A 141,622-nucleotide genomic window follows, 5' to 3' on the forward strand; every position below is an offset into this window, starting at 1 on the left:
AATGTGTTTCTTAGCTACTTTACACATGGATGGGAAACCAACTTTTTTCTTCCTCCTCTTCTCTCTCTCTTTTTTTTCTTCCTTCTCCTTGTTTCTGGTAGTGGTGGGGGAAAATTCTACATCATTAGGTTTTCAAACTCTAGAGCTGTCAAAAAGCACACAGCTGTTTTCCTAACACAGACTTTATTTACATAGCAGAAAAAGGACTTGGCACCTACACTTTGCATATTGTTTGAATTACTGTTAACAGGGAGAGCAGGCTTATGTAATCATGTCTGGCTTTTCTTGGTAGAAAAACTTGTGCTTGTATCTTCATAAATGGTAAAAATGACTTTTCTATCATCCCCAATACTGCAACTCTTCCTTTTAATTTTTTCTTTTTAGAAATTATATATTGAGATGAATTCACATAATATAAAATTAGCCATTTCACAGTGAACAATTCAGTGACATTTAGTACATTCACAATGTTATGCAACCATAATCTCTATGTAGTTCCAAAACATTTTAATCACTCCAAAAGGAAACCTGCATTCATTAAGCAGTTAGTCCCCATCTCCCAATTCCCTAATCCCCCACATTTCTGGCAACTACCAATCTGCTTCCTGTTTACCTAAATAGGATTTACCTATTCTAAATAATCAATATGAAGGGAATAAAATAATATGTAACTTTTGGTGTCTGGCTTCTTCTACTTAGCATAATGTTTTTGAGGTTCATCCACAATGTTGCATGTATCTCATTTCATTCATTTTTATAACTGAATAATATGCCATTATATGGATATACCCCAAATTGTTTATCCATTCATGTATTACCATGCTTGGCTAATTTTTGTAACTTTGTATTTCTTGTAGAGATGGGGGTCTCATTATGTTGCCCAGGCTCATTTCTCTCTTTTTTTTTTTAGACAGAGTCTTGCTCTGTCACCCAGGCTAGAGTGCCATGGCGTAATCTCGGCTCATTGCAAACTCCGTCTCCTGGATTCAAGCAATTCTCCTGCCTCAGCCTCCTGAGTAGCTGGGATTACAGGCGTGTGCCACCACACCCAGCTAATTTTTGTATTTTTAGTAGAGATGGGGTTTCACCATGTTGGTCAGGCTAGTCTCAAACTCTTGACCTTGTGATCCACCCGTCTTGGCCTCCCAAAGTGCCGGGATTACAGGCATGAGCCACTGCACCCGGCCTCAATTTTTTTTTTTTTTTTGAGATGGAGTCTCGCTCTGTTGCCCAGGCTGGAGTGCAGTGGCCAGATCTCAGCTCACTGCAAGCTCCGCCTCCCAGGTTTACACCATTCTCCTGCCTCAGCCTCCTGAGTAGCTGGGACTACAGGCGCCCGCCACCTTGCCCGACTAGTTTTTTGTAGTTTTTAGTAGAGATGCGGTTTCACCGTGTTAGCCAGGATGGTCTCGATCTCCTGACCTCGTGATCCACCCGTCTCGGCCTCCCAAAGTGCTGGGATTACAGGCTTGAGCCACCACGCCCGGCCCCGGCCTCAATTTTTAAATTGTAATAGACTCCTTTACTTTTTGAAAATCATGTGTCCATATAAAAAATAAAAATAGCCTGGCATGGTGGCTCACACCTGTAATCCCAGCACTATGGGAGGTCAAGATGGGCAGATCACCTGAGGTCAGGAGTTCAACACCAGCCTGGTCAACATGGTGAAACTCCGTCTCCAGTAAAAATACAAAAAGTAGCCCGGCATGGTGGCATGCGCCTGTAATCCCAGCTACTCATTCCGCTCTGACCCTGCTGTCCTCTTCCTACTGCCTTCATGTATTTTGGCGTCTGACTCACATAATTCCCTTCCATCCATCATTCTTGTGACCTCAACATTCACACAGACAGCCAGTCCAAGACCTGGCCATTCAGTTGTAGGCCGCAATCCTTCCACATTCAATGACTCACGAAAACCCTTCTTCTAGCTCATTAGATCTCCAGTCAATTTTCTTATCTAGGCCAGATACAGTGGCTGATACTTGGAATCCCACCCACTTGGGAGGCTGAGGTGGGAGGATAGCTTGAGCCCAGGAGTATGAGTTCGAGACCAGCCTGGGTGACACGGCAAGACACTGTCTCAAAAAAAAAAAAAAAAAAAGAGGGCCAGGTACAGCCGCTCACGCCTGTAATCCCAGCACTTTGGGAGGCCGAGGTGGGCCGATCACGAGGTCAGGAGATCGAGACCATCTTGGCTAACATGGTGAAACCCCATCTCTACTAAAAATACAAAAAATTAGCCGGCCGTGGTGGCGGGCGCCTGTAGTCCCAGCTACTCAGGAGGCTGAGGCAGGAGAATGGCGTCAACCCGGGAGGCGGAGCTTGCAGTGAGCTGAGATCGCGCCACTGCACTCCAGCCTGGGCGACAGAGCGAGACTTCGTCTCAATAAAAATAAAAAATAAATAAAAAATAATAATAAATAAATAAAAATAAGTAAAAATAAATTGAGATGGGGTCTCGCTATGTTGACCAGACTGGTCTTGAACTCCTAGCCTCAAGCAGTCCTCCCATCTCGGCCTCCCAAACTGCTAGGATTAAAGACATGAGCCACCGCATCCAGTCAATTCATAATACCTGTTCTAAGACTGTAAATGTCAGATATGGTATTTAAAAGTTGGTGCAGCTACAGGAGGAACTGACAACAAGACTTGGAAGAAGGACGTTTATTATATTCACAGGTCCCAGAGAGGGGATCTCTGCATGCCCTGAGGGACAACAGCGGAAGCACCAGATTTTGGTCAGGTGGCAGAAAATAGGAGTAAGGGGGAAAGCCTGAGCCAGACTCTTATTGGGGTTAACTTGGGAATGTCAAAACATCATAAAATACTTTTTTTTTTTTCTTTTGGAGACAGGGTCTTACTCCATTACCCAGACTAGAGTGCAGTGGTATGATCTTGGCTCACTGCAGCCTCCAAATTCTGGGCTCAAGTGATCCTCCTGCCTCAGCCTCCCGAGTAGCTAGGACTACAGGAATGCATCACCACCCCTGGCTAATTTTATATATATTTTTTTGTAGCGGTGAGGTCTCTCTATGTTGTCCAGGCTAGTGTCGAACTCCTGGCCTCAAATGATCCTCCCTGCTCGGCCTCCCAAAATGTGAGATTAGAGAAATGAGCTGCTGTGTCTGGTGCAGAAAAAAAAAATAAAAAACATGACTAATGCAACACCTTCCAGGGAATGGCATTACTCTTTCACATATTCATATGTTGTCCTGATATTTTCCATTAAATATTAGAAAGATGGCTCATGCTTAGGGACCAGGCAGACAGACATTGCATGAAGCAAGCACATTACATCACAGCTACAGCGGTTGAATGCCTAGATCAAAGAGCAGGGATGGTATTACTTAGATTAAATATCCTTCATACTTAAAAGAATAGTACAATCCAAGGCAAACAGAGTAGACCCGTGAAGCAAAAGCTTTTGGATGGTGTAGGCATGAACTGGGCTTCTGAAAGGAGCAGCTGGCTTGACAAGTTTTTGTTTTATAAGCCTTAGAAGAACACAAAAGGAAGTAACTACTGGTAGGTGAGTAAAGGAACATCCCTTGGTTTTCATCAGCACTTAGGAGAAAAGAGGGAGAACCATGACTCAGTTACTGTTATGATAAAGGGTTGCCATAATGAGGAGCTCAGGTTTTGGTTTCAGATGAACTTGGGTTCAAATCCTGCATTGACCACTCATTGTTTTCTTTGGACAATTCCAAATGCTAATACATAATATTTATGGAGCATTAAGTATGCATCTGGCATTGTTTTTGCTTTGTTTTGTTCTGGTTTGTTTTGTTTGTTTGTTTTGTAACAGGCATCTCGCTCTGTCGCCCAAGCTGGAGTACAGTGGCTTGATCATGGCTTATTTGCAGCCTTAACCTCCTGGGCTCAAGCCATCCTCTCACCTCAGCCTCCTGAGTAGCTGGAACTACAGGCACGAGCCACCACCCCTGACTAATTTTTGTATTTTTGGTAGACACAGGGTTTTACCATGTAGGCCAGACTGGTCTCAAACTTCGGGTCTTACTCCATCTTCCTGCATCAGCCTCCAGAATGGCTGGGACTACAGACATAAGCCACTGCAACTGGCTTAACATGAACCTTCTACATGATACGGCCATCAAAATAAATATTAATATGATACTTTACTATCATCTAGTCTTTAGACTTCTTTCTTCTTATTATTATTTTTTTATTATTATTATTTTTGAGATAGAGTCTCACTCTGTTGCCTAGGCTGGAGTGCAGTGGCGTGATCTTGGCTCACTTTAACCTCTGCCTCCTGGGTTCAAGCGATTCTTGTGTCTCAGTCTCCTGAGTAGCTGGGATTGCAGGCGCATGCCACCACACCTGACTAATTTTTGTATTTTTAGTAAAGACAGGGTTTTGTCATGTTGGCCAGGCTGGTCTTGAACTCCTGACCTCAGGTGATCCACCCACTTCGGCCTCCCAAAGTGGTAGGATTACAGGCATAAGCCACCATGCTTAGCCCTTTTTTTTGTTTTAGATAGAAGTTCACTCTATAGTCCAGGCTGAAGTGCAGTGGCACAATCCAGGCTCACTGAAGACTCAAATTCACAGGCTCAAGTCATTCTCCTATCTCAGCTTCCAAAGTAGCTGGGACTACAGGCATGTGCCACCATGCCCAGCTGTTTTGGGGGGCTAGTCTCAAACTCCCGGGCTCAGGTGATCATCCTGCCTCGGCCTCCCAAAATGCTAGAATTATAGGTATGAGCCACCCTGCCCAGCCAGAACATTTTCATCACCCCGAATACAAACATCATGCCCATGAAGAGTCACTCTTCTTTCTTCTCTCTCCCAAGCCCTTGGCAACCACTAATCCACTTTCTGCTTCTATATATTTGCCTCCTGTACATTTCACATAAACAGAATCATACAATATGTCACTGGCTTCTTTCACTTAGCACAATGTTTTCAAGGTTCATTTTGTAGCATGTGGCAGCAGTACTTAATTCCTTTTTATTGCTAAATAATATTTCATCGTATGGCTATATATCACATTTCCGTTATCCACTTATCAATTGATGGACATTAGGGTTGTTTCCACTTTTTGCCTATTATGAATTATGCTGCCATGAATATTCATGTACAATATTTTGTGTGGAGATATATATATGCTTATTTTGTTTTTTGTTTTTTTTTTTGAGACTCGGTTTTACTCTGTCACCCAGGCACCCAGGCACCCGGGCCCGGCCTGATTTTCATATAAAGTAGAAAGTATGGGTCGAGGCCAGGTCTGGTGGCTCACACCTGTAATCCAGGCACTTTGGGAGGCTGAGGTGGGAGGATCACCTGAGGTCAAAAGTTCAAAACCAGCCTGACCAATAAGGTGAAATCCCTTTTCTAGTAAAAAAAAAACCAAAAAAACACAAAACTCAGCTGGACATGAAGCCGCACGCATGTAGTCCCAGCTACTCAGGAGGCTGAGGCAGGAGAATCATTTGAACCTAGGGGACAGAGATTGCAGTGAGTCAAGATCGAGCCACTTCACTCTAGCCTGGAGAACAGAGTGAGACTCTGTCTCAAAAATAATATAAAATAGGCCAGGCATGGTGGTTCATGCCTGTAATCCTAGCACTTTGTGGGGGCTGAGGCAGGCAGATCACGAGGTCAGGAGTTCAAGACCAGCCTGGCCAAGACGGTGAAATCCTGTCTTTACAAAAAATTCAAAAATTAGCTGAGCACAATGGTGGGCGCCTGTAATTTCAGCTACTCGGGAGGCTGAGGCAGAGAATATCTTGAACCCAGGAGTCAGAGGTTGCAGTGAGCTGAGATCGAGCCACTGCACTCCAGCCTGGGTGACAGAGTGAGGCTCTGTCTTAAAAAATAAAACACAAAATAAATAAAGTAGGTGTCCTATTTCAATTTTTTTTTTTTTTTTTTTGCACATAGATTTCCAGTTTTCCCAACACCATTTGTTGAAAAGACTGCTCTTTCCCTGTTGAATGGCCTTGGAACCCTTGTTGAAAATCAGTTGACCGTGTGTGTGTGTGTGTGTGTGTGTGTGTGTGTGTGTGTGTGTATATATGTATATGAAGGTAAATGTCTGTACTCTCTTTTCTGTTTCATTAGTCTATATGTCCACTTTATGCCAGTACCACACTATTTTGATCATGATATCTTTGTGGTATGTTGTGAAATCAGGAAATATGAGACCTCCAATTTTGTTCCTTCTTTTTCAAGATTATTTTGTTTGTTTGGGGTTCCCTTGAATTTTAGCGTAAATTTTAGGATGGATTTTTTTATTTCTAGAAAAAAGAAGTCATTGGAATTTTGAGAGAAATTGCATTGAATCTGTAGATCTCTTTTGGTAGTGTGTATATATATATATATATATATATATATTCTTTTCCCCCAAATACCCAGACTTCAAGGAGAGGGTAATATAGACATCTTAACAATATTAATTGCTCCAACCCATGAACATGAGATTTTTTTTTTTTTTTTTTTTTTTTTTGAGACGGAGTCTCGCTGTGTCGCCCAGGCTGGAGTGCAGTGGCCGGATCTCAGCTCACTGCAAGCTCCGCCTCCCGGGTTTACGCCATTCTCCTTTCTCAGCCTCCCAAGTAGCTGGGACTACAGGCGCCCGCCACCTTGCCCAGCTAGTTTTTTTGTATTTTTTAGTAGAGACGGGGTTTCACCGTGTTAGCCAGGATGGTCTCGATCTCCTGACCTCGTGATCCACCCGTCTCGGCCTCCCAAAGTGCTGGGATTACAGGCTTGAGTCACCGCGCCCGGCCAACATGAGATGTTTTTCTGTTTATTTATGTCTTTTAAAATTTCTTTCAAAGGCAGGTGGGTGTGGTGGCTCACGCCATAATCCCAGCACTTTGGGAGGCTGAGCTGGGGCAGATCACTTGAGGTCAGGAGTTCGAGACCAGCCTGGCCAACATGGTGAAACCCATCTCTACTAAAAATACAAAAATTAGCAGGACGTGCTCGCTTGATCCAGGAGGTGGAGGTTACAGTGAGCTGAGATCGTGCCACTGCACTCCAGCCTGGGCAAAAGAGAGACTCTGTCTTAAAAAAAAAAAGAAAAAAGAGGCCGGGCGCGGTGGCTCAAGCCTGTAATCCCAGCACTTTGGGAGGCCGAGGCGGGTGGATCACGAGGTCAGGAGATCGAGACTATCTTGGCTAACATGGTGAAACCCCGTCTCTACCGAAAATACAAAAAACTAGCCGGGCGTGGTGGCGGGTGCCTGTAGTCTCAGCTACTTGGGAGGCTGAGGCGGGAGAATGGCGTGAACCCGGGAGGCGGAGCTTGCAGTGAGCCGAGATCAGGCCACTGCACTCCAGCCTGGGAGCACAGCGAGACTCCGTCTCAAAAAAAAAAAAAAAAAAAAAAAGAAAAAAGAAAAAAAATTATTTCATGAACATTTTGTAATTTTTATTGTATAACTCTCTTTCTTCCTTGGTTACATTTAGTCCTAAGTATTTTATTCTTTTTCATGCTATTATAAATGGAATTCCCTTTTCAGGTTGTTCATTGTTAGTGTACGAAAATGTAGCTGATATATGTATGTTCATTTGGTATCCTGCAACTTTACTAAATTCATTTATTAGTTCTAACAGGTAGGGTTTTTTTTGGTGGAATCTTAGGGTTTTCTACATATCTAATCATGTGATCTGTGAACAGAGAAACAGAGATAAGTTTACTTTCTCTGTTTTTTGTTTTTTGTTTTTTTTTTTTGAGACAGGTTCTCACTCTGTTGCTCAGGCTAGAGTGCAGTAGCACAATCATGGCTCAGTGCAGCCTCAACCTACTGGGTTCAAGTATCCTCCTGCCTCAGCCTCCTGAGTAGCTGGGAGTACAGGTGCTCACCACTACACCCAACTAATTTTTAATTTTTTGTGGAGATGGGGTCTGACTACGTTACCCAGGCTGGTCTCAAACTCCTGAGCTCAAGTGATCCTCCTGCCTAGGCCTCCAAAATTACTGGGATTGCAGGCATGAGCCACTGTGCCTGGGCTAGTTTTACTTCTTTCTTTCCAATCTTAATGCCTTTTCTTTCTTATTTCTCTTTCTCTTTCCTTCCTTTCTTTTTTCTTTTCTTTTTTTTTTTTTTGGACGGAGTCTCTCTCTGTCACCACCCAGGCTAGAGTGCAAGAGTGCAGTGGTGCAATCTCGGCTCCCTGCAACCCCAGCCTCCCAGGTTCAAGCAATTCTCCTACCTCAGCCTCCCAAGTAGTTGGGACTACAGGCATGTGCCACCATACCCGGCTACTTCTTTGTATTTTTAGTAGAGACGGGGTTTCACCGTGTTAGCCAGGATGGTCTCGATTTCCTGATCTCATGATCCACCTGTTTCGGCCTCCCAAAGTGCTGAGATTACAGGCATGAGCCATCGCGCCCGGCTCTCTTTCCTTTTCTTTTTTTGAGACAGAGTTTCTCTTTGTCACCCAGGCTGGAGTGCAGTGGCACGATCTCGGCTCACTGCAACCTCTACCTCCTGGGTTCAAGCAAGTCTTGTGCCTCAGCCTCCCGAGTAGCTGGGATTACAGATGTGCACCACCACGCACGGCTATTTTTCGTAAAGACCGGGTTTCACCATATTGGCCAGGCTGGTCTCGAACTCCTGGCCTCATCTGATCCAATCACCTTGGCCTCCCAAAGTGCTGAGATTACAGGAGTGAGCCACTGTGCCTGGCCTTATTTCTCTTTCATGCCTAATTGCTCTGGCTAGGACTTCCAGTACTGTATTGAAGAGCAGTAGCAAAAGCAAATATCTTTGTTTTGTTCCTGATCTTAGATTTCCTCTAAGGATTTCTTCGAAGGATCTTAGATTTAGAGGAAATCTAAGATCAGGAACAAGACAAGGTTTTGGTTTTGTTTTATTTGTTTTGCATATCCCATCATACTTTGAGCACTTCCTTGCTTTCTGGCCCAACAAGATGTTCCAGAATAATCATGCACTTTTCCTGTCCCAACCCTGGAATTAGTCATTTCTCCAAGCGACTCTGGTTCCTGTTAGTGTAGAATGGTATTTTAAAAGCCAAGATCTAGACGCCAGACAGGTTCATTGCTACTGAGTCACTATTTCCAGATCCTCTAAGAAAACATGCCTTCAGTGGTATGCTAGGGAAGCTAGGCAGTGATGTGCTGATAAATGTAATTTATCAGGGAAATGGGCAGGGGGAATTTGTAGTGTTTGGTAATGTTTGCTGATTTCTATGGTATAAATACTTGCATCACGGCTAACTCAGACTACCAACATGGTGTCACTGAACATGACACTGGGGAGACACTCCCATGATGACTCTCTTAAGCAGTATGATCTGATTCCAGCACATCACTGAATGTATTACACACACACACACGCACACAGACACATATTCACACATATGCATTTGCATCTACACTTATTTCCCTATATACTGAAAGCCATAAGTGAGCAGCAATACATCTGATCCCTACCTAACACCACAAAGTTCTTTCCAGTTTTCTCCCTTTTCATATGTTTTTTAAAAAAGTTTTCTTTTGCCGGGCGCGGTGGCTCAAGCCTGTAATCCCAGCACTTTGGGAGGCCGAGACGGGCGGATCACAAGGTCAGGAGATCGAGACCATCCTGGCTAACAAGGTGAAACCCCGTCTCTACTAAAAAATACAAAAAACTAGCCGGGTGCAGTGGCGGGCGCCTGTAGTCCCAGCTACTCGGGAGGCTGAGGCAGGAGAATGGCGTGAACCCGGGAGGCGGAGCTTGCAGTGAGCTGAGATCTGGCCACTGCACTCCAGCCTGGGCGGCAGAGCGAGACTAAAAAAAAAAAAAAAAAAAAAAAAAAAAAAAAAAAAAAAAAAAAAAAGTTTTCTTTTATTATCTTTATTTTAAATTTGATTTACTTATTTATTTATTTATTATTTTTTGAGACGGAGTCTCACTCTGTCACCAGGCTACAGTGCAATGGTGTGATCTCAGCTCACTGCAACTTCCGCCTCCCAGGTTCAAGTGATTCTCCTGCCACTGCCCCAGCCTCCCGAGTAGCTGGGATTACAGGTACGTACCATCACGCCCAGCTAATTTTTTTTATTTTTAGTAGAGACAGGGTTTCACTGTGTTAGCCAGGATAGTCTCGATCTCCTGACCCCGTGATCTACCCGCCTTAGCCTCCCAAAGTGCTGGGATTATAGGCATGAGCCACCGCGCCCACCTCCTTTTAAATTTTTTAAAGAGACAGGCCGTTAGTTCAGTGGCTCAGTCATACCTGTTGCCCAGGCTGGAGTGCAGTGGCATAATCATAGCTAACTGTGGCCTCAACTTGCTGGTCTCAACTGATCCTCCTACCTCAGCCTCCTAAGTAGCTAGGACTACAGGCACACGCAACCACACCCGGCTAGCATGTGTGTGTGTGCCTCTGTGTGTGTGTGTAGATGGGATCTCACTGCGTTGCCCAGGCTGGTCTCAAACTCCTGGTCTCAAGTGATCTTCCTGCTTTGGCCTCCCAAGGTGCTGGGATTATAGGTATGAGCCACTGTGGTAGGCCTATGGTAAACTTTTCTTAATGAAAAGCCTCCTCCTTGTAGAAAAATTTGAAAATAAAGATAAATTTAAAAGAGGAAACAAAATTTTCTTTTATTTAAAAACTTTTAGTACACAAAGAATGAATGTTGATTAGAACAAAATTTTAAAATGTGGAATAGTTGGCTGGGCGCAGTGACTCATGCCTGTAATCCCAGCACTTTAGGAGGCCTAGCTGGGCAGATCACTTGAGGTCAGGAGTTGGAGACCAGCCTGGCCAACATGGTGAAACCCCGTCTCTACTACAAATACAAAAATTAGCCAGCTTGTAATACCAGCTACTCAGGAGGCTGAGGCATAAGAATTGATTGAATTCAGGAGGCAGAGGTTGCAATAAGTCAAGATCACACCACTGCCCTCCAGCCTGGTGACAGAATGAGACTCCATCTCAAAAAAAAAAAAAAAGAAAAAAAAGATATTACCGGCCGGGCGCGGTGGCTCAAGCCTGTAATCCCAGCACTTTGGGAGGCCGAGGCGGGTGGATCACGAGGTCAGGAGATCGAGACCATCCTGGCTAACATGGTGAAACCCCGTCTCTACTAAAAATACAAAAAAACTAGCCGGGCGTGGTGGCGGGCGCCTGTGGTCCCAGCTACTCGGAGGCTGAGGCGGGAGAATGGCGGGAACCCGGGAGGCGGAGCTTGCAGTGAGCCGAGATCGCGCCACTGCACTCCAGCCTGGGCGACAGAGCGAGACTCCGTCTCAAAAAAAAAAAAAAAAAAAAAAAAAAAAAAAAGATATTACCTTGCCAGGTGCGGTGGCTCATACCTGTAATCCCAGCACTCTGGGAGGCGGAGGCGGGTCAATCACCTGAGGTCAGGAGTTTAATACCAGCCTTGCCAACATGGTGAAACCCTGTTTCTACTAAAAATACAAAAAATTAGCTGGGCATGGTGGTGCACACCTGCAATCCCAGTTACTTGGGAGGCTGAGGCAGGTGAATAGCTTGAACCCAGGAGGTGGAGGTTGCAGTCAGCCGAGATTGTGCCACTGCATTCCAGCCTGGGCAACAGAGCTAGACTCCATCACAAAACAAAACCAAACAAAAAGAAGGGCTGGGCGTGATGGCTCACGCCTGTAATCCCAGAACTTTGGGAGGCCAAGATGGATGGATTACCTGAGGGCAGGAACTGGACACTATCCTGGCCAACATGTCGAAAACCCATCTCTGCTAAAAATACAAAAATTAGCTGGGCGTGGTGGCGGGTGCCTGTAATCCCAGATACTAGAGAGGCTGAGGCAGGAGAATTGTTGAACCCAGGGCATGGAGGTTGCAGTGAGCCGAGATTGAGCCACTGCACTCCAGTCTGGGTGACACAGAAAAACTCCTTCTCAAAAAAAAAAAAAAGAAAAGAAAAAGAAAATAAACCAAAGACAACAACAACACAAGATATTACCTCTAATGCACAACCAGAGATAAGTTCTATTAACATTTTATGGTATATCCAAGCAGACTTTTATATGAATATTTCATTGCTGGAAAAATGGCATTATGCTGCACATATTGTTCTGTTACTTTATGTTTTCATCGAACAGTATGTTGCAAATATATTTACAAGTCAATAAATACACTTTTACAATACCACTGTCAGCTGCTGAGTGTATTTTATTGTATCTAGTCTTTCTTTTCTTTTTTTTTAAGTGAAGTCAAGTTTACTAAGAAAGTAAATGAACAGGCTGTGTGTGGTAGCTTACTCCTGTACCCCAGGAGTGCAGTGGCACAATCTTGGCTCACTGCAACCTCTGCCTCCCGGGTTCAAGCAATTCTCTTGCCTCAGCCTCCCAAGTAGCTGGGACTACAGGTGCCCGCCACCACGCCCGGCTATTTTTTGTATTTTTAGTAGAGACGGGGTTTCACCATGTTGGTCAGGCTCATGTCGAACTCCTAATCTCGTGATCCACCCACCTCGACCTCCCAAAGTGCTGGGATTACAGACATGAGCTACCGCGCCTGGCCTGCTAATTATTTTTATTTTTATTTTTTGTGGAGATGGGATCTCACTATGTTGTCTAGGCTGGTCTCAAACTCTTGGGCTCAAGTGATCCTCCTGCCTTGGCTTCCTGCAGTGCTGGGATGACATGTGTGAGCCACTCCACAAGGTCAGCAATGCCTTTTAAGGGTGACGAATTGTTAATCAGGTGAATTTGCCCTGTTTATTTCTATAAAACAAATTATGTGAAGCTTAGTGGCTTCAAATAAACATTTTAATACTATTATCATGATTTTGAGACAGGGTCTCACTCTGTCACCCAGGCTGGAATGCAGTGGTGCTACCAAAGCTCACTGTAGCCTTGACCTCCTGGGCTCAAGTGATCCTCACACTTCAACTCCCAAGTAGCTAGGACCATAGGTGGGTACCACCACACCTGGCTAATTTATCTGTTTATTTTGTGTAGAGATGGGGTCTCACCATCTTGCTTAGGCTGGTCTAGCACTCCTTGGCTCAAGCTATCTACCCACCTCGGCTTTCCAAAGTGTTGGGATTACAGGCGTGAGTCACCACATGGTAAAATAAACATTTAGAAATAAAACAAATACTTATTATCTGTTTTTGTGGGTGAGGAATTCAGAAATAGTGGAGCTGCGTGCAGGATTCTATTCAGTGTCTCTCATGAGGTTGTGGCTAAGATGGCGGCAGGGGCCGCAGTCATCTGAAGGTGTGACTGGGGCTGAGGGATTCCCTTTCAAGGTGGCTTCCTCATGAGGCTGTTAACAGAGGCCTCAGTTTCCTGCTGGCTGTCAGCAGGGGGCCCCAATTCCTCATTACATAGGCCTCTTGTATGTTGTTTGAGTGTCCTTAAGACAAGGCAGCTAACTTCTCCCACAGCATGTGATTCAAGAAAGAGAGCAAGGTAAAAGCCAGTTTTTTATGATCTACCCACAGAATTCAAATTCTGCCATATTCTTTCGAAGCAAGTCACTAAGTACAGCAAACACTCAAGAAGAGAATTAAGCTCTACCTGTTTTATTTTATTTTATATTTTATTTTGAGACAGTGTCTTGCTCAGTTGCCCAGGTTGAAGTACAGGGACATTATTATGGGTCACTGCAGCCTTGACCTCCTGAGGTCTTCACAAATGATCTTCACACGTCCACCTGCTGAGTAGCTGGGACCACAGGTGCAAGCCACCAAGCTCAGCTAATTTTTTTTTTTTTTTTGAGATGGAGTCTCGCTCTGTCACCCAGGCTGGAGTGTAATGGCGTGATCTCAGCTCACTGCAACCTCCGCTTCCCAGGTTCAAGAGATTCTCTTGTCTCAGCCTCCCAAGCAGCTGGGATTACAGGCGTGTACCACCACACCTGGCTAATTTTGGTATTTTTAGTAGAGATGGGGATTCACCATGTTGGCTAGCCTGGTCTTGATCTCCTGACCTCAGGTGATCCGCTTGCCTCAGCCTCCCAAAGTGCTGGGATTACAGGTGTGAGCCACCGCACCCGGCCTCAGCTAATTTTTTTTTTTTTTTTTTTTTTGAGACGGAATCTCGCTCTGTCTCCCATGCTGGAGTGCAGTGGCACGATCTCAGCTCGTTGTAAGTTCCGCCTCCTGGGTTCACGCCATTCTCCTGCCTCAGCCTCCCGAGTAGCTGGGACTACAGGCACCCACCACCGCGCCCAGCTAATTTTTTGAAGTTTTTAGTAGAGACAGGGTTTCACTGTGTTAGCCAGGATGGATTAGCCAATTTTTTTTATTTCTTGTAGAGATGGATTTTGCCATGTTTCCCAGGCTTGTCTCAAACTGCTGGGCTCAAGGGATTCTCCCTCCTTGGTCTCTGAAAGCGCTCAGATTATAAGCATGAGTCAACGTGCCCGGGCTTAAGTTCCACCCCTTGAAGGGAGAATATAAAATAATCTGCAGACATATTATAATATGTCTTGCATAATATGTCTTATATAATATGTCTTGCATAATAGGGCCAGGTGCGGTGGCTCACACCTGTAATCCCAGCACTTTGAGAGGCTGAGACTGGAGGATCACCTGAGGTCAGGAGTTCGAGACCAGCCTGGCCAACATGGCAAAACCACATTTCCACTAAAAATACAAAAATTAGCCGGGCGTAGTGGTGGGCACCTGTAGTCCCAGCTACTTGGGAGACTGAAGCAGGAGAACTGCTTGAACCCAGGAGGCGGAGGTTGCAGTCAGCCAGGGTTGCACCACTGCACTCCAGCCTGGGCAACAGAGTAAGACTCTATCTTAAAAAATTAAAATGATATAAAACTAAGTAGTTTAGAGAAAGGATCCTATGTGGAAGGAGCTCAGATCTTCAAAGAGATGGTGCTGATATCTCAGCCCAGAGGTTCCCATGGCGCTGGGACCCAAACCTTGGAGAAGGAGGCGCTGCTCAGCTGTTGCTGGTGCTCTGCCTGGGTACAGAAAAGCTGGTTCTGTGAGTGTTAAAAAGAAAAACAAACAAAATCCCCCCGCGCTGCCAACTGGAATGAATCGCTGCTTCCAGGCAGAAGTGCTGCTGGAGTGACACAGGAATGCGAAATAGAACAAGACCAAGTTTCCACTTCCTACTCCTGCGCTCCGTTCTCTCTCACACGCGCCCCCTGCTGGCAGATCCTAACAAGGAACTTGACGGCAAAAGACAAACATGGTTCCCGGAGTCCCGCCCCAGGCACCTGAGCCAGGTATAGAAGGGTTAGTTTGAAGCTGACAGTACCTTAATAACGGGCACAGCTTATTAATTTGAAAACTATTAGATGAAACTACACAAAGAACCAAGAACAAAAACTTGTGTTTCCCAATACCATTTTGCATCCTTTGTATCCAGAGTTTTTCTTTAGCTGTTGTATATCCTTCCTAACAGTGTCCTTATTTTATAAATAAGCAAACTGGAACAGAAACTAGGAAGTTGCCCAAGTCCACACAGTAAGGAGCAGAAGCAGATTTGAATCAAGGCTGTGTGACTCCAAAGCCCATCCTTTTATTTTTTTCCTTTTAAAATACATATATATATATTTTTAGGCCAGGAGCAGTGGCTCATGCCTGTAATCCCAGCTACTCAGGAGGCTGAGGCAGGAGAGTCGATTGAACCCCGGAGGTGGAGGCTGCCGTGAGCTGAGATCGTGCCACTGCACTCTCACCTTGGCGACAGAGTAAGACCCTGTCTCAAAAAAAAATTAAATAAATAAAATAAATTTTTTTTTTTTTTTTTTTTTTTTGAGACGGAGTTTTGCTCTTGTGCCCAGACTGGAGTGCAATGGTGTGATCTCAGCTGACTGCAACTTCTGCCTCCTGGGTTCAAGCAATTCTCCTGCCTCAGCCTCCCGAGTAGCTGGGATTACAGGCACACACCACCATGCCCAGCTAATTTTTTGTATTTTTAGTACAAACAGAGTTTCACCATGTTGGTCAGGCTGGTCTTAAAACTCCTGACCTCAGGTGATCCACCTGCCTTGGCCTCCCAAAGTGCTGGGATTACAGGCGCAAGTCACCGTGCCCAGCTGGCAATATATTTTTTTAATTCACATTTTCCATCACTCTTACAAAGCCCAATCTTTTAACCACTATGCTGTAGTTCCTATGTACACAAATCATAGCTCCTATTCTATGGACACATCTTTCTGCAACTCCTTTTTCACTCATAATCATGTTTTTGAGATCTATCCATGTTGATATCTATATTTTTAGTTATATCATGTGAACTGCTACTCACATTCTAATATTAACCACATTTTATTTATCTACTGTCCTATTAGTGGACATTAGATTTATTTATTTAGAAACAGGGTCTCACTCTGTTGTCCAGGCTGGAGTGCAATGGTGCGATCATAGCTCACCGCCGTCTTGCACTTCTGGGCTTAAGCCTCATAGGATTCTCCTGTCTCAGCCTCCTGAGTAGCTGGGACTACAGGCATGAGCCACCATGTCTGGCTGATTTTTTTTTTTTTTTTTTTGGAGACGGAGTCTCGCTCTGTCGCCCAGGCTGGAGTGCCGTGGCCGGATCTCAGCTCACTGCAAGCTCTGCCTCCCGGGTTTACGCCATTCTCCTGACTCAGCCTCCCGAGTAGCTGGGACTACAGGCGCCTGCCACCTCGCCCGGCTAATTTTTTGTATTTTTTGGTAGAGACGGGGTTTCACCGTGTTAGCCAGGATGGTCTCGATCTCCTGACCTCGTGATCCGCCCGTCTCGGCCTCCCAAAGTGCTGGGATTACAGGCTTGAGCCACCGCGCCCGGCGATTTTTTTTTTTTTAAGTGATGGGGTCTGACTATGTTGTCTGGACTGGTCTCAAACTTCTGGCCTCAAGTGATCCTCCCACCTCAGGATGAAAATGTTTTTAAATTATACTGTGATGATGACTGCACAACTCTGAATACACTAAAACCATGAAACTGTCCACTTTAAATCAGTGAACTGTATGACATGTAAATTATATCCCAATAAAGCTTTTTAAAAAATTCATTTGAGATGGAGTCTCACTCTGTTACCCAGGCTAGAGTACAGTGGCACGATCTCAGCTCATGGCAACCTCTGCCTCTCAGATTCTAGCGATTCTCCCGCCTCAGCTTCCTGAATAGCTGGGCACCTGCCACCACTAATTTTTGTATTTTTAGAAGAGATGGGGTTTTATCATGTTGGCCAGGCTGGTCTCGAACTCCTGACCTCAAGTGATCTGCCCACCTTGGGCTCCTAAAGTGCTGGGGTTGCAGGCGTGAGCCACTGTGCCCAGCCTAAAGCTTTTTTTTTTTTTTTTTAAGTAAACCTTTTATTAGGATACAGTGAGGCTGATGCATTAGAATGGAGTAGGAGGAGCAAGTTGATAAGGACGGAATTGTTTGTCCCTAAAATTCACACATTGAAGTCCTAACTCCCAGCACCTCCGACTGTAACCATATGTGGAGATAAAGCTTTTAAAAAGGTAAGTAAATTAAAATGAGGTCATTAATGGGGTGCTAAGCCAATATGGCTGATGTCTTGATAAGAAGAACTTAGGGTTTGGTGAGGTGGCTCACACCCGTAATCCCAGGGCTTCAAGAGATGGGAGGACCTCTTGAGCCCCAGAGTTCGAGAGTAGCTTGGGCAACATAGCAAGACTCCTATCTCTACAAAAAACTTAAAAAAAATTAGCTAGGCATGGTGTCGTGCACCTATAGTCCCAGCTGCTCAGGAGGCTGAGGTGGGAGGATTGCTTAAATCTAGGAGATTGAGGCTGCAGTGAGCTGTGATTGTGCCACTGCATTCCAGCCTCGGTGACAGAGCAAGACCGTGTCACACATACCAAAAAAAATAAATAAAATAAAATAAAAAAGAAAAGGACTTAGGTCTTATGCACATAGAGAACACCAAGTGAAGACATAGAGGGAAGATGGCCATCTCCAAGTGGAGGGGGAGCCCTGGGAAAACCAACCCTGCTGATACCTTGATCTCAGACTTCTAGACTACCAAACTGTGAGAAAATACGTGTCTATTGTTTAAGCTACCCAAACAAACTAAAATGTTTCTAGGGCCCGCAGGAAGCATAAATGTGTGAAGAGTGTGGTGCTCCCAGGGTGCAGAGAGATCTAGGATGAGAGGATGAGCTGAGAGTGTGGATTCTACTTAAAGCAGCAGGTTCTCAACCGTGATAATCAGGAGACAATTTAGGTTATCACAATGGGTGAGAGGGGTGCCTCTGGCATTTAGTGGGTGCAGGCCAGGGATGCTGCCTACCATCCTACCATGCACAGGGCAGCCCCCACAGCCAAGACGGAGAAATTCCTGATTTAAAGGAATTAAAATTGTTTTGATGTCCCTGATTCTACATTGGTCTTTGATGTTGTGATCCTTAAACTAGGTTTTTTTTTTTTTGTTTCTTTTTTTTTTTGAGACGGAGTCTCGCTCTGTCGCCCAGGTTGGAGTGCAGTGGCCGGATCTCAGCTCACTGCAAGCTCCGCCTCCCGGGTTCACGCCATTCTCCGGCCTCAGCCTCCCGAGTAGCTGGGACTACAGGCGCCCGCCACCTCGCCCGGCTAGTTTTTTGTATTTCTTAATAGAGACGGGGTTTCACCGTGTTAGCCAGGATGGTCTTGATCTCCTGACCTCGTGATCCGCCCGTCTCGGCCTCCCAAAGTGCTGGGATTACAGGCTTGAGCCACCGCGCCCGGCCCAAACTAGGTTTTAAATAAAGGAGTGGTTGGCTCTCATTTGCATTTTATTATTATTATTTTTTTGTATTTTGTATTATAGTAGTTTTTTTTGTACTTAGTAGAGATGGGGTTTCATCATGTTGCCCAAGCTCGTCTCAAACTCCTGAGCTCAGACAATCCTCCTACCTTGGCCTCCTTAAGTGCTAGGATTACAGGCATGAGCCCCCGCAGTTTTTGCATTTTAAAGACTTTGTTCTGGCTGCTTCGAGGAGAAGAAAGTGGAGGGGATAAGTCTAGAAGACCTGTGTGGTAGTTACTGGCCCATTGAGAAAGGAAGGACGGCAGTGAGGGTGGTGGGGAGGTCTCCATGTATTCAATACAACACATAGTCATTCATTCTTCATTTTTTGAAATAAAGGGTCTCGCTCAGTCACCCAGGTTGGAGGGCAGTGGCGCGATCATAGTTCACTGCAGCCTTAACCTGGGCTCTGGGGATCCACCTGCTTCAGCCTCCTGAGGAGCTGGGACTACAGGCGTGTGCCACCATGCCCAGCCATGCTCTGTCACCAGGCTGGAGTGCAGTGGCATGATCTTGGCTCACTGCAACTTCCAACTCCTTGGTTAAAGCAATTCTCCTGCCTCAGCCTCCCATAAGCTGGGATTACAGGCACGTGCCACCATGCCCAGCTAGTTTTTGTATTTTTAGTAGAGACGGGGTTTCACCATATTGGCCAGGATGGTCTCGATCTCTTGACCCCGTGATCCGCCTGCCTTGGCCTCCCAAAGTGTTGGGATTATAGGCATGAGCCATCGCGCCCAGCCAACATTTTTTTTAATTAAAAAAAAAAAATATATATATATATACATATATATATATGAGATGGGGTCTTGCCATGTTGCCCAGGGTTGTCTGGAACTCCTGAGCCCAAGCCATGCACCCACCTGGCCTCCTCAAGTGCTGTGACTAAAGGTGTGAGCCACTTTGTCTGGTCTTGATTTTTATTTTGTTCTGAGATTTTTTTTTCCCCTATAATAAACATTAATTTTCATTAAAAAGTTTCAGGTTGGGCGCAGTGGCTCATACCTGTAATCCCAGCAGTTTGGGAGGCTGAGGCAGGAGGATTGCTTGAACCCAGGAGTTCGACACCAGCCTGGGCAACATGGTGAAACTCCGCCGGGCATGGTGGTGGCGCCCGTACTTCCAGCTACTCAGAAGGCTGAGGCGGGAGGATCGCTTAAGCCCGGGAAGTCGGGATTGCAGTGAGCCATGATCTCCACTGCACTCCAGCCTGGAGGACAGAGCCAAACCCTGCCTCCAAAAAAAAAAAGAAAAAAAAGAAAAAAAAATTACTTCGAATTTTACCACCCAGAAACAATCACAGCTAACTGCTTATTGTATTTTCTTCTACATTTTGTTAATATAAATATCCACATCTAGAGTTTTTAAATGCAACTCTTTAGACTCTCTCACCCCTTGCACTTTCCTCAAACATTCCCACCATTTTGAGGCCGGAGACCGTGGAATTTGCTTACTGAAAAAAGCCCCTCCCCTTGATGTCGTCATACGAAACTACGCCCCAGATTGCCGCATGCGCACTCTTAAGAGGTCGAAACGGGAAGAGGGGCAGGGCCTCTCGAACGGAAGTGACGCATGGTACATGCGCAATGATGACGAGGAGGTGGCCAAAAGTCAAGGGCTGGTCCGCACGCTGTGCTCGCTTCCGGAAGTGGCTTCTGCGACAGCATGCTTGCAGACCTCGGCTTAATCGGGACCATAGGCGAGGATGACGAGGTGCCGGTGGAGCCCGAGTCTGACTCTGGTGACGAGGAAGAAGAGGTATGAGGACGGTTCTGGTCTTTGAGTTTCCTTGACTGCTTCTCTTCCCCGCGATTCCTCAGGTCCCTGTCCCCGAATCCTCATCATCGCCTGCCAGCCCGGGAAGTTTCCCTAAAAGGATCTCGCCGGGACCCCAAGATCTTCCTCAGTTTTCCGGCGACTAGGTTTTCTCTACGTCCGCCTGCTTCTTTGGCCGTGTCGTTCCCTGTCTCCTTGCTGAACTCAGTATCCATTCACTGAATTGATATTTAACCACGCCCTGTGTAAGACACATGCAGGTCTCTTACACCTTGTAAGAGGTGAAGTCAGCCCTGGTTCCTGCTCAAGGAGCCGTGGTTAGCTGTCCATTCATATGTTCATCGAGCCAGTGTTTATTGTATACTTATGTGTGCTAGACCTAGTGTTAAGCGTTGGGGACGTAGCAATGAACAAGGTGAGTGCCACTCTTCTGAAGCGTATGGTGGTGTGGGGGCTTGCAGATATTAAGCAGTATGGGAATTAAAGAGGGATCGGTGTTCTGAAAAGGATTCTTGCCCTTCAAACATTCAGCCTAGATGTTGTCCCCTCTGCAGTCTCATCTGTCCGCTTGATACATTTATTCAGATGTCCCATGGCCTCTACAAATTCAACTCCTCCAAAGTTGAACTTGTGTTCGCTCTCATACTGTTCCCTTCTCAAGCCAGCAACCTTAGAGTTATTCTTGATAGTTTTTTCTTCCTCAGCGCCGCCAGTGCTCTGCAAGCTAGCTCATGAATCTCTCTTAAGCTTCTCCCGCCTCTCTCCATTCACACTGTACCCACCCTAGCTCCGGCCACTGCTGTCTCATGCCTGCACACCAGCACACCACCAGTCCAAACATACTTCATCTCTTTATCTTGAGCACTTCCAGTGTATTCTTCGCTTAGCAGCAGAAGGATCTCTTTGTGATACAGTCACGTTAGAGACCTCCCTAGCTTAAAACTCTCCAGCCTGCTGGTAGAGAGCCCCAGGCCTGTCCACTCTGCAGAGACTCCTCAGGCAGCCTGTGGGTCCTGCACACTGCCCCCATTTCCCTGATGTCCCCTGTGGGCGTGGGCGGCCTACTGGCTGGTGCAATCTTGGCTCACCACAACCTCTGCCTCCTGGGCTCAAGCAATTCTCCTGCCTCAGCCTCCTGAGTAACTGGGATTACAGGCATGCGCTACCACGCCCAGCTAATTTTTCTGTATTATTATTTTTTTTGAGATGGAGTCTTACTCTGTTGCTCAGGCAGGAGTGCAATGGTATAGTCTTGGCTCACTGCACCTTCTGCCTCCCGTGTTCAAGCAATTCTCCTGCCTCAGCCTCCCGAGTAGCTGGGACTACCAGTGCGTGCCACCACACCTGGCTAATTTTTGTATTTTTAGTAGAGACGGGGTTTCACCATATTGGCCAGGCTGGTCTTGAGCTCCTGACCTCGTGATCCGCCCACCTTGGCCTCCCAAAGTGTTGGGATTACAGGCGTGAGCCACCATGCCTGTCTTTTTTGTATTTTTAGTAGAGACTGCATTTCATCATGTTGGTCAGGCTGGTCTTGAACTCCTGACCTCAAATGATCCACATGCCTTGGCTTCTTAATGTGCTGGGATTACAGGTGTGAGCTACTGTGCCTGTCCCCTTCTTCCTTTCTATTGTTCTTTATCTCAGCCCCAAAGTCACTCTGTCTCTTACTCTTCCCAGGGGCCTATTGTGCTGGGCAGACGACAAAAAGCCTTGGGGAAGAACCGCAGTGCTGATTTCAATCCTGACTTCGTTTTCACTGAGAAGGAGGGGACTTATGATGGCAGCTGGGCCCTGGCTGATGTCATGAGCCAACTCAAGAAGAAGGTGAGTCTGACAGTGATGGACAGTTCCAGACCTTGGACTATTAAGATTGGACTGTGGGTTTCAGGGCCTAGTCCTGACCTGACTGACCATCTGTTTACATTCAGCAGATACTAGAACTCCTTTGAAAATAACTGGTTTAAAAAAAAAAAAAAAGAAAGAAAGTATCTGGTATACTTTTGATGAGATCAGAAATGACTTACTGTCTTTTTTTTTTTTTTTTGAGTCTGCTTGCTGGGGAAGTCTCGTCTTGATTAATACCAAATGAAGTATGAGCACTTGCCAGATGTCTCCTGTGGTGTCACTGTGCGGTGTCACTGTGCAGTGTCCCTGCCCACACAGCACAGCCAAAGCTACCACAGATGTCATTGTCATCTGCTTGTTTGCCAAGATCCCATGCCTTTCTGTGAATCTGGTTAAACTAGAAGATGCATCCAAGTTATTTACCATTTCATGTGCATCAGAGAGAAAGATTGCCTGTCCAGAACAGTGTAATCCAGGCTTTGCTGGTCCTTATTCTGATTGAAATAAACCAGCATTGCCTTTTCTTTTTTTTGAGACAGAGTCTCTCTCCGTTTCCCAGGCTGGAGTGTAATGGCGCTATCTCGGCTCACTGCAACCTCTGCCTCCTGGCTTTAAGTGATTCTTGTGCCTTAGCCTCCCGAGTCGCTGGGATTACAGGTGCCCACCACCACGCCCAGCTAATTTTTTGTGTTTTTTTTTTTGTTTGTTTTTGAGATGGAGTCTCACTCTGTCACCCAGGCTGGAGTGCAATGGTGCGATCTTGGCTTACTGCAACCTCTGCCTCCTGGATTCAAGGGATTCTCCTGCCTCAGCCTCCTGAGTAGCTGGGATTACAGGCATGTGCCACCATGTCTAGCTAATTTTGTATTTTTAGTAGAGATGGGGTTTCTCCATGTTGGTCAGGCTGGTCTCGAACTCCCGACCTTAGGTGATCTGCCTGCTTTAGCCTCCCAAAGTGCTGGGATTACAGGCGTGAGCGACTGCGCTCAGCCTTACCAGCATTGCCCTTTCAAGATCATCTGGAGAGGATTTTAAAATTTTTGTATATATAATATGTATATATATTTTCAGAGAATGCCAATATTTTTTCTTTTTCAAATTAATTATGAAGAATTTGTTCTCTTATTCGATGTTTCAATGAAAATTTCTTTTCACCTCTTTATTTTTATCTGCAGAGGGCAGCCACTACAATAGATGAGAAGATTGAGAAAGTTCGAAAGAAAAGGAAAACAGAGGTGAGAGGAAAAGTGGCTATTTCTCATTGTTATGCCCCACACTTTACTCTCACCGCGACCCCAGCATCTCTCTGGAAGCCCTTACAGAGCGGGGCATGGCTGGGGCAGGCACGCTCTTCTGTGCGTTTGTTGTGCATCAGTACTGAGAATCCCCACAGCCGTCTGTTCAGGCTGGAGAGCTTCCTGTTGCGCTACTTAAGTTCTGGATCTGTAGAAGTTTGTCATCACCCTCGCTTTAATTTTTTTTTCCCAGGTTAAAGAAGCCAAGTCTGGGAAGTTGGAGAAGGAGAAAGAAACAAAGCAGGGCTCTGAACCAAAAGAGCAGGAAGACCTTCAAGGGAATGATGAGGAAGGCTCAGAAGATGAAGCCTCAGAGACCGACTACTCATCAGCTGATGAGAACATCCTCACCAAAGCAGGTAGACGTTACGGCGGAGGTGTCAGCAACGGGGACAGGAGATCAGAAGGCATCCTCCTTTATTTTGTAGGGTTTCCTTCACTCTTCTGCACAGTTTAAGATATTCTGCCTACTACATTGAACTCCATTGAACTCCTTTCTATTTTTTTTTTTTTTTTAAGAGATGTTGGCTGGGCACGGTGGCTCATGCCTGTAACCCCAGCACTTTGGGAGGCCAAGATGGGTGTATCGCTTGAAGCCAGGAGTTTGAGACCAGCCTGGGCAACATGGTAAAACCCCGTCTCTACTAAAAATACAAAAATTAGCTTGATGTGGTGGCATGGACCTGTAATCCCAGCCACTCAGGTGGCTGAGGCATGAGAATCACTTGAACTTGGGAGGTGGAGATTTCAGTGAGCCGAGATTGTCCCATTGCACTTAAGTCTGGGCCACAGAATGAGACCCTGTCTCAAAAAACAAAACAAAGCAAAACAAAAGAGATGTGGTCTCACTCCATCCACAGGCTGGAGTGCAGTGGTGCCATCATACCTCACTGGAAGGCTTGAACTCCCTGGCTCAAGTGATCTTCCTGCCTTAGCTTCCCAAGTAGCTGGGCCTACAGGTGCATGCCCCTGTGCCTGGCTAATTTTTTTTTCATAGGGATGGGCTCTTGCTTTGTTGTTCAGGCTAGTCTCAAACTTCTAGGCTCAAGCAGTCCTCCCACCTCGACCTCCAAAAGTGCTGGGATTACAGGAGTAATGAGCCACTGTGCCCGCTGAATCCTTTCTTTTAGGTTCTCTTTTCTCTTGGGATTTTGTTTGGGTTGTTGTACTTTGTAGGTAGTTTACTCTTTTCCCATTTAGCCCCGTGCGGCTGCCGGATGTCTCTGTGATACAAACTCATTTGGGGTGACATACTCAGATGGGTCCAGCCACATAGTGAGTGCTCAATATATATATATATTTTTTCCTTTGAGATAGAATCTCACTCTGTTACCCAGGCTGGAGTGCAGTGGTATAATTTTGGCTCACTGCAACTTCTGCCTCCTGGGTGCAAGCAATTCTCCTGTCTTAGCCTCCCAAGTAGCTGGGACTACAGGCACACACCACCACACCTGGCTAATTTTTGTATTTTTAGTAGAGATGGGGTTTCACCATATTGGTCAGGCTGATCCTGAACTCCTGACCTCAAGTGATCCATCTGCCTCGGCCTCCCAAAGTGCTGGGATTTTAGGCGTGAGCCACCGCTTCTGCCCTGACTAAGTATTTCTTGCAGAAATGTGTGCTAAAGCATCATAATACAGTGTAGTGGTCGAGAGCCTGGTCTCTGGACCAGAGACACTGGGTTAGCTTTCTCTCTGACTTTAGGCAAGTTACTTCACCATGCTGCCACAAAGTGTCCTCATCTGTGAAATGAGGTTGATGATGGTCACCCCTCAGAGGCTGATGTGTGGTATTGGCACTTAGGACAGTGTCCAGCAGAATGCAAGTGCTTTGTAAGTCTGAGCCGTGGTCATCAGCTAAGTTTTTCTCCATAGATACACTCAAAGTAAAGGATCGGAAGAAGAAGAAGAAAGGACAGGTGAGCTCGGGGCTGCAAGATAGTGTGCGGCTCGCTGGCAATCTGAAAGGAGTTTAAGGTCATTTGGGTTTCTTGGCCCTTTTGTTGAATTCTCATCTCTCTTTTGGTTTTCTGGCGTAGGAAGCAGGAGGATTTTTTGAAGATGCCTCTCAGTACGATGAAAACCTCTCGTTCCAGGACATGAACCTTTCCCGCCCTCTTCTGAAGGTAGCAGCTTCTTGTAAAAAATTTTCTTTGCAGAAGCAGAGTCTTGCTATGTTGCCCAGGCTGGTCTCAAATTCCTGGCATCAAGCAATCCTCTTGCCTCAACCTCCCAGAGTGCTGGGGTTTGAGCCACTGCGCCTGGCCAGTAGTGGCTTATTTTGGCAACCATGGGATTATTGCAGCCACCCCTAACTGGACTTTCTGCTTATCTGTTTGCCTTCCTCAACTCTCTTGTCCACACAGTTGCCAGAGAACTCTCTTAAGCAATGAGTTCCATCATGTCCCTCTTCTTCTGTAAGCCCTTCACTACTTTATAGTCTCACTCAGCTTAAAAGCCCAAGTCCTTATATTGACCTACAAGGCTCTGCCCCTTCTGGCCCTCTCTGATGACACCTCTGCACTCATTCTGCTCTGGCCACACTGGCCTCCTTGCTGGCCCTCAAACAGGTCAGGCCTCCTCTTCCTCAGGACCCTGCACTTGCTGTTCCCTCTGCCTGGAAGCCTCTTCCAGAAACCTTTTTAGCAAGTGCAGGGTCCTGAGGGACGGAGTCTGGCTCTGTCGCCCAGGCTGGGGTGCAGTGGCCAGATCTCAGCTCACTGCAAGCTCTGCCTCCCGGGTTTACGCCATTCTCCTGCCTCAGCCTCCCGAGTAGCTGGAACTATAGGCGCCCGCCACCTCGCCTGGCTAGTTTTTTGTATTTTTTAGTAGAGACGAGGTTTCACCATGTTAGCCAGGATGGTCTCGATCTCCTGACCTCGTGATCTGCCCATCTCGGCCTCCCAAAGTGCTGGGATTACAGGCTTGAGCCACCACGCCCGGCCCTCTTCCAGAAATCTTTTGGGGTGCTCTCTAGCTTCCTTCAGGGTTCAACTCAGTATCCCTTGCTCAGTGACACCTTCCCTGGCAGCCCTACTGTGAACAGCACTCCCCCGCTGCCCCTCTGACCGCTGCATTGTTTTCCGCAGCATATCTCCATATGACATGTATTTGGTTTTGGTCTGTTTCTACCAGACTGTAAGTTTCCTGAGGGCAGGGTTTTTATTTCTTTTATTTACTGCTGTGTCCCCAGTGTCTAGAACACCACCTCACACGTAGTAGGCGCTCAGTTCAGTGAATGTTTATGGAATGAATGATTGGTGGGGATTGGTGTGGTCCCCACTTGTCTGGAAACCTGCCCTGTTTGCGTCGTGCTGAGACTTCCCCTGCTCAACCCTGTCTGACTCAGTCTTTTTTCCTCAGGCCATTACAGCCATGGGCTTCAAGCAGCCCACCCCAATCCAGAAGGCGTGCATACCTGTGGGTCTGTTGGGGAAGGACATCTGTGCCTGTGCAGCCACTGGGACAGGTGAAAAGGATAGGGACCCGGGGTAGGCGGAAGGGTGTTACAGCCAGGGCTGGGCTCTAGGCTGACTTACCAAAAGTCTGTTTTGCTAAATAAATACTCTTGGTTTTTTGAACTATTTTGTTTTTATTTTTTATTTCATAGAGATAGGGGTCTCACTTTATTGTCCAGGCTGGTCTCGAATTCCTAGGTTCAGGTTCAAGTGATCGATCTTCCCATCTTGGCTTCCCAAAGTGCTGGGATTACAGGCATGAGCCACTGTGCCTGGCCATAAAATTTTTTTTAACACAAAAAAGATATACTGGTGCAATTGAGAGAGTAAAGGACTTTTAAATTTTTAAGCATTTTATTTTGAAGTATTTGTAGATCAATGGCAAGTTGCAAAAATAGTGTGTAGGGTCTCTCGAATCCTTCATCAGTGGTGACATGCCACATAACTGTAGGACAAAATCAAAACCAGGAAATTGACACTGATATAACAGTGTTTCCTAGACTGCAGAGCTTATTCAGTTTACTGAAGGATTAATGTTTTGTTTTGAAATGGAGTCTCACTCTGTCCCCCAGGCTGGAGTGCAGTAGCACAATCTCAGCTCACTACAACCTCCGCCTCCTGTGTTGAAGTGATTCTCCTGCCTCAGCCTCCCCAGTAGCTGGGTTTACAGGTGCCTGCCACCACACCTGGCTGATTTTTGTATTTTTAGTAGAGACAGAGTTTCACTGTGTTGGCCAGGCTGGTCTCGAATTCCTGACCTCAAGTGATATACCCGCCTCAGCCTCTCAGAGTGCTGGGATTACAGGTATGAGCCACCATGCCTGGCCTACTGAAGGATTAATTTTGTAAGATAAACAGTGCATGAGAGGATGTTTGGGCCTAGTAATGGGCCCGGTCTAGTAATGGGCCACAAATTTCAAAGGGTCTGGTGAAGGTTATTTTCATTTAATGCTCTTGCGGTATCCTTGATCTCTGTGACCATGGCTTCCTGGCCCTGTCATGTCAGAGGAGTAAAGTTTTTTTTTGAGACAGAGTCTTGCTCTGTTGCCCAGGCTGGAGTGCAGTGGTGCAATCTCGGCTCACTGCAACTCCACCTCCCGGGTTCAAGCGATTCTTCTACCTCAGCCTCCTGAGGAGCTGGGATTACAGGTACACACCACCATGTCCAGCTAATTTTTGTATTTTTAGTAGAGATGGGGTTTTACCATCTTGGCCAGGCTGTCTTGAACTCCTGACCTCGTGATCCACCTGCCTCAGCCTCCCAAAGTGCTGGGATTATAGGCATGAGCCACTGCGCCCGGCCATATTATTATTATTATTTTTTTGAGGCAGAGTTTTGCTGTTGTCACGCAGGCTAGAGTGCAGTGGCGCGTTCTCAGCTCACTGCAACTCTGCCTTCCGGTTTCAAGCGAATCTCCTTCCTCAGCCTCCTGAGTAGCTAGGATTACAGGCGCCTACCACCATGCCTGGCTAATTTTTATGTATTTAGTAGAGATGGGATTTCACTGTATTGGCCAGGCTGTTCTCGAACTCCTGACCTCAGGTGATTTGCCTGCCTTGGCCTCACAAAGTGCTGGGATTACAGGCTTCTGCCACCATGCCCAGCTAAGTTTTTTGTATTTTTAGTAGCATTGGGGCTTCACTATGTTGGTCAGGCTGGTCTTGAACTCCTGACCTCAGGTGATCCACCTGCCTCGGTGTCCGAAGGTGCTGGGATTACATATGTGAGCCTGACCATATGATTTGAAAGCAGAAAAAATATTCTATGAAAAATTAATTCCTTTATTTTCCCCGACCAGACGTGGTTTTTCTGTGCTCTGGTGAAAACCTAACCCTGGAGGGAACTGAACGTCTTCTCATTGCTTCCTTGTTGCCCTTCCCTCCAGGTAAAACTGCCGCCTTTGCCCTGCCTGTCTTGGAGCGTCTGATTTACAAACCCCGCCAGGCTCCAGTCACCCGCGTGCTGGTGCTGGTGCCCACCCGAGAGCTGGGCATCCAGGTGCACTCTGTCACCAGACAGCTGGCCCAGTTCTGCAACATCACCACCTGCCTGGCTGTGGGTGAGTTTCTGGCCAAGGGTTGCCAGCCCCTCAGAGACTGTGGTGGGGTGGAGGATGGATGTGCCCTGCCATCTGTTGGTGTTGGTGCCAGGTGCCAGGATAGGCCTTTGTGTTGATTGAATCCACTTAAAACCTGGAAGACGGCCGGGCGCGGTGGCTCAAGCCTGTAATCCCAGCACTTTGGGAGGCCGAGACGGGCGGATCACGAGGTCAGGAGATCGAGACCACCCTGGCTAACACGGCTTCTGCTGTACCAGCCAGTCACTGGAGGCAGCTGGCAGTTCCAGGAGTGAAGACATTGCATTCCCAGCCCGGCACACAGTGAGACTCATTTCAAAAAACCTGGAAGACATGTTTTTGTTTTGAGATGAGTCTTGCTTTGTCACCCAGGCTGGAGTGCAGCCGGGCGATCTGGCTCACTGCAAGCTCCTCGTTCACACCATCTCCTGCCTCTGCCTTTCCAGGTAGCTGGGGACTACAGGTGCCCGCCACCACGCCCAGCTAATGTTTTATATTTTTAGTAGAGATGGGGTTTCACTGTGTTAGCCAGGATGGTCTCGATCTCCTGACCTTGTGATCCACCTGCCTTTGTCTCCCAAAGTGCTGGGATTACAGGTGTGAGCCACTGTGCCCAGCCGACGTGTTTTCATAGTGCTTTAGGCAGGTGGGATTTGATTGAAACTTAACCAACCTTGACAAATGAAACCTGACAACTATGAACATTTTTTTCTTGGTACTGAACAAATTTGGAATATAATTTTTGCTTTGTGAGAATAATAAATATTATTTTGGACAGCGTTTTTCCAATGAAGTTATATGATAGTGTTATCTAGCCTGCATTTTGTCCTCCTTGTGCAATTGGAAGTCAGAAGTGATCTTTGTCTCCCTGTAACAGAGACTTCATCACTTTCCGCAGCTGCTTCTCTTAGTCCTTGGATGTTTCAGGCATTCTCTTTTTTTTTTTTTTTTTTGAGAGGAAGTCTCACTCTTTTGCCCAGGCGGGAATGCAATGGCATGATCTCGGCTCACTGCAACCTCTGCCTCCTGGGTTCAAGTGATTCTCCCACCGCTTTCAAGTAGCTGGGATTATAGGCGTGCACCACCACGCCCAACTAATTTACATATTTTTACTAGAGATGGGGTTTCGCCATGTTGGGTGGGCTGGTCTCGAATTCCTGACCCCAAGTGATCCACCTGCCTTGGCCTCCCAAAGTGCTGGGATTACAGGCGTGAGCCACCACTCCTAGCCCATGCATTCTCTTCTGAAGTGCTTTTGTGTCATCATCATTGTTGATTTTTGCACTTAGCACAATTTTAATGACATGATCTGTCTTTCCCAGTGTGTTGGGAAACCCATGTGCTTGGGCCTTTGTTAGTCTTACTCTCTTTTTTTTTTTTTTTTTTTGAGACGGAGTCTCGCTGTGTCTCCCAGGCTGGAGTGCAGTGGCGTGATCTCGGCTCACTGCAAGCTCCGCCTCCCGGGTTCACGCCATTCTCCCGCCTCAGCCTCCCAAGTAGCTGAGACTACAGGCGTCCGCCACCACGCCCGGCTAGTTTTTTGTATTTTTAGTAGAGACGGGGTTTCACCATGTTAGCCAGGATAGTCTCGATCTCCTGACCTCGTGATCCACCCGCCTCGGCCTCCCAAAGTGCTGGGATTACAGGCTTGAGCCACCGCGCCCGGCCTAGTCTTACTCTCTCAGTGGTTTCCTCTGCATCTGGCCTGAGGCCTGGTGAGTGGCTGGTGCTCAGTCAACACCCATGAGCAGCTGACCTGGCCGCCTGGTGGGGCTCTTCCTCTTTGCAGGCGGCTTGGACGTGAAGTCTCAGGAAGCAGCTCTTCGGGCAGCGCCTGACATCCTCATCGCCACCCCAGGCCGGCTCATCGATCACCTCCATAACTGCCCTTCCTTCCACCTGAGCAGCATCGAGGTGCTCATCCTGGATGAGGCTGACAGGTGCTCCTCCCAGCGTGGGGCCCAGGGCACTGTGGGGTTCCAAGGCCCACAACCGGGATGTGGACCTGCTATACTGCGTTGTTCTTTGCGGCTCTGGGCCATGGCCTTTGGTGTGCGATACCAGATCAGCCACTGGTGCTGGGGCCTCTGTCCAGCCTTAGCCTGTGTTTTCCTGTTTTTTCTCTTTCTCTCTCTATTATGGTGGTTAAGTGATGAGGCCGGTCAAATGTTGGCCCTGCCACTTCCTAAGGGAGATCTGGAAACATTTAGATTCTCAAAACAAAATCTTTTCTCGTTTGTAAATGGGAGATAAGGACATACGCACATCACAGTGTCGAGGAGCTGAGGAGGGAGGAAGAGGAAGTGCCAGCGCGGCTCCCACAGGGCCTCTGTGACTGCAGCTGGGACTCCCTCTCCCCCCACCCTGCCCCCCAGCTCTGTTCCTCTCTTACGTGTGCCGTCTGCTCACCTCTTTGCTCTGGGACTGAACAGAAGGAACTCTTCCTGAACTCTGGACTGAGGCTGGAGGCGGGGCAGGGGAAGGAGCTCTCAAACAGCCCCAGGGCATGCTAAGGTTACAGGCCCTTAAACCGCTTCTGATCCTGACACCCCTCCCTGAATCTTCACCAGCTTGGGGAATGGCAGCTCCATCCTTCCAGCTGTTCTGAGTTCTCTGCGTGTTCTCCTGTTTTCACACCCCACAGCCTGCCTGTCAGCACAGACTGTCCACACGCCCCCACTTTGTGTCTTCTATGTTTGCCTTTTCCTCAGCCTGGAGCCATCTCCTGCCCCTTCAGGTTTCTGTTCCAGTTGTCACCTTGTTAGTGGGGCCTTTGCTGGCCGCCCTGTGATGGTCCTGCCCTAACTTGCTCCTCCCGTCCTGCCTGCATTGTCACTGAGGGTTCATGGAGTGCCATGTCTCCCCTGTCTCCCTAGGATACAGTATTCATGAAGGGGCTACATGCATAGGGGCGTGTCTAGTATATAGCAGGCACTCAGTAAATACTTGTTGAATAACCGATTGGCTGACTCCCTCAGAACAAAAGACCCATTCCTGAGGCCTAAAGGATGAAAAGGAGATCATTTTAAGTCAAGGGGACTTGATCTGGTTTAGGTTTTAAAGGGGGAGGGAAACTATTCAAGTATGTATCTCAAAAGACCAAAAAAGGCGGAGGAAGTATTTGAGATTTGGAAGATCAGAAGACAGCTCTGTGTGACACCTGGACCTAGACTGCAGCCTGCACTGGGAGAGAAATGCTGTAAGGGGTTGGGCTTGCTGAAAATATGGAATCCAAGGAATCTCACAGATTACTATTGTATATAAAGAGAAAAAGGATCCTTTACAGTGGAGCGATCTGGCAGACACTATAGCCAGTGACCAACCTCACATCCCCGGTTCTAGAACAAACCGGCCGTCAGTGTCTGGTGATGGAGCATGAATACAGGGCACAGCTGCGCCCAGCAGTGCTGTCCCCTTGAGAATTTCTCTGAATCCAGTTACTGGGAAATAATTAGATGAATCCAGAGTGCAAGAAGGATGAGGGGCCTTTTCGTTCTTTTTTTTTTTTTTGAGTCAGGGTCTTGCTTTGTCACCCAGGCTGGAGTGCCATGGTGCGAACACTAGCTCATTGCAGCCTCTTACTTCCTAGACTCAGGTGATCCTCCCGCCTCAGTCCCCCCACGTAGCTGGGACTACAGGCACACGCCACCATGCCTGGCTTATTTTATATTAAATAAGTAGAGACAAGGTTTTGCTGTGTTGTCCAGGCTGGTCTTGAACTCCTGGGCTTAAGTGACCCTCCCGCCTCAGCCTCCCAAAGTTCTGGGATTATAGGCATGAGCCACCTTGCCCGGCCCCAGCCCATTTTTGTATTTTTTGTGGAGACAGGGTTTTGCCATGCTGCCCAGGCTGAGGGGGCTTTTCTAGATGCAAGAAGACTAGAGACGTGGCAGCCAGTTGCAAGGCAGGAACTTTGGTTCTTGTACTAAAACAAAAGGTAACTATAAAATAACACTTGGCCTGGCATGGTGGCTCATACCTGTAACTTCAGCACTTTGGGAGGCTGAGGCAGGCGGATCACCTGAGGTCGGGAGTTTGAGACCAGCCTGACCAACATGGAGAAACCCCATCTCTACTAAAAATACACAATTAGCTGGGCGTGGTGGTGCATGCCTGTAATCCCTGCTATTCGGGGGGCTGAGGCAGGAGAATTGCTTGAACCTGGGAGGCGGAGGTTGCAGTGAGCCAAGATTGCGCCATTGCACTCCAGCCTGGGCAACAAGAGTGAAACTGCATCTCAAAAAAAAAAAAGACACCTGGAGGCAGCTGAAGGAATGTGAATGTGGCCTGTACTTTAGATATTCACCCACTTGAAAGTCTTGGGCGTGTTGATGAAGTTGTGTTACTGTAAGAGAAGGCCCTAGTCCTTAGGAGTTGTGTGCTGAAATATTTGGGGTCAGGTGTTATGACATCTGCGACTGACTTGCCACAAAAAGACAAAGCAAATGTGGCAAAATGATAATTCTTGGTGAAAAGATAAAATAATAAAATAGATGAGTCCTAAATGTAACCAGTGACAACAAACAGCAGCCGGTATGCGATCCTATGCCCCTCACTGTGACCGAAGGGCACTCTCCCCAGTTCTGACATGTCTTTCTTTGCTCCCAGGATGCTGGATGAGTACTTTGAGGAGCAGATGAAGGAGATCATCCGAATGTGTTCCCACCACCGCCAGACCATGCTCTTCTCAGCCACCATGACAGACGAGGTGGGCCGAGGGACTTCTCTGTGGCGGGTGGCAGGTGTGCGCAGAGGGGGCTGTGCAGAGGACCCTGACTGGGGTTGAGGGGGTTTGCCTGGGGTGAGCATTGCTGCCTCCTTCCCCACTACCCGGTTGCCAGCTGAGCAAACCCGGCTCTGCGCTTGGCAGGTGAAAGATCTGGCTTCTGTCTCCTTGAAGAATCCTGTCCGGATATTTGTGAACAGCAACACGGATGTGGCTCCCTTCCTGCGGCAGGAGTTCATCCGGATCCGGCCTAATCGGGAAGGAGACCGGGAAGCCATCGTGGCAGGTGGCAGCTGAGGGCGAGCCTGGGCAGGGTGGGCTGGTCAGCTTCCTTGAGCTCGTGGTGTCCATGCCGAAGTGTTTGGTTTTCCCCCGCGCCTCTGCCATCCAGTCTTCCCCAGCGCAGAGGCTGCACTGCACTAACGATGATCCGCTGCCTCACTTCTCCATGGGTCCTTCCTCCCTTTGCCTTATCGCCTCACTAATCCTCTTTGTGTCCTGTTCAACTCCCAGCCACTTGGCATCAGTCCAGACCACTGGTCTCTGTCGCCTGGATCGTTGTGCAGCCTCTTGCTCGAGCTCCCCGCTTCCACTCGGCCCTTTGTGACTGCACTGCAGAGCATTTATGATGATTGCTTGCAGAAGACATTTGTACTTGTTACATCCTTATTTGAACACCCTGCGGTGGCTTCCATTGGTTTTAGACTAAAATCCAAACATCTTAGTGAGTCTTTTAGGACTCTTCGGGCCTGGCCCTTGCCTGCCCGGGGTCCCCAGCCATGTAGGCTTGCTCATGGCTCCAGCCACATTCGCCTGCTTGCACTTTTTTTTTTTTCCTTTGAGACAGAGTCTTGCTGTGTCGCCCAGGCTGGAGTACAATGGCACGATCTTGGCTCAATGCAGCCTTTGCCTCCTGGGTTCAAATGAGTCTCGTGCCTCAGCCTCCCAAGTAGCTGGGATTACAGGCACTCGCCACCACTTCTGGCTAATTTTTGTATTTTTAGTAGAGACAGGGTTTTACCATGTTTGCCAGGCTGGTCTTGCACTCCTGGCCTCAAGTGATCTGTCCTTCTTGGTCTCCTAAAGTGCTGGGATTACAGGCGTGAGCCACTACATCCGGCCGCCTGCTTGCACTTCTCACTATAAGCTCGTTCCTGCCTCTGGGCCTTCATGTTTGCCATTTCCTCTGTCTAGAATCTTCCCCTGGATCTTCCCATGGATCATCTGCCTTGTCATTCAACCTAATGTCACCTCTTCAGAGAGGCCAGCCCTTAGCTGCTTCCCCTCCTCCCTGCACTCTCTCTTACAACATTTTTCACCCCCCAGGAATTGGTTTCTCTGTATCCACCCTGGAATTTGAGTTCCACAGGACAGGGACAATGCCTGTCTATCCAGTGCCAGGCACAGTGACCATACTTTGTGGATGAGGAGGGGGTACATGTTGAATAAGAGCCTAGAAACAGCTGCCAGCTCAGTCCTCTCTTCCTGCCAGCCTTGTTGACGAGGACCTTCACTGACCATGTGATGCTGTTCACGCAGACCAAGAAGCAGGCCCACCGCATGCATATCCTCCTGGGGCTCATGGGACTGCAGGTGGGCGAGCTCCATGGCAACTTGTCACAGACGCAGCGGCTGGAGGCCCTCCGGTAACATTTGGGGTGGGGACTCAGGCTCCCACCATCCTTCTGGGGCAGAGCAGATAGAGGGAAGAAGAGGACCCTGAGCATTCTATTAGAGCATTAGCAGGGGACACATAGGATGATCTTGGCCTTGAACATTTTAACCCAACCACTGTGAGGTCATGTCTTAGATGCATGTAGAACTCCAACTTCATAGTCAGAGATGACCCTCATGCCCTTGGGTGCTTGTCCCTAGCATGGGAGCTGTTGTGTGGGGTGACAGAGGAAGCCGGCTTGGAAAGGCAGCACATGGTCCCTTCTCTGAAGCTTTCTGAGAGTGGTGAACATTCCTGGGTCTGATTGAACAAGATTTAGAGTCAAAGTCAGCAGCCATTACTTGAGCATCTACTTTGCCAGGCACTGTGCTGTGTGCTTTCCACGTGATTTCTTGTTTAATCCTCAGAGAATGGCATCAAGGTGGTTGGCAAGGAGGAACCCTTTAGAACTCTCCACCCTGTTCATCAGAGGGTGCCGAAAGGTGTTTGTTAAAGATAGGCTGATTTAAACTGAGACAATTGCCCATGCTGTTAGCAGACACAGAACTACGCTTGCTCTGTGTGATGGGTTGTTGAAGGGTGGGTGTAAACATCCCATGTGCTCACATTTAGAATCTATCCCCATTTTAATGCCCTGTTCTGTCCTCTGCTGGCTCAGGCTCTTGTGGAACATTATTAGGGGAGGGTGTCTGGATGAACAGCTGTTTGTGATTGTTTCTAGGCGTTTTAAGGATGAACAGATTGACATCCTCGTGGCCACTGATGTGGCAGCCCGTGGACTTGATATTGAGGGGGTCAAAACGGTGAGCAGACCCTATCTTCCTTGGACTTTTGGTGGAAGTCTTTTTGCCTCTTCGCACCCCCCTTCCCTTGCCAGGCCTGACTGATGTTCATTTTTGACCTTCTAGGTAATCAACTTCACAATGCCTAATACTATCAAGCATTATGTCCACCGGGTGGGGCGAACAGCGCGTGCTGGCAGGGCTGGGCGCTCAGTCTCTCTGGTGGGAGAAGATGAGCGGAAGATGCTGAAGGAGATTGTAAAAGCTGCCAAGGCCCCTGTGAAGGCCAGGATACTTCCCCAAGGTGAGCAGGCAGCCCTGTGGCAGTGCAGAATGGCTTGGGTGGGTGGGGCAAGGGCAGAGTGTAAGGGCTTTGCAGTTCAGAGCCAGATTTGAATTCTAGCCCTGCTGCTTCCTTGCCGAGTGACCATGTACAGGTTTTGCCTCACCTCTCTGAGCTTGCCTCCTGTGTGTAGAAGGGAATTATGACAGAATTGTAAACACAGTGCCCCATTTAGGTGGAAAATTAGGAAGAGAGGGTCGCTTGGGGCAAAATTCTCACTAACCTCCTCTTTCCCTTACTATTGGTGGGGGGAAGAGAGAGATCAGTACTCATTCTTTTTGGGTCCTTTCATTGCTTTTGTTCCTCTGATCTGTGGGGGTCCTATAAAGCACAACCTCTTTAAAGTCTTTTTTAGTTTTGTTTTGTTCTTGAATTCCTAGGCTGAAGCAATCCACCCACCTTCTGCCCCCAAAGTGTTGGGATTACAGTAATGAGCCACCATGCCCAGCCTTAAAAATTTTTAAGTTATAAAAATAATACATATTTAGTCTGAGCATGGTAGCTCTTGCCTTTGTAACCCAAAGTAACCCAGCACTTTGGGAGGCTAAGGCAGGAAGATTGCTAGAGGCCAGGAGTTCAAGACCAACCTAAGCAATGTAGTGAGATGCCTGTCTCTTTAAAAAAAAAAAAAATTAGCTGGGCGTGGTGGTGTGTGCCTGTAGTCCCAGCTTTTCAGGAGGCTGAGGCAGGAGGATCACTTAAATCCAGGAGGTTGAGGCTGCAGTGAGCTATGATTGCACCACTGCACTACAGCCTGGACAAAAGTGCAAGACCGTCTCTAAAAAATGAAATAAAAAGTATATATTGATTGATGGAAATTAGTAAATAAAAAAACAAAAATGTAATTCTGTGTCAAAGAGCTCACCACTGGTAGCATTTAGGTGTATGTCCTTTCAAACCATTTTACCTTTCTTATTTCTTTTTTTTTTTTTTTTTTTTTTTTTTTTTTTTGAGACGGAGTCTCGCTCTGTCGCCCGGGCTGGAGTGCAGTGGCCGGATCTCAGCTCACTGCAAGCTCCGCCTCCCAGGTTCACGCCATTCTCCTGCCTCAGCCTCCCGAGTAGCTGGGACTACAGGCGCCCGCCACCTCGCCCGGCTAGTTTTTTATATTTCTTAGTAGAGACGGGGTTTCACCGTGTTAGCCAGGATGGTCTCGATCTCCTGACCTCGTGATCCACCCGTCTCGGCCTCCCAAAGTGCTGGGATTACAGGCTTGAGCCACCGCGCCCGGCCTTTCCTTTCTTAAATGTCCCTTTTATTTTTTTCATTTTCATAGTCTTTATTTAATCAGTGACTAGTTATTGAGTCCTGCTGTGGGCCTAGTGCTATTTATTATGTTCTAGGTGCTGGGGATACAGCAGGGAACAAAGCAGGGCTGTCACTGTGGTGGGAGAAAGAGACAATAAATAAGCTAACAGTAGATGTGATTGAGAACAACAGGAAGAGAGTGCCTCATTAAGCTGTTAAGGAAAGACCTCTGCACAGCTGGCATTGGAGCTGAGTCCTGGATGATCAGAATGAGGCAGCCAGGAGAGGTCTGAGGGCAAAGTGCTGAGCTGAGAGAACAAGGGCAAAGGCTGTGAGGTAGGAACGAGCTTAGTGTGTGAGAACAAGAGAAAGGGCAGGAGGCTCAGGCGTGGTGAGCAGGGACACACAGAAGATCAGAGCAGTAGGCAGGGGCCACTCTGACTTTGGGGGGTATGAAGCAGAGAAGGCACACATTACAAACACTATTTCCTATGTCAGTAAATGCACAGCTAAATTATTTTCATCAGCTACATAGTATTAGTAGTCACCCGTATTTTATTTATTTATTTTTGAGATGGAGTCTTGCTCTATCACCAGGCTGGAGTGCAGTGGTGCGATCTTGACTCATTGCAACCTCCGCATCTCGGGTTCAAGCGATTCTCCTGCCTCAGCTTCCCAAGTAGCTGGGACTATAGGCGTGTGCCACGATGCCCAGCTAATTTTTATATTTTTAGTAGAGACGGGGTTTCACCATGTTGTCCAGGATGGTCTCGATCTCTTGACCTCGTGATCCACCCGCCTTGGCCTCCCAAAGTGCTGGGATGACAGGCTTGAGCCACCGCCTTATTTTTTTTAATTTTAAGATAAGGTCTTGCTTTGTTGCCCAGGTACAGTGGTGCGATCATAGCTTACTGTTGCCTCGAACTCCTGGGTTCAAGCAGTTCTCCTCAGCCTTCTGAGTAGGTGGGACTACAGGTGCATGCCACCATGATGGCTAATTTTTTTTTTTTAGATGGAGTCTCACTCTGTCGCCCAGCATGGAGTGTAGTGGTGTCATCTTGGCTCACTGCAACCTCCGCCTCGTGGGTTCAAGCAATTCTCCTGCCTCAGTCTTCTGAGTAGTAGCTGGGATTACAGGTGTGTGCCCCCACACCCAGCTAATTTTTGTATTTTTAATAGAGACCGGGTTTCACAGTGTTGGCCAAGCTGGTCTCGAACTCCTGACCTCAGATGATCCACCTGCCTTGGACTCCCAAAGCGTGCGATTACAGGCGGGAGCCACTGAGCCACTGTGCCTGGTGTTTTTTTTTTTTTTTTTTTTTTTTGGTAGAGACACAGTCTGGCCATGTTGCCCAGGCTGGCCTCAATTTCCTGGGCTCAAGCAGTCCTCCCACCTCAATCTCCCAGAGTGCCGGGTTACAGTTGTGAGCCACCATGCCCGGCCTACCCTTATTTTTAAATCCTTTTTATTTTCTCCCGTTGAGATGTCATCCTCAAATTCCGGGACAAGATTGAGAAAATGGAGAAAGATGTGTATGCAGTTCTGCAGCTAGAGGCGGAGGAGAAAGAGATGCAGCAGTCGGAAGCCCAGGTGAGGCTGCAAGGTGGGATCTTGTTCACGAGGCTGCTCAGTGAGCAAGCTGCTGCATCCCTGCCAGTGCTGCCCTTCTGAAATGTTTCTCCCATCAGAGCCACAGGCATTTGCAGGCCATGGCTTCCTGTGTTAGTAGATAAAGGTTTCACAGCAGGCATCCTTTTGTTATCTCTACAGATCAATACAGCAAAGCGGCTCCTGGAGAAGGGGAAGGAGGCAGTGGTCCAAGAGCCCGAGAGGAACTGGTTCCAGACCAAAGAAGAGAGGAAGAAGGAGAAAAGTAAGTCAGGGAGGTTCTGCAGAAATCTCAATACAGAATTACCCCACAGGACTCAGCAGTTCCATTCCTAGTTCTATACTGTAAAGCAGCGGTCCCCAACCTTTTTGGCACCAAGGACCAGTATTGTGGAAGACAGTGTTTCCACATTTGGCGTGTTGGGGGGTGCATTAGATTGTCATAAGGAGCACACGCCCTAGATCCCTCGCATGCGCACTTCACAATAGCGTTCATGCGCCTATGAGAATCTAATGCTGCTGCTGATCTGACAGGAGGCCGAGCGCAGGTGGCAATGCTTGGTTGCCCAACGCTCACCTCCTGCTGTGCAGCCTGGTTCCTAATAGGCCACGGACTGGAACCGGTACGTCAGCCTGGGGATTGGAGACCACTGTCGTAAAGGACTGTAAATAGGGACTCAGATACTTAGATGCCAGTGTTCTTTGAAGTACTGTTCGTAATAGCAAAAAGGTGGAAACAAACTATGTCCATCAAAAAGTGAATGGATAAACAAAATTTGGGGTGTGTGTATATATACACACAATGGAATATTATTCAGCCATGAAGTTCTGATACATTCCATAAGGATGAACCTTGAAAATATTAAGCTGAATGAAATGATCCAGACACAAAGGGACAGATACTGTCTGATTCCACTTACCTGAGGTACCTAGCTGGGCAAATTCACAGAGATAGAAGTAGATTATGGATTACTTGGGGCTAGGGGAAGGAGGGTAATAGGAAATTATTAGTGGTTGTAGAGCTTCTGTTTTCGATGATGGCAGTGAGTAGCCTCCTGGTAGGAGTTTTGGAAACAGTTAGTGGTGATGGTTATACAATGTTGTGAATTTAAGTAATGCCACTGAATTGTATACTTAAGATTGGGTAAAATGGCAACCTTTGTTTTATATATGTATATATAACCACAATAAAAATAATTTTTTAAAGGTCAGGATATATTTAATATAGATTTCCTCTCCATCTTCCTTTAAAAAACACCCAAAACACTTATAAGTTCATATTGTTCTATGCCTTGCCTTTTCACTTAATTTTGAAGCTTAGAGATATGTTTTATATAGGCCCACACATGGCTGCCCTTTTTGTTTTTTGTTTTGAGACGGAGTCCTGCTCTGTCACCCAGGCTGGAGTGCAGTGGCACAATCTCGGCTCACTGCAAGCTCTGCCTCCTGGGTTCACCCCATTCTCCTGCCTCAGCCTCCCAAGTAGGTGGGACTACAGGTGCCCGCCACCACACCCGGCTAATTTTTTGTATTTTTAGTAGAGACGGGATTTCACTATGTTAGCCAGGATGGTCTTGATCTCCTGACTTTGTGATCCGCCTGCCTCCGCCTCCCAAAGTGCTGGGATTACAGGCGTGAACCACTGCACCTGGCCCCCTATTAGTTTTTTTGAGGCCTCCCAAAGTGCTGGGATTACAGGCGTGAGCCGCCACGCCCGGCCCCCTGTTGGTTTTTTTTTAATGGCTTCACGTTCCTCCATCATATGAGTAGATTGTTGAGGGACACTGAGGTTGTTTACAATCATTTGCCATCCAGCCTGGGCAACATGGCAAAACCCCATCTCTACTAAAAATAAAAAAATTAGCCAGACGTAGTGACACATTCCTGTAGTCCAACTACTTGAGAGGCTGAGGTAGGAGGATCATCTGAGCCTAGGTAGGTCAAGGTTGCAGTGAGCTAAGATTCTGCCACTGCACTGCAGCCTGGGCAGCTGAATGAGACCCTGTCTCAAAAGAAACCACCATCACCAACAACAAAAAGCCCAAAAAACAATCATTTGTTATTATAAACAAGTGATGTAGTGAATAACCTTGTACATATGCCCTTTTACAATTAAGCAAGTATATATTTGCCTTGCAGGATTCATTCCTAAAAGTGGAATAGTGGGTCAGAGGATATTTGTATTTCTAGTTATGTTAGAGGTTGCAAAATTACCCTCCTAGAGGGTATACCAGCAGTTTTAGAAATACTGTCTATATTTGATGGGACAAAAAAGGCTGTTTATAAGTTAAATTTCTGATAAAAATAGAGTCATAACCGTATTGGTGGTAAAGTAGTGTAAGTGACCTAAATCTTCATCTTTCATAGCAGGAGGTTTGTAATGAGTATCTTAAATGGATTGAGAAATAGTCAGAAAAGCATGTTATTTAGTGAGATGGAGGTAGTCAGTGGAAGAAGTGCTTGCGGCTTTTTTTTTTTTTTTTTTTTTGGAGGCAGGGTCTTGCTCTGTCGCCCAGGCTGGAGTGCAGTGGCGCGATCTCAGCTCACTGCAGCCTCCTCCCAGGTTCAAGCAATTCTGTCACCCCAGCCTCCCAAGTAGCTGGGATTACAGGTGTACCACCATGCCCGGCTAATTTTTGTATTTTTAGTAGAGTCACGGTTTCACCATGTTGGCCAGGCTGGTCTCAAACTCCTGACCTCAGGTGATTCACCCACCTCAGCCTCCCAAAGTGCTGGGACTACAGGCACAAGCCACTGCACCCGGCCAAGAAGTGCTTGCCACTTTTCATTTTAATCGGCTAACTTACCAATTTAAAACATGTGTACTTCTTATCATAAGCTTAAAAAAAGATAAAATCATCCCTGAAATCTTATGCTTTCTTCTCATCCCAGTTGCCAAAGCTCTGCAGGAATTTGACTTGGCCTTAAGAGGAAAGAAGAAAAGGAAGAAGTTTATGAAGGATGCCAAAAAAAAGGGGGAGATGACAGTGAGTGGCCTCCCTTTTGGAGTTTGGACCCACTCGGTGGGGTGGGTCAGAGCGGCCTGGTGTGTTCCACACTCACACCTCCCCACTCCCCCTAGGCAGAGGAAAGGTCCCAGTTTGAAATCCTCAAGGCGCAGATGTTTGCTGAACGGCTAGCGAAGAGGAATCGCAGAGCCAAGCGGGCCCGAGCAATGCCTGAGGAGGAGCCAGTGAGAGGTCCTGGTAGGTGAATGGGGACCCCAAAGGAGCTTGTAGGAAGGTTTTCCCTGAAACCTGTGCTTTGGGTCAGGGAGAAAATCTGAGGGATGACGACGATAGCCCACATGATTTGAGTAATTAGTATGTACCAATGTGTACAGCTATCCCTCCATTGGTGTAAGGGGTGCAGTGATCTTGTGGTTGGTAAGAACTAGGATTTGAACGCCAGCTTTTCTGACTCCGGAACCTAAGGCCTTACCAGCTGCTACTTGGAGGATCTGGTGAGGACAGAATGAAGATAGTCTTTGGATGCCAGAGCATCCACTGAACTTGGAATCATTACCTTGAACTTAAGGAGATTTAGGAGCTTGGGCCAAAGACAACCATATGTAACCCATTCTCTCTGTGCACAGCCAAGAAGCAGAAGCAGGGGAAGAAATCTGTATTTGATGAAGAACTCACCAACACAAGCAAGAAGGCCCTGAAACAGTATCGAGCTGGGTAGGATTTTAAGTCATCATGGAGCCCTTGGTATTCTAATGGAAGCTATGAGTCTTCTCCCTCCTTCCCCGTTCCCAGTTCTCACATACCTATAGCTTTATACTATGTAAATTCAAGGGTACCTGTCTGTTCTTCACCCCCCACCCCTCTCAGGGCCACCTGAGGATCCCGAGATGAGACCAGGAGACGGGTGTTCAGTTAGCACTGTTCCTGCCTTGGAGGAGAAATAGTACATTGTTGGGTTCAGAAATGGAGCTTTCCTTCAGGGGAGTGATAACTCTTTCATCTCAAGTTCCATCCTACAGAACCCCAAACAGAGAGTCCTGGCTTGCTCTTAGGCATATGTTGTCCCACGCCACTTTCCCCAGCCCAAGGTTGGGATAGGGGCAGACTAAGCTTCCCAAGTAGTTGTATATACTTAAGAAGGGCCTCTTTCAACCTTGTTTTAAAGTTGGGCCCTGACTTCCAGAAACACACGTTATCAGGTGGAAACACATAAAGGCTTAGAACTTAGGGCCTGAAAATGATGCATCCCAGAGATGCTGCTGCTTCATGTAGGAGCTGGGTAGGGTGGGGGTGAGACAACACCCATTTGTTCAACAGCTTGCTCATTTCAGCATCTCATCTTCTCTTTCACAGCCCTTCTTTTGAAGAAAGGAAACAGTTGGGCTTGCCCCACCAGAGACGAGGAGGAAACTTTAAATCTAAATCCAGGTGATACTGGCTGTTTTGGAGGGGCATAGGTTATGGCTGTTTGGGATTAGAGATAAAAACCTTTCATGGAAAAGGAGCTTCTCCATCCTCATTCTGGTCTTCACTCTCTGATTTTCTTACAGATACAAGAGGAGGAAGTAGCTGTTGTGGCCTGAAGAAATTCATGGGGGCAGCCCTTAAATCCCTTCCCTGTGGGAAGTCATCCTGGCTGGTCTGTCTTTTCTCCGTTTGTTCAAAAGACAAAAAAAAAGTTTGGTGTGGTGGTATGGTATGTAGCTATTTTCCTAAGCATGTCTATCAATCTCCTTTCTTGCTGATTAGCTTTCACATAATGACTATATTAAATGGAACTAATTTTGGAAGAGAAACCAATCCAAGTGTATATCTTATTACTATCTCGTCCTCAATGGCAAAGTGTGCCCACAGTCTACTAGGTTGGTATCACCATATACCACTGGAATGCATCATCTTTATGCTTATAGAGGAACTGGGTATGGAGTGAGGAAATTCTTGGTAGAAGTTCTCTTCTAGCCTGGGGAACATAGCGAGACCCTGTCTCTTAAAAAAAAAAAAAAAAGTTCTCTTCTGTTGATATTCTAGAACTAAGAGCTAAATGATAGCTGAAGATAGCTAAATGATAACTCTTAGTTCTAAAACATCAACAGAAGAGAACTGCAGCATGAATGCCAACCACGCACCAGATATTCTGTGTGCTGCATAGAATCCAATCAACTCACTGCACTCCTGTGAGGCAGGCAGTGATATCCTCATTTTCCAATAAACAGAGGCTTGGAAAGACTAACTTTCCAGAGTTGCACAGCTAGGAATTCAGGTTTTCAACCAACATCTACTTGAACCCACACCCTACCTCTTGCTGCTGTACTGTGGAAATGCTGCTGGAGAAATGGAAGCCCAAAAAGGACAGGAGTCTTGACACCATAAATTAGTTACTTGCTGCAAAAACCAGAGTCTCTTGTCCCCCAGGCTGGAGTGCAGTGACACAATCTTGGCTCATTGCAACCTCTACCTCCTGGGTTCAAGTGAGTCTCCTGCCTCAGCCTCCGAATACCTGTGATTACAGGCGTCCGCTACCACGCCTGGCTAATTTTTGTATTTTTAGGAGAGACAGGGTTTCACCATGTTGGCCAGGCTGGTCTTGAACTCCTGACCTCAGGTGATTCACCTACCTCGGCCTCCCAAAGTGCTGGGATTACAGGCATGAGCCACCATACGTGGCCAAAAACCAGTTTTGATCCTGTAAGAATGTCGGTTCTCATCCTTTTCTGACTCAGAATGAGATGAAAGCTGTAGGGCCCCACCTGGGAAAACTGTATAGTTTGTTATAATTTCAGGGAGTACTTAACCACCCTACCCCCAGCTTAAAAATTGTAAGTTATCCAGTAGTACATACCCTAGATACTAAAGAGTGTGTTCAAAGCTATTCATTCAGGCTGCACCTAAGTCACCAACAGAGGGTCCAATTCAGAAAATGATGGCACAACTGTGTGATAGGAGTACAGTTCAGACTACTGTCTTACTGGATTTTACAGAAAGTAGGTTATTAAGCTGAAAAAACCAAGTGCAGAACTGTGTACTTTTTCTTTTCCTTTTTTTGAACCTTTTTTCTCACTCTTGCCCAGGCTGGAGTACAGTGGCTTCACTGCTCACTGCAACCTCGACCTCCCCAGGCTCAGGTGATCCTTCCACCTCAGCCTTTGGAGTAGCTAGGACCACAGGTGTGAGCAAGCACAACTGGCTTATTTTTGTATTTTTTTTGTGGAGATGGTTTCGCCATATTGCCCAGGCTGGTCTTGAACTCCTGGGCTCAGGCGATCTGCCCACTGTGGCCTCCCAAAGTGCTGGGATTACAGATGTGAGCCACCATGCCTGGCCTAAGGGATATGTATTACATGTGCATAAGCTTTCTCTGGGAGGACTCAGGAAGTGCAGGGTTTGCCTCTGGGGAAGGAAACTTCAAGTATACCCTTTGTACAGGTTGAAAAATGTTCTTTTTACCATGGGTAAAAATGATTCATTCGCCAGGTAAATAAAAATCCTGTATCACAAAAACAAAATCACAGCCTCATTGTGGACAGTGCCTGCCTTGTCCCTGACTTCACTGTCTTTGGCTGAGTTGCTTCTGAAAATTGAGGATACACATGGACCACTGATTTTCTCAATCATCGTTTTTAATTGGCTTTATAAGCTAAAGTGCATAGTAAAGACAAAAAAAAGGAAATGCATACATAGGAAAGGGACACTTAGAAAGGACCTGAGATACCTAAATGTCTGTTCTAAGGAACACTGGAAGGAGGGAATGCAGATGCAGGCAGCAGGCCTGGGTCTGGCTTCTGGCCTGGGTTTGGAGCCTGCAGAAGCTGCTGGCATGCTAGCCCTACCCAGGCAAAAGCTCCAAGAGGGAGTGTTGGGATGAAGGATCACACTTGGGATAGGTGCTGCTGGTACCAAATGTGACTTTAGCTCCACTCAGGGCCCAGGGGTAACCAGCAGTGCCACCAAACCTGTCAGACAGCAGGTAAAGAAATTTCCACCATCCCAAAGTGCAGGTTACAGGAAAGGGGTCACTCCTTAATGACGACCTGGGCCTGCTGCATAAGGCCCATCTTATGCAGCATGTGGGCTGTCCCATCTTCCCCACTCTCGGTGACTATGTAACTGGGTCAGGGTGAGTTGGTGCAGTCTTTGTCTTATTACATGCCTCCATCTCCTGGAGGCAGGGTGCCCAAGGAGGGCAGGAGGGGTTCTTGTGCTCCTTTTAAGAGATAAGCAGTTCATAAACAACTCTGGGCCTCTGTTTATTATGAGAGTTAGTTTGCAAATTAGGGCCTGGCAGTTAGAATCAGTCTGCATCAATGAGCTCATACTCTGTTCCTGGGGAACACAGAATAAACATTTGACCAAGTAAAGACCCAGAGATACCACTAGGTGGCCCTAGGTGGAAGCCCCAAACATATTCCAGGAGTCTGTCCACTAATTTGCAGGAGAGAAGAGGTGAGATTTGTTAACTTTGCTCTCAGTTCTGGAGATAAAGTGCTTACTCTAGCGCAGGGATAAATCTAGAAACAAATGTGGGCGAGCCCTAAAAGTGGATCCTTAAATAGGTGCTAAGACTAAAAAGGATGATTTTTTTTGTTTTGTTTTTGAGACAGAGTCTTGCTCTTATTGCCCAGACTGGAGTGCAATGGCATGATCTCAGCTCACTGCAACCTCCGCCTCTGGGGGTTAAGCGATTCTCCTACCTCAACCTCCCAAGTAGCTGGGATTACAGGCGCCCACCACAACGCCCAGCTAATTTTTGCATTTTTAGTAGAGACGGGGTTTTACCATGTTGGTCAGGCTGGTCTCGAACTCCTGACCTTGTGATCCGCCTGCCTCAGCCTCCCAAAGTGCTGGGATTACAGGCGTAAGCCACCGCGCCTGGCCTAAAATAAAAAACAAACTTCGGTTCCTTCAAAAGGGAGCTGGCCCCAGTCATTCGGTGGCAAGGGCAAAAGGCAGTGGTATACCATCTTCCTACATCATTCTCTGGATCTCCTCAAAGTTCATCAGGTTGTTGGCTGTGTCAGACCAGGCAGCATGCTGGGCTCCATCCATTTCAGAAGCAAGCTGGTTGCTTCTTTCCAGAGTATGATTTGTGCCACCAATCACTTCCTTACAGTCAGGACACGTGCCCCTCTCCATGGCTCCCCCACAATCGCCAATCACATAGATATGGCCATTGCGGCACTTGAACCAGTGACCACGAGGATAACCTATGGCGCTGACAATCTGCACTCGCTCTTCCTCTGAGATGCCCAGGCCAGAGCAGGGAAGGGTGGCTTTCAGAGCTTCCATCTTTTCCTGCACAAGTTGTTCATCCTCTTGGGTGAACTTACATGTTTTCTCAAGGATATTCTGGACACTGTAGACCTCTACTGCTATGCTATCTTTCACCTTCTTCTCTGCTATCTTGTAGCGGGTCAGAAGGTTCACCAGGTACGTGAGCCTCTGGATTTCGCTTCGGAGGTCACTTAGTTCCTGGCTAGTGAAGCTCAAGCGCTTCTTGGCCAGCCACTCATGGACCTGGTCTAGTCGAGTCCTCACTCTTTTCTGTTCTAAGACATGCATCTTTTTCAGGGAATCCCACAGGCTGGCCAGGTGGTCATAGAAGCTGATGTAATTCTCAACCAGACCCAGGTCCTTCACTGACAAATTTTTCTGGGCCAGCTTCTCCTTTATCATCAGGAAGTCTTCAGGAAGCAGCTGGTGGAGGAGGGTCTTCCTCTCCAGCAGGGCCTTAAGCCGTTCCTGGCTGGTTGCTATTTCCCCTGCTGAACCCTGGATCTTTTCCTTGATGATTTCAATCTCTTCTAGCCGCTGTTTTATGCTAGTTCCATACCTCAGGTTTTTGCGGATGGGCACCTGGCAGATAGGGCAGACTTTCAACCTGATGGCGACTTCATCATCCTTCTGTTCATTCATGTAGCGGTCTAGGGCTTGCACCTCAAAGATGTGGCTGCAGTCTTCCAGCTGCACAAAGCGGGCATCAGGCTCATCCTCAAAGCCAAAGAATATTTGAGTGACCTCATCCATGTGGCAGATCCGGCATTTCTTGGGGCATGGCTCCCCACAGAGACCAATGCAGGGGTGGCCACAAACTAGCAGCTTAGTACAAGGCACATAGCATGGGGGTCGGTTGCAGGGCTCAGAGCAGAGTTTGGTGCACTGGTAGTGCTGGCAGCGCCAGACACAGGGTTCCACGCAGGGGCTACACAGCTCCCCACATTTCTTCTTGCACTGGCTGTGGACGCAGCGGTTCTGACAGGTCCGTTGGCAGGGTGGGCACTCACCAGTGCATGGTTCCTGGCACTTGTGTGAGCAGATAAGCAGGCGCTTGCAGGGCTGCTGACAGCGTTCATGGAAACGCCCTTCAAAGCAGCTGTGGCAGGAGCCTGGGCAAGGATGCCCACAGTCCAAGATAGTGCCACACTTTGTGGTACACTTGACTGGCAGACCACCATACATGAGGTCTTCCACATGACCACATTTTACCTGCTGACTGTGCCCACACTTGAGTTTTACGGTGACCATTTCTGAACACAACTGCACACAGTCCTCACCACATGGGTGGCTGCATCTGTGCCCACATCTCAGAGACTTGGAGCAAGGCTCCTGGCAGCAGAAATCTGACTCAGGCACGGAACAAGGGACCATTTGTTCATGGCCGCACCGAGGAATGGTTTTGGGCACCTTCACCTGACAAGGCTGACACTCCTGGAAGCAAACAAGGGGACACCGGTGCCCATCCTGACAGATGACCTTCTGGCATGGCTTCATGCACTGGAACTCCTTGTGTGAAGAGTCATAAGGGTGGCAGGCACGGGTGCAGACATGCCCACAGCCCAGGCGGAACTCACAGGGCAGGCTGCAGCCTCCTTCGGGTACTTTTTGGAAGTCAGAAGCTTTGGATACTAAGGTGTGGGTATCAGGGTGGTTCTGGCAGCAGAGCCGGAGCATGGGGCCTATTTGATTGTTCTCTCGAAGTGTATGAATGATCTTGCTCCACAGGGGCACCTTGGCCAGCATCTGCATGTTTCCGATGCAGTACATTCCCTTCTTGGCTCGGGACAAGGCCACACAGATGCGGTTGGATATCTGCAGAAAACCCACCTTGCCTTCTTGGTTGCTCCGCACTAGGGAGAGGAGGATGATGTCATTCTCTTCCCCTTGGTATTTGTCCACAACATGGACCCTGACGCCAGCAAATGTCTTGGCAGGCATCAGTTTGCGCAGGCAGAAGAGCTGCCCGGTATAGGTAGTGAGGATGGTGATCTGGGAAGGCAGGTATTCCTGGCACAGGAAGTACTTGCACAGCTCTACCACAAAGTGAGCCTCGTGCTGGTTCTGATGGCTTTTGCCCTCTTGGATTTCCTGTTCAGGAAAGCTGTGTTCTACAAAGAAAAGGTTGGAAGACACCCCCTGACAGGGAAAAGAAGTGACATGTTAAAAGGTTCACTCATGGCACTTGTTTTTTTCTTCCTCTCTTCACATGCACTGGCCACTGACTGCTCCAGAGAGAGACCTTGGAAGGCTTTTTGTACCCTCAACATCACTATCTTTAGTTAGTCACTGTGTGCTTTGGGGCCACAGCAAGTTATGAAAATAAAAGATTATGTCTCTTTCAGTTTTCAAAGTACTTGTTTGATGTTAATATTTAAAACAGCTGGCCGGGTACAGTGGCTCACGCCTATAATCCCAGCACTTTGAGAGGCCAAGGTGGGTGGATCACCTGAGGTCAGGAGTTTGAGACCAGCCTGGCCCACATGGCGAAACCCCGTCCCTACTAAAAATACAAAAATTAGCTGGGCGTGGCAGTGGCCGCCTATAATCCCAGCTATTCAGGAGGCTGAGACGGGAGAATAGTTTGAACCCAGGATGCAGAGATTGCAGTGAGCTGAGATCATGCCACTGCACTCCAGCCTGGGTGACAGAGTGAGACTCCATCTCAAAAAAAAATAAAAAAACAGCCATCCACAACCCAACCATTATAGCTGAGAGAACAAGCAGTGCTGTGATGATGACAGAGCAGCTAACTTACTGAGCACTCCACTGTGCTGACTGCTTTATATACATTACCTCCTTCCATACAGTAATGGGATATGGCAGGAGCCATTATTCTTATTGTCCAGAAGAACCTGATACTCAGAATTTATTTATTTTTAAAATAGAAACAGTCTTGCTATGTTCCCCAGCCTGGTTTTGAACTCTTGGCCTCAGCTGACAATTTTTTTTTGAGACAGAATTTCACTCTTGTTGCGTAGGCTGGAGTACAATGGCACGGTCTTGGCTCACCGCAACCTCCACCTCCCAGGTTCAAGCAATCCTCTTGCCTCAGCCTCCCAAATAGTTGGGATTACAGGCACCCACCACCATGCCCAGTTAATTTTTGTATTTTTAGTAGAGACGGGGTTTCACCATGTTGGCCAGGCTAGTCTCAAACTCCTGACCTCAGGTGATCTGCCCATCTTGGCCTCCCAAAGTACTGGGATTATAGGCATGAGCCACCACACCCAGCCAAGCACACGCCACCACACCCAGCTAATTTTTATATTTTTAGTAGAGACGGGGTTTCACCATGTTGGCCAGGATGGTCTCGATCTCTTGACCTCGTGATTTGCCTGCCTTGGCCTCACAAAGTTCTGGGATTACGGGCATTAGCCACCGCGCCTGGCCAGAATTCTTATATAACTTGCTTAAGGTTACATGGCTACTAACAGGCAGAGTTGGGATTAAAAACCCCTGGTATTTCAATTTCCTCCCAGTAACCAGCTTTTAAAAAGCTGGCTCTACTCCCTTCTGAAAGGCTTTCTTTTTGAGAGGGAGTCTCTCTCCGCTGCCCAGCCTGGAGTGCAGTGGTGTGGCACGATCTCAGCTCACTGCAACCTCCACCTTGTGGGTTCAAGCAATTCTCCTGCCTCAGCCTTCTGAGTAGCTAGGATTACAAGTGCTTGCCACCATGCCCGGCTAATTTTTGTATTTTAGTAGAGACAGGGTTTCACCATGTTAGTTAGGCTGGTCTTGAACTCCTGACCTCAAGTGATCTGCCCACCTCGGCCTCCCAAAGTGCTGGGATTACAGGTGTGAGCCACCGTGCCCAGCTACTGAAAAGCTTTTTCATCTTGAGAAAATTACAGCCTTTTTAGGTTGCTGACACCATCCAAGAAAGATCGGGTAAGAGAGACTCACCTTAATCTTCTCATAGTTAAGAACAGATGGATGATTCTCCAGATCCTGGTAAATGTGGGGGGTCAAAAGGCGGGCAATTTCAGGGCACATACGGTGCTGAAAAAACACATGCATGTCATTAGAAACATGGGCAGAGCACACACGGACAATTTCTTTAAAGATGAGGTTGCTGTTAGAAAATTTAGGGAGGGCCAGTTGTGATGGCTCATATCTGTAATCCCATCACTTTGGGAGGCCAAGGCAGGAGGATCACTTGAGCTCAGGAGTTCGAGACCAGCCTGGCAACATAGTGAGCCCTCGTCTCTATTTTTCTTTTTTTTTTTTGAGACGTGTCGCCAAGGCTGGGGTGCAGTGGCACAATCTCAGCTCACTGCAACCTCTGCCTCCCAGGTTCTAGTGATTCTCCTGCCTCAGCCTTCCAAAAGTAGCTGGGACTACAGGCATGAGGCACAACACCTGGCTAATTTTTTGTATTTTTAGCAAAGACAGTGTTTTGCCACGTTGGCCAGGCTGCTCACGAACTCCTGACCTCACGTGATTCGCCCGCCTTGGCCTCCCAAAGTGCTGAGATTACAGGCGTAAGCCACCACACCTGGCCTCTATTTTTTTTTTTTTTTTTGAGATGGAATCTCACTCTATCACCAGGCTGCAGTGCAGTGGCATGATCTCGGCTCACTGCAACCTCTGCCTCCCGGGTTTAAGCGATTCTCCTGCCTCAGCCTCCCGAGTAGCTGGGATTACAGGCGCCCACCACCATGCCAGGCTAATTTTTGTATTTTTAGTAGAGACAGGGTTTCACCATGTTGGCCAGGCTGATCTCGAATGCCTGACCTCATGATCGACCCACCTCGGCCTCCCAAAGTGCTAGGATTACAGGTGTGAACCACCACACCTGGCCTCTATTTTTCTTTAAAAAAAAAAAAAAAGGAAAGAAAATCTAGAGATATAGAGATTATCATTTGAAAAAAATAATAAGGAGAAGGCATAACATAAACAGATCCTTTGTCCAACAAAAACTCAACACAGGGTGATCTTGTGGTGTTTTAAAACAGAAAATGTGAGGTTGACAGAGTCATTTCAGTATTACATTATTTTTATTTATATGAGACCTCTTTTGCGGGCAACTGGCAGCTTCCCAAGAGCTTTCTCCTGGGCATTTGGTAATAACAGAGGCCCAGCTTCTCACCTGGTAGTTCAGACGGACAAAGGGAATGTTTACTTTCACTAGCCGTTCAAAAAGGGACACCTCAAGGTTGAAGTTCTTGGCCAGATCATACACGTTGGCACTGGGGCGCAGCTGAGAAGAGAAACATGGCTGAAGATTCTCTACTGATAAAGTCATTTAACCATCCATACTTCCATCCATCCAAGCATCAAATGTTTTTCAAGTGCTATGTGCCAGGTACTCTTCTACATATTCACAGTTTAAGGATTAATAATGACAAGGGTTAAGGATTAGTAGAACTAAAGGTGGTATGACAGAGTGCCCCATGGTGGGTTTTTTCTAGCTAGGCCTCTGAACAGTGACATCTGAGTAGACACTAGCATGGCAGAGGTTGCCAGTTCTTCATTCATTTGAAAAGCAAGATCCATAATGGGGAGCGGAAAGGACACAGAGGGACACCATAAGCAAATGGGATGAAGTCAGATAAATAAGCTGAAACCTGATCACACAAGCCTTTGTGGGCCACTTTAAGAAGCCTGATTTTTATTCAAGTGCAATGGGAAACCACTGGAGGATTTTTAGCTGGAAAGTGATATTATCTATCTACCTTTTTCTTTCTTTTTTTTTTTTTTAAATTCACTTTGGCTCCTTTATGTAGAGTGCATTAGAGGGTCGCAAAAATGAAAGCAGGGAGACTGAGGAGCATGCTATTATAATACAGTCCACTCGAAAGACCATGGTGGACTAGGTAAACAGCAGAAGGAATGGATGAAATAAATGATGTTGCCACTAAAATATACCCCAAATCTAATAGCACCTGCTCTTAGACTGAATGTGGGAGGTGAAGGCAAGAGGAATCACAAAAAGCTAATAATAAGCTTGAGGACTGTTGAAGCAGAGGCCAGGGTCTTCCTTTATGATCTCACCCCCAAAGAGAGCCAGCCCATCTTCTAGGGGGGCTCCTGTTTTACCTGCTGGTGGTCCCCAATCAGAATGAGATGCTGGCAAGCTTTGCTCAATGTGGCAATGGTATGGGCCTCAAGGACTTCCGCAGCTTCTTCCACTATGACAATCCTCGGCTCCACCTTCTGTAGGATCTGGCGGTATTTGGCAGCACCTCAAGTGAGGAAAGAAGAGAAAGGCTCCTCTGGGCTGAGGCACAGGACCCACAGGGCCACTGAGCCTCTGGGAATCCGCTTTTGTATCTTCCCTGAACCTGGATCAGCGACAAGTAGTCCTTATAGCGTTCTGGGTGGTCTCCAGAACATTAAAGCTGTGTTGGTCACTGTTAGAGTTTCAAACCCAGTAGGAGAAAGTGAGTGAATTTCTTTTCTTTTCTTTTGTTTTTTGAGACAAAGTCTCATTCTGTCACCCAGGCTGGAGTGCACAGTGGTGCAATCTTGGCTCACTGCAACCTCCGCCTCCCAGGTTCAAGTGATTCTTGTGCCCCAGCCTCCCGAGTAGCTAGGATTACAGGTGCCCACCACTACGCCTGGCCAGTTTTTGTATTTTTAGTAGAGATGAGATTTCACCATGATGACTAGGCTGATTGCAAACTCATGACCTCAGGTGATCCACCTGCCTTGGCCTCCCAAAGTGCTGGGATTACAGGCGTGAGCCACTGCACCTGGCGAAAGTGAGTGAATTTCACCAAAAGTTCTCAAAATATGGGTGCTTTCAGTAGCTTTTCATGTTATTTTCCTCTAACCTACCAAAGAAGTTCCTCTTTACCTGTCCTTAGATAATCTGGCACCAGAAGTGAACTTAGATGCAACAGGTAAATTTCTCCACAGTTTCTCACCTGTGGTTGTCATTCCTACAACCTGGGCATCTTTAAGAATGTGCAGATCTTCCTGGAGTCTCAGCTCAGCCATTCTTTCTGCTGATGTGCGGTACTGGCGTTCATAGCTGAGGATCTTCCGGCGGGTGTCAGCCTGGTACAACTGTAGCCAGAGCCTGGAGAATGGGAAGAACCAAGGAAAGAAAGCCACATGCTCTTTGAGAAGGTGGAAGAACCTTGGACCTTTGGAGCATAGTGACAAACAGATATATTCAGGGAACCAAGAATCCAAAATGCCCAACAGAAAGATGTCCAGAGTGGTCAGGAGCTAAGGAAAGGGGTGAGATAAAGAACAAAGGTTAACTATGGGAAGAGAATAAGAGACTTTAAAAGTGATGATGTCACTAATCGCTGTAAAACTTTCCAACGGCTTTCTACTACTCTTTTTTTTTTTTCCCCCTGTAGAGATGAGGTCTCACTATGTTGCCCAGGCTGGTCTTGAACCCTGGGCCTCAAGTGATTCTCTAGCCTCAGCCTCCCAAAGTGCTGGGATTACAGGTGTGAGTCACTGTGCCTGTTACCGCTCTGTTCTTTTCTGAGTTTTTATACCCATTTGTAACTTTTTATTTCTGGAATTATGTGATTAATTTGTTACCCTGGATAGACTCCATAGGCTCCATGAAGGTAATAATTAATTTGTTACCCTGGATAGACTCCATAGGCTCCATGAAGGTAGAGCAAAGTGTCTATTCTATCCCATGGCTGTATCCCTATCACTCAGCTCAGTGGTTCGTTGAAGGTCTTGGAGGTGGAGAATGTTTGAACGGAGGTGGAGAATGTTCCAGGAACAGAAAAGGAAAACGTTCCAGGAACAGAACTTCCTGGGGAAATTACATGGGTTGGCTGGATGTGGAACACAGTACCTATAAAGCTGCCAGCGAGAACTGAGGTCCAGCTGCCAAACATCCTCGATCTCATTGGCCTCGGCTGCAGTCATGGTGTTCAGTTTGCGAAGCTCATCCTTCACTCTTTTTTTCATTTTCTTTTTCTGGTTGCGCTGGGTCTGCAGACATCAATACCAGCAGAGGCAGGCTTGGTTTTAAGCCCAAGGCAGGGGCCACAGCACAAGAAAAAGGGCTGGCATCCCTGATTAATGTCAAGTGTCTTACATTCTCCCAACAGCTCTTCCACTGTAGAGTGGCTAAACAAGGACTCTGGAGCCAGTTTGCCTGACTTCAAAGCCCTACTCTACCTCTTACTAGGTTGTGGAACCTAAGGTAAATGACCTACCCTCTGTGTCCCTCAGTATCACCTTCTATAAAATGAGAATAATAATAGTATCTCTTTATAGGATTGTTGGCTTGTCAGGAATAAATACATGGAAAGCATTTATACTACTGCTAGCACTAGTTATCATTAAACATCTTTGACCATAGCCTGTTTCTTGTTCCTAAAATGTATGCCATGAAAGTCATGGGGGTGGTATTTTCTTGTTGAATGCTACACAACCAGTGCCCAGCAACTGGTGCTTCACACAGGACTTGGCACAGTGCCTGCTAAAATGGTCCTACTGCCATCGTATCAACACAGTACCTTTAACAAGTGGGTAGAAAGCAGTTTATGAGAAAGTGCTCTCTTCTGTCACTGAGTCTGAGGCTATGAGCCTTTAGAAGGACTCGCAAGTCAAACAGATGTCACTAAATAAAGATCTCCCTGCTGCTTCAAAACGAAACAAATCAACCTTTCCTGATGCCTCCTGGGAGAGATGCTGAAACCATGCTTCTAAGAATTGAGATCATGACTCTGCTCACCACATATAGTGACACTGAACTGAACTAGGAGATCAGGGGCAAACCCAGCACTCAGGTGAAAACAGCATCCAAAGTTGCCCTTCAAAGTTCTCGAATCATTGGTAAGGTTTACAAATTCTTATTTTGAGTATCTAATCCTCGATCATCGTAGTTATGCATGGTAAATAGTGAGGGCTACTAGGCTCCACCAAAAGGAGCAGAGGGAAAGCTACATGAAGACACCTGGGCATTCATACAATTCTGGCTTTAAGAGAAGTGTCAAATTCCAGGGTGAATGAAGGAGGAATATTCCATCCAGCCTGGAGGTCTCATTTCATTGCTTACTTTAATCCTCTAAAATCTTAGTACATGTTTACAAACTCATTTGAAATGAGAAGACAACACTCCTGAAGGCATTAAGTGCTGAGACCGTGTTTGACCTGACTCATATGTGCTACATTCTTCCACAAGTTCTACAAAAGCACTTGGCTACCTGCTACCTGTCTTTCTAAGCTGGCATTTCTTGCCAGAGGCCCTCTGAAGAACTGTAGTATTTATATCCATGGGAATTAGTACACCCATCTTATACCAGGGTAGGCTGTAATACAGGTACTTAGTTAATTGCAATGATGAAGTGAATATACTGTATCAGAAGTGGGGGAAAACAAATGGTCAGAACACTCTCAGGCCTGTTTCAACCCAAGGAAGTGAGTTTACCTGCCACTCTCCCGTGGCTTGCTCCTGTCCAGCTGCTGTCCCAGGGCCACAATGGTCTAGCCTCATGGCCAGAAGCATTTTAGCCAACTCCTGGTCTGCCCCACTCTCTTCCTTCTTCCGTCGCTGGGGCCTCACCACCTCTTCCTCCTCAATCACTCGGTCTGCTTGAATCAGGTCAGCTTCCTCTGCGATCTCAATCAGCGAACTCTCCTCCTCCCCTTCTTCCTCCTCATCCCCTTCTGCCTGGGCTAAGAGAAACAGATAGAGATGAAAACTCTTTTTTTTTTTTTTTTGAGACGAAGTCTCACTCTGTTGCCCAGGATGGAGTGTGGTGGTGTGATCTTGGCTCACTGCAACCTCTGCCTCCTGGGTTCAAGTGATTCTCTGGCCTCAGCCTCCCGAGTAGCTGGGATTACAGGCACCCAGCACCACGCCTGGCTAATTTTGGTATTTTTAGTAGAGATGGGGTTTCACCATGTTGGCCAGGCTGGTCTCGAACTCCTGACCTTGTGATCTGCCTGCCTCGGCTTCCCAAAGTGCTGGGATTACAGGCGTGAGCCACTGTGCCTGGCCAGAGATAGAAACTCTTGAAGCTAAGGGACAGAAGAGGGCACCTACACGAGCTCAGATGCATGAAGACATTATCAAGGGTTTATGTGATTTTTTTTTTTTTTTTTGAGATGGAGTTTCGCTCTTGTGGCCCAGGATGGAGTGCAATGGCACAATCTTGGCTCACCACAACCTCCACCTCCCGGCTTCAAGTGATTCTCCTGCCTCAGCCTCCCAAGTAGTTGGGATTACAGGCATGCACGACCATGCCCAGCTAATTTTGAATTTTTAGTAGAGACAGGGTTTCTCCATGTTGGTCAGGCTGGTCTCAAACTCCCGACCTCAGGTGATGTGCCTGCCTCGGCCTCCCAAAGTGCTGGGATTACAGGCGTGAGCCACTGCACCGGGTCCTGTATGATTATTTTTGAGACAAGAAACTAGAAGGAATGAGAGGAGAGTTAGGAAAGGCTTAGGTCTCCTTATATACTTTTTGTTACATGTTTTACATTTTAAAAAATCATATGAATGTATGCCTTTTAAAGAAAGGTTTTGGCTGTGCGTGGGGCTTATGCCTGCATCCCAGCACTCTGGGAGGCTGAGGCGGGTGGATGACCTGATGTCAGGAGTTCGAGACCAGCCTGGCCAACACGGTGAAACCCTGTCTCAGCCGTGTAGTGGCTCATGCCTGTAATCCCAGCACTTTGGGAGGCCAAGGCGGGTGGATCACGAGGTCAGGAGATCAAGACCATCCTGGCTAACACAGTGAAACCCTGTCTCTACTAAAAATACAAAAAAAAATTAGCCGGGCATGGTGACGGGCACCTGTAGTCCCAGCTACTCGGGAGGCTGAGGCAGGAGAATGGCGTGAACCCGGAGGTGGCGGAGCTTGCAGTGAGTGGAGATCGCGCCACTGTACTCCAGCCTGGGCGACAGAGCGAGACTCGGTCTCAAAAAAAAAAAAAAGAAACTCTGTCTCTACTAAAAATACAAAAATTAGCCAGTTAGCCAGGTGTGGTGGTGCATGCCTGTAGTTCCAGCTACTTGGGAGGCTGAGGCAGGAGAATCGCTTGAATCCAGGAGGTGGAAGTTGCAGTGAGTCGAGATCATGCCATTGCGCTCCAGCCTGGGCAACAGAGCAAGACTCCATCTCAAAAATAAATAAATAAGGCTGGACGCGGTGGCTCATGCCTGTAATCCCAGCACTTTGGGAGGCCGAGGCGGGCAGATCATCTGAGGTGAGAGCTCAAGACCAGCCTGGCCAACAGGGGGAAACCCCATCTTTACTAAAAATACAAAATAAGCTGGGCATGGTGACTGTGCCTGTAATCCCAGCTACTTGGGAGGCTGAGGCAGGAGAATTGCTCAAACCTGGGAGGCAGAGGTTGCAGTGAGCCAAGATCACGCCTTTGCACTCCAGCCTGGGGGACAGAGTGAGACTGTGAGACTTAGTCTCAAAAAAAAAAATAAATAAAAATAAAAAAATAAAATAAATAAATACAAAATAAATAAATAAATAAAAGGTTTTACTTATACCAAATACATATACAATGGAGAGCATTCAATGTAAATACGTAATATAAAGGATAATAAAAATATATAAAATGAATACCCACGTACCCTCCACCCAATTTAAGTAGAAAACTGCCAAGTTTTTTGAAGACCTTTGTGAGCCTTCCTAACCCGAATTTTATATTACTCATTTTCTTTCTAAAAGATAATGTTACCACATTTATACTGTATCAAAGTAATACACTGTCTAGTATATATGTTTCCATAACTTGTCTTTTTTTTTTTTTTTAGACCATGTCTGTCACTCAGGCTGTAGTACAGCATTGCAGTCCTGGCTTACTGCAGCCTCAACCTCCTGAGCTCAAGCCATCCCCTCGCCTCAGCCACCTATGTAGCTGGGACTACAGGCACGCACCACCACAACCAGCTATTTTTTGGTTTTGTTTTTTTTTTTGATAAAGACAGGGTCTCATTATGTTGCCCAGGCTGGTCTCCAACTTCTGGGCTCAAACGATCCTCCTGCCTTGTACTTGCAAAGTGCTGGGATTACAGGCATGCGCCACCATGCCTGGCTAACTTGCCTTTTTCATTCAGCATGTTTTTGAGATTCATATGTGTTACTGTATATGCTGTGATTCATTCCTTTTCACTGCTGTACAGTATTTCACTATCTGAGTTGACTTAATTGATCCATCTATTGAAGAAATGTTGATGAACATTTGAGTTCTGATTTTCTGGTATGATAAAGTGGTTATATAAATTTAAATATCCCCAGCAGCAGTGCACAGAGTTTCCATTGCTTCAAATTCTCATCAACATGGGGTTATATCAAACTTTAATTGTTGCCAAACTGGTGCGTATGTAATAGTATCTCATTGTGGTTTTAATTCCTCTAGTTTTTAATGAGTACTTTTCATATATCTATTGAACAGTAAGATTTCCTATTTTGTGATGTGCCTGTTAGAAGTCTTTTATCTCATTAACTGGGCGTGGTGGCACATGCCTGTAATCCCAGCTACTTGGGAGGCTGAGGCAGGAGAGGAGAATCACTTGAACCCAGGAGGCAGAGGTTGCGATGAGCCGAGATCGCGCCATTGCACTCCAGTCTGAGCAACAAGAGTGAAACTCCATCTCAAAAAAAAAAAAAAAGTATTTTCTCTTTTCCTTATTTTAAGCTATTTGTCTTTCTCTGACTGACTTATAGCTCTTTATTTATTCTGGGAATTATTTTTAAGTCTCCCTGTTCTGGTATTTACTATATTCTACCTTAAGATTTGATTCTAGTAAGACATGCACTTCTTACCTGTATTCTCAGGTCCTGCTGGAGAAACACTTTGGGTGAAAGAACCGACACCAAGACCTAGCCACTCCAGCATCATGGAATGCTTCCAGTGCTGGAAGCAAATCCATTCACTATCCTAAGGAAAGAAGAAAGATCATTTGTGAGGATTCTATGACAACCAATGTGAAGGCAGGGTCTCCTCAAAGAATCAAAAGCAGATTGGGGCATGGTAGCTCATGCCTCTAATCCCAGCAATTTGGAAGGCCAAGGCAGGAGGACTGCCTGAGCCCAGAAATTCAAGACCAGCCTGGGCAGTATGGTGAGACCCCATGTCTTAAAAAAAAAAAAAAAAAAAAAAAAAGACTGGGCGTGGTGGCTTGCGCCTGTAATCCCAACACTTTGGGAGGCCGAGGCAAGGCAGATCACCTGAGGTCAGGAGTTCGAGACCAGCCTGGCCAACATGGAGAAACCCCGTTTCTATTAAAAATTCAAAAATTAGGCTGGGCGTGGTGGCTCACGCCTGTAATCCCAGCACTTTGGGAGGCCGAGGCAGGCGGATCACAAGGTCAGGAGATCGAGACCACAGTGAAACTCCGTCTCTACTAAAAATACAAAAGAAACATTAGCTGGGCACAGTGGCGGGCGCCTGTAGTCCCAGCTACTCAGGAGGCTGAGGCAGGAGAATGGCGTGAACCCGGGAGGCGGAGCTTGCAGTGAGCCGAGATCCCGCCATTGCACTCCAGCCTGAGGGACAGAGTGAGACTCCATCTCAAAAGCAAAACAAAACAAAACAAAAACAAAAATTAGCCAGGCATAGTGGTGCATGCCTGTAGTCCCAGCTACTCAGGAGGTTGAGGCAGGAGAACTGCTTGAACCCGGGAGGCGGAGGTTGCAGTGAGTGGAGATTGTGCCACTACACTCCGGCCTGGGTGACAAAGCAAGACTCTCTTAAAAAAGCTGGGTGTGATGGCATGTGCATATAATCCCAGTTACTCAGGAGGCTGAGGTGGGAGGACTGCTTGAGCCCAGGAGGCCAAGGTCGCAGTGAGCTATGATTATGCCACTGCCCTCCAGCCTGGGCTCAAGACCCTATCTCAAAAGAAAAAAGAATCAAAAGTAATTCCCTTAAAGTTTATAGGCTGTACTATTCACAACAGCAAAGACATCTAATCAACCTAAATGCCCATCAATAAAGGACTGGATAAAGAAAACGTGGTACATATACACCATGGAATACTATGCAGCCATAAAAAAAGAATGAGATCATGTCCTTTGCAAGGACATGAATGGAGTTTGAGGGCATTATCTTTAGCAAACTAACACAAGAACAGAAAACCAAATACTGCATGTTCTCACTTATAAGTGGGAGTTAAATGATGAGAACACATGGTCGCATAGAGCGGATCAACACACTGGGGCCTATCGAAGGGTGGAGGGTGGGAGGAGGGAAGGGAGCAGGAAAAATAACTGATGAGTACTAGGCTTAATATCTAGGTGACATACAACAAACTGCCATGACACAAGTTTACCTATGTAACAAACCTGCACATGTACCACTGAATATAAGTTAAAAAAAATTAAAAAAGAAACATTATATCGCTAAAAAACAAAACAAAACAAAAAAAAAAACAGTTCATAGGCTGCAAACTGGCATCTCCTTGGACAACTGGAACATTTAACATGACTTGCATAGAATTTTAAAAATCAAAGGGCTGGGCACGGTGGCTCATGCCTATAATCCCAGCACTTTGGAAGGCCGAGGTGGGTGGGTCACCTGAGGTCAGAAGTTCAAGACCAGCCTAGCCAACATGGTGAAACCCAGTCTCTACAAAAATTAGCCAGGCATGATGGCAGGTGCCTGTAATCCTAGCTACTCAAGAGGCCGAGGCAAGAGAATCGCTTGAAACCAGGAGGCGGAGGTTGTAGTGAGCCAAGATTGCACCATTGCACTCCAGCCTGGGGTGAGAGAGTGAGATTCTGTCTCGGGGAAAAAAAAAAAAAGAGAATTTAAAAAATTGTCCTGCCTATTTTGACAAAATCAGGAGCTATGGCAACAAATGGCTGGAGCTGGGTTGCTACCACATCTGTTCCAGTTTGCCACAGTCCTCTCTGCTTCTTAATATTTCAAATCTACATTGCTTCACTTATTTGTAAGACCTGAATGACCTCTGTAAGCTTTTGGATTTGTAATCCTATAAATCAGCAACCTAATGATAATAAAGCTACCATTTCACTGGGTTCCTGGCCCGCCACTTTACACAGACTGTCTCAGTTATTTCTTACAATATCTTTTGAAGGCAGGCATTATTATCATCCATGTTTGATCACTGAGGATCACATGAGCCCAAGTCACACAGTCAGTCTGCATGACTATATCTATCAACTCCCAAGTTCTCTATCTGTGCTAGCTTGCCTCTGGTTATGATTTTGTTCATTTAACAAACACATAGTACAGTTACTAAATTAATAAGTTTACAAATACTACCTTGCTCATCTAAATAACAATCCTGTAAGAACAAATATCTGTAAGAAATTGCCTTTTTGCAAATCAATATTATAGATATTGGCAATTTCATATGGTTCAACTTAATGCTTATTATTATCCCCATTTTATAAAAGAGGAAACAGCCACAGGAAATTAAGTAACTTGTCCAGAGCCAAGCCCAGATTAAAACCCAGCAGGCAGGCCGGGCGCAGTGGCTCACACCTGTAATCCCAGCACTTTGGGAAGCCGAGGCGGGCGGATCACGAGGTCAGGAGATCGAGACCATCCTGGCTAACACGGTGAAACCCCGTCTCTACTAAAAATGCAAAAAATCAGCCGGGCGAGGCGGCGGGCGCCTGTAGTCCCAGCTACTCGGGAGGCTGAGGCAGGAGAATGGCGTGAACCCGGGAGGCGGAGCTTGCAGTGAGCCGAGATCGCGTCATTGCACTCCAGCCTGGGTGACTAAGCGAGACTCTGTCTCAAAAAAAAAAACAAAAAAACAAAAAAAAAAAACCCCAGCAGGCTGGTTCCAGAGTTTTGTTCCTGACCAGCATATTCAGCTGCCTCTCATCACAAAAGGTAACTTTGCACATTGTGGCAGCATCAGATTATCAAACAGCTAAAGTTTTGGACTGATGATTCTCCTGGAGGCTACCTCAAAGTACTGAGGCCAGAGACATATTTGTGTCCCCCAGGATGACCCCTACCTGCACTGGTCCATTCATGAGACTTTCCCAGTGCTGAGGTGAGATGTACTTCTGCAGGTACTGTTCCCGTAGGACACCGCGCATGGTGCACTCCAGGGTCTTGGCTCCTTCATGAAGCTCTTGCTCTGACTCCTTCATCTGTGTCATGATCTGCCAAGAAGAGAGGGAAAGAAATGATGAGGAAATATCATCATCCCCCAAACTCAGTCCTCACCTTGAGGGAAAACAAAGCTAAGACAGGACAGTAAGGAGGGAGAATAAATAGACTGGTCAACAAACCAATTTCCCAAGGCACATTATTGTGGTCTTGAAACCAAAGAACTAGTATTGGCCGGGCGTGGTGGCTCATACCTGTAATCCCAGCACTTTGGGAGGCTGAGGCAGGTGGATCACTTGCGGTCTGGAGTTCAAGACCAGCCTGGCCAACATGGCAAAACACCGTCTCTACTAAAAATGCAAAAATTAGCCGGGCGTGGGGGTGAGTACCTGTAATCCCAGTTACTTGGGAGGCTGAGGCACAAGAATTGCTTGAACCCGGGAGGTAGAGGTTGCAGTGAGCTGAGATGGTGCCACTGCACTCCAGCCTAGGTGACAGAGTGAGACTCCGTCTCAAAAAAAAAAAAAAAAAAAAAAAAATCAAAATCTCTGAAAGATTCCTACCAATCAGTAAAAAAAGAAAACAAGGAATGCAGGTTGAATATCCCTTATCCAAAATTCTTGGGACTAGAAGTGTTTCAGATTTTGGAATATTTGCATTTATACTTACTGGTTGAGCATCCCAAATCTGAAAATCCAAAATGTGAAATAATGTTGGGCAGGGCGCAGTGGCTCACACCTGTAATCCCAGCACTTTGGGAGGCTGAGGCGGGCAGATAACCTGATGTCAGGAGTTCGAGACCAACCTGGCCAACATAGTGAAATCCTGTCTCTACTAACAATACAAAAATTAGACAGGTGTGATGGCAGGTGCCTGTAATCCCAGGTACTCAGGAGGCTGAGGCAACAGAATGACTTGAACCCAGGAGGTGGAGGTTGCAGTGACCTGAGACTGTGCCACTGCACTCCAGCCTGGGCAACTGGGCAAGACCCTGTCTCAAAAAAAAAAAAAAAAAGAAAAAAGAAAAAAAAATAATGTTGGCATTCAGAAAGTTTTGATTTTGGATTTTCTGATTTGAGATTCTCAACCTACACAACAGAAAAACAAACAGGCCAAGAATACTGTGGCAGAGACTTCAAGCTTCACAATATCTGTTCTCTCTCTTTTCCTTAGTAATAAGAATCCAGATTTTGATTGGGGACATTGCTGCCCAGCTAAAAGATGACATTTCCCTGGTCAGTTGGCTCTACATAGAGGTGCTGTGGGTGGTATGGGGGAAGGAGCCTTAAGGGAGGGTGGGATGGGCAGTGTGTCCTTGTCTTTTCTCCATCTTGGATTGTGAAGGCAAAGGTCATACCAAAGGATTAGCAGAATACAATGCTGAAAGGAACCTGGGTCCTCCAGAGCTTTGAGGAGCCTCTACATCTACCCTGGGCTACCTACGCAGAAAGCCACTGCTATCTTGTTTAGGTCCCTTGTTACCTCAGATATTTCAGAGCTGGGACTTACACTCATGTAGGCCCTTCGGAGGTGCATGGGGAGGTTGCGGCGGAATTCCCGCTTGTTCCTCAGCTCCCTTAGGGTGAACTGCTTCAGGATTTCACTGTTGCTCCTTCCACCCACCCGCACAATGCTGGTCTTCTGACACTTGTAGATGCCTGTGGAGCAAAGTGGAGCACGGCAGAGTTGAAAGGAGCTATGCTAGGTTCTCTCAGGTGAGAGCTGTGTGTATTTGGGATCTAGTCTGGTTCCTTAGAGAACACACTTGTGCTTAAAGGAAATGTACCCCATTAATGAGTGAGAAGGTCCCCGAGAAGATGTGACCTGCAGAGCAGTAAAGTATAGCGCTTAAAGAGTACAAGTTCTGCAATCATACAACTAGGGATCTAACTCTTAGCTCTACCACTTATTGCTGTGTAACCTGGGGCAAGTTACTTGAGTCTCAGTTTCTCTGTCTGTGATTTAGAAATGGCAACATCTCCCACATAGGGCTACAGTCTGGATAAATGAAAGAAAATCTTTAAAGCTCCTAGCTAGGGTCCAGCACAAAGCAAGCATCCAGGAGATGTTACATATTTTTCACTCTGCAGATTTACTGATTGTTCGTATGTTCTAGGCATGTGCCAAGTTCTGAAGATATAGCAGTAGAAAAACAGGCCCAGTTTCTGATTTGTTATCATTTCTTTGTCTCTGGCAAGAAGTTACTTATTAAATAATCAATACGACAGCAATAAATGTAGTGAGTACTGGTAGCAGGGGACATCACCTAGTCTGGGTGGCGTAGGGATCTATTCTTAAGAATCTAATATTTAAACTCAGACTCTAAGAATAAAGATTTATCTAGGTGAAAGGGCAGTATAGAAGAATGAAAAATACAGGAAAAGCATATTCATTCATCCATTAATGTTACTTAGTAGTTTTTGAGTGCCTAATATGTGCCAGGATATGTGAATACAGCAAGAAAAGGACCAATCCTCATCTAGGGTAGAGATACATAAAATAGATTATAAAAAAATAAAAAATGCAAAAGAGACTTCACTTCAGGGCTACAGAAAAAGTCCACCTGAGAAGAGAGATTTAAAGTGGGACTAGAAGAATGAGTAGGGCCAGCCAGGTTGAATAAGCTCAAGATGGAGAGGGAAAAACTATTCCAGGCACGAGGATGGCATGGGCCAATGGAGGACATAGAGGCTTTCAAGGAACTGAAGATAACCAGTGTTGCTGGAGTTAGGGAGAACAAGGTTAAGAAGTAGGAGCTGTGGTTCACAGTCCAGCTGGGACAGATCACAAACGGCCATGTAAGTGATGATAAGGACTGTCAACTTTGTTCGAAGAGCAATAGAAAGCTACTGGGTTGCTGATGGTTCAATCATCAACATCTTGATAGAGAGCAAATTTGCCTATAAATATTACCTTCCAGAAACTGGTCCAAAGCATGATTAGTATAACACACAACCAAGATGGGGAACTTCTGGAGGCTAATTTGCCAAACAGACTCGTTGGTTAGGAGGGCCTGAACAATTTTTAGACCCACATAGGTTTTGCCTAGAAAATAAGGAAAAAGGAATTTAATAATTTAGATATTTTCTAAATAAAGTAATTACTTAGAGCAAAATCTTGTTTTTTTAATTTAATACATTAAGATAGTTTAAAATCTAAGAAGCATACATGGTATATTGTGAAAAGTCCCTCTTGTACTCTGTCACCCAGTTCTCTGGGTGGAAGCAACCAATGTTACCAGTTTCTTTTGTAACTTTACAGTGGTAGTATATCCATGTATATACAAACAAATACAAATGTATATTCTTTTTCTAGCCTTCCCCTTTTCTCCTTAAAATAGTAATAGTAACAGACTATTTTCACCATTCTACATCTTGATTTTTTTTCACTTATCTTTTTTTTTTTTTTTTGAGACAGAGTCTCGCTCTGTCGCCCAGGCTGGAGCGCAGTGGCCAGATCTCAGCTTACTACAAGCTCCGCCTCCTGGGTTCACGCCATTCTCCTGCCTCAGCCTCCCGAGTAGCTGGGACTACAGGCGCCCGCCACCTCGCCAAGCTAGTTTTTTGTATTTTTTACTAGAGACGGGGTTTCACCGTGTTAGCCAGGATGGTCTCGATCTCCTGACCTCGTGATCCGCCTGTCTCGGCCTCCCAAAGTGCTGGGATTACAGGATTGAGCCACTGTGACCGGCCACTTAACGTATCTTGAAAAAGGTTGTTCTCTATCAATACACACGAGAATCTCGTCCCGTCCCCCGTTTTCTTTTTACAGCTGTAAGGTAGTTCTAGTCAGTTTTCTATTGATGACATATGTGTTGTTTCCAATCTTGCAGCAAATTCTTTAGAAATACTTTTTATATACATGGTAGATTTGCTTTTGTGATGGGAGGGGAAAACTTGTAGAAATCAACATTGGAATGAGTTACAGGCTCATTAGTAAATAGCCATTCATTAATTAATTAGACTAAAAACTGCTGCATTCTTTTTTTTTTTTTGAGATGGAGTTTCACTCTTGTTGCCCAGGTTGGAGTGCAATGGTGTGATCTTGGCTCACCACAACCTCTGCCTCCTGGGCTCAAGCGATTCTCCTGCCTCAGCCTTTCAAGTAGCTGGGACTACAGGCGCGTGCCACTATGCCCAGCTAATTTTTGTATTTTTAGTAGAGACAGGGTTTCACAATGTTGGCTAGGATGGTCTTGATCTCTTGACCCTGTGATCTGCCCGCTTCGGCCTCCCAAAGTGCTGGGATCACAGGCGTGAGCCACCATGCCTCGCCTGCTAAATTCTCACATTGTGTCAGGCTGGTAAGGTAGACACTGTCCTCAAAAATCTCCTGCCTCATTCTCCTGCCTCAGCCCCCCGAGTAGCTGGGACTACAGGCGCCCGCCACCTGGCCCGGCTAATTTTTTATATTTTTAGTAGAGATGGGGTTTCACTGTGTCAGCCAGGATGGTCTCGATCTCCTGACCTTGTGATCCACCTGCCTCGGCATCCCAAAGTGCTGAGATTACAGGAGTGAGCCACCGCACCCAGCCAACTGTATAATGGTTTTAGTAATGGTTTCTATTTCACAAGGTTGTGAGGATGCAATTAGTTTAACATATGTAAAGCAAGCAAAATGTTGCTTCACACATAGTGCTATTATATATTTGATACTATTTACTTTAAAATAATACAAAATAGAACCAATTATATAAAGCAGAGATCACACATCTCACTACATTTGACCTCTAGCAGTCCTGTATCTATTACTATGCATGACGATGGGTTCCTATTGGAAAATTCCTATAACCAGCTACTTTATAAACAATTTTTATGCCCATTTCGGGAGGAATGTTATTAACTAGACATTCTATTGCAACAAAACCAAAAATGGACAAGTGGTACCTAATTAAACTAAAGAGCTTCTGCACAGCAAAAGAAACTATCAACAGAATAAACAGACAACCTACAGAATGAGAGAAAATATTTGCAAACTCTGCATCCATCTAAGGTCTAATATCTGGAATTAAAGAACCCCATTAAAAAATGAGCAAAGGACATGAACAGACACTTCTCAAAAGAAGACATACACATGGCCAACAAGCATAAGAAAAAAATGCTCAACATCAACATCATTAATTATTAGAGAAATGCAAATCAAAACCACAATGAGATACCATCTCACACTAGTCAGAATGGCTACTATAAAAAGTCAAAATATCACAGATGCTGGCGAGGTTGCAGAGAAAAGGGAAAGTTTATACACTGCTGGTGTATAAATGTACATTAGTGCAGCCACTGTGGAAAGCAGTTTGGAGACTTCTCAAGCAACTTAAAACAGAAATGCCATTTGACGTAGCAGTCCCAATATTGGGTATATAACGGGAAGGAATATAAATCATTCTCCCATAAAGACACATGCATATGCATGTTCATCGTAGCACTATTCACAATAGCAAAGATATAGACTCAACCTAGATGCCCAACAATGGTGGACTGATTAAAGAAAATGTGGCATATATACACCATGAATACTATGCAGCTATGAAAAAGAACAAAATTATGTCCTTTGCAGCAAAGTGGATGGAGTTGGAGGCCATTATCCTAAGCAAATTAATTAAGGAACACAAAACTAAATACCACATGTTCTCACTCATAAGTGGGAGCTAAACATTGAGTACACATGGACACAAAGAAGGGAACAGGCACCAGGGCCTACTTCAGGGTAGGGTGGGAAGAGGGTGAGGATCTAAAAACTACCTATCAAGAGCTGAGTGCAGTGGCTCACACCTGTAATCCCAGCACTTTGGGAGACCAAAGTGGGTGGATTACCTGAGGTCGGGAGTTCAAGATCAGCCTGGCTAACATGGTGAAACCCTGTCTCTACTAAAAATACAAAATTAGCTGGGCGTGGTGGCGCACGCCTGTAATCCCAGCTACTCAGGAGGCTGAGGCAGGAGAACTGCTTGAACCCAGGAGGCGGAGGTTGCAGTGAGCCGGAATCGTGCCACTGCACGCCAGCCTGGGTGACAGAGTGAGACTGTCTCCAAAAACAACAACAACAAAAAACTACCTATCAGGTGCTATACTCATTACCTGGATGACAAAATAATCTGTACACCAAACCTCTGCAACACACAATTTACACATGTAACAAACCTGCACAGGTACCTCTAAACCTAAAATAAAAGTTGGAAAATAAAATAAATAAGTAAATAAGAAGACATTCTAGAAATCTAGAGTCAAGGCTCTGTCCCTTGCTTATCTTACAAAGCAGACCTTATGTACTCTGAAACATTTTGTCTTACCTGTTCCAGGAGGTCCTTGAATAATAGCCAGTTCCCTTGTGAGAGCAAACTGCAAGGCTTCCATCTGGGAGTCATCCAGCTTCAGGGCTTCTTTTGAGGGCCACTGGCTAGGATCTAAGACATTAATTCTGGGATGTCTCAAGCCCTCGACATTTCTTAGAAATTCCCCAGTGGTTGAGGGATTCTCTATTAAGGGGGTAAAGTCATATCTGCCCCCCATTAGCAAGTACCTTGGCTCCTTCACATGAGAGTCACACTCCACGATATTCCTCTGAAAAGGGACATCTTCTTCCTGGACCTCCTGGAGTCCTTCCAGGACATGCCTATAAGCCTCAAAGTATGCAGTTGTCTCCACCATGAGGAAAGAGTCAGAGGGCTGGACTTCTGCTAGCAGCTGTTGGCTCTGCTCATTGAAGCAGAGCTGGACAATTCCTCGACAGAGATCTTCCTGCTCCCTGTTAGATACGGTGGCAAAAAGAAATGTCTCAAAGTTGTCCTTGGACATGCATACCAAAGACCCATAGAGCAATCGTTTGGAATTCTGCCAGCGAACAAACTTCAGTGGTTTTGTGTCAAACTGCACCTTGTAGACTATGCCTGATGATGAACACATGGGGGTGATAATCCTGGTGTCAAAGTAGATTCGGATGTCATCAAACTTTCTCTTTCTCAGGCCCTGGTCTTCAAAGCTTTGGAGAAGTTCCAAAATGCCTTCCCGTAAAGGTCTGACGAAATCTTCTCGCAGGAGCCGGAAATGGGTATCCAGATAGATAGCAGTGCTGTCATATTTTCCAGAAATGATATTGGGGCGAAGGAAGGGCCTCTCATCCAAGTGCACTTCATTGTAGGTAGGGTAAATGGGCATGGTTCGGTAGCTCTCAACATGGTCTTCTGCCTCAGGCTGCACTAGAGTGTAAGTATCCACTCTCAAAGTGCCCTCTCGCCTCTTTTCCTGCAGATGTTCAATGATAGTCTGTACCTTTTCCAGGTTCTTCTCTGTCTCCTCTTCTATGTCAACACCAGAGGCTCTCAGAGCATTAAGAGAGGTTGGTAGGAGGGAAACCAGCATGGAAGTTTCCTGCACAGAGCTGGCAGGGAAGACACTTACAAGGTCCTGGAGGAGGGAGATGATGTTGCTTATGTGCTCTGGATACTGGTTTCGGATGTCAGGGATGGGTTCAGTGATCATCCCTACCACATAAGCAGGCAGGCAGACTTTGAGAAATTTGGAGTTTTTCAATATGCCCAGTACGTGGAGAACACTCTGACGATCCATTTTGGAGCTGCAAGCCTTCCGAAGAACCTGGCATATGAGCTCAAGGAAGTTAGATTTCATGGAAGAATGAGAAAGGAGCTCTTTCAGCCCTAAACTTGTGGCAAGTGTGATGACCACCTCAGAAGGGTCTTTCTGCAGAAGACTTTCTAAGAACTTGTAGCCCAGTTTCTTCGCCTGCTGTGGCTGTTCTGTAGGCTTCTGGTGGGGAGTCCGCCACTGCTGGAAGTTGTCATTGGACCATGGTGGTCTGCGGTTCCTACACTCCTGGTTGCCATTTCTCCACCTGGTGTCATTCTCCTGATCATGTCTTTGGTCTCTAGCTTCGTCACTGGCATGCCCCTCCTGGTTTCTTCTTCCTTGATGTGGGTTCCTGCCCATGGCCCTAAATCTCTCTTCCCTCTGCCAGTAAGCAGCAGGATGGTTGTTGGCCCTAGGATGCCTTCCAGGATGGCTGACTCCTCCTCGGAGAGCACTGGCTGGTGGGTTACTGGCCTGATTTCTAGCTCTTGGTGGTAACTCTCCATCCATAGGGCCTAAACACAATGAAATACTGAGTAACCACAAGAACCAAGTTCTGTTGGAAACCCAATAGAACAACAACGAACATGTTTTCATTTTCCAAAATAACTGAAGAGCTCAGGTTTTATATGATGAGAAAAATGGTTTCTACCAAGTCATATGATAAATGAAAGACAATTATTGTTATTGTAGAGGTTAGGAAAATATTATTTTTCCAAAAGATGCAAAAGGGAAAAGGAATAAACATTTGTTGAGTAACTGATATGTTAGAAAATAAATACATAGGCCGGGCGCGGTGGCTCACGCCTGTAATCCCAGCACTTTGGGAGGCTGACGCGGGCGGACCACGAGGTCAGGGGATCGAGACCATCCTGGCTAACATGGAGTGAAACCCCGTTTCTACTAAAAAAAAATACAAAAAAAAAAAAATTGGCTGGTGGTGGCAGGCCTGTAGTCCCAGCTACTCAGGCTGAGGCAGGGAGGAACAGAAGCGTGGTCTGGGAGGCAGAGCTGCAGTAAGCTGGGGCTGCGCCCACAGCCTCCAGCCTGGGTGACAGATCAAGACTCCCATGGCGGTAGCGGTGGCTCAAGCCTGTAATCAGCACTGGGAGGCAGGATAGTGGGATCCCACCAAAGGTCCCGGGAGATCCCGAGAGACCATCCCTGGGCAGAGCCGGTGAAACCCCGTCTCTACTAAAAAATACCAAAAACTAGCCAGGCGAGGTGGCGGGCGCCTGTAGTCCCAGCTACTCGGGAGGCTGAGGCAGGAGAATGGCGTGAACCCGGGAGGCGGAGCTTGCAGTGAGCTGAGATCTGGCCACTGCACTCCAGTCTGGGTGACAGAGCGAGACCCCGTCTAAAAAAAAAAAAAGAAAAGAAAAGAAATACATACAGTATGTCTCATTGCTTCTAATCTCACCCCAGTACCAAATAACACTCAGAACATGAGTTTAGAGGCCAAACTGACTTGGTTCAAACCTTGGCCTGGCCACTTCCTTACTATATAACCTTCGCCAAGTTGTATAATTTCTCTAAGTCTCAGTTTCTGCGTTTTTTTTTTTTTTTAGGCGGAGTCTCGCTCTGTCTCCCAGGCTGGAGTGCAGTGGCGTGATCTCGGCTCACTGCAACCTCTGCCTCCCAGGTTCAAGCGATTCTCCTGCCTCGGCTCCCAATTAGCTGGGATTACAGACGTCCGCCACCGCGCCCGGCTAATTTTTATATTTTTAGTAGAGATGGGGTTTCACTATCTTGGCCAGGCTGGTCTTGAACTCCTGACATTGTGATCCACCCACCTCAGCCTCCCAAAGTGCTGGAAGTGCTGGGATTACTGGCATAAGCCACTGTGCCTGGCCGGGTTTTTATAAAGATTAAATGTTTATAAAGTGCTTAGTATAGTACTGGACACATTAAAAACTCTCCATAAATGTTAGTTATTACTAGTAGCAGTAATTGGGAATATCCTATTGATTCTAAGGGGGCCACTGGTTCTACCACTAAACAATTATCACAGCCAACAGAGACATCAAGTGAAATAATATTACAAAGGGAAGTACTACCTGAATGCTGTCCAGCATCAGCAAATGCACTTTGAATGGGAAAGAGAAAGGTGGGGTTTCCTTTACTAAGATGTTTTTGAGCTAACGGACTGTGAAAGAAACTGAAAAATGAAACTCAAGTTTTCCTCCTTTCTGTAGCATGAACTTCACCCTCATAGTACTTACCAATGACCAACCCTTATACAGGAAGCCCAGCATACCCAAGTCCAGTTTTTTTCACTTTCCTTTTTGCTAAAACTGATTCAGGGGCTGACCTAACTTAGCAGAATGACATGGAGATTTTAAAAACAAACAAAATATGACTGTATACAATGATTTGATTAAAAAGTTATAAAAGCTCTAAATGCATGTTATATTTGAGATGATTATACCATTTCCTGACATCAGATACTAAATCCATTTATGTACACTTTCCCTTGTTTTGCATTTTGTAGAGAATTTTTTTTTTTAAATTATTATTTTTTTTTTTTGACAGGGAGTCTGGCTCTGTCACCCAGGCTGGAGTCCAGTGGCACAATCTCGGCTCACTACAACCTCCGCCTCCCAGGTTCACACCATTCTCCTACCTCAGCCTCCCGAGTAGCTGGGACTACAGGCACCCGCCACCACACCTGGCTAATTTTTTGTATTTTTAGTAGAGATTGGGTTTCACTGTGTTAGCCTGGATGGTCTCAATCTCCTGACCTCATGATCCGCCTGCCTTGGCCTCCCAAAGTGCTGGGATTACAGGTGTGAGCCACCGTGCCCGGCTGAGATTTTAATGTGACAACATAAAGGAATATTCAGTAAAATATAAATGATCTACAACTGAACCCTAAATTTGTACAATTGTAACTCACATATTTACTTTTCAAACTACCCCTAAAATCAGAAGAAAGTACTACTTTTAACATTTTTATCTGATTAGAAGACGCTATGTCGTGAAAGAATGGAAAATCGTATCATTTATTCTTTCAGCATTCATGGCTGGGTGTGGTGGCTCATGCCTGTAATCCCAGCACTTTGGGAGGCTAAGGCAGGCAGATAGCTTGAGCTCAGGAGTTTCAGACCAGCCTGGGCAACATGGAGAAACTCTGTCTCTACTAAAAACACAAAAATGAGCCACACGTGATGGTGCATGCCTGTGGTCCCAGCTATTTGGGAGGCTGAGGTGGAATGACTGCTTGAGCCCAGGAGGTCGGGGCTGCAATAAGCCAAGATTGTGCCATGGCAATCCAGCCCGGGCAACAGAGCAAGACCCTGTCTCAAAACATCAAAACAAAAAAACAAACCATTCACATAGCTCATAAGAGCCCATAGTTCTTCCTCACTTGTTGCACAACTAAAACTCTTTGGAAAACACATTGCAAACTTCCGGAAAAACAGGAATCCATTTGGTTGTTCAGTTTTAGAAAGTGTTGAGCAAGCAGAATAATTCCTTTAGTAGAGTGATGCTCTTGGAACTAATTTAGCTTTGGTGACTAGGATTCATGATCTGCGCTATCCAATACAAAGCCATTAGCCACATGTGGCTGCTATGTTTGTGAAATGTAACTACTTTGAATTAAGACGTGGAAAACACACAGGAGATTTTGAAGGCTAGTACCAAGGACTGTTAAGCATTACATTAAAAATTTTTATGTTGATAGTATCTTAAAATGAGTATTTGAGGGAAATAAATATATGTGAATTATTAAAGTATGATAATAAACTATAGTCAATTATTACAATCAAATGATAATATTTTGGTTATACTGGGTTAAATAAGACATTATTAAATTACTAAATTTTATTAAATTGTCATCAAATTTAAAAAATAAATTTCAAGGCCGGGCACGGTGGCTCACGCCTGTAATGCTAGTACTTTGGGAGGCAGAGGCAGGTGGATCACCTGAGGTTAGGAGTTTGAGACCATCCTGGTCCAACATGGTGAAACCCTCTGTCTACCAACAATACAAAAATTAGCCAGGCATGGTGGCAGGTGCCTGTAATCCCAGCTACTCAGGAGGCTGAGGCAGGAAAATCGCTTAAACCTGGGAGGTGGAGGTTGTAGTGAGCCGAAATCGTGCCACGGCACTCCAGCCTGGGCAACAGAGCAAGACTCCATCTCAAAATAAATAAATAAATAAATAAATAAATAAATAAATAAATTTCATCTGTTTCTTCTTACGTTTTAAAATGATGTTTCTAGAAAATAAAAAATTATGCTCTTGGCTTACGTTGTTTCTGTTGGATGCTGCTCTACACCAAACATTACTTCCCTTTCTGAAACTCTATCACTGTTTTTGTTACAGTGAACTGCATCCATTCATCAGTTCTCTTAGGAAAAGCGGAGGGTTGGCTATTTTTCAGAGTAATTCATGCTGTAATTAAGAAATAAGTCATTCTTTTTTGTTTGAGACAAGGTCTCTGTCACCCAAGCTGGAGTGCAGGGGCCAGATCACAGTCCAGAGCAACCTCTGCCCTCTGCACCCACCCCTTCCTGAGGTTCAAGGGATCCTCCCACTTCAGCCTCCCCAGTAGCCTAAGTAGCTGGGACTACAGGCACATAGCACCATGTGGCTAATTTTTATATGTTTTGTAGAGAAAGGCTATTACCATGTTGCTCAGGCTGGTCTCAATCGCCTGGGCTCAAACAATCCTCCTGCCTCAGGCTCCCAAAGTGCTACGATTATAGACTTTAGCCACTGCATCCAGCCATAGTCATTCTTTACTTGAGAGATGCAGATAATCTTAGGTAGGCCTGCTCATTCATAGAGAGCCTGATTTCCTTTTCTTATTACTAGAATTTCCTTCTCATTAGGTAGGAAACCTTGCTTACCTCTGTGGTTGGTATGGGAATTCCTGGGCCTGGCATCCAGATGAGGTCTTCTCTCCTCCATGTCTGAGTCACCTGAATTCCTCCACGTTACTTTCTGTTATCTGGAAAACTGTACATGTTGAGTTATCAGTGTCCTCGAAACACAGCATCTAGCAGCAAAAACCCCAACATCATCAAGCCAGTCCTTCTGCCTTTGTTAACATTTTAATGATTTGTTAACTAAGCGTTAAATACAGATTTTAATCTACAGCACAAGTGCTCAACTCTGCAAATGCCCAATTATGATATAAAATATTAAATTCACAATTTAGCTGATTTCAAGAGATAGAATTCCCCTTTCTTTTACCCTTGGACTTTCTTAGGGTAGAGGGAATGTCATCAATTCCCATTCAAAACTGCTGTTTCGTTTATGCCTTTAGCCAAGTTACTTAATCAGTTGCTAGGTTTCATTTTCCTTTCCTAAGAAGCAGATAATATTGTTGCCAGGGCAAAAAGGAGTACATTTTTGTTAACCAAAATCATGTAGTCACCACCCTATCTGGCATTTACAAATCTGCCACTTACATAGTACCCAAATAGCTTGCAGTACCCTATAGTTTATAAATAATTAGTGAGCAGTTATCCCCTTAGCCTACTCTTTGGAATGGAGCCAAATGATTAAGCTCTCTGCTCTACTGAATCAAGAGAAAGAAATTACATGTTTCAATAACCAGGAGGCTTGGCAACTACGAGGTGCTGTTTCCTCAGGACCAACTGGAAATCTGATATTCTTTCTTCCTCCTCATTCTTCTACCTTGATGATTTTTGACACTGCTCCTATAAGAGGAAGAGGAAGCCCCTTTAAGGGAACTTCTCAACCCAACTCATACACATTGTGTGGGCTGGGTCTAAGGAAAGAGTGGGTGACTCAGAGTCCTCAGCAAAGGGATTTTTGAGACGGTCTTCACCGAGTTTTAAAATATTCATACTTGGAAACTGTGACTACATTTGGCATTATATGAGGGGCAGCTTTTATCCTCATCTGAAAAAGGAGTCTCTTTTCTTCCCCATGGGAATATCTCTGGTAACTCCCCTCCCTCATCTTATCAAACCCAGCCCCCCTGGCGCAGGCTCAGTATTTAGAGTTTGTTTGTTTATTTTCAATTCTCCGAGGGGAAAATTCCTTCTTCCCCTGGTTGAAAAATGCTAAAATAGAAACTCCAGAAAATTTAAAGAAACGGAAGAAAAAAAGGCAAGGGAGGAGTAGATATGAACAGGAAATGCTGGGATCGAAAACAGACTGAAGTGTTTTTTTGGGGGGTGAATCAAGGCCTAAAGGGCACGAAGAAGAAAATCAGTGATGATCAAGCTGGCCTGGGGTCAGAATGAGAGGCGCTGGTCATCACCAGGGTGGGACGCAGGAGGCTGAGGCCGGAGGCAGAGCTGGGTTTGGGGAAAGTCTCCAGGCTCCTGGGGAATCCCACTGTCCCTAATGGAAATGTTATGGGGTCAGGGAGCGCCAAGGCTGTGAGGTGGCGGGGTTATGGGGGACTCCCGGAGAGGGTGGCAGGGAGCAGCTGGAGGTTCTTGCTGAGGACGGAGGTGGGGGGTAGGGAGCAGGCTGAAGGGGGTGCCGAGGTGCTTTGTAGAAGAGGGGGATTGATAAGGTGACAGGTGGTGAGGCCGGAGGAATGAGGGGGTGCCAGTGGCAGAAGGGAGGGCACAGACAGGGGTGGGGGTAGAGGAGATCGAAGTGTTGAGGGCAGAAGCGGTGATGGTGTCGGGGGTGCTGGGGAGAGCGACGGGCCAGCTGAGAGGGGATGGGGACACTAAAGAGAGTACAAGGGAGCCGAAGGGGCGACGGGGCGCTGAGATGGGCCAGGGGCTGAGTGGGTGACGGGGCGCTGAGTGGGTGATGGAGGTCTGGGTCTGAGGAGGCGACCGGGCGCTGAGAGGCGCTCTGAGTGGGTGCTGAAGCCCCCAGGGGCTAAGGAGGTGACAAGGCTGAGTGGGTGACGGGGGTCTGGGGGTTGAGGGGGCGACGGGGCGCTGAGGGGCCAGGGGCTCTGAGCGGGTGACGGGGGCGCTGGGGGCTTGAGAGGGTGACAGGTCTTCTGGGCAGAAGCAGTGGCCGGGCGGCGCGGGCGCCGGGGGTCGCGGCGGGGCAAGGAAGAGGCAGGGGCAGGGGCAGTTGCGGGGCCACTCACCCGGCTCCGGCGCGTCCTTTCACTGCCGCCGGCGAGTACTGGGGCTTCGGCCCAGGCAGGTCGGTGGCCCCGCCCGGCGCCGCGCACTTTCGGTTTCCGTTCCCCGCAGACCCTGGGCGGAGCCGGGCGGGCGGCCCAGAGGATGAAAAGGAGGAGGCGGGGGCCCCGGGTGGTGAGCGCGAGGGCCTGGCCCAGGCACAGCCTGCGCCTCCGCCCTCGAGGAGGGCGTCACCTCAGCTCCCCCGGGCGGCGGAGCCGGCGGGCTCAGGCGGGCGCGGTGGAGGGGAGCGGACCGCAGGGGGCGGGATGACTGCGCCCAGAGCCTTTGCGGGCCTCAGTCGGCCCCAGAGGAAGGGGGACCAGTCGAGCGGTTTGGTGCGTGTGAAGCGCGACATGGCGGGGAAGCAGACGAGCCCGGGTGGCCCAGCGTGTACAGGGAAGGGGGCGGGGCTAGATGCGGCCTTGACATCTACTAGAGCGCCTCGGGCTGTGCGGCTCGAGACTACATTTCCCAGGGGGGGCCCGCGCGGAGCGGGCGGAAAAGAGACCGCCTCGGATCCAGTGCGCAGGTGCGAGAGCCATCCTTGGTTATATAAGGGAGGTTTAGGCGACCATTCGTTCCTTTGCGTCGGGGGCGCTCGCGGTGTGGTGGTTGTGCGGCTTACAGCCAGGCTTCATACGCTGTCGTCCTGCCCGTGAGTTCCCGTTTTGTGGGTGGTGAGTGGAAACTCCATGTTCTTCGTTGGAGACCCCTGGTCCTCCCTTCCCTTCTTTGTGCCGTCGTTTCCGCGGCCAGCCCTAATCTCCCTCTCGTGGCTTCTCCGGCTCTGATCCCAAACAGGCCTTAAGGGCGTGGGAGAAATGAGTTTATAGAGCTGGAAAAGCCAGTGCCTTCTGCACGGGCCTGAGAAGCCCTTGGCTGGTGTAAATGATGACTTTTCACTTTTTTCCCCATCAGATCGACAATGCTGACGTCTTATATTTTGCCAGTTAGTTCTGATACATCGGCCTCTAAAGTCTTGGTCTTGTTCATTTCTGACCGTGGGAAGATGGCGGTTGACGCCCTTTATTTGTTGGTTCACAGGTTAGAGCAGCCAGCGGGTATAGAATGGATTTTGGAGGAGGGAGTCACCACTGGGCCTCCAAGGAAGCCACGTGTAGACATCTACAACCTTCGATCTCCTGACGAGTAAGACTTTGTCTCCTATGGGCCTACTGTAGAAAACACGTGCTTTGAGAAGCTTTAGCTTCCTGGGAAAACGTGGGATTTAATAAAGCAGTTTTTATCGAGTACCCGTTAGGTATTTAAAGTGTTCTGACGGCCGGGCGCTGTGGCTCACCCCTGTAATCCCAGCACTTAGGGAGGCTGAGGCAGGTGGGTCACCTGAGGTCAAGATTTCGAGACCAGCTTGGCTAACGTGTTGAAACCCCGTCTCTATTAAAAATACAGAAATTAGCTGGGCGTGGTGGTGGGCCCTTGTAATCCCAGCAACTCGGAAAGCTGCGGCAGGAGAGTTGCCTGAACCCGGGCGGCGGAGGTTGTGAGCCGAGATTGCGCCACTGCACTACAGCCGGGGCAACAGAGTCAGACTCCGTCTCAAAAAAAAAAAATGTTCTGAATGTTTTATTCTCACAACTTAACTATTGGACCTAGGTTTCTGGTGAAGAAACAGGTTTAAGAGAAATGCCTAAAGTGGAAGAACCTTGTTAATGAAAAGGCGTTTAAACATCTTTTTGGATTCCATTCTTCCTGTGTGTGGGACACTTAAATTTCCAAGTGGAGGGGTGATTTATTGACATATTTTGGAAAGCCAAATGTGTTTTTCTGTTGAACTAGCCCCTCAAACCAGTGCCCGACTACATAACTAATATTTTTGCTGGAGTCCAGGAGTGAGGCATTTATAAAGTCTGGGCTTCATGGGAACACATGTGAAGCTTATTGTTCCAGATTGTTCTTTTGTCAGGTAACTTGTGTTAAAATGCAACCTCTTGGCACTCGTTCACTTCCCAACTCAGTAAATGCCGACTACTTCCTCAACTCTTCCAGCCACGCTGCTTCTATCATGGGCCTATATACTCAAATAGAGTGGAAGCACCGAAGACAGGGGTGTTTGTTTTGTCTACTAAATTATTGCCAGTTACAGGATACAACACAGTGGTGCTTAAACCCTGCATGCAGATTTGCAGATACCAAACATACCAACTAAATCTTACTCCTCATGGCTTTCGAATCTTACTCCTCACTCAAGAACTTCCTGCTGGCATATATGATGACTTAGCTTTTTTCCCCGACAGATCGACCATGTTGATCTAACTTTTCTAAGCCAGTTTCTGTCTGATATGCCAGCTTGAGTAGCTCCTTTGTCCCATCTCCCCTGGGTATCTAACTGATGGGAGCTCATTTTTCTGTTTTTAATTTCAGGTTTATTGTTGGCCAAAACCAGGCTTTGATTGAACCAGGATGAATGCGGGTGTTGGGAATAGAATATATATATACATATAAAACCGGTAAGTGGTGCCAACATGTCTTCCTTGGCTGAGTAGACATAGGCTCTATGGAGGGGGTTGTAGCTGCTTTTCAGTGTACTTCCTGTATGACTCAAATGTGGCCTTTGCAGCTGATGATACAGCTTCTTTCCCCATCAGATCGACCCTGTTGATCTCTACACTATTGGCCAGTTTTGTCTGATGCATTGGCCCCAGTAATAACTCATATCTTTGTTTTCTGCTTATCTTTATCAGAGATTATTGCTTGTTCATGGGAATTGGGCTTCTCTTTTTTCCAGCATTCAGATGGCTTATTTTGATCTATTAACTTTCTATAGGTTGGGAGCCACGTGCACCAGTGTGTTGATCTTGGCTTGATTCAGTCAGGTGAGGTTTCTGCTTTCTAGCTGTCAAACCCCACAGCAAAATTTGTCCAACTGGGCCTAGCTTCAGGACCCATTTCCAAGTTGGGTGTAAAACTGGAAGAATAAGTCATTAGGACTGATATTGGCCTGTTGGTATTAATAGGTCTTTGTTGGAAGTAAGAGCTTGGAGTTGCAAAGAAAATGAGCACTGGAACACAAGATTTCTCAGCAAGGCAAATTTACTTCTGCTGGAGGGTGTTGCTAGCATTCCTGACAAGAGCACACCGAACAAAACAAAAGAGAGGCATTTTTTATCCCTAATGCAAGTAGTCCCTGTTTCTGTGTTCTATCCCCATTGGCTGGAGTCTACAGCACAATCTAAACTAGTCCTGATTGGCTATTTTAAACAGGAGGGGTGTAGGTTACAGCTGTGGGAAGGGCAGGAAACTTGTTTACAGAGCGGGTTGCTAGGAGTGAAGGGGACTTTTCCAAATAAGGAACAGGATACAGGTTGGGATTGGCCAGAGAAGTTGTTTATGGAACGGGTAACTAGGAGCAGGCAGGTATGAGGAAGTTGACCTTAAGAATAAGGAAGAAACCCATTGTATCTAACAATTTCCCCCTTTTGATTTTTATAATTCTTTCTCTTGAGACTTTTTTTTAGCATGTCTTTGTTCCTCTTGGTCCTCAAATGAGAAACTTACCTGAATAAGGCGAGGAAGGATTGAGGAAGATTTTGGTGATAGCTGTTCAAATAAGCTTTTGTATTAATCCTGAGATACAGGGTATGATACAGCCTCCTGCAAGAATGAGCTGATGGCAAGAGAGGTGATGATTGAGGACGTAAATCCTTTCCATTTGCCAAACGATTTTTCCATTAAATTCATGAAGAGGTCGTTTATTCCAGAATTTTTAGCTAGCTTATTGGATAAAGTAGTAAGTCCTCGTGCCTTTGTTATGGTTCCATCAGGAGCAGTATTATTAGGGATAAAAGTACAACACTGGGTTCCAATCATGACACAAACTACACCTTTCTCTGCTAGTGTCATGTGTAATGCTATTGTGTTTTCCCGGGCCATTTGACTGGTGGGCCCTAATTGTTCAGCTATTCCCTTAATAGCATCCCTAGTATAATTAATTAAATGTTGCTGGCTTACCTTTTTTTTTTTTTTTGAGTTGGAGTCTCAATGTCGCCCAGGCTGGAGTGCAATGGTGCAATCTCGGTTCACTGCAACCTCTACCTCCCGGGTTCAAGCTACTCTCCGTCCTCAGCCTCCTGCGTAGCTGGGCTACAGGCGTGTGCCATCACGCCTGGCTAATTTATTGTATTTTTAGTAGACATGGGTTGTCACTATGTTGGTCGGGCTGGTCTCAAATGCCTGACCTCATGATCCACCCGCCTCGGCCTCCTAAAGTGCTGGGATTACAGGCGTGTGCCACTGCTCCCGGCCCAATCTATTTTTATTTAGAGCTGGCCACCAGAACAACATGGATTCAAACCTTGTAGCTATTTGATTTAGGGCCTTAAGTTTATCTGGTATCTATATAAACATGAGAGTCACGAGGGACATCCATTGTTTTACGATGTTTTGTTTTTATGTTTTATGTTTTCTGGTTGAAATGCCAGGGTGAAAGGGAGTAGCCAATTGGATTAGAGCACAAGTGCCACTCCAAGTTACTTGGCATAGTATTCAGTAATGGTCCACCACAATACCACCATACATCTGCTAGAGGATGAATAGGGGACGACTGATTGGTAAGCTCCTGGAAGGGCTTAAGCTCACTGCGTCTCGTTAGGTCTCCAAGGAATGCCAAGTTCTCCCCCTGTGAGAGAGACAGGTAAAATTGGCATTGGAAAGAGGGATGCTGGATGACCCTCGGGGGCTGACCTGCAGGGTGTCGGACTTCAGGGAACAGCAGCGAGTTTGGCATAGCTTATTGCCCCAGGCTGTGGGGTCTTGGAAGAGAGCTACCATGCAACTCATGCCTCAGTGGCTGGAGGGCCATCTGAGTGGAAAGGGGACAATCTGGGGCCCTGGTTTACCATGTGCATAAGAACAATCGCTTTGTTTAGAGAGTGGACAGAATATTTAATCCATTTCACCCAGGCATTTGCATCTTGGTACCCTGTTACAGTTGGTAGAGTTTGCTTTAGATCTTTAACCTCTACAATGGTCACTTTGGTTTTGTCATTGGGTGTTTGTTTAGAAGAAGGGGATGGAGGAGCAATGAAGCGCATTTCGAAAGATCTCATGGGGTCTATCCCTGATGTTGCAGCTCCCATGCAAGGGTCGTGTGAGGATTTAGAATTTATCTTGGAACGGCAGATATACTTTTCTGAAGAGGCCAGCTGCCTCTGGTTTTGGAGATGCCCACAGGGTATGACAAGACAGGCATCAAACGTGATTGAGGTGAGCTTGATCTAGTTACATTAATGATAAGGTAGCTGACGGTAGAGAGAGGAAAAAAGAAGGCAGTATAAGAGGGTTAAAGTTTTCTTAGCTTTGGGTTGGTAGAAATTGGTCCTGGAACAATAGCCCATGACTCTGAAGATGGCGATCCTCTTTTGACTCAGGTATGACGGGTCCACCCCTTTTCAGCGGTTCGGGCTGCTGTTTCAGTTGTGAGGAGTACTAGGTATGGTCCTTTCCAAGCTGGCTCAAGTTTTCCCTCCTTCCAGCTCTTGATGAGGATGTGATCTCCAGGCTGGTATTGATGTGCCAGGAACTGTAAAGGTGGCATCTGTGCTAAAAGACCTTTAGTTCTGAGGGAAGAGAAAGTGGAAGATAAACCAAGTATATAATTTGATCCTTTGTTTCAAAGGTAGGAATGTCAGTAGTAGAGTGTAAATAAGGCAGTCCTCTCATAGAGAGGCCAGTATCTTTCCGAGGGGCAGTCCTGATTTAATTAGGTGAATCTGTAAACCCTTGGGGTAGGACTCTGCATTGGTACTGCTGCTTCCATCCAGAATGAGGATTTTTCCCACTCAAAAGTACATCTCTTGTCTTCAGCCAAGGGGCATGCCCAGAAGGCATCTTTTAAATCTATTACTCTGAACCATTCTGCTGAGGATGGTGTAAGGATTGGGGACAACAGGGTGGGTAGTCTGGACTATTTGGTTGGTAGCCCAGAGATCTTGTACTAGTCGATATGACCTGTCTGATTTCTTTACAGGTAATATTGGGGTGTTATAGGGGGACATAGGGTTCAGGGAGTCGTCCTGAATGAGACCTTCAACTCCAGGCTTTAAGCCTATTCTGTCCTCTAGGGGAATGGGATATTGCCTTTTTCTTACTATTTCCCCTGGGGTCTTTAGCTTTATATGCATTGGAGTGACTTGAAGTCTTTCCTGATTTTTTTTTTTTTTTTTTTTTTTTTGAGTTGGAGTCTCGCTCTGTCACCCAAGCTGGAGTGCAATGGTGTGATCTTAAGCTCGCTGCAACCTCTGCCTCCTGGGTTCAAGCAATTCTCCTGCCTCAGCTTCCTGAGTAGCTGGGATTACAGGCACCTGCCACTGCGCCCAGCTAATTTTTGTATTTTTAGTAGAGGTGGAGTTTCACCATATTGGCCAGGCTGGTCTCAAACCCCTGACCTCATGATCTGCCCATGTTGGACTCCCAGGTGCTGGTATTTCAAGCGTGAGCCAGCACGCCCAGCCTCCCTGATTTCTTTTTCCTGCCCGTACATCAAGACAAATGTATTTTTCTTCTGTGGTGGTAAGTAGATTTAATGAGATGAGGAATCTCTCTGGGCCAACATGTGAGCCTATACCTAGTTTTAGCATTAAGTCTCTTCCTAATAAGTTAGTTCCAGCCTCAGGGACTAACAGGAATTTAACATGGGCTGATCGAGTTTTGTATTTGATCTCTGTCTTTTTAAGATTTTTGCTTTAAATCTTTTATCCCTGAGATAGAAAGTTCTTCTGAAGAATAGGTGATAGATGGGAGGGAACAGGAGCGAGTTGCAGCTGAATCTGTTAAAAAGGTTGTAAGTTCACATTTGGGTCCCACCTCTAAATTTATCAAGGGCTCTTGGTGGGACGCAAGGTAAAAGAGACAGAGCCCCTGACCTCCCTGTTCTTCCTCAAAGGCTGTAAGTGGAATGATATTTTTTCTCTTTTTCCCATTTGGGGCATTTTGAAGTGACCTACTCTTCCACATTTGAAACATTGTTTTCCCCTCTTCCCTGTCCTGCACTGTGACTTCCAGGTTTTATTCCCTTACTCCTTGTATAGAGTTTGGTTGCTGGTGGCCTAGAGGGTTTATAAGTTTTACTTCCTTGTGTCTCCTATTGCAGAGCTCCCTGTCGTAAGGTAGACAGCATGATTTTGCCTTTTGTTTCTGCTGTCCCTGTTTACATGCTTCTCTAAGAATTTTGTCTCTGGGACGATCTTTCCAATTCTCTATCTTTTGTAGTTTTTTTAGGGATGTCTGGCCAAATCTTAGTAGCAAAATGAAGCTTTAGCATCCCTTGTCGCAGTGGGTCTTCCATTTCTAAACCTGCATATTGTCTCATCTGTTCTTTAAGCCTATTTAGGAATTCCGTGGGTCCTTCATCCATCCCTTGTATGTTGAATGCTCAGGAGATATTCTCAGTTCAGGATACCGACTCCCAAACTCCCCTGACTATCATATCCCTAAGGTCTCTCATTTTCTCGGTGAGCTGCGTTGTTATTCCACTGGGATTTTGGGCTGGGAATTTTTGCTCTGCAGCAGGAACATTTTGACCAGTAGGGTGTTCATGTTCCCAGACTACCATAGCAACCCTATGGATCATAGTTCTTTTAAGAAGGAAATGCCTAAAATGGACATAAGCTTGACCCAACCATACAATTGGGGTCCTAAAAATTGATCAATTTGATTTTCTACCTCATAAGGGTCATCTTAACAAGGGCTTGAGTGTTTTTTTAGATTTGGGACTTCTGAGCTGGTTAAGGGGGCATTTATGACGCTGATGCCTCCTCTCCCAAGGGGAAGAGTGTTGGGGCCGATTGGCTATGTTAAACAGGAGGGGTGTGGGTTACAGCGGTGGGAAGAGCAGTTTACAGAGCTGGTTGCTAGGAGTAAGGGGGACTTTTCCAAATAAGGAACAGATGCGGGTTACAGGTTGGAATTGGTTGGAGAAATGTTTACAGAATGGGTAATTAGGAGTGGGAACGTATGAGGAAGTTGACCAAAGAACAAGGAAGTTAAACTTTGAAGAGAAACCCATCATACCTAACAGTCTTGTAAGAAAGGATGACAAAGTGATTGAACATTGGGTGGAGCTAATTTTCCCTGGCCAATGCACTTAGATAAGGAGCTCCAAGTTGTATTTAAGTTGGGAGTCAATTTACTTAATTCTTGTGAGGTTCAGGTGTAAGATTCCTCATACTACTGCCATGAGCCACCCTAGCTCCTTGTTACATGGGCCTGTTAACATGGCAGCTTTGTCAATGAGTGAACCCGGGAGAGACAGACATAGCAGAGACAGATGTTTGACGTCTACACCTTCCACCCCCTTTAAAGAGAAAGTAACACCACTCCTTTTCTGTGTCCCTTGGGGACACTGCCTCCATGTCTGGTCACATGGCTGGAATTTACAGCAGATAAGCATACTGCGGTCTGAGACATGATTGTATGCTTTCCTTCTGCTGACCTTTACAATCACTCAATAAATTGCATTAACACAGGGAAGTTCTTTCACCAAATACCTGTGTTGCAAAGCTTGCCATCATAGATGAGGAGTGGCTCGTGATAATTCTCCAACTTTTACATAAAAAAACCAAAACCTCAAAAAGAAATTGTAGTTCATGTCAGTTAGTGATGATTCATCTTAGAAGTATTTTGTTTATGGATGTATGAATGTGCATAGTTCACTAAAGTCCAACATTCATGTAATAAGACTTCTTGCATATAAAATGACCCTCTAAGATGTTAAATAGATCCTAAGCCTGGTATAACTTTATTAAAGTATCCTTATTTGCCCCTAAAATGTCTTTAGTACACATTACTTTTGGGTTGTCTCTTGAATGAACACAAAGGTATCCAATTTCTTTTAAGAAAATGGGGTCTCTCCAGCACCCAGGCTGGAGTGCAATGGTGCAGTCATGGCATACTGCGTCCTTGATCCTCCTGCCTCAGCCTCCAAAGTAGCTGGGACTAAAGGCACACACTGCCATGCCTGGCTAATGTTTTATTTTTTTGTAGAGTTGCAGCCTTGCTACGTTTACCCAGGCTGGAGTGTAGTAGCTATTCACAGGCATGATTGCTTGAAACTCAAGGCCTCAAGGGAAACTCCCACCTCAATATCCTCCATAGCTGCAACTACAGCCACACACCCCACTGCTCAGCTTCTCATCCTTTAAAAGATTTTTACTGGTAGTGTCCTCATTCTGGGTTTCTGTCTTCTGTGTTTACTGTGACATGAAGTCATTTTTAGATGAAGGTTAAACGTTTTGCCAACACAGGTACAATATATGGGATTCAATAAAAGTACAGAATTAGTTGTCTTATTAGAGACTGGGAAGTTTCCCTGCTCCTTTTATGAGTACTTGGCTGTACCGATAAAGGAGATGGGCTTGGAGTGACCAAGTCTTAGTCACATACATATTTTCATACCCTCAACAGGAAGCACTATAGACCAGAATGGAGCATTGATTGTAATCCACCTTCTTTCTTAGAAACTGGCGAAGGAATATGAGAGGAGTCCTCTGGAAAGAAAAGAACAGACCCTGTGCTTTCATGAAAGTGAAGATCTGGCTGAACCAGTTCCACAAGGTTATTGTATACATAGCCTGGGTTTAAAAGGCTATGCCCACTTTGAAGAATGTCATTGTTAGACTTTGCTGAAATTTCTAACTGCCTACCTGGATAAAGAAAATAAAATCTTTTAAATCAAAATGCTGTTTGTTTGGCTATTGGAGATAACCATTGAACAGGAATAACAAGTAGTAGTTGGGTATTTGCAGTTTCATTTGGTTTTAGTTTTTTGAGGGGAAAATCACCCTAGTGGGCAGTTGGTTTCTGTGGGCAAAGCATGGCTTTCCACAGGTGTTAAGTGCCTCATGATTGGCTTCTGCATTGGAAACCTAAGAATAAGCAAGCACACTTGGGCCAGAATTCGAACTCCAGGGGCAGAGAAGCAGAGGGTCAATACAAAGGTATCTCACTTGTATGCTTACACCTGTGCAAGATAGTATATGTTAAATCGTGGGTATTGGGCCTTAATGGTTGCATGAGATGAGTAAGGATGATTTGGGCTATGGTATTTGTGTTTATAAACTTCATAGAAAATTGCAAATATAGGCTGTATCATTTATCAATGATGATTTTTTTTATTTAAAATAATACACACTGAATAATTTTTAAGTATCTTAAAATATCACCTCAAAGATGGGACCTCTAAATTTTTTTTTTTTTTTTTTTTTGAGGCGGAGTCTCGCTCTGCCTCCCGGGTTCACACCATTCTCCTTCCTCAGCCTCCTGAGTAGCTGGGACTACAGGCGCCTGCCACCACACCTGGCTAGTTTTTTTGTATTTTTAGTAGAGATGGGGTTTCACTGTGTTAGCCAGGATGGTCTCCATCTCCTGACCTTGTGATCTGCCCACCTCGGCCTCCCAAACTGCTGGGATTACAGACGTGAGCCACTGCGCCTGGCCTGGGACCTCTAGATTTCTAAAATGGCTCCTGGTATTGACTCAGAATCCCCTCCCCTTGACTAAGCTGGACCTAGTGTAACTTCTGAGTCTTACTAGCTCTTTTTCTTATTCTCCTTAGCTTGCTCACTTTTTTTTTTTAATTTTATTTATTTATTTATTTTTTATTTTTTTTTTTTTTTGAGACGGAGTCTCGCGCTGTGTCACCCAGGCTGGAGTGCAGTGGCGCGATCTAGGCTCACTGCAAGCTCCGCCTCCCAGGTTCACGCCATTCTCCTGCCTCAGCCTCCGAGTAGCTGGGACTACAGGCGCCCGCCACCACGCCCGGCTAGTTTTTTGTATTTTTAGTAGAGACGGGGTTTCACCATGTTAGCCTGGATGGTCTCGATCTCCTGACCTCGTGATCCACCCGCCTCGGCCTCCCAAAGTGCTGGGATTACAGGCTTGAGCCACCGCGCCCGGCCTTTTTTTTTTTTTTTTGAGATCTCAGCTCACTGCAACCTCTGCCCCCTGGGTTTAAGCAAATTCTCCTGCCTCACCCTCCCAAGTAGCTTGGATTACCACGCCTGGCTAATTTTTACATAGTTAGTAGAGGGGGTTCACCATTTTGGCCAGGCTGGTCTTGAACTCCTGACCCCAAGTGATCTGCAGGCCTCTGCCTCCCAAAGTGTTGGGATTACAGGCATGAGCCACCACGCCTGGCCAAGCTTGCTCACTTTTAAATAAGCTGCCATGTTGGGAGAGGCCAATGTAGCAATCAACTGAGGGTGAACCATTAGTGTGGGAGGAGTAATCCAACAACCATGTAAGTTTGTAAGTACACATGGTTGTTGGATTACTTTCTATAGTGGAGGCTTGATGAATGCCACCCCAGCAGACTTCTCAGAGATGCTTGTGAGAAACCTTGAAACAGGACCCACCCAGATTGTGCGTGGATTTCTGACCTATGGGAAATATATTTCAAGCCACTAGGTTTTGAGATAACTTGCTACAAAGCAGTAAATTCACAACTCTGTAATGCCCACTCTAAAGGTCCTGACATGGGCATCTCCATTACCTTAGTCATTACCTAAGTCATCTCCATCACCTAAGTCTACTTCAGTTTCTCTGCACAGCATTTGAAGCGTTTATGTCTGGCCCCAATCTGCATTTTCATACTTAACATGCATTTGACTTAACATGTCCAAAACTAGATGCCTGATGCTTCACTCCCCTAACCCCATTCCCTACAAGTCTGCTTCCTATAATCTTCCCTTCCCAGGTATTGGCAACACCAGCAGTCCAGCTGGTCAGGAGCTATGGAATCAACCTCATGTACCATGTGAATCCCTCAGCAAATCCTATTGATTCTACCTTCAAAATACGTCTGAAACCCACCCCCTTAGCATCTTCATTGCTACCACCTTGGTACAGACCATCAAACAAGCTTGGAATACCGGTCTCTACTTCAACCTTTGCTCCCTACAGTCAATTCAGATGGAACCAGAGCGATCTGTGAAAACCTGAATTAGGTATGGAGCTCTTTGCTCAGAAGCCTCCAGTGTCTCCCCACCTCACACAGTAAAAGCCAAAGTCCATCAGGGCCTACATGACCTTCCCCTTCCCTTAACCTCCCAACTTCATCTCTTCCCTTTCAATCTTAGCCACGTGGGCCCCCTGACTTCTCCATTCCTTTAGGATTATTCCAACCTCAGTATCTTAGCACTTGTTTTTCCCTCTGCCTGGAATGACCAGCCCTAGACCTGCAGAGCTTTGCATGGCTGTCTGCCTTGTGTCTTTCAGGTATTTGCTCAAATATTTCCTCTGGGGAACCAATCATCTTCCCTATCACTTTCTATTCCCTTACCTGGTTTTTAATTTTTTTAAATAGAGACTCTATGTTGCTCAGGCTGGTTTCAAACTCCTGGGCTCAAGGGATCCTCCCTATTTGGCCTCCCAAAGTGCTAGAATTACAGGCATGAGCCACCATGCCTGGCCATGTTTTTACCTACTGCCTAACACATACTGCCTATGCGTATGCTATATACATACATGTGTATATACATCTGTATATGTGTATAGTGTGTTATACAGCTGGTAAGTGGCAGAGCATGCATTTGATTCTGCCAGTCTGGCTCTTGTATTTCTGGGGTTTTTGTAGACGGAGTCTTGCTCTGTCCCCCAGGCTGGAGTACAATCTCAGCTCCCTGCAACCTTCGCCTCTTGTGTTCACACAATTCTCCTGTTTCAGCCTCCTGAGTAGCTGGGATTACAGATGCCCGCACAGTGTGTCTTAATTTTTGTATTTTTAGTAGAGGTGAGTTTTCACCATGTTGGCCAGGCTGGTCTCGAACTCCTGTCCTCAAGTGATCCACCTGCCTAGACCTCCCAAAGTACTGGGATTACAGGAGTGATCCACTGTGCCTGGCCTGGCACTTGTATTTGTAACCGTTGGCTTAATTGCAGCATGTTACTTAAATGCAGTCTAATGGATACAGGAAGGAGATAATTTCTGGCTCTTAAAAGCTCAAATGCTTTTGCTGGATTTCTGTGTTGTTGAGATACCACGGAGGTCAGAAATGGCCCCAAATACCTGCCAGCCAAGGGCCAGCTTCCTGGAGAACTCCCAGCCACACCTATAGTCTCAGCTTTGCTGTTGCTTTTTTGAGCTCCAAGGTAGTTGTAGGCCTCTAATGATCAAACCATTTGCAACCCATCTCTAGCTTTAGCTCCCACGAGTCCCACCAAACATTTGATGCTTCAGTCTAGTTTTAGCTCTTCGTCTTCTTGACTGAGGAGTCCTTTCCTTCTATAAGCTTCAGTTTCCTCATCTGTGAAATGAGGTTTATTGGGGGCTTGCCACGTGCTGATACTGTGCTATTACCTTATTTAATCTATACCCCAACTCTGTTACTACCCTATTTTATAGATAGGAAAACAGGCTCAGGGAGGTTTGGTGAGTTCATACACCTTGAAGGTGGTTCTTGGAAGCTGGGATGTGAACCAGTACTATCCTAGGCCCCTAATTTGCCAGGGCCTTTGCTTAAGACCCTCACCAACTGCATGGGTAAAAGCACAAGCATGGCCAGGCGCAGTGGCTCACGCCTGTAATCCCAGCACTTTGGGAGGCCAAGGAGGGCAGATCACGAGGTCAAGAGATCGAGACCATCCTGGCCAACATGGTGAAAACCCGTCTCTACTAAAAATAAAAAATTAGCTGGGCATGGTAGCATGCACCTGTAGTCCCAGCTACTTGGGAGGTTGAGGCAGGGGAATCACTTGAACCCTGAAGGTGGAGGTTACAGTGAGCTGAGATTGCACCACTGCACTGCAGCCTGACAACAGAGTGAGACTCCATCTCAAAACAAAAACAAACAAAAAAACCCACACAAGCATTTCTGGGAAGCTGTGGGAAAAAATAAGAGATTCACAATGTCTTCCAGAATTTTAGCTGAGAGGTGGTGGTATTATATCCCCCGTACCTCACTATACGTTTTCTGGGAACAGAGCAGTTTTACAAACGGTTTGGAGCTTGGGCTTGCTTATTCCCAGCTCCTGGCAGTCAGCAGTAACTTCCCCAGATCTCCTGTCTATAAAGTGGGCATAACATGTCTTTCCTCCTGGAGTTACTGTGAGGATCAAATGAAAATGTGTCCTCTAAATGCTTGGCCACAGGGTTAGGTCAGTAATAGTCATCTTCATCAGAGTGAAAAGGAATAAACTAGTGATTGTGCAACAACTTGGATGAACCCCGGAGATGTGACACTGAGTGAGGGAAGCCAGCCTCAAATCTCAAATGGTCACATGCTGTGTGATTCCATTTGACATTCTGGAAAAGACAAAGGTATGATGATTGGGAAGAGATGATGGTGTTGCCAGAAGTTAGGATGGGTGGCAGATATGGATGTGAAGGGATCGCACAAGGAAGTCTTTGGGGTATCATGAGTGCGGTAGTGGTTACATGAATGTGTACATGTGTTAAGATTCATAGTACTGGGCCAGGCATGGTGGCTTACGCCTGTAATCCCAGCACTTGGGGAGGCCAACCCCTAAGGTAGGTGGATCACCTGAGGTTAGGAATTTGAGACCACCCCAGCCAACATCATGAAACCCCATCTCTACTAAAAATACAAAAATTAGCTGGGCGTGGTGGTGCATGCCTGTAATCCCAGCCACTTGGGAGGCTGAGGCAGGAGAATCGCTTGAACCTGGAAGGCGGAGGCTGCAGTGAGCTGAGATTGCACGATTTCACTCTAGCCTGGGCAATAGAGTGAGACTCCGCCTCAAAACAAAACAAAACAAAAACCCAGATTTATAGAACTGTACAGCAAAATTAAAAATAGTTTGATTGTATGGCAATTTTTTTATTATTTATTTTTGAGACAGGGTCTTGCTCTGTCACCCAGGCTAGAGTGCAGTGGTACAACCACAGCTCACTGCAGCCTTGACTTCCCAGGCTCAAGCAATCCTCCTACCTCAGCGTCCTGAGTAGCTGGGACTACAGGTGTGTGCTACCACACTCAGCTAATTTTTAAATTTTTTGTAGAGATAGGGGTCTCACTATATTGCTGGAGTTGATCTCGAACTCCTGGCCACAAGCGATCCTCCTGCCTCACCCTCCCAAAGTGCTTTTAAAAATGTTAACAAACATAGTCTCTGGAGTTAGACTTGAGTTCAAATCCTGGATTTGCTATGTATTAGCCATTGGCTCAATCTTCTTTTTCTTTTCTTAGATTTTGCCTGCCTGAGTTCCTCTAGTAGTGGCCATGATTGCCAGAGAAGATAGAGCAGGTCCCTCCCAGGACTTGCAACTCCAGCCTGTGTCTGCAGGGGGTGCTGTAGGGACTGATTTCTCCAGCCCATGGCAAGAGGCCTTCATCTTGTGCCTGGAAAAAGGGAAGTCCAAGTCTGTCTGGCAGAGATGGTGCAGATGGGCAAGTTTTTCAGACACTGCAGCCAGCACTTCTGGGACCGCAGCAGTGGAGCCTGCAGAGGGCCAGTTCCCCAGGCGTGGGCTATTGCCACTGTCACTTACAGACTCCTCATGTGATAAACAACCCCTAAACAGATTAATCCACAGTCTCTCCATCCTAACAAGTCAGTGATCAGTTTTCACTTTTCCACGTTCCCTTCTGTCTCCATTATGTTCCCATAGTGGGGCAGCTTCTACCTGCATGGTTGGAGCTTCCCATTTTTAAAGAGGCCAGAAATCCTTTAAAGTTCTTTAAAATGTTTGTAGCCTGTTCCAATTTTGTAAACTGTGAAGACTGAGCAACACATATGCATGGGCCTCATATGGCCTGGAGGCCACCAGCTGGAGACCTCTGTAGCTTGTGTCCCTTTCAGCACTGTTCTTGTCATTCCTGAGCTGGGATGCCAGCTGAAACATAGGATGGTCAGTTAAATTTGAATTTCTTTCTTTCTTTTTTTTTTTTTTCTTGAAATGGAGTCTCGCTCTGTCGCCAGGCTGGAGTGCAGTGGCGTGATCTCAGCTCTCTGCAACCTCTGCCTCCCTAGTTCAAGCAATTCTCCTGCCTCAGCCTCCCGAGTAGCTGGGATTACAGGCGCGCACCACCACATCCAGCTAATTTTTGTATTTTTAGTAGAGACGGGGTTTCACCATGTTGGCCAGGATGGTCTTGATCTCCTAACCTCATGATCCACCCGCCTCGGCCTCCCAAAGTGCTGGGATTACAGGTGTGAACCACTACGCCTGGTCGATGGCATTCATTCTTTAAGATGCAGCCTCCGTGGACCTCGTACCTTCTCAGTAATTTCCATATTCTTTGCTGACTTGGGTTTTTCCTCCAAAATTGTCTGGGAGAAATTGAGGTTTGTGGAGTTTCCCAATGGCTAGTTTCCAAACTGGCTTCAAAGCCTGGGCTCGTGGAATTGGCAGGGTCTGCAGCCAGCCAAACCCATCCTTCGGTCACAGCCTCCCATGGTCCTGATATTAATTCATCACAGGTCTGTTTAGAAGGTGGCAGAAACAGACCGTCTTGGGCTTATTTATATCTGTGACTTTTTTAAAAAGACAGAAAAGGAGAAATCTGGATCCTTTCCCTTGTCAGGCTCCTTTAACTAAATGGTCTTTTGCTAAAATAGACTGGCCCTACTGTGTGGGTAGGAAGGGTTGAGATGGGAGTGGGCCGAGTGGGCGAGAACTTTTTTTTTTGCCCTGATATTAAAATGGCAGCATGTGCAGTCTTCTGCCTCTGCCCAGGTTGGCCTGATGTTTTCATAGGGAGAGAGGCCGCTTGTTGAGTGTGGTGGTGTTTTTCATAGTGTATGTTAGGCTGCCTGAAACATGCCTCGCTGTCGTACCTTTCAGCCAACTCTCACGTACCTCTCTCAGCCTGATTTCTCCCCACTTGAGTTATAATAACAACAACTGCCTTTTAAAAAATTTCCTACTGGGCTTCATGCTAGGTACTTTCCATGTTTTATTTGTATTTATTTAGTTTTTGAGGCAGAGTCTCACTCTGTCCCCCATGCTGGAGTCCAGTGGTGTGATCGCAGCTCACTGCAGCCTCAAACTCCGGGGCTCAAGCGAGCCTCCTGCCTCAGCCTCCTGAATAGCTGGGACTACAGGTGTGTGCTACCACACCCGGCTGATTTTTCTATTTTTTTGTACAGACAGTGTCTCCCTTTGTTGCCCAGGCTGATCTCTCCTGGGCTCAAGCGATCCTCCTGCCTCAACCTCCCAAAGTATTGGGATTACTGGTGTGAGCCACCATGGTATGTTTTAAATAATTTATTCTTCACCTCAGGTGAGTGAGGTAATATCCCAGTTTTACAGATAAGGAAACAGATTGGGCAGGGGAAGTGACTTGCCTCAGATGCACAATAAATGGCTCTGCCAGTGTCTTCCTTGGCGCCTCCAGATCCCCTTGTCACCCTTGTCCCCTCTGCTTCTCTCTGCTCCATGCTTCTGGAGCATGAACTGCATTAACAGTTCCTTGTCTGGTGGCCTCAAGGTTCCCCAGGAGGCAGGGAGGGTGAGGCTGAGATGTGTGTTCCCCTAAGGCACATGCCTCAGCCTGGCCGCCTCTGTCTAAGGCCACAGGCCCTCAAGTGCTTCCCCACCTGACTTTCCAGGCTCGGGTAACTGCTTCCTGCCTGCCCCGTCAGGTGTAGGGGGTGCTTCATGGGTCAACACTAGCTTATGTGGTTTCCTTATATCCTGGGCACACTTTTGTTATTCTCAAATTACACTCTGCTTGAACTATTCTCTATCCAGCGGGTTGTGACTATCCAGAGGCAGAGTTGGGATTTAAACCCAAGGACTTCAAAATAAGCTCTGTGCAAATGGCCTCCCAGAGCTGCCTGCTGGTTTCTTCTGCCAGGCCCGGCTTCTCCATTCTGGCTTGGACCATGGTCTGCTGTCATTTCCACAACAATTGCAGGAAGTTGCCAAATGCGTTCTCTGTGACTGCCAGGCTGATGACCCTGTTTAAAAGCAAAACAACAACAAAAAAAGCAATTTCTTCAATTAAAATTACAAAACAGAAAAAAAAAGATGTCACACTTGGGGGAAGCTGGGTGAAGTGTACTTGATATTCTACATACTATTTTTGCAGTTCTCTGTGAATCAATGTTATTTCCAACTGAAATGTTAAAAAAACTTCATTACTAGATCAGAAAAAATAAACAACAAACAACAACAAAAACCAGAGGAGAATATGTGGTGCACTATTGAGGGAAATATAAAAGGATAAAAACAAGAAAATACTGACACAACTCAGACTCCATTGTTGAACCCTATTTTATTTTATATACTTCTAGGTCTTTTTTTTTTTTTTTTTTTTTTTTGAAAAGAGCCTTAGCTCACTGCAACCTCTACCTCCCGGGTTCAAGCGATTCTCCTGCTTCAGCCTCCCGAGTAGCTGGGATTACAGGTGCCCGCCACCACGCCTGGCTAATTTTTGTATTTTTAGTAGAGACAGGGTTTCACCATGTTGTCCAGGCTGGTCTCGAACTCCTGATTCAGGTGATCCGCCCGCCTCGGCCTCCCAAAGTGCTGGGATTACAGGTGTGAACCCCTGCGTCAGGCCACTTCTAGGTCTTTTTCTACATGTTTATATATACACTATATGTATTTTTTACCAAAGTGGGATCATACCATAATGCTGTTTTTTGTTTGTTTGTTTGTTTTTGTTTTTAAGACAGTCTTACTCTGTTGCCCAGGCTGGAATGCAGTGGTGTGATCTTGGCTCACTGCAACCTCTGCCTCCCAGGTTCAAGTGATTCTCCTGCCTCAGCCTCCCGAGTAGCTGGGACTACAGTTGCCCGCCACCACGCCCAGCTAATTTTTTGTATTTTTAGTAGGGATGGGGTTTCGCTATGTTGGCAACACTGGTCTCGAACTCCCAACCTCAAGTGATCCACCTGCCTTGGCCTCCCATAGTGCTGGGATTACAGGTGTAAGCCACTGTGCCCGGCCAATAATGCTGTTTTGTAACCTCTGTCAGTTAACCATCTCCATTTTTTCACATCAATAAATTTCCCATTTGTCCACAAAAGTCCTGTACAGCTGGCAGAGGGTATATGTGACTGGAGGCCATTAGGTCCTTCAGGTTCTTCCAACCTAGCACCACCCTTTCTTCCCCTTTACCATAGAAGCTTGTCCTGGAGAACGTCTCACCTTCTGGATTCATCTGAGTGTTGCCTTCTGGGGGTGTCATTTCATTTGTTCCTCTGTATCCTGCATCCTCTGTAAATTGGAGAGTCATTCTAAAGTTTTGATAAGATCAAGTTAAATATTTTGGCAAGAAAGCATCATAGATGATGATGCTGTGCACATCAGGTGACATCACATTTTATATTTAATGGACAAATAAAAGTTGTATATATTTACAGTGTACAACACGATGTTTTGAAATATATGTATGTTGTGGAATGGCTAACTCAGGCCAATTAAAATATGTATTACTTCACTTTTTTTTTTTTTTTTTTTTTTTTTTTTTTAAAGAGGCAGAGTTTTGCTCTTGTTGCCCAGGCTGGAGTACAGTGGCGCAATCTCAGCTCACTGCTACCTCCGTCTCCCAGGTTTAAGCGAGTCTCCTGCTTCAGCCTCCCAAGTAGCTGGGATTACAGACATCTGCCACCATGCCCGGCTAATTTTTTGTGTTTAGTAGAGACGGGTTTCACCATTTTGCTCACACTGGTCTCAAACTCCTGACTTCAGGTGATCTGCCCACTTCAGCCTCTCAAAGTGCTGTGATAACAGGCATGATACTTCACATTTGTTTGTGATGAGAACACAAAATCTCTTGAGCAATTTTTAAGTACACAGCGTATTCTTATTGACTATAGTCACCATGATGTACAATAGAGCTCTTGAAGTTATTCCTCCTGTTTAACTGGAATTTTGTACCCTTTGATCAATATCTCCTGAACACAATTTTCTCTGCTTCTCTCCTATGACTTTGACTTTTATGTGTAGATGCCACATAGAGGTGATATCTTCCAGCCTGGGCAACAGAGTGAGATTCTGGTTTTGTTTCTTTCTTTCTTTTTTTTCTTTTTTTGGAGACAGTCTCACTCTGTGGCCCAGGATGATCTCGGCTCACTGCAATTCTACCTCCTGGGCTCAAGTGATCCTCCCACTTCAGCCTCCCGAGTAGCTGGGACTACAGGCATGCACCACTACACCTGGTTAATTTTTGTATTTTTTTGTAGAGATGGGTTTCGCCAAGTTGCCCAGGCTGATCTTGAACTCCTGGGTTCAAGCGATCTCCGCCTGCCTCGGCCTCCCAAAGTGCTGGGATTTCAGGCATGAGCCACCATGCTTGGCTGAGACTGTTTCTAAGACAGTCTCACTCTGTTGCCCAGGCTGGAGTGCAGTGGCGCGATCTCGGCTCACTGCAGCCTCCGCCTCCCAGGTTCAAGTGATTCTCCTGCCTCAGCCTCCTGAGCATCTGGGACTACAAGTGCCCACCACCACACCCAGCTAATTTTTGTATTTTTAGTAGAGACGGGGTTTCGCCATGTTAGCCAGGCTGGTCTTCAACTCTTGACCTCAAGTGATCCACCTGCCTCGGCCTCCCAAAGTGTTAGGATTGCAGGCGTGAGCCACCGTGTCCGACCTCACACAGAATTTTAAAAACACATTTTAAAAGTGTATTCAAGGGTTGACATGCAATAAAATTAGCAATTTGTACTGCTTTATCAAGGACATTCCTAAGTGAAACTGGCTGTCTTTTCTTGTTACTGTGGGCTTGTAGAGGTGAAGAATACAGTGATTACTAATAGAATTAGGTGCCACTACTTTGATTCATGCTAAGGAGCTAGCAGCTTTGCCCTCTTTTGTTTTTATATCATTTAATGCAAATGTCACACAGGGGAATGTTAAAAGATAAAGTCTTACTATCATTATGAAAATTCTTTTGACCTTGCACCCCCCTGAAAGGGTCTTAAACACCATACTTTAAGAATTACCAATCTGTTCTATAGACTTCATTCAAATGTTGCCATTTTCCTACTAATATCCTTGTTATGGTCTAAGATCTAACCCAAGAGCACATTAAAAAAAAAAAATCAACTTTTACTTTAGATTCAGGGGGTACACGTGCAGGATTGTTACAAGGATATATTTCGTGGTGCTGAGGTTTGGGTATGATTGAGCCTGTCATCCAGCTAGTGAGCAAGGTACCTAGTAGAGGGTTTTTCACCCCCTGCCCCATCCCTCTCTTCCCCCTCTTGTAGTCCCTGGTGTCTAATGTTTCATCTGTATGTGTCCACGTGTACCTAATGTTTAGCTCCCATATATATGTGAGAACATGTGGTATTTGCTTTTCTGTTTCTGTGGTAATTCGCTTATGATAGTGGCCTCCAGCTGCATCCATGTTGCTGCAAAGGGCATGATTTCATTCTTTTTTTTTTGAGATGCAGTCTTGCTCTGTCACCACGCTGGAGTGCAGTGGGGTGATCTCGGCTTACTGCAACCTCTGCTTCCCGGGGTCAAGCAATTCTCCTGCCTCAGCCTCCCAAGTAGCTGGAATTACGGGGGTGTGTCACCATACCCGGCTAATTGTATTTTTAGTAGAGATGAACGTTTACCATGTTGGCCAGGCTGGTCTCGAACTTCTGGCCTCAAGTGATGCACCAACCTCGGCCTCCCAAAGTGCTGGGATTATAGGTGTGAGCCACTGTGCCTGGCCTATAAATCTCTTTAATGCCTGGGAAGCTGAAACACAAGAATTGCTTGAACCCGGGAGGCAGAGGTTGCAGTGAGCTGAGATCACACCACACTACAGCCTGGGCAACAGAGTGAGACTCTGTCTCAAAAAGAGAGAGAGCGAGCCTAAGGAGAGAGGACATCTAAATAGAACATGTTTCGACATTAGCTCTTCATGCACACATATGTTCATCACAGCACTGTTCACAATAGCAAAGACATGGAATCAACCTAGGTGCCCATCAGCACTGGAATAAAGAAAATGTGGTACATAAGGCCGGGCGCGGTGGCTCAAGCCTGTAATCCCAGCACTTTGGGAGGCCGAGGCTACGGATCACCAGGTCAGGAGATCGAGACCATCCCATAACATCAGAAACCCTGCCTCTACTAAAAAATACAAAAACTAGTCAAGGTGGTGGCTGGCCTGTAGTCCCAGCTACCTCGGAGGCTGGAGGCAGGAGAATGGCCTGAACCTGGGAGGCGGAGCTTGCAGTGAGCCGAAAGATCGCGCCCACTGCACTCCAGCCTGGTGACACAGCTGGTGACCTCGGCCTCAAAAAAAAAAAAAAAAAAAAAAAAAAAAAAAATGTGGTACATATACACAACAGAATACTACACAGCCATGAAAAAAGAATGAAATCCCCGGGCACGGTGGTTCATGCCTGTAATCCCAGCACTTTGGGAGGCCGAGGTGGGTGGATCACCTGAGGTCGGGAGTTCCCAGCTACTTGGGAAGCTAAGGCAGGAGAATTGCTTGAACCCGAGAGGCAGAAGTTGCAGTGAGCTGAGATTGCACCACTGCACTCCAGCCTGGGCAACAAAACAAGATCCTATCTCAAAAAAAAAAAAAAAAAAGGATGGGAAAGAAAATTACTAGAGGGTTACTTTGATTACAATATTCAGGAAAGGCCTCTCTGAGGATGTGACATGTGAGCCAAGATCTGAAGGATGAATAGGAGCTGGGCACAAGAAAATCTGAAAGGGAAGAGCATTCTGGGAGCGGGGACAGAAAGTGCAAAGGCTCAGAGATGAGAATGAACTTGGCAACACTACACAGAATTGTGTCCAACGTTCTTCTTCAGCTGCTGAAAAACTTGTTCATGATAAATTTGGGCCCCAGACACATACGACAGACATCAGTTAAACACTTATCAGAGCTGGACTCAAAGTAGAATAAAAATGTCAAACTCCAGACATTTCCATAAACACTCAGCGTGTTTCGTTTGCTTAGGAGGAATTTTCCTCATCTCTAAATCACGGGGCTCCAGTTTCTCAAACCCTCTGCCAGGAAGGGAAATTGAGCTAGAAAGTGAACCATCAGGGAAAGTTAAGCACCCGGCTCCACCCTGAGCTTTATCATTTATCAGTGGACACAGCTAGACATTTGGCAGAAAACAGTGAAACTAAGATTTGCCTGTGTGTCTAATGGTTCCATATGCGTTTTGGGTTGGGTGGCATCCAGAAGCAGCTGGGAAAATTCCAGTTGTATCAGGCATTCACCTCTTCTCTCTGACTGTGGCTAGCCACTCAGGAAGTCACATGGGTACCTTACTGCTCCCTGATTTAGCTCTGTCTTTAAAAAAAAAAAAATCTTTTTTTTTTTTTTTTTTGAGATGGAGTCTTGCTCTTGTTGCCCAGGCTGGAGTGCAATGGCACCATCTTGGCTCACTGCAACCTCTGCCTCTTGGATTCAAGCAATTCTTCTGCCTTGGCTTCCCAAGTAGCTGGGATTACAGGCGCCCACCATCATGCTCAGCTAATTTTTTGGTAAAGATGGGGTTTCACCACGTTACAGGCATGAGCCACTGTGCCCAGCCAAAAAAATCTTTCTTAAGATATAAACACACACAAAAGGCAAAAGGAAGGCAACTTGAGGAAGTGGCTAGATCACTATATTGGACTTTACAGAATCTGGGTTCAAGGCCCATTTCACACACTAACTGACTCGGCCCTCTCATTTGTAAACATTTACACCAGGCCGGGCGCGGTGGCTCACGCCTGTAATCCCAGCACTTTGGGAGGCCGAGGCGGGTGGATCACGAGGTCAGGAGATCGAGACCATCCTGGCTAATACGTTGAAACCCCGTCTCTACTAAAAATACAAAAAAAAATTAGCTGGGCGAGGTGGTGGGCGCCTGTAGTCCCAGCTACTCGGGAGGCTGAGGCAGGAGAATGGCGTAAACCCGGGAGGCGGAGCTTGCAGTGAGCCGAGATCACGCCACTGCACTCCAGCCGGGGGGAAAACGCAAAGACCCCGCTTAATATTTAAAAAAAAAAAAAAAAAAGTTACACCAGTTTCTTACAAAGTGGCAGGTACTTTTTAGCTGTGTGACCTTAGGCAAGTGACTTCACACCTCTGAGCCTTGTCTTAACCTCTGAAAATGGGCATTAATAATATTTATTTGTGGTAGACACTGATGGTTTCTACCCAACAGCTGTTTTCCCCTCTTGGGTCTTTGCTTCCTTCTCCCATGACAGAAGCAGATGAGGCCAGACCCTTACCTTCCCAACTTCCTCTGCAGCTGATGAATGCAACCTAGTTCTGGCCAATGAGATGCATGGAAAAATTGGCTAGGGAGCTTCTGTATGTAGTGCCTGTGATTTTTTGTTTTCACGTGGTTAATAATATGATTTCATGCTATTAGTAGATGGGGCCAGGCGTGGTGGCTCATTCCTGTAACCCTAGCACTTTGAGAGGCCAAGGCAGGTGAATCACCTGAGGTCAGGAGTTCAAGACCACCATGGGCAACATTGTGAAACCTTGTTTCTACTAAAAATACAAAAATTAGCGAAGCATGGTGGCACACGCTTGTAATCCCAGCTGCTCAGGAGCTGAGGCAGGAGAATCACTTGTGTCTGGGAGGTGGAGGTTGCAGTGACCTGAGATCAGGCCACTGCACTCCAGCCTGGGTGACAGAGTGAGACTCTGTCTCAAAAAAAAAAAAAAAAAAAAAAGTACGTGGGGCTAAATAGAAAGGCCCAGAAAATCCAAAGCATGTGTGCTGCTGTATAAATTAATTGGAGCAGTGCTTTTGGATGGTTCTCAGCTAAAATGCAGATTCTGGTTCAGTGGGTCTGTGGTGGAGCTTGAGACATGTGCCTAAGGAGGACCATTTAGGGTTGGCTGATCCACCATTTCAACAAGTTCTTCAAGGGCCCGAGATCTCTCCCACTTTTCTGCCTGCCATCCTGGATGGTTGGTGTGTTGTCCCCAGGCTTGTTGCCTGAAGGTTACAAGGTCAAGTACACAATACCAGCGACCACACCCAGACATGACTGAACTTTCAAAGGAAGAGGAGCACGTACCCTTCCAGGCATCTCTCTATCAGTGGGGAAATCTTTCCCAGGAGCCCCTTTGTCCAACCCCCATCACTCATCCCAGCCAATGGCTGCCGTGTGGCACAAGCCAGGAGTACCATTTTAATAGAGTCTCTGGGAATGTTGCCCCAGAAGTCGCAGCAGCCTTCTCCTTACATCTCATTAGCCAGATGTGTGTCATGTGCTTCAGGCTTAAGCCAGTCATAGCTAGGGGAGTAGAATGACTGTGATTGGCTCAGGCCAGAAGTCTCAAACTGAAGTGCTGGGACCAGCTGCACCTGCATCACATCGCCTGGGAAGCTTGTTAGAAATACATATTTTGGGCTGGGCGCGGTGGCTCATGCCTGTAATCCCAGCACTTTGGGAGGCCGAGGCGGGCGGATCACAAGGTCTGCAGTTCGAGACCAGCCAGGCCAACACAGTGAAACCCCGTCTCTACTAAAAATACAAAAGTTAGCCAGGCATGGTGATGCATGCCTGTAGTCTCAGCTACTCGGGAGGCTGAGACAGGAGAATCGCTTGAACCTGGGAGGCGGAGGTTGTGGCGAGCCTAGATCATGTTACTGCACTCCAGCCTGGGCAACAGAGCAAGACTCTATCTCAAAAAAAAAAAAAAAAAAAAAAAAGAGAAAAAGAAATACATATTTTGGGGCTGCACCCCAGACCTACTGAATTAGAAAGTCTAGGGGTGAGGCCCAGCAATGGATTCTAACAAGGGCTCCAGATAATTGTGATACACACTAGAATTGGCCCTGGCTGCGCATTGGAATTATCCAGGGAACTCTTAAAGCTACTGCTGCATAGACATCGGAATGGTGGTTACCTCTGTAGGCTGCATTGGAGTATAGACCCTGAAGTAGTGTGACCAACTTGTGGTTTGCTTGGGAGTTTCCTGGTTTTAGTACTGAAAGTCCTCTGTCCCGGAAAATCCCCTCAATCCTGGGCAAATTGGGATGGTTTGCCACCTTACCTTGATGGAGCAAGAGGGAACTTTCTGGGGTGTTGGAAATGTTCTATCCCATCCTCTGGGTGGTGGTTGCATGTGTGTACGCATGTGTAAAAAATATCAAGCTGAGCTGGGCACTGCGGCTTGAGCCTGTAATCCCAGCACTTTGGGAGGACAAGGCAGGAGGATTGTTTGAGCTCAGGAGTTTGAGATCAGCCTGCCTGGGCAACATGGCAAGACTCCCTCTGTACTAAAAATAAATTTTAAAAAACTTTAGCATTAACCAGGCATGGCAATGTATGCCTGTAGTCCCAGCTACTAGGGAGGCTGAGGCAGGAGGATCGTTTGAGCCCAGGAGGTTGAGGCTGCAGTGAGCTATGATCGTGTCACTGTGCTTCAGCCTGGACAACAGAGTGAGACTGTCTAAAAAAAAAAAAATCAAGCTATCCATTTAAAGTTTGTGCACCTTACACATGCTACTAAACGTACATCACAACTTAAAAAAATACTGATGTCCAGGTTGTATTCCAGACTGATTAAGTCAAAATATGTAGCAGAAGATCCCGGGCACTGATATCATGGAAAACTCTCCAGGTGTTCCTCACGTTCAGCCAGGCTTGTGAATGAGTATGATCAAATCTCCAGGGAGTTAAAATGAAGATTCTGATTCAGCAGGTCTGGATGGGCCTGAAATTGGGCATTTCCACTACACTTCCGGGGATGCTGATGCTGGACCATGCTCTAGGGAGTGAGGGCCAGGCCTGGTCAACGTCTACCTTCTCGGGCAGGCAGAGGGGCGCTCCCCTGAAACATCTTGGTGGTCTTAGTGAGGAAGGAAGAAAGTGGGGCTCATGGAGGACTAGCTGTGGGGTAGGCAACTCCCGTGGCATTCAAAGAATTAAAGGTTAGGGTGAGGTTAGAAGCTTACACCTGGGCAACCACATGAATGCAAAAGTTCAGACATCTGTTCCCAACTCCCTGATGTGCCAGGAGGGCCATGTTTGCCTAGGTCTTGGCTCTCCTTCCTAGCCAGAGTCAGGCCTGAATACCCCAGTGTGGGCTTAGTTTGCTTCTCCTAAGGTTACCCAGGAACCTGCCTTTCTGGAGAAGCCAGTGCCATGTCCAGAGGCGCCCTCCTCCTCTGCCCTGCAGACACCGCAGAGACTGATAACAGGGCTGCCAGCTGGTTTAATTACCCAGATGGGAAGCTGGCAGGCAGGAGCCTAACCTTGAGAGAGATTAATGACTCCATTATCTTCCTAGGCTATCATCCCGTGCGGGCCCCAGTCCGGAATGTAGATATAAGGTATAAATAAAGTCCTTCTTCTGAGGGAGCACAGTTTTCATTGTCTTCAGATGGGAACTTGCCCCCAGAAACCCTTGACTCAAATCCAGGAAGTATCTTTGTTTGGCAGAATGACCTCGTTGGTTTCCGGATATGTGACGGTCTCCTAAAGGCTGGGCTGAGGCTTGTGGGCAAAACCAGTATTGCTTTTTTCCTTAAACTCATAAGTAATACATGCCTGTTGTAAACAACTTAAAGTGACAGCTCTTGTCCCCTTTCCCACTCTTCGAAGGTAATTATTATACTTAACTCTTTGGTGTATAGTCTTCCAAATATATTTCTTTTTCTGTTTGTTTTCTTCTCCAGACAAAGTTTACCCCCAAACTTTATTGGGGTATAATTAAAGTACAGTACATGGCATATATTTATTTATTTATTTTTTGAGATGGAGTCACTCTGTCACCCAGACTGGAGTGCAGTGGCACAATCTTGGCTCACTGCAACCTTCGCCTCCTGGGTTCAGGTGATTCTCCTGACTCAGCATCCTGAGTAGCTGGGATTACAGGCACCTGCCACCACTCATGGCTAATTTTTGTATTTTTAGTAGAGACTGGGTTTCACCATGTTGGCCAGGCTGGTCTTGAACTACTGGCCTGAAGTGATCAGCCCTCCTCGCCCTCCCAAAATGTTGGGATTACAGGCCTTGAGACACTGTACCTGGATGGTGGCACATATTTAAAGTATAAGACTTGATTGGTCTTTAAAATTTTTTTATTTTATTATTTGTAGAGATAATAAATCTTCCGTAATAAATAAAACAATCTTCCTTCCTCACTTTGTTGCCTAGGGCTGGTCTGGAACTCCTGGGCTCAAGCAGTCCTCCTGCCTTGGCTTCCCAAGGTGTTGGTATTATACACATGAACCTCCAAGCCCGGCCCCAATTTAATTACTCTTGACATAGACCCATTAAACCATCTCCCCAACTAGGGTAGAGCACATATCCATCACCCCCAAAAGTTTCCATGTGTCCCTTTGTGATTCCTTCCCCCCTGCATCCCCTCCACTACTGAACAACTTCTGTCACTATAAATTAGTTTGCATTTTCTAGATTTTATGTAAATGGAATCATGCAGCATGCATATATATGCTTTTGCCTGGCTTCTTTCACTCAACATGATAATTTTGAGATTCATCTATGTTGTAGGAATCAATAATTTGTTGCTTTTTATTGCTGAGTATATCCCATGGTATGGATATATCACAATTTGTCTATCCATTCATCTGTGGATGGACTTTTTAAGTTGCTTCTAATTTATGGTGATTACAAATAAGGCTGCTGTGAACATATGTGTACAAATCTTTGTGTGGACAAATATTTTAGTTTCTCTTGGGCAGACACCTAGGAGTGGAATGACTGAGTCATGTCACATGGTAGGTACATTTCACTTTTCAAGAAACTACCGAACTGTTTTCCAAAGTGATTTATCTCATTTTGTGTTCCCACCAGCCCCGGGTGAGAGTTTTATGCACTCCACATCCTCACCAACCCTGTGATGATCACTCTTTCTAATGTTTGCCATTCTAATGAATATGAAGTGGTATCTCATTATGATTTTAATATGCATTTCCCTAATGCCTAATGCTATTGAGTATCTTTTTATGTGCTTATTGGCCATTTGCGTGTATTATTTTGTGAAGTGTCTGTTGAAAATTTTGTTGCTTTTTCTTTTATTGGGCTGTTTTCTTATTGTTGAGTAGTAAGGGTTCTTTACATATGTTAAATGTCTAAAACGCTACATTTTAATATAGTGGTGTCCTCAAAGTGGGATTGATGAATTTTATCTAATTTTATCATCGTCAGGGGAGGAGTTGGGCTCTGGAAGCCCATCCATGGGGAAGGTGAAGTTCAAACTCTAAGATTAAAAACTCTAGATAAAATTTTAAGTCCTACTGTGGATGGCTGTTGTTTCTTTCTGTCCAGTATTTACACCTTTTCTGATAACAACTCACCCCAGTGTTTTCCAGGGAGAATCATTCTTCCACCACTTTTAGTACCTGTGATTTGGGTGAAGCTGACCCTAAACCCTGGCTCCTGGGGAGGGGCATGACCTAGGCCTGGCCAATCAGCATTTTCATCTTCCTGGCTCCAGAATGTGCAGGTAACCCAGATGGATCCAGTGGGATTCAACTTTAGCACTTTTGCAGGAGTGACTCTCTGTATTGGTCTCAGCTTTCTCCTCAGCCACCTCCTTCCTCAGCCACCTCCTCAGAGAAGCCCTCCCTGACTTGCAGAAGAGATGAGGCACCTCTGATGTGCTCACATAGCTCGCTGATCTTTCATGCACAGCACTTATCACAGCTATTAACTAAATATTTGTGTGATTATCTGTGTAATATATTTCTGCCCTTCAGACTGCAAGCACCATGAAACCAGGGGCTGCATCTGTTTTGTTCACTCTTGAGTCCCCAACATTGGTATAGCCTATCTGTATATTTTGAAGGTGAAGATGACAGGATTTGCTGAGGAATTGGATGCATGCTGGATGTGATAAAAATAGAAAGTTGAGACTTAATACATACTTATTGAGTGAATGTAGGAAGCTATATTTGTACATGAGAAAACTGAGGTCCAGAGAGGTGAAATGACTCTCCCCAAATCACACAGCAAGTCAGGAGCAGAGCTGGAATGTGAATTCAGGGCTGTCCAACTTCAGAGCTTGTGCTCTTCCTCACCATGCTAAATGCTTCCTTGCATACTGAACATAACTTTTCCACAACAAACACAGCTTAGGCATGGCAGATACCTCTGAAATAAACTGTGTTAGTTATCTAGTGCTTCATAACAAATTACTTCCCAATCTTAGTGACTTGAAACAACATTTATTCATTCATGATTTCTGTAGGTTGGGATCCAGGTGTGGCTTAGCTAGGTCCTCTGCTTTGGGGCCTCTCATAGGCAACAGTCCAGCTGTCGGGTGGGGCTGCATTCTCATCTTAAGGCTTGACTGGGGAAGGATCTGCTTAGGGAAGGATTTGCTTCCAAGCTCTCTGTCTTTTTCGTTGGAGGGATTCCGTTCTAAGGGTTCTTGGGTGAGGTCCGTTCCTTGCCACATGTGCCTCTCCCTTGGGCAGCTCACAGCATGCCACCTGGTTTTATCAAAGGAGTGAGTGAGTGAGTGGGGAAAAAGTGAGCAGAAAGGAAGTCCTCATGGTATCTTGTAGCCTCCTCATGGAAGTGACATCCCATCATGTTTGCCTTATTCTATTCATTGGAAGTGAGTCACTAGGTCCAGCCCACACTTCAGGGAAATAAATTACATAAGTGAAAACACAGGTGTGAACGCCTAGGTCAGTGGGAGTCATCTGAGAAGTCTGCCTACCATTTAAACTAAGTCTCTTTCTCATGTAGCTTAACTTCTGGTCAGGGGAAGTGCACAAAAAGCAAACAAATAAATAAAAACATAACACGTTAGATGATGCTAAAATGCAGAAAATCATGTGGAGGAGGTTACGCAGGGCTGGGGGCAGGAGGAGACTAAGCATTCTTACTTTATATCAGGTGGTCTGCAGAGACCTCGGTGAGAGGGAGACATCTGAATAGAGAGCTGAAGGAAATGAAACAAGCCAAGAGGATACGGGAAAGAGCATTCCAGCAGCAAGAAGAGCAAGAGCAAAGGCCCTGGGGCACAAACCTGCCTGAAGTGTTCTAAGAACAGCCAAGGTAGTGTGGCTCCAGTGATGACAGCAAGAGAGAGAGTACCAAGTCACGGAGTTAGAGAGATAACAGGGCAGCTGAGCATCGTGGCTCACACCTGTAATCCCACCACTTTGGGAGGCCGAGGTCAGGAGTTCAAGACCAGCCTGGCCAACATGGTGAAACCTGATCTCTACTGAAAATACAAAAATTAGCCGGGTGTGGTGGCAGGTGCCTGTAGTCCCAGCCACTCGAGGCATGAGAATTGCTTGAACCCAAAAGGCGGAGATTATATTGAGTTGAGATCATACCACTACACTCCAGCCTGAGTGACACAGAGAGACTCTGTCTCAAAAAAAGGAAAAAGTGATAACAGGGCGTCGGGTCATGTAGGCCCTTGCAGTTCCACTGAGTGAGATGAGAAAACATTAGAGGTTTCTGAGCAGAGAAGGGACATGATCTGACTTAAGTTTAATAAAATCCCTGGCTGCTGGTTGGAGGACAGACCTTGGGAGACAAAGGTGGAAGAAAACAAATTATGAGGTTTTTTTGTTTTTTTTTTTGTTTGTTTTTTTTCACCTGGTTCAAGTGAGCCATGATGGATATTTGAAGAATTTGCTAAGGGTGACAACACAGAGGAATCCAGGCCAACTCCAAGATATTCGACCTGAGCAACTGGAAAGACAGAGCTGCTAGTAGCTGATTTGGGGAAACTTTGTAAGGAGAACATTGACTGAGAGCAAAGGATGAAAGGCCCCTTTATTTTATTTTATTTTATTTTATTTTATTTTATTTTATTTATTTTATTTTATTTTACTTTGTGTGTGTGTGTGTGTGTGTGTGTGTGTGTGTGTGTTGTTTTGTTTTTTTTTTGAGACAGGGTCTTGCTCTGTCACCCAGGCTGGAGTGTGGTGGCGCTATCATGGTTCACTGCAGCCTTGACCTCCCAGGCTCAAGAGATCCACCTACCTTAGCCTCCAGAGTAGTTGGGACTATAGATGCATGCCACCACGCCTGGTTAATTTTTTAATTTGTTTGTAGGGGCAGGATCTCCCTATGTTGCCCAGGCAGGTCCCAAACTTTTGGCTTGAAGTGATCCTCCATTTTGGCCTCCCAAAGTGCTGGGACTGCAGGCATGAACCACCACGCCTGGCTGAAAGGTGGCTTTGGAGCTGCCAAACATCAAGGTCCCTGTGAGATATCCAAGCAGAGATGCCAGGTTGGCAGTTGGAGACTAGAATCTAGACTTCAGGGGAGAAGTCCAGGCTGGGGATGTAAACTCAGAAGTTGTCAGCTTATTAATGTTTAGAGCCATGAGTCTGGACGAAATGGGAGAGAGAGAAGAGGCCCAAGCCTGAGCTTTGGGCACTTGATTAATTCAAAGCCACAAGATGAGGAAGAACCACCTGAAGAGGTTAAGAAGTTGTGGACAGTGAGGTAGGAAGAGAACTAAGAGAAGAAAGTACTGAATGACAAGCAGCATCATGGTAGCTGGCTGTGGGAAATGGCCCGCCAAGAACTGCACACTGCAGTTCACACTCTTGCTCGGCCCCAGCCACATTCCTCTGGGCTGGCACCATGGAACCAATAAAAAGCAGCAGAAGTGACAGCCTGGCTTCTGAGGCCAGGTCACAGGAAACCTCACAGTTTCTACCTTAGCGTTTTTGAATACTGCTCTGGGGTAAGCCAGTTGCCATCAAAGAAGTCTGACTACTCTGAGCCACCATGATGTGAGGAAGCCCAAGCTAAGCGTGTGGGAAGCCCAGTATGGAGGGAAAAGATGGTCAACCAGGGCTGTGGTTGTTCCAGCCATCTCAGCTGAGGCACCAGCCACGAGAGAGAAGAATTTGTTTTAGACATCCAGTCCAATCAAACCTTGTGATGACTTTGGCTACAGCTGCACCAGCATAAGAAACCCCAAGGGAGAAACCCACAGGACCAGGAGAGATAGTGATGCACTGTTGTTTTAAGGCTCTACATTCTGGGGTGGCTCATTCCACAGCAGTAGATAATGGAGACAGGAGTTCATTGCAAAGGGAGACTGACCAGTCCCCTGCCCCCAACAGAGCACAGCCCTCTTCACCCAGACCCATGGAGAGGTGGCTGAGCAGACCTCAGCTGGGCAGCCCTCCACACTCTGAAGGCTCCCCCTTTCCTGCCTTAGTGGGGAGAAGAATAATTTTCTCTTTGTGCCCAGAAAGCTGGCAACTGCCAAGTGCCCTGCTGTGCCCAGGGTCCTTACAAAAGGACTGCAGGGGAGATTTTTCTGAGAACTGGGTCACTGGTTACTTAGATGCTTCAAACCTGGCAGAACAGAGAAACATCAGATAAAGGAGACTGGGAACTTCATAGGAAGCCACTGGTCCTTGTGATGGGGACACACCGTGGTTGGGAGTGGCTGCCTACCCTCTCTGGACCCTTATGTCATAGGGACCTCTTCTCTTCTAGAGAGCTCTCTCTTTCTTTGTAAATGTTTGCAGATCTTTCTTTGTAAACATTTTGGAAAATACACATTAATCAGGCCGGGCACGATGGCGCAAGCCTTTAATCCCAGCACTTTGGGAGGCCAAGGCAGGCAGATCACTTGAGGTCAGGTGTTCAAGACCAGCCTGGCCAACATGGTGAAACCCCATCTCTACTAAAAATACAAAAATTAGCCGGGCATGGTAGTGGGCACCTGTAATCCCAGGTACTCAGGAGGGTGAGGCAGGAGACTCACTTGAACCCGGGAGGCAGAGGTTGCAGTGAGCTGAGATTACACCACTGCACTCCAGCCTGGGTGACGGAGACTCCGTCCCCCCAACCCCCACCAAAAAAAGTACCTATTAATCGTTGTGTGTGTGTGTGTGTGTGTGTGTGTGTGTGTGTGTGTGTATGTATAAAAGTGTTCCTGGCCAGGCGCAATGGCTCTGAGGTGGGCAGATCACATGAGGCCAAGAGTTCGAGACCAGCCTGGCAAACATGGTGAAACCCCGTCTCTACAAAAAATACAAAAATTAGCTGGATGTGGTGGCACATGCCTGTAGTCCCAGCTACTCGAGAGGCTGAAGTGGGAGGATCACCTGAGCCTGGGAGGTCCAGACTGCAGTGAGCTGTGATTATGCCACTACACTCCAGCCTAGTGACAGTGAGACCCTGTCTCAAACAAAACAAAATGAAACAAAACAAAACAAAACAAAACACTCCTTGTTCAGTTCTCCAGAGGCAATTGCTTAACATTTCTTTCACATTTATTGGAATACGTAATACAAGGCATATGCTAAAAATTTCAAAAGGTACAAAAAAGGTAAAGAGATTAAGTCCCCCTCCTTCCATCTCCCCACCCAGCTCCTCTCCCTAAAGCCAACCACTTTTACCAGTGTATTACATCTCCTTCCAGAGATGTGCTATGCATATGTCAGCATATAATATAAACAGCATTAAAAAAATAAAACAGAAAGAGCTGGGAATGGTGGCTCATGCCTGTAATCCCAGCACTTTGGGAGGCTGAGGTGGGTGGATCACCTGAGGTCAGGAGTTCAAGACCAGCCTGACCTACATGGTGAAACCCTTGTCTCTACTAAAAATACAAAATTAGCCGGGTGTGGTGGCTCATGCCTGTAATCCCACTTACTTGGGAGGCTGAGGCAGGAGAATTGCTTGAACTTAGGAGGCGGAGGTTGCAGTGAGTTGAGGTTATGCCATTGCACTCCAGCCTGGGCAACAAGAGGGAAACACTGTCTCAAAAACAACAACAAAAACAACAATAATAACCACCACCACCACCAACGCAGAAAGGGCAACTTGCTACAAATATTGTTCTGCACCTTGCTTTTCCACTTAACAATATATTTTGGAGGTCTTCCCTATCAGTCAGTAAATAACTGCTTTATTATTTTAGGGGACTGCACAATATTCCACTGTAGGGATGGACCATAATTCATGTAACCAGCCCCTACTGAGGGACATTGAGGTTGATGCCAACCTTTTGATATTACAGTGAAACAGCAAATAATCTTGTACTCATGTTTTCTTGCACATGTATGCCTCTCTCAGTAAAGATTCTTGAATCAAAAGATGTGTGCTTTTGTTGTTTTAAAAATTTTTATTTACTCATTTATTTTTGAGACAGGGTCTCGCTCTGTCACCCAGGCTGGATTGCAGTGGCATGATCATGGCTCACTGTAGCTTGACTTCCCAGGCTGAAGTGATCCTTCCATCTCAGCCTCCTGAGTAGCTGGAACTGCAGGTGTGTGCCACCCTGCCTGGCTAATATTTAAATTTTATTTTTAGTAGAGACAGGGTCTTCCCATGTTGCCCAGGCTGGTCTCAAACGTCTGGGCTCAAGCAATCCTCCCACCTCAGCCTTCCAAAGTACTGGGATTATAGGCTGTGCTTTTGTGATTTTAATAGGTATTGACAAAATGAGACTACATTGATGTTCTTGTTTGCAGACTTCATACTTAAGTGCCCCTTTCTCTGCACCTTCCCCAATTCTATCCGAATAAAAATCAACATTTTTAAATCTCTGCTGTAGAATTGGTAAGAAATATATTTATGTACTTTTACATTTGAAATACATTGTTAGAAGGTTGAGCATCTTCATATGCTTAATTGTCATGACAACCACTTCTAGCCTTTGTAGCGATTTCTTCTAGTTGTTTATTTCCATAGAGCTAAGTAATGCTTGAATGTAGCCATTCATTGATTTATCAGCTTTAGACGTTATTTATTGATTTTTGCTCCAGTACATGAGGATTTAGCTCACTTACAGTGTTATCCTTGCACCTCCCCTATCTTTCTACCTTTCCTTCCTTCTCTCTTTTTTGTTTTTATTTTTATTTTTTGAGACAGAGTCTCGCTTGTTGCCCAGGCTAGAGTACAGTGGCACAATCTTGGTTCACTGCAACCTCCACCTTCCAGGTTCAAGCAATTCTCCTACCACAGCCTCCCAAGTAGTTGGGATTACAGGTGCCCGCTGCCACACCCAGCTAATTTTTGTATTTTTAGTAGAGATGGGGTTTCACCACATTGGCCAGGCTGGTCTTGAGCTCCTGACCTCAGGTGATGCACCTGCCTCGGCCTCCAAAAGTACTGGGATTACAGGCATGAGCCACCTTGCCTGGTCTCTTCTCTGTATTTATGAAAAATTTTGCTGGTTTTCCATTTATGGTAGTGATATATTTTTTCCTTTCCTTTCCTTTTCTTTTTCTTTTCTTTTCTTTTTTTTTTTTTTTTGAGATGGAGTCTCACTCTGTCACCTAGGTTGGAGTACAGTGGTGCGATCTCGGCTCACTGCAAGCTCTGCCTCCCGGGTTCACACCATTCACTTGCCTCAGTCTCCCAAGTAGCTGGGACTACAGGCACCTGCCACCACACCCGGCTAATTTTTTATACTTTTAGTGGAGACGGGGTTTCACCATGTTAGCCAGGATGGTCTCGATCTCCTGACCTTGTGATCTGCCCGTCTCAGCCTCCCAAAGTGCTGGGATTACAGGTGTGAGCCACCGTGCCTGGCCCCATTTCCTTTTCTTATTAAAATAGACTTTATTTTTTAGAGAAGTTTTAGGTTCACAGCAAAATTGAACAGAAAGTACAGAGTTCTCATATATTCCCTGCTCCCCGCATCCCTCAGTTTTTCCCACTACCGAGGTTGTACACCAGTGGTACATTTGTTACAATCGATGAACCTGCACTGATACATCCTTACCATCCAAAGCCCATAGTTTGCCTTAGGGTTCACTCTTGGTGCTGCACATTCTATGGGTTTGGACAAATGTACAATAACATGTATCCACCATTATAGCATCACGCAGAATAGTTTCACTGCTCTAAAAATCCTCTGTGCTCCACCTATTCATCCCTTCCTCCAGCTTAACCCCAGGAAACTGCTGATAATTTTACTGTCTTCATGGTTTTGCTTTTTCCAGAATGTCGTATAGTTGGAATCATAGAGTATGTAGTCTTTTTCAGATTGTCTTCTTTCAGTTTAATGCACTTGAGTTTCTTCCATGTCTTTTTGTGGCTTCATAGCTTATTTTTTTTTAGTGCTGAATAATATTCCATTGCCTGGATTTCCCACAGTTTATTTATCCATTCACCTCCTGAAGGACACCTTGGTTGCTCCCAAGTTTGGGGAATCATTAACAAAGCTGCTAGGAACATCTGTGTGCGGGTCTTTGTATGGAAAAACATTTTCAGCTCATTTGGGTAAATACCAAGGAGCATGAATATTGGATTATATGGTAAGAGTACATTTCATTTTGTAAGAAACTGCCTAACTGTCTCCCATAATGGCTATACCATTTTGTTTTCCCACCAGCAATGAATAAGAGTTCCCGTTGCTCCATGTCCTCACCAGCGTTTAGGATTTTAATCCTTTGAATAGACATGTAGTGGTATCTCATTAGTATTTTCATTTGCAATCTCCTAATGACCTGTGATGTTGAGCATTGTTTCATATGTTTATTTGCCATCTGTATATCTTCTTTGGTTGAGGTATCTGCTTAGTTCTTTTGCCTATTTTTTTTTTTTTTTTGCTCTTGTTGCCCAGGCTGGAGTGCAATGGTGCAATCTTGGCTCACTGCTACCTCCCCCTCTTGGGTTCAAGCGATTCTCCTGCCTCAGGCTCCTGAATAGCTGGGATTACAGGCACCCGCCACCACACCTGGCTAAAATTTTGTATTTTTAGTAGAGTTGGGGTTTCACCATGTTGTTCAGGCTGGTCTCGAACTCCTGACCTCAGGTGATCCACACACCTTGGCCTCCCAAACTGCTAGGATTACAGATGTGAGCCATGTTGCCTGGCCTCTTTTGCCTATTTTTTAAATGAGGTCTTTTGTCTTCTTATTATTGAGTTCTAAAAGTTCTTTATATATTTTGGACAGCAGTTCTTTATCAGGCGTGTCTTTTACAAATAATTTTTCCCAGTCTGTGGGTTTGGTAGGTTTTTCTTCTCATTCTCTTGAGTGATGTGGCATTAAAAAAAATAAAAATAAAAAAACAAAACGGCACTTTTTAAACTTTAAGTTTAAAAAGTAAGTCCATTTAAAGAGCAACACCCAGGAAATAATAGCCAAGGTGGTAGAATACGGTGAAAAATGAAAGGGCACCCAAGAGACCCAGGCTTGGGCAATACGGATAACACATACCGCCTGGTTCCCTGGCAATTATTATGGTGGTTACTACTATTTTAATAATATTAGCAGTTACTGTTGGTATTTTTGCTATTACAATTAATGGCATAGGGGCTGTATCGCCACTGTCTTCCTGGAACCTGGAGGCAATGAGGAGCTTTGCAAAGTTTTTGAGGTTATTATGACCATATCTTGGTATTTCACCACCACAAAAAGCTGCGCAAAGTTTGGACGGTACGAATGGGGGTGGATATCAGTTCGGTGACAGGTAGGAGGTGGGTCCGAGGAGGGGTCGGGTCTGGGAGCCTCCGCTCCCAACTCAAGGCAGACTGCACAGGATCTGTCCCCGTTGGGGTCCCGGTACCCAGCTTGAGCCCGACCATGGGCCTGCGTGGCGTGGATCCTGTCCCTGTCGCTCGTCCTGGCTGAGGTGGCCACGGGGGCCTGGAAGCGGGGGCCGTTGGGCGTGCTCTTGCCCTGGCAGGGCTGCGCCGCGCTGGGTCGCTGCTGTCCCGGCCGTGACCCGATGTGCGTCGCCCGCGGGGCCCAGCGCTGCTTCTGCCACCAAGCGTGCCGCGCGGCGCGGGACTGCTGCGCAGACTACACGCGGGTCTGCGCGGGGAAGGGCAAGGCACTAGCGGAACGCTCAGAGGGGAGGGGAGCTGGGGAGGGGGACGCGCGGAGGAAGGGAGCCTAGCACCTAGGGGGCTCTGGGCTTGGAGGGGGCACACAGGCCGAGGGCGGGGCGCTTGGGGACTGGAAGGGTGCGCTGCGGGGCAGGCGGGACGTGCAGGGGGTCGCGCGGACAAGGAGGGACGCAGACGCTCAGGACCTAAAGGGGAAGCACGGGCTGTGGAGCTGCGAGTCGGGAAAGACGCGCAGGCTATGAACCTGGGTGCGCTCATCTCGGGGGACCTGAAGGAGAAGGACTCGTGGAGAGTTGAGCGGTGTTTTCGAGGAGGGGCGCAAGGACTGCGCACAGGGCTTGAAGGGCGACAGGAAGGTGGGGGATTCGGCCCAGGTGCAGGATGCAGCTGGTGGAAAGGAAATGAGCACAAGAGGCGCAGGCAGGAAGGAGAGCGCCTGGTGCGAGGGAGGAAGGGGTCGGGGGTCATGAAGCTTGGAGGGCTTCGAGGCGGCGGAGGCGCTTGGGTTGAGGTAGGGTGCCAGATTTCGCAAATCAAAATATAGCATACCCAGTTAAACTCGAATTTCAGATAAACAAATCTTTCTAGAGAAAAATATGTCCTAAATATTGCATGGGATATACTTACACTAAAAAATTATTGGTTTTTCTGAAATTGAAATCTATCTCGGAGTTCTGTATTTTATCTGAGAGCCCTAGCTGGGGGATGGGCTTGGGGCCAGAGCGCTGCGAGGGAGGAGGGGTTGCAAGCTTCTTTCGGGCGGAGGGGTCACAAGGCGAATGGAGAAGTTGACAAGGCGAATGGAGAAACCAAGAAAAGGGCTCACGCTTGGAGAACAAGGATGGACGCTCAAAGCGAAGGCGGAATGGGCTGAGTGATTCCAAAACTAGTGTACCCAAGCTGGTTAGAACTCGGGCAGGCGGATCCAGAAGCCGAGAGGCCTGATAGATACGCAGGTGAAGTCCCTCTGCGGTCCGCGTGCTGGGCGTGGCCAGCGGACTAGTCCAAGCATTCCTGGTAAAGGCCGCTCCAGAGTAGTACCTACAGCGCTCTATTAGGGGCTATTTTAGTTGAATCATTAGTGGGAAGGACGCTGCCTCCCCCTCTCCCGCCCCACCCCCTTCTTCTAGAGATGGAGTCTTGCTCTGGTTCTCATGGGCCCAGTTTGGATTAAATGGGATCATTGCTGACCCAATCAATCACTGAGCCTAGGGCGAAGGAATATATCAATTGGCCATGTTGGGGTCACCTGCCTCACACCAGGAACGAGAGGGTGAGATCAGCCCTGTCCAAACCATGTGAACTGAGAGCAGGCAGTGTTGGTTTCTCAAGAGAAAACTGAGGTGGTGTTCCCAGAAGATGGGGGAAAGGAGGCTGGGAGGGTACTACTCAGCTGTGGGAGACCACGTGCTTTGGGAAACTTTGGGTACAGTGTGCCGAGACATTGAATAGGAGGAGGGCGCGGTAAATGACTGTGGATGAGTTGCAGGAAAATGTTTATGTTTAGCCGCTGAGCTTGTGGGGGTCTCCATCTATGATCCACTATCAAAAAAGATCTTTCTTGAACCTCCTCAGTAGGAGATGGGAACCGCTGAGGGATTTCAGGGCACAGGCCAGAACTGTATTCTAGAAAATCCTTTTGGTAGACAATAAGGAGGGCAGATGGTAAGGAGGCTGGGTAGTGAGGTTCAGAGGAGAGAGCAGCGTTTGGATAATGTAGAAAGAGGTTCCTTGGCCAGGCACCATGGCTCATGCCAGCATTTTGAGAGGCTGAGGCAGGTGGATCACAAGATCAGGAGTTTGAGACCAGCCTGGCCAACATAGTGAAACTCTGTCTCTACTAAAAATACAAAAATTAGCTGGGTGTGGTGGCATGTGCCTATAGTGCCAGCTGCTCAGGAGGCTGAGGCAGGAAGATCGTTTGAACCAGGGAGGTGGAATTTGCAGGGAGCCGAGATGGCGCCACTGCACTCCAACCTGGGCGACAGAGCGACACTCCATCTTTAAAAAAAAAAAAAAAAAAATGTTCCTTCATGAGCCTGGGCCTGTAAGGATGGGGTTCAGCAATTCTAAGGGGTCTGTGGGAAATGTGGCCTGGCCATGGCAGGCTCAGCTGGCATGATGTTATCTGGGTATCCAGGACTCAGTGAACAGCCTTACCACTGCCCTCCACCTTTCTGTAAGACTGGGAAGCTAGAATTTCTCCTTTAGTCAGGAAAAGCGGGCCAGGCTTTGCTTTGAGGAACATCGCTATCTGGTGGTGCTTTTTTGCAATGTCAGCCTGTGGTTGTATTTCGTTTGTTGTTGCTAAGGCAAGATTTGCTCACTCAGTGTTCAGTGGCACATCACTTCCTGAGTTGCTGTGTGCCAGGCCCTGTGCTTGGTGATGGGACACAGCAGGGAACATGACAAATGAGGACCCCATTGCTGTGGAGCTGACAATCTAGTGGAGGAGGCAGGCACGGCGCGAATAACCACAGATGTACTGAGTTTGTGATCCTGGGCCTATGCGAGGGGTGATGATGGTTCTCTCTTGCGTGCGTGCTGCCAGCGAGATGGGTAGAACACGTGCAGGGTGGTGTCTGCCTAATTTTCTGCAAAATCTCTCACCTGCCTGGCAGGCAGAGCAGGAGATTGTGGTGGACTTTGGGGATCCCCCTTGGTCCGGCTGTCCAGCTAGTGCCTGAATCTGGTCTGCAGTCTTCCTGCTAGGGTTTTTAGTCACTTTGTGAACACTTCCAGTGACACAAAACTCATTCTTCTAGTAGCTTCTTCTACTGTAGATAATCTTTTCTCTCCTGGGAAACTGCAGGAGCCATCATGCTTCTACCCTCACCCCCACCCAGAGAGATGGGCAGTCATCCTTTTGAAACCTTTGGCGTCACCACATCACACCTCTGCTCAGAACTCGGCAATGGCTTTTCATCATGCCTACAATAAAATCTGAACTCCTTACAACAGTCCTCAAGGCCCTGTATGCTATATCTGTCCCCTCCCTCTCTGATGGCACTTCTACCACTTTCCCTCTGGCTTATTTTCCTGCAGCTACACTGGCCTCCTCACTGTCCCTCCAATATCCTGCCTTTACCGTGCCTCAGCGACTTTGCGCTGCCTGTTTTGTGCCCAGAATACTTTCCCCGAGATTCCTACACAGCTCCCTTCATCACCTCCTTGGGGTCTCTGTTCAGATGTCCTCTGTCTTGGAGGATTTCCTTGACTCCTGCCTAAAATAGTTTCTTGTTAACCCACCCTTGGCACTCTTTCTTTTTTTCCCTGCCTCTCCCCCAACCCTTGCCACTCTTAACCTGCTGTTTTTTTCTCAGAGCACCCGTCACTAGTTGAAATTACATGGTTATGTGTTATTGTTTATTGTTTGTTTCCCCCACTGAATGTCAGCTCCTCCAGGGCAGGGCCGTACCTGCTTTGCTCATCTGCGTTCCCAGCACCCAGCCCAGTGATCTGCACACAGTAGGTCCTAAATTGTTGTTGAAGGAATGCATAAAGACCGTTGAATTGGGCATTTACAATATGGCCAGTGCTTTGCATTCACCATTGCAGCAAACCCGAGACTGTGGTTCAAATCCAGGTTTGTCTGACTCTGCATCCTTGACTCGACTTAGGGATTCTGCCTCGTAAGCCCCAGTGGCCTCATCCCTGAGCTGGGTTTGACAATAGTGCAAACACATTAGGAGTTGGGGTCCTGGCAAGTGACAGATGGTACCCCCAGAAGGGTATAATAGAAAACAAGGGCTGTATTCACAGAGGTGGGGGCAGCAGTACAGGACAGGAGGAAATGGTATTATTGGAGCCTGTGAGGGTAGGATCCGCAGCCGAGGGCCCCATTCCCCAAAATGGGGGACAAGAAACACCTTGGGTGCACTCTCCTCCTGCCCTCTGCCCCTCTCATCCCTGCTGGTGTTCCCCACTGGTTCAACCCTACTGGCAGCCAGGGAGAGGCCGGGAGATGCACAGGCTTGCTGAAGGCTGAGTATGAATAGGGAGTACAGAGCTTCAGGAGACTGTTGTGAGAATTAAATGAAGTCACGTATATGACTTGCTTGGTTTAGCACCCAAAGCACAATGAATGGGGTTATTAGATGGATAAGGAAAGCACTTGGTCATTCTTAGGTTGTCACACTGGATTTCTCCCCTCCCTCCTCCTTCTTGCCCTCCCTCTTTCTGTTTCCTTTCTTCTCTCATTTACCTTCCTTTCTTTCTTTTTCCTTCCTTCCCTCTGAGCATTTCAACTCTGCTAAGATGGGCAGATTGAAGGATTCTTTGCTCCAAGAAAAAAAGTTTAAACCTCTGAGATTTATGCAAAGAATATGTGACTTCTTGACATGCCAGAGGCACTGCTATTTGTCTTCAGCGCAATAACGCCATTCCTTCATCAAGGATGCGCACGATTTTTTTCCCCCTTCACATTTTCACATTGCTGAATTAGGACATGTCTCATAGCTGGGAGTGCTTTTCCTGAAGACAGACCTCATCTTTCTTGTTAAACTCTGTGTCTCCGGCATCCAAGACAGTTCTGGGCTCGCTGCAGATGCTTGCTAAATATTTGGGGAATGAGTGAATTAATTCTGACGGTGGTAGCCGCCTTGCATGTGCAGCAAATGTATGTGCGCCGTTGACAAAACCTGCTGGCACATCCGTAGAAAGTCTCTCGCTGGGGAAGTGCCCAGATTCCGTTTCTGCCAGACTGCCTTTCCCTGTCTGATTTGCTCCAGTCCTGAGCTGGGACTGTGGACTTGGAATGAAGAAGCATTGGTCCCAGGGGCGACATCATTAGAAATACTGCCTGTGGTAGACAGGTGAATCACCTCAAGGGTGGGGGAACCCAGCATGTTTCTTTTGTGATGATGAAATATTTCGGACATACACCACTGATGTAGAGAGATAATACAACAAACCCTCGGGAAAAGCTAAGAAACAAACCTTGACAATTGCCACTGGAGTGTCTGTTTCCCTCCTGCAGTCACCGTCTTTCTCACTCTCCCCAGAGATAATCACAATGCAGAATTTGACATTTAAAATTCCCATGCGTGTGTGTGTGTGTGTGTTTATGTACATAAATATATATCGTACTTTTTTTTTCCCACAGAATCTTGATCTGTCGCCCAGGCTGGAGTGCAGTGGTGCAGTCTCGGCTCCCTGCAACCTCCACCTCCCAGGCTCAAGCGATCCTTCTGCCTCACTCTCCCTAGTAGCTGGGACTACAGGCATGCACCACCATGCCTGGCTAGTTTTTGTACTTTTCTTTTTTGGTAGAGATGGGATTTCACCATGTTGCCCAGGCTGGTCTCAAACTCCTGGGCTCAAGCAATCCTCCTGCCTTGGCCTCCCAAAGTCCTGGGATTACAGGTGTGAGTGATGGCACCTGGCTACAGGACGTTCTTGTGATCCACAGTAGTTATGTTCTGTAAAGTTGCCACAAAGACTGAATTAACCAATACCGAATTAACCAGTGGCCCTTAGGGGAAATATGTACACACATATATCACTTAGATTATGCTTTAGATCCTAAAAACAACTCATTCTGATCAATTCCATTTTCTTCATTTTATAAGAGTGTTAGGAAGCGTTAAGAGACTCGCCCGAGGCTGCCTCCCTAACAGGTGCTGGAGTTGGGATTCAAACCCCATCCAACTGGCCCAGGGCTGGAGCTTCTTGTGCTACATAGACCTGTCTCTACTGTCTCTGTCCTCTGGTAACATCCATATGAGGCTGGAACAAGAAGACAGAGTGGGGCCCTGTTTGACTTCAGCTTGGAACCTGCACATTGAGTAACTCAAATTTTTCACTCATCTTCACTTGTCCGTGAGTAACTACAAATGTGCTGCAACTATTGATTTTAGGGTTAAAAATAATTTTAACAAATAAGCAAAGTAGGAAATACAGAATCTGTAAATCATGAGGACTGGCTGCATGTGTATGTATTTACTATACCTGTATGAATGCCTAAATACTTTCTAGTACCCTTTTGCAGGTTTTAAAAACTGTATATAGGCCGGGCGCGGTGGCTCACACCTGTAATCCCAGCACTTTGGGAGGCCGAGGTGGGTGGATCACTTGAGGTCAGGAGTTTGAGATCAGTCTGGCCAACATGGAGAAACCCTTTCTCTACTAAAAATACAAAAAAATTAGCTGGGTATGGTGGTGGGTGCCTGTAATCCCAGCTACTAAGGAGGCTGAGGCAGGAGAATCGCTTGAACCCGGGAGGCGGAGGTAGCAGTGAGCCGAGATCAGACCACTGCACTTCAGCCTGGCGATACAGCGAGACATCGTCTCAAACAAACAAACAAACAAAGACTGTATATAAAAAACATCACATTAGACATGTGAATCCTTTTGCAAGTAATTTATTTCCCCTTCAGGTTACTGATAGTGCAGCTGTGGCTCATTTTCACTGATGTAGAGGAATAGTTAGTGTTTATTAAACACCTGCTATGTGCCAGGAGCAAATGCTTTATATGTCACATTTGGTTGAACCCTTAAGGCCACCCTGTTAGATACTATTCTTATTCCCATTTGCCAAAAGAAGAAATCGAGGCATCAGTTGCCTTAAGTGCTTAGGAAATGTTTATTGAAGGAATGAATGAAGTGATCATCAATAGGATGCTTGGATAAAGGTGGAATTCTAAGTTTAGGTGGACATATGAACAGTTGCCATAGGGAAACTTTCAAGGAAGACATAGACTGAGGTTTGCAAGAGTTCTAGCACTTGGTGTGGTGTTTTGGGGGTTCAGATTGTAGGGAAGGTGGAGAAGACTTGGATGCTGGCTAGCTAAACCCCACAGAGGTCTCCCTTGAAGACACCACCTTCTCTTCCAGCGGTCTCCTGCACTGTGGCACAGTGGAGTGGCTGGAGTCGCTGTGTGAAGCCCTGCCAGGTCTCCTACCGTGTACACCAGAGGCATGTCCTGCAGGAGCCGAGGAATGCAGGTGTCCCCTGCCCCCCGCTGGAAGAGTGGGCTGGCTGTGTGGAGTACTGGAGCCACCAGGGACTGGAGTGCCAGCAGTCCTTGCGTGAGTGGGGGTGGGCCCCAGGGGTAGCTCTTAGTGGGAACAGTCAGGCTGGACTGCAGGGCCCTCCATGAGTTCCTGGGTGGGATCTGAGTTTGGAGTGGGGCTTAGCCTTCCTTTGCCCTGATCGCCCTTCTCGTCTTGTGAATGAGCTCAGAAGCTCTGAACTCCATTGGGCTTCTCAGTCTTTCTGAACCTCTCCCTGTGTGAATCAGTCAGGACTTTTGATGCAGGTGATAGGAGACCCGACTTAACCTGAACTGAGCAAAACCATGTGGCTCCTGTAACGAAAATTCCAGGGGCTGCATTCAGGCATGGCTGGATCCAGGAGCTCAAGCAATGTTGCCAGGAATCTCTCTCCATGTCTCAGCTCTGTTTTCCTCTCAGTTGACCTCGTTCTCAGGCAGGCTTTTCCCTGTAATGGTCTTTGACAACTTCAGGTTTCCCTCCAACCAGCCTAGCAGCTGAATAGAAGGCCTCTTTTCCCATAGTTCCAGCAAATATCCTAGGATGAAGTCTTACGGCTTGACCCAGGTCCTGTGTCCACTGCTGAACCAATCAGTGTGGTCAGGGAGATGGCATACTCTGACTGCCAAGCCTGGGGCACGTGCTGCCTTTGAAGCTGCAAAGGTGACTCAGCCCCATCTGAATGAGAGTAGAGAGGGCTGTTCTCAAAGGACAATTGTGGAGAATGGCTGCCAGGCAGGCAAAGCAACAGATGCCTGCTACATTGTTCACCCTGGTCAAGGTCGCTACAAAAAACAGGTCGTGATTTTTGTGGCTACAAAAAGTGGTGATGCCCATTTTATAGCTGAAGACACTGACCAAGAGAATGAAAGTGGTTTTCCTAAGGGGTAGAAGACAAGCAATGGAGCTAAAATGTCCCCTTCCAATCTCTCCCCAGGCTATAGCCTGATGGGGAGGGAAGGCTATTCTGAAACACAGATCCCACCATGGCGTCACTCTCCTGCTTTAAATCCTTCAGTAGCTGCCCATTGTCCTCTGGTTAAAGCCCAAACTCCTCATTAGGCATATAAGTTCCATGTGGGCTGGCTGTTGCCTTCTGAGACCTGGTTTCCTTGCTCCTTCTGCCTGTGTTTTAAAGGATCAGGTTGGGTGTGGTGGTGAGCACACCTGCAGTCCCAGCTACTTGGGAAGCTGAGGCAGGAGGATCACTTGAGCCCAGAAGTTTGAGGTTGTAGTGAACTGATTGCACTATAAGACCCTATCTCTAGAAATCAATCAATCAATCAATCAATCAAAAGGTTGTTCTGACTGTTATGTGGACAGCAGACTGAGAGGGGTCAGAGGGAATCAGGGAACCTAGCGAAGAGGTGGCTGCAATGGTTCAGGCAAGAGACTATGGTGGCTGGACCAGGGAGGTGGTAGTGGGGTGATGAAAAGTGGGAATGTTGTTTCCTCTGCTTGAAATCCCTCTCCCTACCCCCTGCCACCCCCATCCAGCCATTCCTGGGTCATCACTTCCTGTAAAGATGTTAGTTTCCCTGAGGAAGATCGGGAAGGTCATCCTGACTTGCTAATATGTGCCAAGTGCCTCACCACATGACCTGACTCTGACTCTGTGAGGTCAGCGTTACTATTCTCTTCTTACAGACAGGGAAACTGAGGCTCAAGGAGGTGACAAAGCTTGTCCAAGTCACATGGCTATTGACTAGAGAACCAGGACCCTCCTATTCTGACCCCAATATCACCCACCTACAATCTTTTTGTTGTACTGTTTTTTTTCTTTTTTTGAGACGGGGTTTTGCTCTTGTTGCCCAGGCTGGAGTGCAATGGTGAAATCTCGGCTCACTGCAACCTCCTCCTCCTGGGTCCAAGTGATTCCCCTGCCTCAGCCTCCCGAGTAGCTGGGATTACAGGCACCTGCCACCACACCTGGCTAATTTTTTGTATTTTTTTGTAGAGATGGGGTTTCACCATGTTGGCCAGGCTAATCGCAAACTCCTGACCTCAGGTGGTCCACCTTCCTCAGCCTCCCCAAGTGCTGTCAGAATGTAATAAGATGATATATGATGAGCACCTACGACATAAGTGCTCAATAAACAGCAGCTGAATTATTTTCTTTGCTCACTGTTCCAGCCATGAGGCTCTGATCTTTGTGACTGAGACCTTGAAAGAATTTCAAAACATTTCACCTCTGTATTTGAGTGCTTGTCTCTTCCCCATAGCATGAAAGTAATAGCTGCATCACAGTAGCTAACAATGTCAAGCAAATTACAAAGGGAAGAAACACTCTCTGAGTACCTGCCTTGTGCCAGACCCTTGACCAATGTTATATTACATTCTGACAATAGCACCAGCTCGTAGGTACTGATATTATCCCCATTTTGCTGATAAGGAGAATGAGGCTCAGAGAGGTGCAGTAACTTGATCAAGGTCACTCAGCTATAACAAGGGGAGCTGGGACTAGAACCTCGGCTTAGCTGGGGCTCTCCTTACTGCTCTGGGTGACACCAAAAGTACCACTACGGCTGTTGGAAGAGAGAAGGGAGGCTGTGTGTTAGGGATTCCTAAGGAATCACCAACCTCTTGTGAATTGATTATCAATTCTCCTCTTCTATGTTCTCCTCTGTTTGATCTAGAAAGGAAATTTGGAAGCTGGCCCAGTAAAATAAATTTATTTATTCATTTGTCTATCAATCCATCCCCCATACCTCCTTTCTTCTATCCTTCCATTGTTCCATTCACTCATTCATCTATTGTCCCATCCATCCATCTATCCATCTACTTGTTCATCTAGCCATTTCCACTCATCTCTCTGCACATCCCTTCTTCCATTCTTCTATCTTTCCATCCATCCATCCATCCATCCACCCATCCATTCCTTTATTCATTCACATATCCATCCACCTGTCAACTCTCCGTCCATCCTTTCCATTCATCCTGTCTTCCACCCATCCATCCTTCTACTCATCTCTCTGTCTCTCCTTTTCTTCCAGCCTCCAATCTTCCCATTTATCTACCTATTATATATCCATTCTTTCTTTTTTCCATCATTTCAGCTATCTATCCATTTATTCATTTAGTCATTGACTTTAAACATTTTTTCTTATTTTTAAATTATTTAATGTTTTGCCTTTCCTATGGTGCTGATAGTTATTGACTCTTTTTTCTTTTCTTTTCTTTTCTTTTTTGAGACAAGGTCTTGCTCTGTTGCCCAGGCTGGAGTGCAGTGATGTGATCATGGCTCCCTGCAGCCTTGATCTCCTGGGCTTGGGTGATCCTCCCCTTTCAGCCTCCCAGGTAGCTGAGACTACAGGTACATGCCATCACATCTGGCTAATTTTTGCAGGATGAGGTTTCACCATGTTGCCCAGGTTGGTCTCGAATTTCTGGGCTCTAACAATCCTCCTGACTCGGCCTCCCAAAGTGCTGGGATTACAGGCACGAAACATTGCTCCTGGCTAACTAACTCTTTTATCTACTCTTTAAAAAAAAATCATTCACTTATTCATTCAGCAAATCATTCATTCAAAAAGAATTTTTGAGACCACTATACACCAGGTCCTGGAGTCTCAGAGATGACTATGATCCTGCCTCCAGCACTATAAAGGGCACTGGGAGGGATCATCTAACCAGTTCAAAGATCATACAGTCTCCTTAGGGCTGTCTTGTAAGTGACTTGAATACCAGAGGTTCCAAGCTCGGTGTCCCTATGGCGCCATAGCCTGGGATGCGGTCCATCCTAGCTCTGTTTTCTCCTTGACCCACTATCCCTGCTTTGATAACCACAGGCAGCTATGAGAAAGAGCGGGAAAAGTGAGATATTCCCAAGAAACAGGCAACAGCAGGGTAAGTGAAGACCAATGAAGCTAAAGTCAAACTAAAATTTGTGAACACGTTTTCTTGAACTAAATTTCTTTTTCTTTTTATTTGGGAGATGGAGCCTGCTCTGTTGCCTAGGCTGGAGCTCAGCGGTGTGATCTCAGCTCACTGCAACCTCCGCCTCCCGGGTTCAAGCCATTCTTGTGCCTCAGCCTCCTGAGTAGCTGGGATTACAGGCACACACCACCCTGCCCAGCTAATTTTTGTATTTTTAGTAGAGACGGGGTTTCACCATCTTGGCCAGACTGGTCTCGAACTCCTGACCTCAGGTGATCTGCCTGCCTTGGCCTCCCAAAGTGCTAGGATTACAGGCGCGAGCCTCCGTGCCTGGCCCTAAATTTCATTTATCATGTCTTTCTCTTACTTTGGCAACATCCATATCTCCCCGTTTCTCACCCTGTTATACCTGCAAGCTCATTAACATGGATTTTAAAGTCCCTAATAATTGGTCTCCATTCAACTTCATTCATTCATTCATTCATTCAACTTTGATTGAGTGCCTACTATGTGACAGGTACTGTGCTAGGCCTTGGGTTATGACAAGGAACAAAAAAGACAGAAATACTTGGTCCTCATTGAGTGGACAGTCTAGTGGGAGGAGAGAGACAAAAAACAAATAACATGTTGGAGCCTAAGTGCCATGGAGAAGATAAAGCAGGGAAGGGGGTGGGGGTGCCTTGAGAAGGTAACATTTGGACTAAGATCTGGAGGAGGAGATCTGGGGGAAGAGTGTGCTTGGAAGAGGGAAACAGCAAGTGTAAAAGTCCTGGGGCAGGGCATGTCTAGTGTGTTCAAGGAACAGCAAGAAGGCGGGTATAGTTGGGGTGCAGGGAAAGAGTAGGAAATGAGGTTGGAAAGATAACGGGGTAGGAGATAGATCCTGTGGGTCCTGTAGGCTGTGGTGAGGAGCTGGGCACTTTCTCACATGAAGTGGGAGTCATGGTAGAGTTTTTAGGAGAGGAGTGACATGATCTGACTTAAGTCTTTGCAGGATCCCTTGGGATCCTACTTGGAGAATGGATAGAGGAGAGGCAAGCGGGTAACTCGGGAGACCAATGAGGAGGCAATTGCAGTGGTCCAGGCGAGGGAAGAAGGTGGTTTGGACCAGGGTGGTTTCGGCGTACCTTGTGAAGGATGGATTGTGAGGACTGGCGACAGATCAGCGTGTTGCAGGATCGCAGAGCTGAGGTCAAACTTCCAGGACAGTGCCTGGCACATGATAGGTACTCAGTAAATATCAGTTGAAAGAATAAGGTCTGAACTAAGTCAGCGGCAATGGAGATGGACAGGAGAACTAATAGAGTTAGGATTCTTTTGATTGCAAGTGACAGAAACTTAGCTCAGACTGTGGCAAGTGAAAAGGAGAAGTATTGGTTTAGATAACTGGGAAGGAAGTTCTGAAATAACATTACTTCAAGCAGGGCTGGGGCCAACGGTGCGTGTAAGGCCGTCAGGGCTGGCTCTCGTCCCCTCTCTTTCTGTCACCCGCTCCGTGGGTTGGCTTTATTCTCAAGCAGGCTCTTTCCCTGGAGTGGTCAAGATGGGCAGCTTGCAGAGATCGTGGGGATAAGCAGCCCTACAGCCTCCCAGATCAGTAACCCCAAAGGTGTCCTCTTGGAAGTCTCAGTGGATCATATCTGGAGGAGACCCCGATTGGGCCAGCTTGGATCCCGGGCCCATCCCTGAACCAGTCGTCGTGGCCAGGAAGATGGGGAACTCTGGTCGGTCAGCTCCAATCATGTACCCAACTTAGTGGCAGCTGCAGGAGCCACGGCCAGGCCGGCTGAATGATGGCCCCTCCAATACCACAGGGCGAGGGCAAGAAATTTCCAAACAAACTGCCAAAAGGGGAAGAGAAATTATATGGGGAAGACGCAATTTCTAGTTATCACAGACTTCTGGTAGGGGACAGATTCCCGAAGGGATACAGGGGCAGTTCAGAGAGGAAGGGACTGGGGATGGGTTTTGGGCTGTACCTGGAAGAAAACCGTGGACTCCTCTGGCCACCAGGGGGCAGCAGCTTCACACAGAGTCAGTCACGAGTCCTTGACACGCGGCATCTCCTCCAGCAGGGGGTGCTATTTACTGCTCCTTGTAGAAAAAGTTGGGTAGAAGCAACATTTTGGCAAATTCTGGGTCTTATTTCAGATACCCTTGAATGGGGAGCTTCCCTTTTGAATAATTCTCATTGCAAATCTTTGTTTTTCCTTTTGTTTTTTGGAGACCGAGTCTCACTCTGTTGACCAGGCTGGAGTGCAGTGGCGCCATCTCAGCTCACTGCAACCTCTGCCTCCCGGGTTCAAGCCTCAGCCTCAAAAGTTGCTGGGGCCACAGGCGTGAGCCACCACGCCTGGCTAATTTTTGTATTTTTAGTAGAGACAGGGTTTCATCAAGTTGGCCACTGCGGTGAGCCACCGCACCTGGCCTTTCCCCGCCCCCCCCCCCTTTTTTTTTTTTGAGGCAAATCTTTCTTTCTTTCTTTCTTTCTTTCTTTCTTTCTTTCTTTCTTTTCTTTTCTTTTCTTTTCTTTTCTTTTCTTTTCTTTTCTTTTCTTTCTTTCTTTCTTTTCTTTTCTTTCTGGCAAATCTTTTTAATAAAATAGTATCTTTTGAAAAAACACACAGTGTGCGGTGGCTCATGCCTATAATCCCAGCACTTTGGGAGGCTGAGGTGGGTGGATCACCTGAGGTCGGGAGTTCGAGACCAGCCTGACTAACATGGAGAAACCCCGTCCCTACTAAAAATACAAAATTAGCCAGGCGTGGTAGCACATTCCCGTAATCCCAGCTACTCAGGAGGCTGAGGCAGGAGAATCGCTTGAACCAAGGAGGTGGAGTTTGCTGCGGTGAACTGAGATTGCGCCATTGCACTCCAGCCTGGGCAACACCAGCAAAACTCCATCTCAAAAAAAAAAAAAAAAAAAAAGAAAAGAAAAGAAAAAAAAGAAAGAAAACACACAGTGGAGTGCTTAAGAGTATCCATTTAGGCTTAGGCTTAGTTTCAGCAGAGATGGTTCCATTTTAGGTCCCACGGCTTATTAGCTATGTGAACTTGGGCGAGTTGTCTCTCCGATCTTCAGTTTCCTAATCTGTAAACTAGGGGAAACACCTACCTTGCAGGGGTTCCATATTCCATCAGCCCCAGTGACTTATTTAACATTTTAAAAATTGAACTGGATATAATTCTAGGAGTTGGACCCGACAGTAAACAAAACAAATGAACATTCCTGGCATTGTGGAGCCAGCGTTCTAATGGGGAAAACAGATGAAAAATAAAACATTCAGTCTTTTGGATAAAGTGCTTAGAATAGGGCCTGCCTGGTACATGGTAAACCCTCAATAATGTTAACTTGAAAAGCAGAAGCTGAATCTTGTTGTGTGCAACCTGTCGAGGCCAATTCGGTTGCACAAAAGGTTCCTGTATCAGGGAGAAATTGTACCATTCTGGGCCTAAGATAGGGCTGGGTGCACAGTAGGTGCTTCATAAATGCTCATGGGCACTTGGGGTGGTATCTCCCTGTGTGGCTGCAGGTGCTGTGTCCAGTTCCAGTTGGGGTCCATTCCAGGGAGCTGCCGGCAGGCAGTGGACAAGGTGTCTGACCCAGGGCCACATGGTCTGTGTGAAGTGTGAATGGCCTGCCCAGGACACCAGGAGCCGGCGCTGCTATGGGGACAGTGGTGGGGCCAAAGGGTGAGCGACAGGACTTGGGCATGGGCAGGTGTGGCTGTAGAGCCCAGGGAGTCTCTGCTGCCTGAGATAGCACCCCGGGAGAGCAATGCTGCTCCCTGGCCAGGGCGGGGGCCAGCAGGGTCCCGATCCCAGGGTCCAAAGAGACCAGCGAGTTAGGAGCCGCGCTCCTGCCACTTTCGGTGCTGTAAACTTGGGCAAATCTCATCACCTCTCAGATACCTAAGTGCTTCATCTGAAGACACAGATAATGAGAGGACTTCCCCTTCGGGCAGGGGTAGGGGCTGAGTGAGATTGTGCAAGGTGAGAACCTAGGACAGTTTCTGACATCCAGAAAGTATCCAAGAAAAGGGAGCTTGCATGGTCATTGAACCCTCACTAGTCCCTTAAAGGCCACATTTCGTTACTCTCATTTTATAGATGGGCAAACCAACTCAGAGAGGCAGTGTAACTTTGTCAAGGTCACACAGCAGGCTTTGACCCACATTTGGCTTACATTACCCCTCCAGACAGCCTCCCGTGGGGTCAGGGTATCTTGGAAAGCGCTTCACACATACTAATTATAATACTGGCTTACATTGATTGAGCACTTCCTATGAGCTGAGAATTATTCCAAGCTCTTTATATTCCTTCATTCATTCAGTGTTGAGCATGTGCTAGGCACTGTTCTGGGCACTGGGGATTCTGCAGTGAATGAAACAACTGTGGTCCCTTCCCTTATGCAGACAGTAAGGTCCCTTCCCTTCTGCTGGGAGGAGGCAGACATTGGGCAGGTAAATCTATAATTTGTCAGATGGGAGATGAATGTTAGGAGAGAAAGCAGAGTGAGGATGATGTCCTGGGGGTTGTTAATTTTTTTTTCTTTTCTGAGTCTCGCCCTGTTGCCCAGGCTGAAGTGCAGTGATGTAATCTCAGCTCACTGCAGCCTCAACCTCCTGAGCTCAGGTGATCCTCTCACCTCAGCCTCTAGCTGGGACTACAGAATGCGCCACCATGCTTGGTTAATTTTTGTATTTTTTGTAGAGACAGGGTTTCACCATCTTGCCTAGGCTGGTCTTGAATACCTTGGCTCAAGTGATCTGCCCACCTCAGCCTCCCGAAATGCTAGGATTATGGGTGTGAGCCACTGTGCCCGGCCATTATTTTTAAAAGCCTGATCAAGGAGGGTAACAGAAAGGAGGTGATATTTGGACGGACACCTGAAGGAAATGAAGGAGGAGCCATGTGGATCTCTGGAGGAATAGCTTTCCAAGCAGAGGGATGGCGAGTGCAAAAGCCCTGAAGTGGCACGTGCCTGCTGCACTGCGGACCAAGAGAGGCCACTGGGGCAGGAGCAGAGTTAGTGAGGGAGAGCGTGGAAGGAGGTAAAGTCACACAACGAACAAGGGATGCAAGAATCTAACATGGAGACTTTTAGGATCTCTGCTTTCCAGATGAGTTGACTGAGATACAAAGAGGTGCCCAAGGTCACACATGTAGCAAATAGCAGAAATGAGATTTGACCCTGAACTGCTCAGACCCCCAAGCCAAGCTCTAAAATCTGGTGTAGACTGTTTCTTAATGAACATGCTTTTCCAGCGCAGGGATTAGTACACTGTTGGAACATGAGCTCTCTCTGGGGTCTGTACAGGGAGTTCTACCATTTCCAAGGGTGTTAATTTCCTTCTTTTAAAAATTAAGCAGCCCTGCTCACTATAAACTTAGAACAGGGAATGCCGAGGCCAGTTTGGGTGTCAGGGACAGACACATCTATACAGGAGGCATTGGATCACACAGATCTGGGTTCAGATTCCACCTCTGGCCCTGATTGGCTGTGTGACTCTGGGCAAGCCCTGCACGTGACCCTGACAGTCACCACCACATACGACTGTGGGGAGGATCCTGAGCCCTTTGTACAGCACCTGATCCCCACTGGTGGGGGCTGCTGTCATTATGTCTAATCTGTAGAATAGATATAATAAGATCTATCTTGTGAAAATGAGATGTAATGGATGTGATGAACTTGGCACATAGTAGGTGCCCAGTAAATACATGTACAACAATATTATCATACTATAGGGTGGCCCTTCCTGCCAGCCTCCCTTCCAACCTCCCTCCCACTTAACTGTCCTAGACCTGAGATTCCACTGTTAGAGATTCATTCTTTGGGATAGGCGGTCACTTTTTAGAGCCTCAGTTTATCCATCAGTTTTTGGAAACCCTTTCTAGCCTTAAGACTCTGATTAATCCAAAATTTCTCTTTTTGGACACAAATACTCTGGGATGTGAAACACGGCACTTTGACAAGGCTGAGATGTGGGTCCCAGGGACCACAGTCTCCACCAGGAATGGGAAGGGACAGAAAGGAGAGCCAGGGCTGGGTCCGAGACAGGCATCTCTCCATACTCCCCACCTGGGGTCAGGCTGGCAGAGCAGGTGATGGAAGGTCTGATAGGGGCATGAGCTCACCAGGAAGGACTGGCAGAGCAGGCAGATCCAAGAGAGAAGAGGCATGAGCCGTCAGCCGAATTCTTTCCACGGGCAGCTGTGAGAGCGGGCGTGCCAAGGGCATGGGCCTGGAGAGGGATTAGCCTGTCAGTCGGGAATTTTTGAGGGTTCATTTAGCTTGAGGAGTATCCCTGAGTTTGGGTCAAGCGTAAGGAACACCTGCCATGAGCCACTCACCTACTGCATGCTGGGCACCAAGCAGGTGCTTCACACGTGTGTTCACAGTTAGGCCTTAGGGGCCCTTTTAGACAAGGGACATGAACTCCATTTTATATAATGATGATGGCAGTAATAATAGTAACTTTAAATGTTATCATTTGTAAAACACCTATTATCTGCTAGGTATTGGGCTTAGAAGCTTAAAACGGTGCCTGGCACCACGTGGAAGGTGCTCACTCAGTGGTTTTTTTTTTTTGATGGGAGTTTTGCTCTGTCACCCAGGCTGGAGTGCAGTGGCACGATCTCGACACACTGCAACCTCCACCTCCTGGGTTCAAGCCATCCTCCTGCCTCAGCCTCCCAAGTAGCTGGGACTACAGGTGCATGCCACCATGCCGGGCTAATTTTTGTATTTTTTGTAGAGACATGGTTTTCCCATGTTGCCCAGGCTGGTCTGAAATTCCTGGGCTCAAGCAATCCGCCTGCGTTGGCTTCCCAAAGTGTGGGGATTATAAGTGTGAGCCACTGCGCTAGGACCAGTGTTTATCATTATTGATATTGTTTTGCATTTTTTTAAAGATTCAGATTGTACCTACAGAAAATTGGCTTAAAAATATATGAACAGGTTCACAAATGTTTGAGAAGGTCACACACCTAGGTAAACACTGCCCTGGCAAGGAACAGAGCCTGACCAGCCCCCTAGCCCTGCACACGCCACCTCCCTCAGTCCCTCCCTCCCCATAAAGGAGGCCTCTGCCCTGACTTCTCTGGTGATCCATTGTGCGACATCCTTTCCGGCTTTAGGAACGCGATGTGGAGCCCTAAACACTGTCGTTCCGTTTCATTTCGTCTTGTTTTGTTTCTTTCCAACTTTACATCAATGAAACCACGCAGGATGTGCTCTTTGGAATTCGACTACCTTTGTTCCACATGAGGTTTCCAAGGTTCATCCACGTGGTTGCGCTTGCAGCATTAACTGGTTCATTCTTGTTGCTGAAATAGTTAGCTATTATTATTATTATTATTATTTTGAGACAGAGTCTGGCTCTGTCGCCCAGGTTGGAGTGCAATGGCACGAACTCAGCTCACTGCAACCTCCACCTCCCGGGTTCAAGAGATTCTTATGCCTTAGCCTCTCAAGTAGCTGGGATTACAGGCAAGTGCCACCACGCCCAGCTAATTTTTGTATTTTTAGTAAAGGTGAGGTTTCACTATGTTGGCCAGGATGGTCTTGAACTCATGACCTCAAGCAATCTATCCACTCAGCCTCCCAAAGTGCTGGGATTACAGGCATGAGCCACCACGCCCAGCCGGTTAGCTATTATGATTATCATTTTTATTTTCTTTGCACACAGCATCTCAGATGACCTCCCCACCAACACCTCGGTGGGGGCAAAGATTATTGATATCTCTGTCTTCCACTGAGGAGAGAGAGGCTCCTATGAACCAGGTCCCAAATCCCACCTGATTCCAGAGCCTGTGCTCTTAGCCACTCCACGGTGTGGCCTCTCAACAGAGGAGGAAAAGGGGACACAGAGCAGTTAAGCAACTTGCCCAGGCTTGCCCAGCAGGGATGTGATCGAGCCACCTCCCCAGACCCTCAGAGCTGACTCTGGAATGCCCTTGTGGCCTCTGAGGGTCGCTGGCTCTGTGGCCATCCCCAGTGTGACTTACGAGGGCCCAGTGCCCATACGCTTTTAGGGCCCACAAAAACATTTTAATTTTAATTTCTTTTAAAACCAGAAGAAAGAAACTGATGATATAATAATCATAATCATAATCATAATCGTAATAATATTAGTGGATCACAAATCCAACCTGGATTTTGCTCATCTTTATACAGTGCAGTCACAAGCTAGAGGAAGGGTCCCTGAAAGCAAACGTCCTTGGAGCCCAGGAAAGCCATCATTTGACTGAGCCAGTCCCATCTCTGGCAGGAACAAGATGTTGCTGTGGCAAGCGGCCGGCCACCCCTGGTGCCGAGGGACCTGGGAGAAGCTAGGGCAGCTCTGGCATTGTTCGTGCCCTGTGGTCCACAGCCTCGTCTTCATCTGGCATCCGCACCCCCTAACCGGCCAGAACCCCTCTTTCCAAAGCCTCTGGGATGGCAGGGAAACTGCAGGGCTTGGGATCCTGCAGGACCAAAGAGTTGGGAAAGTCTGCAATTTTGAGACTGAAGGAACAAGCCTTTTCATTATATTATTTTCCATTACCACTTCCATTTATCCATTCCACCATCCCCCAACCTCTCCCTATTCTCACTGTGTGCCACCATTTTAATAAACTCTCTTTCCTTCCCTCCCCTCCTCCCTCCACCCCCCTCCCCTCCCTCCCTCCTTCCCTCCCTCCCCTCCCTCCCTCCCACTCCACTCCCTCCTTCCCCTCCCTCCCTCCCTCCTCTCCCTCCTTCCTTCCTTCCTTCCTTCCTTCCTTCCTTCCGTCCGTCCGTCCTTCCTTCCTTCCTTCCTTCTTCATCTCTCTCTTTCTTTCTTTCTTTTTTTTCTCTTTTTTGGATGGAGTTTCACTCTTGTCACCCAGGTTGGAGTACAGTGGCATGATCTTAGCTCACTGCAACTTCCACCTCCCGGGTTCAAGTGATTCTCCTGCCTCAGCCTCCCGAGTAAGATGAGATTACAGGCGTGCACCACCATGCCTGGCTAATTTTCGTATTTTTAGTAGAGATGGGGTTTCACCATGCTGACCAGGATGGTCTTGAACTCCTGACCTCAGGTAATGTGCCCGCCTCTGCCTCCCAAAGTGCTGGGATTACCGGCATGAGCCACTGTGCCCAGCCCCTCCCTCCCCTCCCCTCCCCACCTCCCCTCCCCACCTCCCCTCCCCTCCCCCTCCTCCTCCTCCTCCCTCCTCCCCCTTCCTTCCTTCCTTCCTTCCTTCCTTCCTTCCTTCCTTCCTTCCTTCCTTCCTTCCTTCCTTCCTTCCTTCCTTTCTTCCTTCCTTCTATCCTTCCTTCCTTCCTTCTTCTCTTTCTTTCTTGACAGAATCTCCCTCTGTCACCCTGGCTGGAGTGCAGTGGCACAATCTCTGCTTGTTGCAACCTTGGCCTCCCAGGTTCAAGTGATTCTCTCGCCTCAGCCTCCCTAGTAGCTGGGACTACAGGTGCACACCACCATGCCCAGCTAATTTTTGTGTTTTTAGTAGAGATGGAGTTTCACCATGTTGGCCAGGCTGGTCTCGAACTCCTGACCTCAAGTGATCCACCCACCTCGGCCTCCCAAAGTGCTGGGATGACAGGCATGAGCCATCATGCCCAGCCTTCTTTTCTTTACTTAAATAAATTTATTTTAAAAGAAAACTTCTACTTAAATATATGTTTAAAGAGGAAACATTTTATCACAATTAGAAAATAAATAATAATAGCAAACGTTTATTAAGCACCCATAAGAGTGCCAAGCACTGTCTCAGCCTTTTACACATATTGACTCATTGGATTCTGAGTTAGATGCAATGATTATCTCCATTTTACAGGTGAGAAAACTGAGGCTCAGAGAGGTCTGGCCACTTTGCTGGAAATTGCACAGTGAGTGAGTGGCAGAGTGGGGATTCGAACCTAGGAGCTGCACTTACTGCTTAGGTTCCCTGCACAGTATATCAGCCTCACGAGGGCAGGGGTTTTGGTTTCTGTGTCCCTGGGCCTAAAATAGTGCCTGACACACAATAATGCTCAATAAATATTTGTTGATAAAAACAAATGAATAAATGATCAGTTGCTATACTAAGAAGATAATCAGGCTGGGCGCGGTGGCTCACGCCTACAATCCCAGCAGTTTGGGAGGCCAAGGCGGGTGGATCACCTGACGTCAGGAGTTCGAGACCAGCCTGGCTAACATGCTGAAACTCCATCTCTACTAAAAATACAAAAATGAGCCAGGCATGATGGTGGGCACCTGTAATCCCAGCTACTCGGGAGGCTGAGGCAGGAGGATCGCTTGAACCCGGGAGGTGGAGGTTGCAGTGAGCCGAGATGGCACCACTGCACTCCAGCCTGGGTGACAGCATGAGATTGTGTCTCCAAAAAAAAAAAAAAAAAAAAAAAGACAATCAGAAAAATAAATACAATGGAATCCAAAGAAGTCCACTGTTGCCTGCTTGAGATGCTGAGCATGAAGCCTCCTCTCCTGATTCAAACAAGAAACTAGCAAGTGTGGAGTGATAGGAAGAACATACTCATAGCCAATGGAGACTTGCTCCTTAACAAATTAGAAAAAATATACTGGAATCCTGGCACTTTGGGAGGCCTAGGTGGGAGGATTACTTAAGCCTAGGAGTTTGAGCCCAGCCTGGGCAACATGGCAAAACCCCATCTCTAAAAAAAAAAAAAAATACAAAAATGAGCTGGGTGTGGTGGTGGGTGCCTGTAGTCTCAGCTACTCAGGAGGCTGAAGTGGGAGGATCACCTGAGCCTGGGAGGCAGAGGTTGCAGTGAGCTGAGATTGGGCCACTGCGCTCCAGCCTGAGCAACAGAGGGAAACTCTTGTCTCAAAATAAATTAAAACAAAAATTTAAAAAAAGGCTTAAAATGGGGCTAATTTTCTTCCTTTAGGAGTCAGTTGTTATAAACATTTTTAACAGCAAACTCACGTACCACGCCATTCATCCATTTAAAGTGTACAGTTCAATTCTTTTCAGTATATAGAAAAAATTGTACAACCGTCACCACAGTCCAATTTAGAGCATTTTTATCCTCCTCTAAAAGAAACCCTGTACTCATTAGCAGCCTCTCCTTCCTCCGACCCCTCTAGCCCTCAGCAACCACCAATCTTTTTCTGTCTTTATGGATTTGCCTATTCCGGACATTTCATATAAATGGAATCACACAATATGTGGTCTTTCGTGACTAGCTGCTTTCACTTGGCAGAATGTTTTCAAGGTTCTCCCATCTTGTAGCCTGGATCAGTACTGGAATCAGATATTTAATGCTGCATCCTGGGTTCGGGTAAAACGACCTAAAATATGAGTCCCCCGCTTCAGGAAGCGCCTCTGTGACGAATAAAGAACCTTTTGGGGGAATCTCTTCCTGGTTCTAAGCAGGCGGGTTCAGGCATCCTGTGGTGGGGTTGGGGCAGGAGGTTTATCTTTCAGCTGTCCTTGGGACTGGGCAGGAACTGGTTCAGATGTTACTGCTACTCTATCCTCCTTCCTAAATCAGGACTCTGGGTGCTCCTGGGAATCACTGTCTGTTCCTACTCTCTGGGAGTGTGAATGAGTCACTGGGTGAGCATGTCAGCAGCACCTGTGTGTGCTGGTCTGGGGCGAGAATCCTGGGCCAAGGGGCAGTGAAGGGGAGAAAGAAGCAGACGGCCACGAGGCCAGCAAGGGGCTGTCCGACTCGTACCCCGCAGCCAGCGTTCCCTGCCTCTACCCTTACACTTGTTTTGGCTGCAGGAAGCTGTTTTAGGTGGAAATTGTTTGATGTGTGTAGGTGCTGTCTTCCCAAACACACCGTGCTCGACAATTGCCCCAGCTCTGCAGGATATACTTTTTGTAGCTCTTGGTAGCTATCAGTTTTTTCAGCCCCTAAATAGTGGTGGTGCCTGTTTTAATCCCCTCATGGATTGTGTAAAGTAGGTGAGCTTTTCCCCATTCACAGATGGGAAACTGAGCCTCAGGATAGTCACATGACTTGTCCAAGTTCTCACGATTAGGAAACGTTGGAGCTGGGCTTTGAACTGGACTGCAGAGCTTTTGCTCTTGACCAAATAGGAAGACAGAGGCTGTGGCGGGGAGCAGCTTGGTCATGGGTACCCAGAAGGCAGAGCCATCTCTTGCATACCATAAAGTGGGACATTTACCTTGGGTACTCCCTTTGGAGTGGGTTGCTGGAACTTGTGCAGGGACTTAGGGAATCTTCTGGGGAAGAGACCAGTAATGTGTTGGGGATGGAGACGAGTAACATTCAGTGTTACGTTTTGGAGCCTTGCTCTATACCCGAGGACCTCCAAGTCTTTCTATCAGTCAAGGCCCTTTGGGAAGTGAGTGAAAGAACTCAACTCAACCAACTTGAGCAAGGATAATTTATTGACTTATGTAAAGAAAATATCCAAGCTAAGACTGCCTTCAGGTATGGCTGGATCCAGGGGTTTAAAGGTTGAAGTCACTGCCTCACTTTCTTTTGGCACTGCTCTCCTTTCTGTTGACTTCGTGCTTAGGCAGGCACCCTGTGGTGGCACTAATGGCTGCCAGAAGCTCTAGGCTTTCCTCCTCCCCGTTCTGCATCATGAAGGTGAAGACAGCATCTCATTTCCAGTGGTCTCGGTCTCAGCTAAAGTTCTGGGGTTGCTGCTTATTGACCAGGCTCATCTCACATCCCTGGTTCATATTCCTGAATCAATGGGTCGGGGGAGTGTGGGGGAATGCACTGTTTTGATTGGCTGGTGCTGAGTCAGGTGCATATCCTTGGAAGTGGAGGCATGGCTAGTCCTACTTGAACCACGTGAACCAAGAAGTTAAACTTGGGACCTGTGTATCAGAAATAATGGGAATGGATGCTGGGAATGTTGCAGGCCACAGACGTCCTCCTCGTGGGTGGTAGAGAAGCCACCATTCATCTCTCTGGCTTTGCTGACAACTTGCCATGGGACCTTGAGCAAGCCACTTCCCTTCTCTGAGTCTCCATTTCCCCATCTGGACAGTGATTACCTTTAAGGGTCCATACAGCCCTGAACTTCTGAGGCCAACAGATTTTGTCTAGCCAACAGCCTGGCATCCTAGCTTGACAGGTCCAAGCTAAGGCTTAGGAATGCATGGCCTTCAGAAACCCTGGGGTCGAACCTGGGGCTGGGCACCTGGCCTCTTGTTCTTGCCCATCCTGGCAGGGTACAGCCTGTGATGTGGGAGGGAAGGGTTCTGAGGAGGTTTCTTTGCACATCCCCAGCATTCTCCGTCTATAATTGGCTCCAAATGAAATGATCTCATCCCTGAACACTGAGGAAGAAAGGGTGGGGGTGAAACAGCTCGCTGGCAGCATCTGACATAGTTTATGACTAACCGCTTCCCTCCCGAGGCGGGGAGAGACTGTCCGCTCTCTCGAAGACAATGTACAATTTTGAGAAAAAAAAAAAAAAAAAGTCTTGGTAAATAGATTGAGGGGGCTCCAGCCTCCTGGGTTTTCGGGAGGCCCAAAGCATTTCTCCCCTCTGCCCAAATCAGGTATCTTTTGACCATTGCTCACAAGTCAACGTGACCCATGCTATTAGCATTGCCCAAACTTTTCACGTCAAACCCTGGCCGGGAAGGTGGTGAGTGTAGCCAGTCCATCAAGCGATTTGTCCCATATGGATTCTCGATTGAGTTTTGTGGCCGGCTGAAGCTTGTTTAAATGCCCATACATTAATTTTGAAAGATGAGCTCCTAATCAACTTTTAAAAAGCTTGTCACAGCAC

At 46.7% G+C, this 141,622-nt stretch overlaps 3 protein-coding genes, 1 long non-coding RNA gene and 3 other non-coding genes across 15 annotated transcripts; 6 read left to right on the forward strand and 1 right to left on the reverse strand.

Annotated features, from left to right (window-relative positions):
- The first annotated feature begins 20,193 nt into the window (after positions 1-20,193).
- On the forward strand, positions 20,194-44,284 carry DDX27 (DEAD-box helicase 27). The gene is made up of 21 exons (XM_031656836.1): positions 20,194-20,436; positions 22,135-22,281; positions 23,478-23,537; positions 23,791-23,956; positions 25,472-25,515; positions 25,636-25,722; positions 26,960-27,065; positions 28,941-29,114; positions 30,922-31,072; positions 33,741-33,840; positions 34,003-34,144; positions 35,351-35,504; positions 36,255-36,336; positions 36,442-36,619; positions 39,391-39,497; positions 39,678-39,780; positions 42,408-42,502; positions 42,598-42,721; positions 43,111-43,198; positions 43,838-43,912; positions 44,035-44,284. Exons 1-21 carry the CDS (start codon positions 20,344-20,346, stop codon positions 44,051-44,053), a joined length of 2,295 nt encoding a protein of 764 aa, XP_031512696.1. The 5' UTR covers positions 20,194-20,343; the 3' UTR covers positions 44,054-44,284.
- Positions 44,285-46,083: 1,799 nt separating this feature from the next.
- Positions 46,084-78,775, reverse strand: ZNFX1 (zinc finger NFX1-type containing 1). Of its 9 annotated transcripts, none has more exons than XM_021920953.2 (15): positions 78,366-78,775; positions 76,180-76,288; positions 75,578-75,721; positions 70,029-71,837; positions 66,653-66,784; positions 65,249-65,397; positions 63,643-63,792; positions 60,472-60,586; positions 57,111-57,358; positions 55,527-55,666; positions 54,625-54,779; positions 53,795-53,940; positions 52,845-52,955; positions 51,659-51,754; positions 46,084-49,891 (listed from the first exon to the last, which is right to left on the reverse strand). In XM_021920953.2, the coding sequence occupies exons 4-15, from the start codon at positions 71,830-71,832 to the stop codon at positions 47,447-47,449; spliced, it is 5,691 nt and encodes a 1,896-aa protein (XP_021776645.2). In that variant the 5' UTR covers positions 71,833-71,837; positions 75,578-75,721; positions 76,180-76,288; positions 78,366-78,775; the 3' UTR covers positions 46,084-47,446. The 9 variants fall into 9 exon arrangements, with proteins under 9 accessions (XP_021776645.2, XP_003904682.3, XP_021776646.2 ...); XM_009215947.4 differs by lacking the exon at positions 75,578-75,721 and adding an exon at positions 76,877-76,995 and having other exon boundaries at positions 47,447-49,891; positions 76,180-76,280; positions 78,366-78,491; XM_009215945.4 differs by lacking the exon at positions 75,578-75,721 and adding an exon at positions 76,877-76,995 and having other exon boundaries at positions 47,447-49,891; positions 78,366-78,491.
- LOC101016588 lies at positions 78,529-88,098 on the forward strand. Its single transcript, XM_017944711.3, has 4 exons — positions 78,529-79,060; positions 79,450-79,554; positions 80,788-80,873; positions 87,879-88,098. Exons 1-3 carry the CDS (start codon positions 78,672-78,674, stop codon positions 80,828-80,830), a joined length of 537 nt encoding a protein of 178 aa, XP_017800200.2. The 5' UTR covers positions 78,529-78,671; the 3' UTR covers positions 80,831-80,873; positions 87,879-88,098.
- Positions 79,284-79,374, forward strand: LOC116270894. The gene has a single exon (XR_004179199.1). It is a non-coding gene; the product is annotated as a small nucleolar SNORD12/SNORD106 (small nucleolar RNA).
- Positions 80,623-80,713, forward strand: LOC116270892. Its single transcript, XR_004179197.1, has one exon. It is a non-coding gene; the product is annotated as a small nucleolar SNORD12/SNORD106 (small nucleolar RNA).
- Positions 80,974-81,063, forward strand: LOC116270893. The gene has a single exon (XR_004179198.1). It is a non-coding gene; the product is annotated as a small nucleolar SNORD12/SNORD106 (small nucleolar RNA).
- A 1,361-nt stretch (positions 88,099-89,459) lies between the features above and the next one.
- On the forward strand, positions 89,460-93,902 carry LOC108580583. Its single transcript, XR_001891798.3, has 2 exons — positions 89,460-90,365; positions 93,567-93,902. It is a non-coding gene; the product is annotated as an uncharacterized LOC108580583 (long non-coding RNA).
- The last annotated feature ends 47,720 nt before the right edge of the window (positions 93,903-141,622 follow it).

The sequence above is a fragment of the Papio anubis genome, chromosome 16 (genome assembly GCF_008728515.1).
Source record: "Papio anubis isolate 15944 chromosome 16, Panubis1.0, whole genome shotgun sequence".
NCBI lineage: Eukaryota > Metazoa > Chordata > Mammalia > Primates > Cercopithecidae > Papio > Papio anubis.

Bases quoted from the DNA above. Each gene is read 5' to 3' on its own strand.
- DDX27 (XM_031656836.1), top strand. From the start codon at position 20,344: ATGCTTGCAGACCTCGGCTTAATCGGGACCATAGGCGAGGATGACGAG. The intron at 20,437-22,134 runs GTATGAGGACGG...TACTCTTCCCAG, and splicing joins CTGGTGACGAGGAAGAAGAG to GGGCCTATTGTGCTGGGCAG. The intron at 27,066-28,940 runs GTGAAAAGGATA...CCTTCCCTCCAG, and splicing joins CTGTGCAGCCACTGGGACAG to GTAAAACTGCCGCCTTTGCC.
- ZNFX1 (XM_003904633.5), bottom strand. From the start codon at position 76,240: ATGGAGGAGAGAAGACCTCATCTGGATGCCAGGCCCAGGAATTCCCAT. The intron at 55,667-57,110 runs GTAAACTCACTT...TGATGTCTGCAG, and splicing joins AAGCCACGGGAGAGTGGCAG to ACCCAGCGCAACCAGAAAAA. The intron at 54,780-55,526 runs GTACTGTGTTCC...CCCATTCTCCAG, and splicing joins TCTCGCTGGCAGCTTTATAG to GCTCTGGCTACAGTTGTACC.
- LOC101016588 (XM_017944711.3), top strand. From the start codon at position 78,672: ATGACTGCGCCCAGAGCCTTTGCGGGCCTCAGTCGGCCCCAGAGGAAG. The intron at 79,061-79,449 runs GTGAGTTCCCGT...GTTGGTTCACAG, and splicing joins CATACGCTGTCGTCCTGCCC to GTTAGAGCAGCCAGCGGGTA. The intron at 79,555-80,787 runs GTAAGACTTTGT...TTTTAATTTCAG, and splicing joins AACCTTCGATCTCCTGACGA to GTTTATTGTTGGCCAAAACC.